Source organism: Lytechinus pictus, unplaced genomic scaffold (assembly GCF_037042905.1).
Source record: "Lytechinus pictus isolate F3 Inbred unplaced genomic scaffold, Lp3.0 scaffold_19, whole genome shotgun sequence".
Classification (NCBI taxonomy): Eukaryota; Metazoa; Echinodermata; class Echinoidea; order Temnopleuroida; family Toxopneustidae; genus Lytechinus; species Lytechinus pictus.
Genome location: NW_026974140.1, coordinates 5172930 through 5294825, shown reverse-complemented (window position 1 = coordinate 5294825; position 121896 = coordinate 5172930). Strand labels below are relative to the sequence as shown.

Here is a 121896-nt window from a genome sequence, read left to right as displayed (position 1 = left end):
AATGTCGAACATCAATTCGCCCCCCCCCGTTCGAACATCAATTCGGCCCCCAATTCGAACATCATTTTGACATTCCTTCAAACATCATTTCGGCGCCCTTTTGGTTCAAACATCATTTTCTTTCCTGCTCTTCCTCTTTTTTTCTCCTCTTCTTCCTTCCCCCTCTTCCTCTCTCTTTTCCCCTTTCTCTCTCTTCTCTTCTTTCCTCCTTCCTCTCTCTTTTTTCTCCTTTTCCTTTCCCCCTCTCCCCTTTCCTCTTTTCTTTCCCTCCTTTTCCTCTCTCTTTTTTCTTCCCTTCTTCCCCTTCTTCCTTTCTTCTTTTCCTTCCCCTCTTCCCCTCTTTTTTCTCTTTCTTTCCCTCTTCTTTTTTTTTGCCAAGGGGGGGGGGGGGGGAGGGGGGCCAAGGCCCCCTCGGCCCCCCCCCCCCCGTGGATCCGCGCCTGCCATAGCCCCAGACCCGTGAAGAATCGGCTGGCGAAAAGCCACTTCGACTCGCCCTGTTGTCCCTATTTTTTTTTTTTTTTAACGTTAACGATACCGTATAGTAGTATAATTTTTTCAATATTCACTTCCGTGTTTGTTTACATCTTGGAATAGGAATATATTTTGTGTATTCCTTCTATTTAGAGAGAAATTAAAATTGTAACCATTATGACGACACCTGCTAGACCTGCACCTCCAAGACCCCAGCCTAAGCCAGGTAATATTACAATGCTAAAGAAGTAATTGTGGAGGTAGTTTTACATAAGTTACGCTGAGCTGAATGATGCGATATGAAGGCGTTGCAGCCCCGGAAACTCGCCGGGGGTACGGTACAGTACGTACCCGTAGCCAGGCCTACGGCGCGGTGCTGGCTTCTCTTGATGCACGTGATCGAGGAGGCAAGGCTGGTGCACTAACGTTAAACCTCGCACTATGAACATGACAACTGTGTTTACGCAATAGATTTTTGTCGATGTTGATTTCAATGTCTTTCGCTTGGCGACAGCACGCTAATCGCGCGATGAAAATGTGCGAATTGCGTGCTGTCGAAAAGCGAAACCGAAAGACAAATCAAGATGGCGACGTAATTAACACGGTGTTAATTTTTTCTCTTTTTTTAAATTGAATTCTTGTTTAAAAATGAAGTTGATATCGTAGAAATGTCGGAAATGAAGTTGTATCCCATGTACCAGTAGTCCCCAGTACATGATTTATTTTAGGGCTAGACCTTTTACTTTTTAGAAGGAAAGTAGAAATTTTGGGGGCAAAAGTTTGAGGTGTTTTGGCGGTGCGTGTACTGTAGACAGTAGAGGCGCACGGCCAATATGGGAGACTAACTCCAATAGGGGAGACAATCTCCCAAATTGGAGACTTGCTTTGCAAAAGGACAAAAGAAACAACACCAACAAAAGCATGATTTTTTCCACCCAAAATTTTGTCTCACTGAGGTCAGAAGCCCATTTGTTTTGTGTGTGATTTACAACAAAAATCCTTATCAAAACAAAAGTAGACGGTGAATTTTTAAAGTAGACAGTGAAAAGGGGTAATTTTTCATGAGGAATCCGCTTATCACATTTTTATTTGCCGCCAAGGTAATCCTTTTGCAGCAAATGTAAACAAAGGAAATTGGTCTCCAAAACTGGAGACTGTCTCTGAAATTGGATACCCAAATTCTTTACAAAAGTCTCTGATATTGGAGATAATCTCCCACATTGGAGACAGTCTCCAATATTGGCCGTGCGCCTCTACTGGTAGATTAATGCAATCGAATCCCTGGCCTTGCTTCGTTGAGAGTAAGCATACGTTAGTACATGATTTTTACTCTCTAGAGGCCTCCTGGTTAGGTTTGTCGAAGGACTTCAATTTCAATTTATTATTTATTTCACTCAATAAAAATAACATTTCTGCCAAAATGTCAGAAAAATCCACATTCCATACCAATGAAATGCCTTCCCAAAGTATTTACTTTCTCAAGAGTGGTTTAAGAAATCATTTATAAACAATAAAGAAAGAAATTATCTGCTTATTTTTGGCTGGAAAAGACAGAGCTTCAAAAGAAACCACGTATCAACACAGGTGGGTCTGTGATGTACTCACCTATGTGTATTTGTGTGTATTGATTCATTTGATACTTAATCTTTTTTTATAGTCAAAAGAGAGGTGACAATTCCTCCTTTTATGCTTGCAAATGATCAGGGTACACCAGATTTTTAATAGCAATATGGACTATATTGGTGTAAAATATGACTTTTACTTAGATTTTCAAAGTTCTGTGAAAGATTTTTTAGCAGCAAGATTTCGTATCGCAGCTCCCTGAGTGCATAGGCTGCTAGCTAGCTGCGATTGGCTTTAAGCACTGCCGCAGCTGAATATATCTATGCTAGAGCGGTACTGTCATAACAAGACTGTATGCAAAATTTTTGTTTGTGAATCAAAGAAAAAGGCATGTGACGATCTGGCTTGCAATTTGAACTGTAGAAAGTTGATAAATTATGTGCAAAATCGGGAGAAAAGTTGTGCTATTTTAAAATTGATTGGTTGCCCGATTCAAGCACCAAAATTTAGCATTTTTCAAATTTGGTTGCCTGAGGTAAGGCCAACCGGGAAACGGCTAATGTCAAGCCTTGAAATCGACCTACTGTAGATCTTTATAAAATTTTAATTCTAAGTACAAGTGTAGAAATTTCTGCATGATATTCTCATTGTAATGTCAATTGAGATTGGGCATGGCATGTCAGATACATTTGGGAGAAAAACTCAAAATACAAGGTGAGACCTATTTCATTTTCATGGCATTTTGTTTATTTGACCATTTAAAATCAACAAAGTACATGAACATGATGCGTGTAAGAATGAATAGATACCATACATAAATAACAATTTATAAATGGTTAGGACCGAAAAGAAGAAAAACTGCTTATAAACTATGCCCTACATAAAAATACTCATGTATAGACTCTACACACCTCCCTATCACATGCGTTTATCGATCCATTGAACACATACACAGCTTGTGATCATAGAGGAAATAGAATATGATAGAGAGCGATAAAAGAAGATGAAAGAAATGAATAACCTACTCAGCCATATAAAAAATTACTTTAAATACATATTTCTTGTTGTACTTAAAACTACTAATTTAGTACTAGATCTTATATTGCAATGTTGACTGTTCTATTCATGTATCCCAACAAAAGATAAAAATCATAGAGCAATGTTGAATGACAAAGAGGAATGTGCAAGTTTTTGCTTTGACGAGTTGGGTAATTATGAACTGTAGAATATGTTTTGAACATGTAAAAACGTGCAGTAAAAGGTTTTTGTGAAATTTGAACATGAATAACAGTGTTTTAATCTTTTTCAAGTAAGTTGCAGTTCTATGATTTTCAGTTTTAAAAAACAGTGACATACCAAGTTGAGGATAAATAATGCTGTTTGTAATTAACAGGGCTACGTGTTTCTGTATTTGTAGGTATTTCCTCAAATGACATTGCAATAATTTAAATGGGAGAGGATTTATGAATTAAATATTTTAATCAATTTGTTTGTTGGGAGAATATTTTTTAACTTAAACACAAGACAGCAGTACTACAGGATATTTTAGAACAGGCATAATCAATATGACATTTCCAATCAAGACACTCCTTGATGTAAATTTTACTTACATTCAATTAAAACATCTTTTATTATATAACAGATTTGTTCTATTTTTCTTCTAATGAAAAATTACATATCACATATAAAATGCTTGCAATCTCTCCCCAGTCAATTCCATAGAGCTGGCTGATAGTACTTGAAAACATTCAATATGACCATTCCAGGTTGACAAAATGATTTTCAAAATCTAATTTTTTAATTCCTTATTGGAATAGAAAGCAGCATTATGAATTGTGCAGTGTCATATTGGTGAGGGGTTTGGATGTCATGTAAGACAGTTGAAACACCGCTGAAATCATACGGCTGAAATTCTTTTGACATATTCTTTGTTTACAATTTCTCTTTGCATTTCAGGTCAAGTGAAAGTTTTCAGATCACTCTATGCCTACACAGCCCAGCAAGTAAGTGCAGTGTACATACTTCATGTCATACAATATCCCATTAACCTAACCATGTAACATTGAAACTTAGTGAATCACAGAATGGGGGGGGGGGGGGGGGGGAGTGAGGCATTTATGTATATTGTGGTATGACTTGCAACATACATTTACATATTGTTTGCATAAATTACAAATTCAGTGATATAGCCTACATACAATGTATTTGAATTTATTCAAATTTGTTTGAATCTAGGTAAAGAACATTATGATTATACAGCCTCTCAATATAAAAAAGGTACAATGGGAGAATGGTCAATTGTTTGATACTCAAAGAAATTAGGCATAAGTCAATCCTGGCACTCTCTTTATTCAGCATGTCCAGTGTGTCCTAGCATGAAGAAATACTACAGAAAATGGTACCGAATGATTTGGGATAACTTTTTCACTTGATACACTTTTTCACTACATTTGATTATTTTATTCAATATTAAAAAATACATGTAAATGAATTAAACATGAAATACAATACATAACTTAATCATCGATATCGATAAGTTTGATGGAGCTTGCACACACACGTGCAATTCCGTGACCCAAGCTCGTACGCATTACCTTTGAGGCCGAGGAAAAGTACTCAAAGGCCCGTATTCTAAAGTCGTGTTTCACGTACAGTGTAGACCATGGTCTAACTCTGTGCTAAAATTATGGGGAGCCAAAAACAAAAAAAATTCTGCTTATAATGTATATTTCTTAAACCTTCTACTTTGTTTCCCTTTCCTTTCAAAATGAGGAAAATATTTCAGTTATCATTCTGTGACATTTATTAATGATTTGAGTGTCAGAAGAGTTAATAAATTGAACATGTACTAATAGAGGTTTGTGCACCAATTGGTTCTCCGTAGTTAAACTAAAACTTCAAACCATGGTTTAATTTCAACCCGAGTTCAGAATACGGGCCCATAAAATGGGGCCATGCCAATGCATTAAGTACTCCACATACCCACACATGTAGTAGAAACATTTGTGCGCTTGACCTTTTTGGAGAAGTTTTATTTTTTTTGGTGGTCTGAAAAGAATATGTGGAAGCTTTATCCACAATGACTACAATTTGCTGTTAGTGAATTATTTTAAGAATAATCATCTATCATTATTGAGGTTTATACTTTCTTAAAAACTCAATCAAGAATAAAACAGTTTGAGTGTTGACATTTCAGGCAACAGCCATACAACCTACGAACCCATACATTATGTTTTATCAAGTTCCTGGAGAGAGACATTTCTTGAGATATATGCTCTCTACTTCTTGTGCAAAATCTTTGTTTATTGTCTGATCATTTGCTTTTGACACTGTACTGCCATTTATTGATTTGAAGTTGGTGATAATCAAAATTCTAAATTTGTGAAGCCTATATTGTTGAATCATGTTGACTCTAGAGTAGAGGCCACTAGATTAGCCAAATTCAGTGAGTTGATATAACAGTTCTAAACCACTTTTAAGATAGGAAGTGATATTGGAGTGATATTATAAGTCCTATTATAGTACGCCTATTAATAGATTGATCTTCAAATTTTTATCAGAAGTCCCTTCTAGCCCTCCAAATTAAAGGCTTCAACACTGTTCAACTTTTAATTACTTAGACATATGTACATTGTACTTGTAAAAAATGTGCACATTGACTTAATTTGAAGAATGTGCATATTGTCTTTATACAAGTCTAATTCCAAATAATATTTATCAAAATATTATTAAAACAAATTAACAGTTCCTTTCTCTCTAGATAACGTTGTTTTCTAATATGTAGACTTGACTTATTTGTGATATCATTCAACATTATAAGGTACCTATTATTTTGTTTCAATTTGTTTAAAAAACATATCGATAGAATATCGAGTGTAGGCCTATGTTTTTGTTGTGTAATTTCCATATTTTCATTCCATCAATTTTCTCTTATATTTCCAGAGGGATGAATTAACATTTGATGAAGGTGACCTACTCTATGTGACTGAAATGGTGAGTAATGGTAATCAAAGTATTTATTTACATTTAACCTTGTCTACTGCAAACACAAATATGAATTACACAAGTCAGTATTTTATTTATTTACTTATGTATATATTTATTTATTTGAAATGGTTGTTAAGTGACAAGATATTATTCTTATGAGGCAACATTCCAGAATCCTTTAAAGGGATGGTCCAGGCTGAAAGTACATGTATGTATTGCTTAATAAATAGAGTAGAATTTACTCAGAAAAATGCTGAAAATTCAGGGGTGTGAGAGTTCAGATTTTTATCTGATTTCAGATTTTTTTGTTTTGATTTTCAGCTTAATTTCAGCTTATTTTTGGCCTTCCTCTGTACAAAAAGTATGGGAGCTTTTTCTATTTCAGACTTTTTCAACACTCTTCAGCTTTTTTCAGATCTTTTTATTTGTGACCACTCACACCCCTGAAAATTTCATCAAAATCGGATAACAAATAACAAAGTTATCAATTGAATTTTAAAGTTTAGCAAGCAATATTTTGTGAAAACAGTCGTCATGAATATTCATTAGGTGGGCTGATGATGTCACATCCCCACTTGTTCTTTTGTATTTTATTATATGAAATTAGGTTTATTCAATTTTTCTCCTCCAAGAACTAGAAATATTGAATTGACAACTGATTTAGGGTGCGTTTATCCGCCACTTTTTTACCCTAGAATCATGATCTGAATCATGATTCAAATCATGATTCTGCAGAATCACGATTGCGTTTAGTCAAAATTGAATATAATCATGATTAGAATCACAAACATGAAACACGAAAAAAGGGGCGTTTGGAAAGACGTTTCTGCAGAATCACGTACGGAAATGTTCGAATAAACGATATCGTGATTACAATCATGATTCTATGACGTCATTGTGTCGGGCTACCTTAGGTTTGACTCTTGCCAAGCTCAAGACGCGCTATGCTCAGTGTATATATAAATAATATGATATGCATGCATTCTGTGTTGGGCATCGCATCGTCCACTTCTTTACATCTTTTTTTTTGTCATGTCTTCAACTTCAAGTGAACTAGTAAATGAACTAACTGAACAGACAATAATATCAATTGTTGTTTAGTTAACAAGTGTCAATATGAAATTGGATCTACGCTAAAATTTACATCCGAACACAATTTTCGATAAACCGACAAGAAGAATAATAAGTAAACAAATTGTGGTATAATAGACTGAATTCGGAAGGTACAGGATTGATTTTTCGAGAGCCAAAACACGTGCGAAAAAAGTTGACCTAACTTCCTCTGTCAAACTGCGCACTGTGATGCGCACTGGATCGGTCCGAATCCGAGGAAAAACAGCTTTAAAATGAAGGTCGTCTGAACGCTGATTCTGTGGTATTGTGATTCGTGTTTGTGTTTTGAATCATGATTCAAATCATGATTCTGGCTTGAGGTCGCATAAACGCAGCCTTAGTGCATTAGAAATTGCTGCAACTTATTTCATTATAACTTATAAGGGAGACATATTATTCACACAAGTATGAAATAATGAAAATATTATGATTTTATGTAACAACGTAACAAACCGGAAAGTGGGGATGTGACATCATCAGCCCACCTAATGAATATTCATGACGACTGTTTTCACAAAATATTGCTAAACCTTAAACTTCAATAACTTTATTATTTGTTCTCCGATTTTGATGAAATTTTCGGCATTATGCTCAGTGAATTCTACTCTATGTATTAAGATATAAATATTTTCAGTCCTGACCATCCCTTTAAGTTAACATAAAAATATCATGAATAAATAAAAAAAAAGATATAAGATTCCATACTTTCAATACACATTTTCATAGCTTGTAAGGTTAATCATGAAGGTAGTAGATTTGATAAAAGGCTCTCTAAAGAGATAAAGGCTCTCACAAGCCAACTTTTTTGGTATATTTTTATGATATTTTTATAAATTAAGAAACATTTCAGGTATATTTGTCTTCTGCAAGATTGAAAGCAATCATAAAAACAGCAGTGGAAAGTGATGAAAAGTGCCTGCAAGTCACCTTTTAAGATGAATATGTGAATTCATGTTCAAAGAGTGCATGTCACAGTGAACTTTGCATTAATTCTCACAAATAATTGGCACATCGATTTAGTATTAAGCGGCTATATAGAGAGCAATGTTGGCTCAGTTGGTAACGCGTCTGCCCATTGAACCAAAGATCATGGGTTCGAGTCCACCCCGGTCGGATGACTGAAGCCAGTGAGTTGTGTGTAAATGTCTCTCCCATCTATGCAGGCTATGTTACAATGGAAAACACTCCGTCCCTCAGATAGGACGTTAAATGGAGGCCCGTGTAGAGGAGAGTCACCACCTTTGCATGTTAAGAACCCACTCCACTATTTGTATAAGAGTAGGGGGAAACCCTGGTGTAGTGGTCCACCTGCACTCCCTCCCAATCAGTTATATCGGGAGGAGAGACCTGCGGGTCATAGTGATTCAGTTTGCTTTTCGCCTCCCAGGCACAGGTGACACCAACCAAATAATAATAATAATAGTAAATGATAACATTCCCAAATTTGTAACATACATGTATGTGGTCACAATCTTGAAAAATTAATACCTTTTTATTGATTTCTTCCTCATGACTTGATTATTGATTGGTGGTGATTTTTTTACCTGATTGCTAAGAAAGCATGAATGCTTGTAAGCAAGCAACCAGAGGACCGACGGCTTAAGGTCCCCTCCGAAGGACCTGGTACTGAGGATTAATGCCTTACTAAAGGGCACTAGCGCACCAAGTGGGAATCGAACCCGGGTCACCGGAATACGAGTCCCCCGCTCTACCGACTGAGCTATCGCACCTCCATATTGTTTTTTTGTTCGATGGATATTGAAAATGAATATTGTTATAATAATAATGACAGTATGAGATTTTTATAGTGCTTTTTCCATCTTGATTAGATGCTCAATGCGCTTCAGAGCAGATCAACAACAAAAGCTATTCACATGGAATACATGTCTGAACAATAAGGCAATGTCTATCAAAAAGTACTATTAAACAGACCTGTATGTTTTCAGGTTGCCCTTGAAGGTGGTCACTGAAGTCTGGGATTTCAAACTTAGAGGAAGGGAATTCCATACATACATGTAAATCCATGGATATGGATATTAATACCTTTCCAACTAGTCTGGCCCCCTTGGTGTTAGACTAAGAGGAAGTACTTCGTATTTTAAACTGTATGGACTTCTTGTGAACTGTATTCTAGCTCTCAATCGAAATACAGCTATTTACAGTAATCATTTCCAGTACCATAGTTTGAAATATATTCTTTGTTCAAACTTGCTCTACATGTACATATTAATTGCAGCCATGATTTGCAGCTCAAGTCCTTAAATGCAAGGATTGGTTTCTATTCCAATTCAAATTTCGATTAAAATGGTATTTGTTGTCTAGTATACAATTAGCCTTAGATCAATCAGTGTCGGTTTGTTTTTTTTACAGTACAATATGAAAGCTTATTTAAATATTGTGTGTGACATCCTTAAGCATGCATGATACACATGATTATTTTGAAAATTGAGGGTTGTCCAGATCACACCACTCGCCAGTTTTAGAACCGGTATTTAAAAAAAAAAATTATATTGAAAATACTCATATTGTTTTCTACTTTATTATGGAAGCTAAGCTTGAGCTTGACAAAATTCAAAGTTGTAATGTCTCATTGAATATCCACCTCACTGGATGTTTCCTTAATCAGGTAATAAACTAAAAATCTGGCACCCAGTTTTATAAAGCTTATTATAATAATAACAAATTTGCAATAATTATATAATATTGACTGTTCTCGAGGGGAACATCAAATATGTTGCCTGCAACAGAATCATGTGGGCCTGAGTGTTTAGACGAGGGCAATATATTTTATGTTTCCTGAAAGAAGAGCCAGTCAATATTACTATTATTACCTACAGCTTCATAGTGCAATTTAAGCTATTATTCAGAACAATTTGTATGACTGCTTTTTACTACTTCTGGGGCCCATTTCATAAAGAGTTACAACTGTTGTAACTTTGCCATTATGGCAACTACCAAGGCAACCTTGATTTTGATTGGCTGCTGAGCCCTGTTGCCATGGTAGTTGCCATAATGGCAATGTTACAACAGAAACTTTGTATCTCTTTATAAAATGGGCCCCAGATCAGATGTCAGTTATTCACGAACTTAGTGAAGTAATCCTTGTTAGGCGATTGTGACGTGAATTGTTACCACGCAGTCATGCATGGCCTATATTTTAGTGTGATTTTTTTACCAAAATACATGTATAACAAATGAAATTAGAAAAAAATTAAAACGTAACAATTTATTACATTGAAAATATTGAGTAAAACCCTCATCGTTATACTGGTTCTAAAGCCATAAAACACAATTGAAAAGGTACAAACAACTCAAGGAAATCATGGTTAAAACATGTTATAGGCATTTTCTATCTAGATTCTAGAATATTCTAACTCAAGACGCACAAGAAAAAAAAAAGAATGAGAAAGTTTGGATGAGTGTCAAAGTACCAAGAACTAATACTGTTAGAAAAGATAAGACTTCAGTTTAGATTTGAAAGTCTCTAGCAATGATATAAAAAAATTCTTAAATTCAATGGCAAATTATTCCAAAGAGAAGGTGCTGAGGCAGAGAAAGCTCGCTCACCATATAGGCTACTTGTGTTTTGCGAGTCTTCTAAAAGAAGACGCTGGTGTGATGATCTCAGGCTGCGAGCTGGTGTGTAAGGCATGACAAGGTCTTGTAAATATTTTTGTGCCATACCGATTACCATGTACTTCATGTTGACTTGCAATGAATTAAATACTTTTCTCAGTTCGAAATTTAAGTTTTAGAGTTAAAAGGAGTTACTTGTGTAAATTCCAGACTCAAAAAACAAGTTACCACTTATTCAGTTGCTCACTCGATTTGGCGAGAGATTTATAAGCAAGAGTAAATTATAAAACTGAAACAACAATAATTTGGAATAATCAATGGTTTGATTGCCTATCATTCTTGTCAAACTGATTTAATTAATGAGGCTGATCTATTGTCCATGTAGATAAATAGTTACACTCTAGGCCTACATGTATATGTTTTGTTATGAATTGATACATATTGTTGAATATATTGTTTCCACATTCTGTCTGTTTGACTGACTCTCTGATTCTTTCTCTCTTTCCTCTTCTCTCATTCTCTCTCCTCTCTCTGTGTCTGTCTTGGTGTAACTGTATGACAAAGTCTGTTTTGCAAGACATATCATTTCCTCTCCATGTGTCACCTACCTCTTCCTTCTATCTTGTCAATAGCTTACATTGTGTCATCCATCCATATGTAGTCCAGGATATACATGTAATGTCCACTGTTCATTGTGTTGTTTATAAAGGGGAAGTAAACCCAGAAAATAAATCTATGTGGATGAAAGCAAAATAATATACATGGACTATAAATTTATGTGGGCCAGTGATTTCAGAGAGCTCTATATTTGTAAATAAAATTAATGTTAATCACAAATTCAACTATGTGACAAACTATACATGTACACATATTACCAGGGAATTATAACTAACAGTTTCTCCTACACATACACAGGGCTTGACATTAGCTGTGGTCTGGGGCAACCAAAAATGAGAGTAGGGCCACCAAAATTCTGCAAAAGCCCACGCTTGGTGGTCCAGTTGGACTACCAAAGTTTTGATAAATTGTAATATTTTCTATTGTTTTAGGGCCACCAAATTTGCCTTGTGGGCCACTAAGAATGTGAAATTTTGGTGGACCATTCGGGCCACCAAGAAAAAAAAGTTAGTGTGGAGCCTTGACATATATCTACGTTCTATGAAAAAAAGTTGAAAATCCATTTATTTCTTGATAATCTGAATGATGATCATTATTAAACATTGTAAAAGAAAAAATATTTGCAAGTGGAATTTTATTTTCTTGATACTGTTGTCAATTTGAATTTTAGGAGTTGGCACGATCTCAGTCCTTTGCCTCACCTCCTGGCGGAAAGGATTTTCACTGGTTGAATGAGGTTACAATTACATAGAGTTACAATTGATTCAATCAATCACAACTGTATGGAAATCCATCCACAGCATCATTTTTTTTTCTTCAAGACATCTCTTACTTATAAAAAAAGAGAATCACACTGAATTTTAAAGGTCAAGTCCACCTCTGAAAAATGTTGATTTGAATCAATAGAGAAAAATCAGACAAGCACAATGCTGAAAATTTCATCAAAATCGGATGTAAAATAAGAAAGTTATGACATTTCAAAGCTTCGCTTATTTTTAACAAAATAGTTATATGAACGAGCCAGTTACATCCAAATGAGAGAGTCGATGTTGTCATTCACTCACTATTTCTTTTGTTTTTTATTGTTTGAATTATACAATATTTCAATATTTACGAATTTGATGATTAGGACCTCCTTGCCTGAAGCACAGGAATGAAACTTCTTTTCACATGACAATGACGATAAAATCAAAATATTTCATATTTCATATAATAAAATACAAAAGAAATAGTGAGTGAGTGATGTCATCGGTTACCTCATTTGCATACCGACCGAGATGTGCATATAACTGTTTTGTGAAATGAAGCGAAACTTAAAAGGGTAATAACTTTCTTATTTTACCTCTGATTTTGATGAAATTTTCAGTGTTATGCTTGTTGAATTTTTCTCTTTTTATTCAAATCAAGTTTTTGTTGGGGTGGACTTGTCCTTTAAAGAGAATGATGAATGCATGACTATACATCATATCTAGAAAATGTTTTGAACAAACTTGCATTTTAGATGTTGATGTTGCTGGCCATCTTTACTTTGTGGTTGATCAGATCAATCGCAACTCTTTGTAAGATGGGGCCAAGAGTGCTATAAAACAGCCTTTCTCATTGGATATTGCTTTGTAAATAGGTGTGTCTAATCAGTGGCGTACCGTGGGTCACGGCATTGGGGGGGGGGGGCACCAGCAAAAATTTTGAGTCACTAAGTTAGCGCGTGAAGCGCGCCCAGTTGCCAGGTATACCTAATAGAGACATTTTAAGGACAGTGCCATTAAACGGATATGTCTCTCACTGGTCAATGCAAGCGCGAAGCGCGAGCTTAAAATTTTTGATATTTAGACCTAAAAAGGGACATTATAATCAATCTTTTGTAATCATGATATGTACCTGCTCGCTAAATAATGCGAGCGTGAAGCGCGAGCTGAAATTTTTGTAAATATTGACCCCCAAACAGGAAGATTTTAAGGACTATATTTTAGGAATCCATTAAGAGTATACACATCTCACCATAGTCATCTAATGCGAGTGTCAATAAGCGCTCGCTGATTTTGTTAGAATTACATCTGAACATGCTCATAAAGCACTTGTAATCATGATTAACATACCCATCTCACTAATCAAATCTTGCGAGCGCGAAGCGCGAGCTGAAAATTTAGGAAATTCAGACCTGAAGAGGGGCATTTTAAGGCTTGTTTGTAGAAATTCACGAAGACCATACGTAGTTCACTAACCAAATGATGCAAGCGCGAAGCGCGAGCTGAAAATTTTTGATATTCAGATTAGAAAGAGGGACATTTAAGGACTGATTCAAGGAATCCATGGAGAGCAGACATATTTCACCAATCCACTACTGCGAACGTAAGCACGGACAGGAAATGTTTTATATCAAGACCTTAAAATGGGGCAATCACTTTAAGTAGTCATGAAAAAGAAGCATACTATTGTACATAAAACAATAACTCGAAGTGCGAGGAAATATATTTGGCAGTTTGGTGTATATTGACCTGAAAACGGGAGGTTTTGGTATAACAGGATTATATATCTCGGTAAACAGACAATGCGAGCACCAGGAACAATGAAGACATAGGCCCTGAGCAAATTATGTTTCATAAAGTTATGAAAAAAAATGTTTCTTATGTAATATAACATAACATAATTATGATATAATATAACATTATAATGAACAATAATGTCTTCTTTCCCACTTCGTTTCTCTTCCTTTCTCCCTCTTTTTCTCCTTTTCCCCGTTTTTTTTTTTTTTTGGGGGGGTCAGCCGATTGGGGGGGGGGGGCACGTGCCCCCCCCCATGCCCCCCCGTAGTTACGCCACCGTGTCTAATACAGAAGTAAAATGTAGATGAAATGGTTCTCAGAATACCAATTCAGAGAGATTTTAAGGGTAATTTATCTCACTGCTTTTAACGAAGATAATTTTTGTTATTTTATCTGGTATAAAATGGATCTCGGAATACCACCCTGACTATGTGATCAAAATGTTGCATTGTCAGTCAGATGAAGCCTCCGCTGAAGTATCCACTATTCCCTTGAAATACAGTTCAACACTAATACTGACCTTATATTTTTTTTCAATATTTTTCTTGCTGTTTGCAGACAAATGATGGTTGGTGGAAAGGAAGATGTGGAAACAAACAAGGTCTTATTCCTGGAAACTATGGTATGGTTCAATAGGAAACCTGTATTGATCTTTTTTTTTCTGTTTTAAGGCCACCGCACACCTTACAACTGGGCTACGATCCGATTTTGGAACAAATCCTTTTTTGCTTATTTTCTTTTGATGTGAATGAATAGAAATATTTTAATTTGAGATTCATATTAACTGTGAGGATACTAATATCATTTTTGTCTCACCTGCATAGCAGAGTGAGACTATAGGCGCCGCTTTTCCGACGGCGGCGGCGACGGCGGCGGCGGCGTCAACACCAAATCTTAACCTGAGGTTAAGTTTTTGAAATGACAGCATAACTTAGAAAGTATATGGACCTAGTTCATGAAAATTGGCCATAAGGTTAATCAAGTATTACTGAACATCCTGCCTGAGTTTCATGTCACATGACCAAGGTCAAAGGTCATTTAGGGTCAATGAACTTAGACCATGTTGGGGGAATCAACATCAAAATCTTAACCTAAGGTTAAGTTTTTGAAATGTCATCATAACTTAGAAAATATATGGACCTAGTTCATGAAACTTATACATAAGGTTAATCAAGTATCACTGAATATCCTGCATGAGTTTCACGTCACATGACCAAGGTCAAAGGTCATTTAGGGTCAATGAACTTTGGCCGAATTGGGGGTATCTGTTGAATTACCATCATAACTTTGAAAGTTTATGGATCTGATTCATGAAACTTGGACATAATAGTAATCAAGTATTACTGAACATCCTGTGCAAGTTTCAGGTCACATGATCAAGGTCAAAGGTCATTTAGGGTCAATGAACTTTGGCCAAATTGGGGTATTTGTTGAATTACAGCCATAAATTTGAAAGTGTGTTGGTCTAGTTCATAAAACTTGGACATAATAGTAATCAAGTATCACTGAACATCCTGTGCGAGTTTCAGGTCACATGATCAAGGTCAAAGGTCATGTAAGGTCAAAGAACTTTGGCCACGTTGGGGGTATTTGTTGAATTGCCATCATATCTCTATAAGTGTATTGGTCTAGTTCATAAAACGTGGAAATAAGAGTAACCAAGTATCACTGAACATCTATTGCGAGTTATAGTAGTTTTCAAAATCAGCACTGCTGCTATATTGAATCGCGTGATGCAGGTGAGACGGCCAGAGGCATTCCACTTGTTTTAATAATTGCAAGCCTTTATTTTGGAGTATGCCTGAATTGGTTTCAAGCCCTAGCCAATTATACGATTCTTATGATGTCTTTAGGAGTCGCTATTTAATTCGCTTGAATTATTCTCATAAGGAGGGTAGCATGCATATTCATGAATTTGAACATAAATATTCATATGCTGATTTAGAACTTTGCACAGTTAAATGTTTCATGGCTCTATATTCTCACAAAAAAATTGGCTCAGACCAGTTGTAAGGCGTACAATGGCCTTTAGACTAGAGTCTAAATCCAGACAATATCAACATTACTTGACAATAGATTAAGTTCACAGATCAAATAATATTTTCCATACTATTTAATTTTTTAATCTAGGAGGGAGTGATTGTCTCTATGTCTCTATGGGTTTCTATTAAAGTGTTAAAAAAACAAGAAGAGAAAGAAAAGAAGGGGAAATGAAGAAAGAAAGGGGATGGAAAAGAGACTGATCTTTTGCATTAACTATCTACACTATTTCAATGATTTGCATAAAAATACTCTAAAAGGCCACCGCATACCTTACGATTGGTCTGCGACCCGATTTTGGAATGAAACGTAATAAAATTTGATGCTATTATTGAGACATGGAATATCTTACTGTGTAATGTTTTAAATCATCATACGAATACCTATGTATGTTCAAATCTGTGACTGTCCTATCATCCTTATTAGAATAAAAGCGAATTTAATATCTAGTGTAATGATGTCATAGCAATCGTACGATTGACTATTATTTGAAACTTATTTGCTCTTTACCAAAAAAAAAATGGCTTGCAATCATCCCAAATTGTTATTAGTATTCTTTAAGTTAATTTAACCTCAAATAAAATGATACTTTTCATTCATATTTTCAGAAAATAAGCAAAATGCGATTTGTTCAATAAATGGGATCATAGACCAGTCGTAAGGTGTGTGGTGGTCATCTGTAGGTTAGCTTATCCCATACCCTAGTCCAGCACCTTGCTATTAAAATGCCCTAGTGCTGCTCCTCATCCAAGATATTGTTAATGTGTATGGAGTAATTTTATTGATACAGCATGTGTTTCGGAATGAACCCCCCTTTGAATAATCTTTTCAGAGTAATTTAGCAAGCATGAGGAAAAACAGTCCCTTATTGGTCCAGCATGTAGATATGGTGAACCTTTCCTGACCTAGCACTGGCTGAATTTCTCTTACAGTAGTTCCATGCCTGTAGAGGAAATTAGGTGGAATGTAAAGGTGCAAATGATGCCTTTAGATTGCAAACTGCTGATACATTAGCATAGCAGCTTCAAAGTTGTTGTATGGTGGAAGGAATGGGGGAGGGGGTCATTGCGATCTTTGACAAATACAAACATTTTCAGGAGGAAGGGGAGGTTCATGCTTGCTGAGAAGAAAGAAAAATGGGGGTTTGCTTAAATCCTTTTATTATCTACTATCTTTGAGCTTATATTCTTGGTGTACATTCCTATTATAACTCCATTTATTGCTGTATTGGTTACAAACAAAATTTTATAATCCCAGCCTGAAAGTAAAGCACATTTCTGTTCACTTTGGTTTATTTTCCTGTTTATTTCCCCTGCTTTAAATAAACCTTTAGTTGAAGAAAGCATGGAGTCTGTAGATTACCCCCTCCACGAAGCAGCCAAACGAGGCAATCTAGCCTTCCTTCAAGAATGCATCGCAAATAAGGTAAGGCGGCATTAGAGTATCCAAGTGTTATGCCTTACTCTTTTGTTGTCATAAATACAATTTCTAGATAATGGAAATGAGAACTGTAGAATAATACATTTGGTTCTCTTTATTATTTTTTAAAAATCCCTCATAAATTTGTAATGGGTTGAATTAGAAAAAGAATGGAACCAAAGATGAACCACTAGCCCTTGTAAATAAAATACTTAACTTGGTTTCATATTGTAAAATGCTATTTGGTGGGTGTTTCATAAAGCTGTTCGTAGGTTGCGAGCGACCATAAGAACGTCTTTTGATCCTTTCTAGCAAGATAACTCATCACCAATGAACATTTGTTGAATAACATTTATTACAAGAAAGGATCACCAGTCCTTTGTAAAGTTGCTCGAACTTACAAACAGATTTATGAAGCATCCACCAGGTTTATGCAGAATACTAAAGTCGCCGTGTGTATGTAAATCAAAATCAAGAGTTCCAAAAGATTCTGTGCATTAGGTGTGACCGGGCCCCATTGGAAAGTAGTTTGGTATCTTGACCATCCATTGGTCATTTTCATGAACTCCTTGATTTTGATTAAGCTGTTGAGCATTGTTACAATGATAACAATTTTCATATTTTTTTCCCTATATATGTGATATTTCATCAATCAATTTTACCTAACTTTATTCTTAGAAACATTGAAGTAAACCTTTTCTTTTATCGTCTATCATAGTGTTCAGTTATATTTCCTTCTTTAAATCAGTGGAATTTAATTCTTCCCCACATCAGCATTAACTACATGTTTGTATTTGAATTTATGATGTTCTTGGTATTGGTTTATTCTGCATTTTTGTGCAATATGACAGGAATAGATTTCATAGCTTTCTTTTAGGGTTTTTCTTAATCATCTTACAAAACTAACCATGCACTGCACTAAACAAACCATAATAACAACCAAAATGATACATCAGTTTTAAGTGACAGAATGACTAAATGACAAATTTAAACTAAGATTGAAACTCTTGTTCTGGGTCCCGCTTCATTAAGACTTGATATTATAGTAAATGCACAATATCAATAACAAATTTGGTATCAGCCAATAAAACTGAATGATTTCCGTAGCTTTAAACTGTTATTGGAAATATTTTGTTGCTATAACAAGTTTAATGAAATGGGGCCCCTCGTCTTTATGTACATGAAGGTATAGCCTACTACAAGATCTACTTCCCAGTTACTTGTAATGCTCTGAAAATCACCCGTAAGCAATAATGGCCACTTGATATTCAAGAGGTATAATGTTTGTATTTTAATGGTTAGATAGAGAACACAATACCTTGTCGTAAACTAAATTAATAAAGTAAATGTGTATCCCATTTCAGCTAGTTTTGTTTTATGAAATAGCCTCCATGAAAAAAATCTGTTTGTAATATTTATCCTACATGTACATTATCATACAAAATATGGATTGAACAGGCCTTGTCAATAAAAAGTGGTTGCCCCCCCCCCCCTCCTGAAAAAAAAATGCTTGTGGACTTGCAAGTTGTTTGATTTAGTTTATATTTAAAAGCAATTTGTTTTAAAAATTGTTGACTGTTAACTTTTAACATGTACCTCAGGGAACAATTATTATGGCCTTGCATCACCATTTTGAATATATTTTGTAGAACTGATATGCAAAAATTTATCTGTAAAAAAGGTTGTTAGGACTATAAACTTGTTGTTCAGAGCATTATTAAAAACAATTGAAAAAAATGATATCTGATTTTTATTGTTTGAGATAGAAATAAGAAAATTGATATCCGAAACTTCATTTTTCCCAATTGATCGTGGGCCCGGCAGCCGCTGTGCAGCGCCAGATCGACGAGGCTCTATCCCTTGAATCGTTGAATGCCAAACAGGGAAGCAGCAACTCCCTTCTTTGAACATCTTTAGGTCTGACGTGTTTCAATCAGATATGATTATTTACCTCAGGGACCAACCATCTGAAAGACATGACCAGGGTTTTGAATCTCTAACCTCTGCACCAATTCATGACTTTCCCAAGTAACTTGGACTACAGTTGTACACCCAGTATTTGTTTTTGTATTCCCCCAACCATTTTCATCTTTATTGTTTTCTTGATCAGGTATCGGTGAATAGTCTTGATAAGGCTGGAGCTACACCTCTCTACTGGGCAGCGCATGGTGGTCACATAGATTGCATGAGGGCATTACTAGCAATACCAAACTGTCAAATCAACGCACAGGTTGGTTTTCATTTGCCTGTATTCTTTAACTCGTGTGTGATTTAGACTCCGGTCTAAAGTTGTGGTTTAAGTACGGAAAACCAAATGTGATTCTAATCTCTAACAGTATTAGTTCAATTTATTTAGCTCATTTGACTCATTTGATATTGTTCTCTTCATCATTAGAGCATGAGGAAAGAGAAAAAAAAATTGTGAATAAACCTTTGACATATTCAGCTTTCCATAATATTAGCACAGACTTAGAAACATGGTCTGAGTTATTAAAAGCAAAGCTTCAAAAATTTACAGGCCTTATGTATTTACAATGTTCAGTATGAGATCACTATAAAGAGGTCACTACAGTGCAAAGAGTGTAATTTAAAGGGGAATCCAACCCAAATAGAAACTTGTTTTTGTAAGGAAAGGAAAAATCAAACAAGTTGATAGGTGAAAGTTTGAACAATATTGGACAAACAACAAGAAAATTATGAATTTTTAAAATTTGTAAATATTGGTAATCACTATACCCATGGAGACTTCAAATTGGCCGCATATGGGATCATATTGATGTAAGGCAAGGACTACTCTTCCATGTACTCCAATACATATTATGGCTAAAATGTCATTTTCCCCAAAAGTTTTATTTCAAATTATACTTTTCTTTCATGAGGACATAAAACAATATACTACCTGGGTTATATTTAGATTATTGCCCCAGGGGAATGAGTACTTAGGAGAAAACCACAAATCCCTGATAATAAAGTACATGGCCTATGGGAAAGTTGTCCTTGCACCTTGTCATAATTTACTTACCCAGTTGCCAATTTGAAATCTACATAGTATTAGTGATCTCAATTATAAAGAAGCTATAACTTTCTTATTGCTTGTCCAATTTTTTTCAAACTTTCACCATTCTGTTTAATTTATTTTTCTCCTTCCCAACACAACATTTTATGGCCAAGGCTGGATTCCCCTTTAATATTTAGAGCTCATTGAATATTACATTTTATATTTACCATAATGTGACAGAAATTCCTCACATTTTATTAATATCCTACTTGTACCTCATCCACCACTCATGGTTTCACTATTGATGTTAAATGCATCTAGTATGTATTCATATTTTTTGGTCAAAGTTTGGTCAATATGGCTAAGATGACATTTTCACTTTATACACCTCAGCTGAGTGATTTATTTGTCAATAAAATCATTTTCCTTTCTATCCTCACCCATTGTCGAAACTTTGAAAAAGTGGAACCTGGACCAATGTTTTCATATTGATTTGGATATTCAGTCATGCATTATATCAGTGGTATATATAAAGTAAGATAAATCAATAAAAAGAGGAAGAGTTGTTTTTCAAGTTATAGTTAATGTTTATTTCAATGACTTTATCATATTAGCTACCTAAACTCAGATTATCTTTATTATGTTACGCACTGTACAAAAGGAACAAATGCCACCATGTGTAAAGAATATTAGATTGGTTTGTACATGGTGATTATGCAGCACTCACAAATAAAGAGTGAAATGCACAAAATGGATGCTATTAGGCATGGGGCTTGTAAAATAGAAGTTACAATCAATTGTTCAGTCACACCGCAAGTCAATGGCAAAACATCCCGGGGGGCCACTTACATTGACGAGTGGATACCATGCGCGACCAAAAAAACACGTAAAAAGGATGTCTTTTTCAAGATAGGGCACGTTACGTACATAACGTGATAAGGGTGTCAAAAACACAAAAATAATGAAAAAGGGTATCTATTTCACTATGAAAGTTACGTGTTTAGGGTCAAATTTTCGGGGATGATAAAACAAAATTAAAATGTTTTATAAAGGATGTCCTTTTTGCCCCAACACTACATGTTTAGGGTCCGATTTGCGCGAGGTGTGGAAGGTGGAGCCGTAGGCCTACTTAAACCAAATGGTGCATGTGTATAAAGGTAATTAAAACCGACGACCGACGGACCCGTGACATAACAATAAAATATCGCTGTACTTGTTTAGGGGTTCATTTCAGGGAATACTTGCCAAGAGTATCGTTTTGTTTCAAATACTTGATAAGGGTAGGGTTTCAGACGCCAATACTTGTTAAGGGGTGCATTTTCAGAATATGAAAAATACGTGTTTAGGGTGCTTTTCGAGACCCCATGGTCGCGCATGGTATCCACTCGTCAATGGAAGTGGCCCCCCCCCCCGGGCAAAACACATGTGACAACAGTATCTAAATTTACATTGTTAAACTAAATACATTTTTTCAATTATTAGTGAGTAAAATGCATTTATTTTGCTGCATCTTATGTCTGAAAAATGATGATTAAAATGCAGTGAATCAAAGTGAGTTTTATTTGGTATTTGAACATTTAAGATTTATTATTTAAAGATTATTTTTGCATACATAATCATAAATTATAAAAAGGCAGTCTTTATAATTTTAGGAATAAATTTGTGATATTTTCATAATGTAATCATACTGATGTCAGGCTGGTCAAATTGATGGAAAGGTCTAGGTGGATTTATGTATTAGCGCCATCTTTTGGTAAAGAAGTTACATCTTACAATAGTTTGTAATATCTAGCAGGAATCCAATGAAGTGCAACAGGCCAAATTGCTTCCTCTGTGGAAGTGTTTGAATTCTTACTTAAAAACTCAGCCTTTTTTATACGCCTGACCTAGATGGGACGTATTATGGTATCACACTCAGTGTCCGTTCGTCTGTCTGTCCATTAACTTTTTCTTGTAAACGCGATAACTTCAGTTTGACTTAACCTATGCTTCTATAACTTGGTGTGTATGATACTAGCATGGATCCAAGGAAGCCTATTGATTTCGAGGTCCAAAGGTCAAGGTCACAGTGACATGTTTTCATCTTTCCCTTCTGAAGTCTTTGAAAACGTGATAACTTTAGTTTAACTTAATCTAGGCTTATATAATTTGGTTTGTATGATACTAGCATGGATCCCAGGAAGCCTATTGATTTTTAGGTCAAGAGGTCAGAGGTCAAGTCGTCACCTTGCACTTTTCTTGCTTGACCAATGGCTCCATTTTCCACGTTACAGGCAGGCATTTATGTGCTCGCACTAGCGACACTCTTGTTCATCCATATGAAATGCCCTACAAATGTTATTATTTTTATCATTTGATAAAGAAAACCACTTGATATATACCAAGCTATAATGCAAAAAAACAAAACAACAATATAACCACCCTTCTCAGAATAAAACAATCCTTTGTATTTTTGTGATGTTTTGTAAAACAACCAATTTATTGTTCATCTCAAAATGTGACTAGATACTGTATTCTTTTATCAAATCTGTAAGGCAATTCCATAAAATAATCAACCACTTTGTTATGTGACCCCCGTTTCTATCAATTTATAATTCACTTCATGAACATCTCAAGCCATATTAATGTAAGATCATTACAGCCTTTCATATGAACTATAATACTACTTCTACTGCTACTAATGATCATGATGATTATGATAATAATAATGCAACATTTATATAGCACTTAATACAATGTTTCTGAATGTTACTTTGATTACCCCAACTTTTATCCAATATATATTATAATATCCGATAATGATATTCATCAACATCATCATGAATGTTTTTCTCACTATGTCTTCATAGAATAAGATTGGTGATACAGCGTTACATGCAGCAGCATGGAAAGGTCATAAGGGAGCAGTACAAATACTCTTGGAAAATGGTAAAAATACATAGAAACATGTAATATCTTAAACTTAAAGCAATCTTTGCAAGCAGTTAATCATTATTTCAAATGGACACTTGGATAAAATTTCAGATAAAAATTGAATAGTAGGATATACACATGGACATCTTGTAAAGTTTTTACAATTTTAATTTGAGAAAGTGAGGTAATCGGGTTTCATGAGTTTTCTTGTTCTAACACCTTTCACAAAATTTGATGTTTTTATACGTTCCCTGGACCTCCATTCTATCTTGTATTTAACTAAAAATAATTCACGAATGATCTTTTTAAAGTAATAATGTAATATTTAAGATCTTTTATTGGGGGGGGGGGGGGCTGAATTAGCCAACTCCGGTCTTTTTAACTTTGATTTTGTATTATGTCTTTTGTTTTTATATATTCCATTTTCCTTTTTATTTAAGATGTATTTAAAGATTCTCTCATCTTTATAGTTTCTAGTCTAAAAAGTATTTTTGTTATTTTTTTACTAAAAGATGCCCAAACAGACTTGCCAAATAAAGATGGTAAAATTCCTCAACAATTATCCTCAAAAGATCCAGCTACAGCAGCACTTCTAATACCCCAGAGGAGTAAGTATACAATCACATTTTTTCCAGCAATAAAGGATCACCTCTTTTTGTTAGAATCTAAATGTAATTTGAAAAAAAGGGATTTCAACTTGAAAGGGAATTTTATCCTAAAAGTTCAATAGCCTGTATTGTGAACTTGATTTTAACTTTGGTTTAAAGTTGTGGCTGATAGTAATAAAAGAAATTCATTGTTCAAAAGGATAAATATGAGACAGGTCCTTCACAAAGGCAATGCTTTGAACAAAAGTAAAACAAAATAAAACAATATGTAACAAAACATTAAGAAATTAATGCTACAGGGAGGCTTTCAGCAAATGCTCATCACAAAGCATGGAAGATTTCCCAAGGTTTTGCTTCATCTGAATATGGGCTGGTCAATCTTTCAAATTGTGATACAATTAGAGAATAAGAAAACAACATGAATCATTAAATTGGTAGTATATTTTGCTTTATTATTGTTTTTATTTACAAGGTGACATGAAACATTATTCAGTTTTAGTTGACATTATACAAAAAACACATCGGCCGTTGTATCTGTGTACACTTACACTTATTCATTCGCCATCTTATCAAAGCAATATTTTTTGCTTGCACTGTTTTTTTTTAAATTTGATGCTGGATGATATGCGATGATCAATTGGTGTTGGCTATTACAGATCACATGACTTGAAAGAATGAGAAGACCCAATTGTCATAAGCATGTTAGTAATCATGTATACCACATATTGGGAGGGAACAAATTAAATACAGGAAATACTAGCAGTAATTGGTACAGTAGTTGATGAGATATCCTTGGTTAGAAATTGATATGATAAATGGATCAATCTACAGGACTCCTGTCAAGTTTCATTCAAAGAAAAATGGTACTAATCAACATGTATTGTGAGATTTGTGGTGATGGTGACCCTGAAAGCATTCATATTCTAATCACAGTGCCCACAAAAAAAAAGGATGGAGGAATAGAGGGAGAGGGATAGAGAGCTAGAAGGGGGAGGGGTGGATAGTGATGGAGTAGGTAAAGGGGGGGGGGACAGAGTGATGATTGTAATGTGACAGAAGAGGTAGAAGATGGATGGAGAAAAAGAGAGGGAGAGAAAGAAAGGGTGAGTGAGTGAAGGGGAAGAAGAAAAGAGGTAGATTGAAGGAGAGAAGGGGAAAGGGAAGGGAGGGAGTGAAAGGGAAGGGAGGGAGGGAAAAATGAAAGAGAGAGGGGAAAGAAGGAAATAAACTGGAAGATATATATAAAAAAAGAAATGAAAATTAGTGAATGGAAAAGAAAGAAAGAAGAAAAAGGGTTAGAGATGGTCAGACAGGCAGAAAAGGAGAGAAGATAAAGAAAGAAGGAAGCAGAGAGAGAGAGATAGAGAAATGATAAACGAAGAGACAGACAAGATGAATGAGAAATGAGAGATTGGAATGGAGAAAGAGAGACAGGGAAAGAGAGAAAGCAAGAAAGAGAAAGAGGGAGAGAAAAATAAAATTTTCAATGAATAGAAAGGGGCATGAATAGAACGTGAATTAATTTTCTGGTCCAGATAAATTCAAAGCGCCAGAGGGCATGGGCATATTATACAAGTATCAATCCCTCATCTGTTCACTACACATAGATGACGAATTCATGACCAATTTGCATTATTATTTGTAGAAAGCCACAAGTCTATGATTATTTGGATTGAGGGCCCTCGTCTTCTCTATGCTCTAGTTGGTGTTGCCACCACATGTTGTGCCATGACAAGGGATTTGAGCCTCCCTCAATATCTTTTTTTTTTCCCTTTAATTAATCATGCCTTATTTTGAGATTAGTCTAGAATATCTATATCTTTCTCATGAAACCTCTTTTGTTTCCATCAAAAGTGCATTCCAATATGTACTGACAATTTGTTTGAAAATGGCACATTTTAATGTGATGAAATATTGCAATTCTGCTGTTTGACCCCCATGGGTCCCATTTCGCAATGTCACTTCAAATGTATACCTTGAATGATTCATCCACAAATGTATTAATAACAAGCAATCATCGAGCAACCCAGTTCTATACAGAATAACCTAAATTTAAACAAGGGATGCTCGCACATTGTGCAAGTGTGAAGGATGTAAGATACAATTAATTCAATTTAATTTTTCATCCTGGATTCAAACTTGTATATTTGGAATGAAAAATGTATCTTCTGTTGATTCATTCATTAGAGAATTAAACTTCTGACTACATGGCAACAATGATGGTCTTATTTTGTCGATGAATGAGAGTAGTAGTAATGGATTCAGTCTCTGGATTATATCTGTAGATAGTTATTTTTCAATTTTCGTATCACTGAATCATTTAGTAGTCGTAAATGCTTGTCTTCATAATAATTGGATAGGAAATGAATGCAGAATTACAAGGTTAAAACAGGGAATGTACTGTAGGAGTGCCTTGTCATATTTATTTTTATGGTATTTTCTGCTGGCCTTACTGTCAGTTATAGTCTTAGGGTAATAGTTGTATGCATCTTTGTTTGAAAGGGTAAAAAATTGTAACTGTTATTTGTGCAAAAAATAGAAAGAAAACTGTGATAAATAAGGGATAAACAAAGAGCGAATTATGAATGTATGAACAGCATCAAAATCATTAAATTATCTGTAATTCTTTTCTTCTACAGTAAGTTTCATATGTTTGAAGTTGATTGAAAAGTATGTAGTTATGGATGATTTCAAATTCGGTGTTGAATATATGGGAAAGGTATTAATTTGAATCTATCCCTAACCTAAGTACATGTACAGGTCATCTAGAGACCAACCCCACCCCTAATCAATAGTGCACCAAAACACATAAGGCTATCGATGCGTAGGTCATAATGTGGGTACTGCGCCCCTTCCCCTGCCTTCTTCCTCTCCCCCTCCTCCTACCCCTTTTCTCCTGCCCCTTCCCCCTGTCTCCTGCTCCTACTTCTACCACCTTCCTCCTGCCCATTCCTCCTGTCCCTTACCCCTACTCCTACCCCCTGCCCCCTTCCCTTGCCCCTGTTCCCTTCCTCCTGCCCCTTCCCCCTGTCCCCTTCTCCTGCCTCTGCTCCCTTCCTCCTGCCCCTGCTCCTACCCCCTTCCTCCTGCCTCTTCCCCCTGTCCCCTACCACTGCCCCTTCCTCCTGCCCCTTCCCCCTGTCCCCTTCTCCTGCCTCTGCCTTCTTCCTCCTGTCCCCTGCTCCTACCCCCTTCCTCCTGCCCCTTGCCCCTCTTCCCTTCCCTTCCCTCGCCCCTGCTCCCTTCCTCCTGCCCCTTCCCCTGTCCCCTACCACTGCCCCTTCCTCCTGCCCCTTCCCCCTGTCCCCTTCTCCTGCCTCTGCCTTCTTCCTCCTGTCCCCTGCTCCTACCCCCTTCCTCCTGCCCCTCTTCCCTTCCCTCGCCCCTGCTCCCTTCCTCCTGCCCCTTCCCGTGTCCCCTACCACTGCCCCTTCCTCCTGCCCCTTCCTCCTGCACCTGCTCCTGCCCCTGCTCCTTCCCCCTTCCTCCTGCCCCTTCCCCCTGTCCCCTTCTCCTGCCTCTGCTCCCTTCCTCCTGTCCCCTGCTCCTACCCCCTTCCTCCTGCCCCTTGCCCCTGTCCCCTTCCCTTCCCTTGCCCCTGCTCCCTTCCTCCTGCCCCTTCCCCTGTCCCCTACCACTGCCCCTTCCTCCTGCCCCTTCCCCCTGTCCCCTGCACCTGCTCCTGCCCCTGCTCCTTCCCCCTTCCTCCTGTCACTTCCTCCTGTCCCCTACCACTGCCCCTTCCTCCTGCCCCTTCCCCCTGTCCCCTTCTCCTGCCTCTGCTCCCTTCCCCTGCCCCTTCCTCCTGTCCCCTGCTCCTACCCCCTTCCTCCTGCCCCTTCCCCCTGTCCCCTTCCCTTGCCCCTGCTCCCTTCCTCCTGCCCCTTCCCCTGTCCCCTACCACTGCCCCTTCCTCCTGTCCCCTACCACTGCCCCTTCCTCCTGTCCCTTCCCCCTGTCCCCTGCTCCTGCCCCTGCTCCTTCCCCTGCTCCTTCCCCCTTCCTCCTGTCCCTTCCCCTGTCCCCTTCATCTGCCTCTGCTCCCTTCCTCCTGCCCCTTCCTCCTGTCCCCTGCTCCTACCCCTTCCTGCTGCCCCTTCCCCCTGTCCCCTTCCCTTGCCACTGCTCCCTTCCTCCTGCCCCTTCCCCTTCCCTTGCCACTGCCCCTTCCTCCTGCCCCTTTTCCCTGTCCCCTACTTCTGCCCCTGCTCCTTCCCCGTTCCTCCTGCCCCTGCTCCTTCCCCGTTCCTCCTGCCCTTTCCCCTGTCCCCATCTCCTGCCTCTGCTCCCTTCCTCCTTCCCCTTCCTCCTGTCCCCTTCCCTTCCCTTCCCTTGCCCCTGCTCCCTTCCTCCTGCCCCTTCCCCTGTCCCCTACCACTGCCCCTTCCTCCTGCCCCTTCCCCCTGTCCCCTTCTCCTGCCTCTGCTCCCTTCCTCCTGCCCCTTCCTCCTGTCCCCTACTCCTACCCCCTTCCTCCTGTCCCCTTCCCTTCCCTTGCCCCTGCTCCCTTCCTCCTGCCCCTTCCCCTGTCCCCTACCACTGCCCCTTTTCCCTGTCCCCTGCTCCTGCCCCTGCTCCTTCCTCCTGTCCCTTCCCCCTGTTGCCTGTCCCCTTCCTCGCTCCCAAATCACTTATACTATTTTTTGCCACTGTGTGTTATTTAATTCAAATTTCATTGTAATTCAAAGAGCCATTTGACTATACATTCTTTATGAAAAGCTCATTAAGTTGAACTACTCTTCATATTTAGCTTGCATCTTTTGCTCTTGAATTCGTTCATATTTTAAAACCAATTATACCATTTTGTGCTGGATCAGTGGTCTGTATAAAAGAAGAAAATGATGCTGTATTTGATCAGGTCTTTCCATGCTTTGCAAATGAATAGATTAATAATTGATGAATAACTCGTCAATGATACCACTTTTACTTCATAAACTGTACTTCCAAGCGCATGCCGGCACTATTCAACAAATGCAACATTAGCATTTAATGAGGCAAATGGCTGTTCCAGTTTTAGCTTAACTAATGCAATCATCAAAATTGAAGTGGGAAAAATTAATCTTCTTTTTTTTAAATTTTTTTATCTCATTAATTAAAGCTTCTTTTATTGGTAAGTTACATTTTTATTGGTGAATTTTCAGTCTGTTGCCTGCCTGTTAGTATTACTTTTCATCTTTGTTAGTTCATCATCAAAAATATATGTTTTTATCCTATTGGTGATAGTGTCTTTTTGTTATTTCTGTTTACATTCATGTAATTTTTTATTGGAATATGTTAAGTTTCTACAATTGTTTTTAACCCTAAGAAGACTGGGGGGGGGGGGCTGATTCAGCCCCCCTCAACATTTTTCGCGATAAATCCGCCGCTCGAAATTTTTTGACCGCTTCGCTCGCGCAACTTTTGAGACCAAAATTACTACATCCTGTATCCATTAAAAGCCTTCACTATACATTTTTATTTCTTCACATCTCTTGGTTTCTATTCTCCCTTTTTACCCCATTTTCTCTCTTTTCATTCCCAATTCTTTGTTCTCTTTCTCTTAAATGTTTCCCTTTTTTCTCCCTCTTTCTTACCCCTTTCTCCTTTTCTTTCCTAAAATGTCTACCCTCATTTCTCTCTCACTTTACTTTTTCCACACTTTATTCTCTCCTTTCTCCCTTTCTCTTTCTCTCTTTGTCTCGCCCACCAGAGGTGAAGGCAACACTTAGGGATCCAAATGTCATCCCTTGTCCGTCCGTCACAAACATTATGACACATAACTCCACAACCATACGTCACCAAACTTGGATGGTAGATGTACTTAGTGGACCTGCATATTATGCTGTAGTCAGAGGTCACATTTTAAGGTCAAAGGTCATTTTCAGGTCAATGTTAAGGTTTACAGGCAAGGGTCTCTCATGACACACAACTCTGCAACCGAAAGTCTCTTTTCACCCAAACTTGGGTTGCTGATGTACTTAGGAGACCTGCATGTTATGCTGCAGTTGGAGGTCACATGTTAAGGTCAAAGGTCATTTTTAGGTCACTGAAAGTTTACATGCAAGACTCTCTTATGACACATAACTCTGCAACCGTAAATCACTTTCCACCCAAACTTAGGTTGTAAATGTACTTATATGCTTTTCACATTGCATTTCCTTAACCCCATACTATCCTTAACCCCGGACTATCCTTAACCCTATACTATCTTTTTTTGGATTCACACTGTCTTTCTTAACCCCATACTATCTGCTTAGCCAGGGTTAACGCCTTAACCCCGGACTATCTCACAGCTCATGAATATTGATGATTTTACCATACAGAGCGTGATTAACATGCAATTTCGACTTCTGTGATTGGCTATTGCTTAGCCCCAGTTTTCCTTAGCCCAGTTTCGTTTCACACTGCATCTCTTAGCACCGCGTTTGTGGTGCTAGCACCACAATAAGCCGGCTAACCCTGCTTTTTTGCAGGGCCAGTACAGTACTATTTACCGTGCTAGCCCACTTTGCTAAAACGTAGTGTGAAAACGAAGTGGGCTAAGCTTAACCCCGGGAAATTGGTGGGGCTAAGGCCCCCCCCTTAGCCCCACCAATTTCCCGGGGTTAAGGAAAAAAGTAGTGTGAAAAGCATATTAGGAGACCTGCATATTAATTGTGTTCATAGGTCACATGGTAAGGTCAAAGTTCATTTTGAGGTCAACATTACAGTTTACATGCAAGATTCTTATGACAAATTTTATTCAATCCCAGTTATTTCTCAATTGGGTTCTGTTGCGTGCCTTAGCAAATCACAATATTTTTGGTCATTTTCATAAGTGGGCGAGACACAAAATCACTTATGCCTTGTCTCTTCTAAATGTTTTTTTTTTTTATCCCTCCCTAAACATTTCCCTTTGTTTCTCCCATCCTCTTTCTTACTCTTTCCTTTTCTTTCCTGAAATATTTCCCCTCATTTCTCTCTCACTTAAATCTCCCACCCATAGTTATTCTCCCCTTCTTTCTCACCCCTCTCTTCTTAAATGTTTTTCCTTTTATCTAACATTTCAATTCGTTTTTTGCTCCCTTTTCTATTTCCCCAATTTTTTACCTTTGCTTGTCTCTCGCTTTAATTTCCCTTTATGTCTCTCTCCCACATTCTCATCCCACTCTCTCTCTCTCTTTTCCTGTATGTTTGTATCTTCCCTATTTTTTTTCTGCTCTATCTCATCATATTGCACCCCATTACCTTCTGTTGTTTTTCATTATGTTATTTTTTTATTACAAGTTTTAGTTGGTTGAGAGGTATTCATATGTTAATGAAACCATATTTGGCCTCAGTTATTTCTATCCAATCATCAAATTTATGGTGAAGGATCACTTTGTTTTGTTTTTAAAGATAAATAATTAAAGTGGGTAAGTTTAACACTGCTATTGTTACCTGTCAATTTTTATAAACCCTTCAGCATACCTTTACAACTGAATCCAAGCATATCAAAGGTTAAAAGTACAGTTATTGATTTATTATTAGCAATTAGCAAGTATTTTAGTAAGTAAAATTGTGCAATTATCTTGATGGTAGAGGTGTCACGGTTTAGTGGATTTGTTTTTTATATCAATCTGATTGTTTATAGTTCAGTATATCCTCCTACCTACAGTATTTTGTACTTGACAATCTTTATCTGATCGTTAAATAGAAAGTGGATACTATTACTGTTACTTCAACTACTACTACTACTACTACTACTACTACTTCTACTCCTACTACTTCTACTACTACTACTACTACTACTACTACTACTACTACTACTACTACTACTACTACTACTACTACTACTACTACTACTACTACTACTACTACTACTACTACTACTACTACTACTACTACTACTACTACTACTACTACTACTACTACTACTACTACTACTACTACTACTACTACTACTACTACTACTACTACTACTACTACTACTACTACTACTACTACTACTACTACTACTACTACTACTACTACTACTACTACTACTACTACTACTACTACTACTACTACTACTACTACTACTACTACTACTACTACTACTACTACTACTACTACTACTACTACTACTACTACTACTACTACTACTACTACTACTACTACTACTACTACTACTACTACTACTACTACTACTACTACTACTACTACTACTACTACTACTACTACTACTACTACTACTACTACTACTACTACTACTACTACTACTACTACTACTACTACTACTACTACTACTACTACTACTTTATTATATCTCTACTTCTACTATTGCTGCTGTTGTTGCTGCTTCTTCTGCTGCTTTTTTCTTCTTCTTCTTCTGTTTTTTTCTTTTTCTTCTTCTGCTCCTCCTCCTCCATACCCTTCTCTTCTTCTTCCCCCTCCTCCTTCTTCTTCTCCTTCTTCTTAAGGAGGAGAAGAGAGAGAAGGGGGAAAAAGGAAGGGAGGAAAAAGAAGAAGACAGGAGATTAAAGAACCAAAATGAAGATTTAAAACTGATGAGGGGGAGAAGGAGTTTGGTAATAAAGGGATACAAATTGTTTCTGTGAACACGCAAACTATACAGATTAAACAATCTATTATGTCAACCTTCTAATTTGATATTTTTACCTCCATCTAATTGCTTAAACAACCAATCAATTTGGTTTTTATGATTTTCATTCGATGACTCAGTCTCATGTTTAAAGGAAAGAAATAAACATATTCAGTTCATCCCCCTAATAGAATTGACAGGCCTCTAACTTTCTCAGAAATGTCACTGTTGAGTTGGTTCCTAATCATAAAATTAATTTCTGGATTAGAAGATTAAACGATTGCTTATTGCATCTTCATTGGAGTAGAAATACACGTACAATTAGTTAAACGAGATGACTGTTTAGCCGTCACCATGGTTTTTCATTGATCTCTGATATTTGACACGTGTGTCTCTGTTCTGCTTGATTTCAAAACATCTTTTAAACAAATTGAGAGTCAGTTTAACTTGATTTTTGTATGGTGTTTATAGTCATAGTCATTGTTTGGATTTTTTGCTGTATTTCACTCCACCTACATTGTAGGTTTATTCCTAAGTTAAAGTAAAGCCATACATTTATGACTTTAAAAAGAATAACTGTGTTTTGCTTTCACTGGCTCAAAAATTGTTACCTTATCACCTTTAATTAAATGTGGTTTTGTCTCACCTGCATAGCAGAGTGAGACTATAGGCGCCGCTTTTCCGACGGCGGCGTCAACACCAAATCTTAACCTGAGGTTAAGTTTTTGAAATGACAGCATAACTTAGAAAGTATATGGACCTAGTTCATGAAACTTGGCCATAAGGTTAATCAAGTATTACTGAACATCCTGCGTGAGTTTCATGTCACATGACCAAGGTCAAAGGTCATTTAGGGTCAATGAACTTAGACCATGTTGGGGGAATCAACATCAAAATCTTAACCTAAGGTTAAGTTTTTGAAATGTCATCATAACTTAGAAAATATATGGACCTAGTTCATGAAACTTATACATAAGGTTAATCAAGTATCACTGAACATCCTGCATGAGTTTCACATCACATGACCAAGGTCAAAGGTCATTTAGGGTCAATGAACTTTGGCCGAATTGGGGGTATCTGTTGAATTACCATCATAACTTTGAAAGTTTATGGATCTGATTCATGAAACTTGGACATAATAGTAATCAAGTATTACTAAACATCCTGTGCAAGTTTCAGGTCACATGATCAAGGTCAAAGGTCATTTAGGGTCAATGAACTTTGGCCAAATTGGGGTATTTGTTGAATTACAGCCATAAATTTGAAAGTGTGTTGGTCTAGTTCATAAAACTTGGACATAATAGTAATCAAGTATCACTGAACATCCTGTGCGAGTTTCAGGTCACATGATCAAGGTCAAAGGTCATGTAAGGTCAAAGAACTTTGGCCACGTTGGGGGTATTTGTTGAATTGCCATCATATCTCTATAAGTGTATTGGTCTAGTTCATAAAACGTGGAAATAAGAGTAACCAAGTATCACTGAACATCTTGTGCGAGTTATAGTAGTTTTCAAAATCAGCACTGCTGCTATATTGAATCGCGTGATGCAGGTGAGACGGCTAGAGGCATTCCACTTGTTTGTTTAAAGCTTACAATTACAAGGCTTGTTAATGTAGTTTCTCATGGCTAATTTTATGCAATGGTTTTTGTACACTCTCATTTTTGAGGATTAAAAATAAATCCAGCTGAGCGTTTCATGAAAGGACTTGTCGGATGTTCTATCCGACAAGTCCTGTTTTATCTGAGAGTTGCCATAGTAACAGTGCTTCTCAGCCAATCAAAATCAAGGAAAGGTGTCAGATCTGACAACTTGTCGGAATTTTGATGAAGCCCCCCCCCATCAGCTGTGATAGATTAGATTTAGGTTTAAACCTTGTTGATTTTAAATATAATGCTAAAAGAATTGAACTTAAGTCTTTTTATATTTAAAAGTATATCCTTAAAATTAAAAATAAATCCAATATTCTGCTGGTCACTATTCAGAGCTGATCTGGATTCATTTTAAATCCTTGAAATTTAGAGTGACCTGAAATAAATGAAGATTGACTGTGAAAAGTGACTTGCCATACACTGGATTTAGATTTCTACCTTGAAGATTTTAACTAGAATTTTAAAGAAATTAGTTTAAAACGTTTGAGGTCAAAGAGTAAATCTTTAAGATTAGAACTAGATCCAGAGTTTGAGTTTCTTAAAGTACTACTCTTAACTTACGTACATCTTTATTAAATGGCCCCCAGGCATGAAAATTTATTTTAGACTGTATTTACATTTCTTTCAAATTTTTCTTGTCTATTTTACAGGATACGATGACGATGATGAATATCTTGATGATGATTCAGACTGATAACACAGGAGTCTTGAAAACAGTATCTTGTGTGATGTAAATATTTATTTTTTTGTACAAAAAACAACAGCAAACAATGAAAACAGGTTCATATAGGGTATATACATATATAATATATAGGATTTTAAATGAATTATTGTTTTACAATTGTGATTCAGGTGGTGAAATATATAAGGAATGAAGTGGGCAACTAAAATGAACTGGACTGTTTTCACCAAGGTTAAACCATCTTAATCTAGATCTGCAATTATTATTTAATTATATTACATTTATCATCATTATTAGACAAAATATGAGATTTAACACTGATCATGTGACTTGTATAAAGTATTTGAAGACTATTTGCTGTTTTTAAAAGAGCACAACTTATAAATCACCCTCCTAGACTTGACAGGATATTCTATTGTGCCTGTTAAAAAAAAATGACCTTGAAAAATACCTAATTGTACCGAACAATTAATATTCTTTCCAATTATCCATTACAAATTCATAATGTATACACAATTTTCATGGACCACTAACAAAATCCTTTTTTCCATAAAAATTAGAGTATCATATGTCAATATTCACTTCCCTTGGATTACAAAGGGGACAGGTCAAGAAAAAAAACTCTTATGCAATGCTATTTTCAGTCTGAAAATGTTTTATGATAGCTTTTCCATTCTCATAGGTTACAATATCAACTCATTCCTAGGAAAACTTCTAAACTGCTTTTTTTGTAGCCCTGTCACATCTTTAGGGTGATTGAAAATAGGACAATATTTATAGATTCCATTTTTTTACTTGAAAGTCAGATATATTAATGTGGGTTTTTCCACTGTTTGCACCATTTTGTCATACTCCGAAAAAGTTCTTGAATGATACTAGCACTAAAACCTTTTTAGTATAAACTTGATCAATGATTCTCTATTTTGCATTTATTGATTATTTGAGGTTTAGTATTATATATCCTAAGATTTCTCATGCTGTCTGAGGAAAATAAGACACTTTTCACACGTGCATGGGAAAGGATATATTTCACCTGGTAGGAAATTGAGCAGAGATGGAGAGAGAGAGAGAGAGAGAGAAAGAAAGGCGAGAGAGGGGAATAACAAGTGATAAAAAGAAATGCATAGTTATAGGGCTTGAAATCAATTTACATTTCCATGTGCATTGAAACAAGGTCATGTGACAGCCAAGATAACATGGATAACATTAAGCAATGATTCAACGAAGCAGGATTAAAAGCTTTTAAATAATTCAAGAAATATTTGCGCTTGCATGTACATGACTGACCTGATCCACATTTGGTGCATGAACTCAATTTTGTGCAAGGACGTTTTTTTTTTAAATGTCCTCGGTCAACCTTTGCAGGAAAGTTATTTTGATAATTTCAAGGTCACAGTTTAATTCATATATCTTTTTGCTAATCACATAGTTACCAAATTAACCTGATTGCCCTGAAGAATCTATGAAAACACCAAAGATTGCAATTATATACAATGTTTATTTCTTATAGTGATATTCAATTGCAATTGTATTAAATTAAGAAAGACCAGTAATAACTTCTCTGGAAAAAGACAAAATTTCCAACCATTACACCTCTTCCAATCTGAAGTCATGGACCACCAGTGCAAAAAGTTTTTTTTTTCATATGATATCAAAATATATGACAAGTGGTATAGACTTGTAGATAACTAGTTATTTTATATGACAAGAATATAGTAAACATGTATTGATAGAAATATGTACGTGGAATGTTTTATTTTTGACAAGGTGCAACAAAAACAGAACAAATATTTAGAAAAAAAGTGGGCAGAGAAAATATATGACGTAGTTTGTTGTCGGAAGTATTTTTACTTCTGGCTCAAACTGCTATCTGAAACCAAGTCCTGGTCAAATATGACTCTAAAATTAGTCATATGTTGACTATATAAAATGAAAACCTGCACTGTTCTAGTCCAAGGCGAGTATATTCCAGTGAATATCATATTGATTTTGTGTAACATTTTGTTCATTTAAGAAATACTTGGTTTTATGATCATTAGGACCATGCTCCCAACTATTCAGGTCAACACTCTATTTGATGCGCAGCATAATAATATGTTTATTATAGATTTACAGATATTGACTATATTTCAAAGATGCCCTAAGGTTTTATGAAAAAGCTTGCGGCATATTTCATTTATAACAGTAGAAATAATAATTATGAAAATTGATTTTTGGAATCCTTGAAAGGCCTGGGGCCCCATTGCATAAATGTTACAATTAAGGGAACTTCGCCATAGTAACGCAGATCATCAGCCAATCAAAATCAAGGATTCCATGCAAGTTACCATTGGATGGCAAAGTTACCATAATGGTAAATTTTATGCAACAGGGCACAGGATAGGTTAAGAGGGGTTTAAAGATTAACAGGGTAATCATGAAAATGAATTTAGTTGGCCAGAGGAGGGCTCAAATCAACTTGTTAGATTTATTATCGTAAATGCTTATGGATAATACAGTCTTGTTATATTTCAGCTATTGTTGTTTCATTTTTCTTTCTTCTTTTCTATGGTTCAATTTAATGTTACATGACAAAGTTTACTGAAATATATCAAATTAAAAGCATTGCATTGCGATACTTTGATAGCCATTCCACCAATATGCACTTCCTTTACTGAAAACTGCAATGAAGTGAGAGTATTATTGATCCATGAGAGACAATTCTGGGAACAAGTTGGTTTGGATTGTCATGCTGCATTTCTTTGTCTTTTCTTTTGTTAGACCATTTAAATATTATTTTAATACACAAACAATGTTAATCATACAATATTCCACTGATTTTACTTGTGGAAAGGGTAGTTGTACTGATAAAAAAGAAACCAAGTAATTGCACTTGTAAAACAACTGTTTTTAATGATTACATGACATGATTAAGGTAAGCTGGGCACAGCTAATATGTGTAACATTATATATTTTGATACAATGTATAGTCAAGTCAGAAATACATGTACCCTAGCCAAGTACAAAAAAAAAGAAAAATAGATGTACAGGTATAATGATAATGGAACTAGTCGCATCTAGCTAATTCATCAGTCCTCTAATTTTCAAGTTGCTTGTATTGAGGGTGTCACATAGATGTGAATTTAACAGTGACCTTTGCAGGCTTATTGATTAATTATGTAAACATTCTTAGTACATTTACACTAGAGGTTATTAATTATTACTTGGAATGTATGGATCAATGCTCATTGTAGCAAACTGGAAACATTTTGTCTTTCATTACACAGTAAATCATCTAAGCATTGGATATCATAAATGACATATAAAATATAAATAAATATAGGTACATTCTATATACAACTCATTTGATCTTTCCTTCCATTTTGAACAAGATTTTATAATATTATTATTAAATTGAATATGCACATAGTATATATATCAATATATGATAATCAAGAAAGCAACAAAACTATGTTTTTTTCACTTGTGGTGATGTTTACTATGTAAAAGTAATTGTACCGGTACTTCAAAGGTTATGTCTTTACCCTATGATAAAACCACATGAGATACATTTATTTAGAGAGATATGGACTTGATGAGAATATTGGCTTAATAAATGAACATTCAACGAACAAAATATGCAGCAATTGTCTTCTTTTCAATTTCATTTATTTATGTATTTACACTTGTTTATTTGAAGTCTGTTTCCTCAAGTGTTAATATACTGCTATCCCCTGAGGGCACTTAAACATACATTATGTGCTATATATCACACTATTGCACTTTTACAGTAGTCTAATTTGTGCACATGACAAAAAAATTCGTGACAAGGTATCCATTGCAATTTTCTAGCACACACAAGTGCAACATGATAATGATATATCTTCAATCTGTACATTAACAATAATGAATATCTGTTTAATTTATGTGAAAAATGCAAACATAAAAATACATGTATTTAAACATATCTGTGTAATGTCATTTACATTGATCATTAGTCACTTTAATTAGAAGTTATGAACAACCCCTAGTATATCATGTATATTTACATCTCTTTACATCTGACACCCTCACTCTTTCTTTTGTTTGTATTGTCTCAAAATATCATTTATTTCAAAATCATACATTTGATATCAAATAATTTTTCTAAGAATTCATAATAGTGTGCTGATGTTCCATGAGACATCAAAATTTGTGTAACATCATTGGAGATAAAATGGAAACACTACATTTAATGCAATACAAGAGAAATAGGCATTATGTTAGGTGAGAGTGGGGTAATTGAGACCCCGGGGTAAATAAAACCCCCAGCTCACTACTCAAGTTTACCAGTGTCAATGAGATTGATGTTTGTGTGGTATTTGAGACGGTTCTTTAGCACATAACTTAATTAAAGGGATGGTCCGGGCTGAAAATATTTATATCTTAATACATAGAGTAGAATTCACTGAGCAAAATGCTGAAAATTTCATCAAAATTGGATAACAAATAATAAAGTTATTGAAGTTTACAGTTTACTTTAGCAATATTTTGTGAAAACAGTCGTCATGAATATTCATTAGGTGGGCTGATGTCACATCTCCACTTTCTGTTTTCTTATGTTATTACATAAAATCATATTTTTTTTCATTATTTCATACTTGTGTGAATAATATGTCTCTCTTATAATGAAATAAGTTGCAGCAATAAATATCTAATGCACTAAATCAATTGTCAATCCAATTTTTTTAGTTCTTGGAGAAAAAGAATTGAATAAACCTAATTTCATATAATAAAATACAAAAGAACAAGTGGAGATGTGACATCATTCTACTGCTAGGCATTAAACATATATCATTGGAATTAAGAAAAAGGGGCCTTATTTACCCCACACTTGCCTACATTATTCTGGTCCCTCAGTCGTCGATGTAGTGTACACTTAGCTCCGTTTTGTGACATTGTGCGGAAAATAAAAATGCTTTCTTATTTTTCATCCAAGTTTGATGTTCTTCTTTTTCAGTGTCATGCTTGTTTTATCTCTAAAGAAATGGTTGACTGGGTTAGAATCAACGCTTAAAAGACGGCCTTTTGAAATTAGGGTGTATAAAACAATTTGTATTTGAAGCTGATATTTCACTTTCCCATTCGAAATAACTAGTCAAAATTTGTTAATGAATCATTATCCAATTAAAATGACGATGCATACTCGTCACTGAAGTGTAGAATTGAACGGCCATTTTCACTTTTAACGGTCGAAGAAAAGCATATGTAGAGCTCGTTAATTAGCAAAATAAGATTGCTCAATGATGAAATAAATTCTTGTTGTCCTCGTTAATGAATCAATTATTTGTGCGTTTTGCTAAACAGTATCAGTTATTTCTGATTCTAAGAATCTATAATTGACGTGTCACTTTACCATGCAGGCTACCTTTGCATTGATTTGTTTGTCTTCAAAAATCTTAATGATTGGCACAATTTTAACTTCTTATTATACGTGATTTGCTTTTCTTGTTCGTTGAGCCCTTTCGACGTTAATGACTTGGGCAATTCACTTATAAATTGATGATTATGTTATCATTCTCGGGGTAAAACAGTCTTTTGATAAAAAAAATATATATTATCGTTCAGACATGCTTTTTAAAAAGTGAATATTTTATATCAACGGAATCTCTTTCAATTCATTTCAGTTTAATAAAGCTCATTAAAAGACAGAATTACGTACACTGACAAAGTTGTATGGTATTCTAATTGGGTCTCTTTATATACCATGTACAATATTTTGGTTCAAATGAGACTTCGTGAAATCTCATAAAGTAATTTATAACAAGGATGTGAAAGAAGTTCTCTTTATTTTCAAGGCAGAGTAATTGAATTGAATTAAATCTCCGTTAAAACAAGTAATGTTCCTTACCTAATTATAGAATAATACATGTGAAATTAACAAACGAAAAACGGGAGGATAGCCCTACTCAGCAGCGGCAGGTCTTTCGAGGGGTCCTTATAATGACATTGATCATAAATATTCTTAATACAGATGTTAAAATTGTCATTATTGTAGTCACTTTATAATGACGTATGATTTACATGATTCAACAAAGTATATTTATATTGTTTTTGCACCACCCGTTGTAAAACTGCCCAACAAATGAATTAACCCTTCACCATGAACAAATAAATGAATTCACTTAAATCAAATATCGTAGGATCTTGTAAGTTTATTAAAATTATTTTCACTCAAGTTATCAATCTTTCATAAATTTTATGAGTAATATTTTGGTTCATTATATGAAACAAAATAAGATAAACGATAATTACACCAATGCCGTTTGTAACCGGGAAGAGGGGGGGGGGGGGCTGGCAAGTAATGTTAGCTGATAGCATAACGTCCAACGAAAGGGTATGGAATTACCACGCGAACTTCTAAAGGTTTTGGTGTAAAATGGTGCTGATTTAAACTTGAGGGATTCTTTTTCAAATTTACCTGACGTAGTGCTTAAGGGGCTTAAGGCAGTAATCTATCAGATTAATTACTACTTTTCAGTTTCCCCCTGCTAAATAAATAAACCCTGAACATCAATATTATAAGTGTTAATGCTTCATCGCTATAATGAAATTGCATTGTCTGTATGCTCACTGTTTAAATGGTCAATTCCTACGCTATATGATTATCATGAGTGGTTATTCTCTCACATTATTTCGCTGCATGTACTTCCAGCGAAAGCTCTCTCTCTCGTTCTCGGCTTTAGGTTGTGATGGGAAGAAATTACCCGTAACGCTGGGGTGCAAGTAGCTGCGATATCTGATCATGGTATGGTCGTGATCATGACTTTGAAATGGAGATATGCTTTATAGTAAACGGGAACAAAACCTATCTCTATTCCTTTTTCTGTATTGTTCCAATATTATAGAAATACGCCTTTTTTTCTCCCAGAAACGACAAGATTTTATCAGAGCTAAGTGCCCTAGGGTTAATGAATTTACTACTCGCACGTGATCAAGGCATGTGACAGATTTTCAGGACGTAGACACGTTTATCTGAGTAGTCACACTTATCGGCAGAATTTTTGGGAAGAGGGCTTTATAGACAACCCCCTAAACTTCAATTAATTCAATTTCTACTTCCCCCTTCCAACTATTGCCGTTCCGGCTTTAATTTCGGAATTTATTATGGAGTGTTTCGTTTTGGGTTTGAAGTAACCAGCGTTTTCAAGATAACTACAGAGAAAAAAGAAAATAAAAAACCTATAGCAAATATCTCGCTTTATTAAAAAATACATATATTATCTATAATCCAGCAAAATTTAAATCATAATGGACATTGATGATCGGTAATGTTTTGGAAGAATTCCAATTACCAGCTATTACCAGGTGTCAAAATCCTTTTCTTTTATGAGAGAACCTCATTCCACATTAAAAAAAATCCAGGTAAGAAGCTAAATATTGATTTCTAGATGCGGCTTCGCTCCACTTCTTCTTATTTTTTTTGCTAGTGTGTAATCCTAAGTCAGACATTATCGTAATCTTTATTAATTGATTTAAGGTTGGAACTTTAAACTCTCGGGGTCACGATCCTATACATTAATTATTATTTCAGTCGAGTGATGGGTGACGTGCATAAGGTGGAGTGAAATATAACCTTCCCCTTGATGAACCTGTCTTGTATGAAATAAATATTTCGAACTACACACTTAAGCAGATTAAAACGTGTTCAGATATCTTTATCAGCTCACGTTTTTATCTTTCCTTATTTGCAAAATACCAATGAAATGTGTCTGTATATAGCGAGATGTTCGAGCGAATTTGCTCCTTATTGAAAGACCTTCTTTGGCGTCATCTATCAAAGATGTTACTTTTTAATGATTTCGTGACGGATGCTTTTTCGGTTAAAGTATACATGTAGTTGATGAATTTACAAAGTGTGGTTTGTGTGGTGTTCAGAGAAAGAGATGAATGTGCTTGATATTTTGCCTTGTTAATAAAATTTTATTTCGTAATGTTGAAACTCCAAACTTCTGTAGCAGTTATCAAACATGTCAAAGCAGTGCAATGATAGAAACATTTTCAGTCCCATTCGCATGTATTTTTTTTATATAGTTTTATGAGAAGTTCTGAGGATTCGAAATGCCAGAAATTGGACGTACTCGATGTATGCTTATACGATTTTTATGACATTAGTAATAATTCAATACTCTTGTATATCAACATGGAAGGAAATATACAATTTAAGCTTTTAAACCAGGAAACCTGTTCGATATAATCACATTCTAATGAATTATACTTGAATATAATTATTCGTGTTTAATATAATGTGAACTTCATCTGCGGTAGGATACTAAATGTGGCAAACCAAATTACCTTAATTGAATTAAAGAAAAGTGTATTTGAAAAAGGATAGTATACAATACATCGCCTCGGGCATTTTTAGGAATTACACACTCATGGTACAACACAATCATGACAATGTACTGTTTCAAATGTAACTAATTTTACATGTTTAATGCCCTAGCAAAATTATGTGTACCACAATGACAATGATTATGTTTCATAAAACAGAGATGTGGATACTTGATAAACCCATCCTCATCTCAATGCCATGACCGGTCAATAGTACCAGTCATTAGCAAAATTAATGATCCTGTGAGTTTAAATAAACTAGTGGTCATGTGATTGATTTCGGCCAATCATTTGATTAGGATCAATGTCAGCATTTCATAAAGGGATTTGATGACTTGAATATGAAAACTTCAGTAATGAATAGAAAAAGTAGATGGAGGCTGGTCGAATTAAAGCGGAAGTTCACCCTATATCGCGATAATGGAAAAACTGCTCGTCTGTGGCGTGACAAAAAAAATAAAAATTCGGTTATTCTATGACGGATTTTTTCATCCAACCTTCACCAATATTTTTATCTATTCTTTCCGATGTTATTAGATCAAATTTATCATTAGGGTGAACTTCACCTTTAACGTAATGCAGACATATGCCATTGCCAAGGCTTACCCACCGTTACCTTGATCTTTTATCTAAATAACACGAAGCCGTCTCATAAGATGCAGGAATTTTCATTTCCAAAATGTCGACGTATGCTCATCCTTTTGACATGTTTGAACAATGCTCATTTGGTCATTAAAATAGGTTACCCTCGCTACGCCAGTATTTTAGCAGAATTAAAAAACGAACAAATTAGCCAGCGTGATTATGCTATAACGGCCTTCGTCAATTGATGAATTTTTGAATTATGCATTTGTAATGATCATGCGATTAAACGAGCAGTGAATGTGAATGGTATTACTGTGCTGAACTATCATTTGATATTTTCCACTAATCACCGATGGAAGTAAGAACGCAATTAAAATAGAAATGATATTGAATGACCTATGAGGCGTAGAAAAGTCGTAAATGAATTCAATATAGGAAATATCTCTCATCAAAATAATGCGTGTTATCTGTTTTTTATATCATTGATGAGGTATTTTGTTTTGTTTTTATTTTACTTCTTCATCTCACTTGCACTATACCTGTCGTGCATGGAGGTAAGGTTTTATGATATCAGCAAAGTTGCAGACCTAAATGCTATTGTTGATATTAATCCCACGGGCTTCATTTAATAATATCCTTATATATAGTTTTAATGGTCACTGTTATTTCATTAATTGAGATGATCATTATTTTGAATAATGATGTTTTAATGATAACTCCCAATTTCGATAATATAATGGAGAACGTGTGAAGAAGAGAGAAAAATAAAGAAGACGAGAAAGAAGAAGATTGAGAAAAAGAAGAAGGAGAAGAAGAAGAAGAAAATGCACTAGGTGGACTTGCTCTTTAAACGACTAATATTTTAGTTTCATTATTAGATTGATTTGTAGACTCTTGTTCAAAATGTAAATGATTGTAATTATCATTTAACGATGTTAAAAATAATATAAAATCTTAAAAAACTAAACATAACAGCGACATTGAAAATGCAAAAAAATATCAAGCAAAATCATGCACGATACATACGATTTACACTGAATGATTGTAACTCCTCAGTAAGAATTTGACAAGGGAAAATTACACATTATAGAGCAAACGTCCTTTAACGATAGATCAGCGTTCCTTCATATTTCAAGTTTATCATCTCATACCAATCTTTCTAAACTATAGACAATTCTCTCATAAATTAATGAAGGCATCATTTCAAACGAGATCTATTTCACTCTTTAATACATATGTAATACATACGCAATTTTCAACACATTTTCATGACAAATTACAAGGATTAAGAGTTAAAGGTGACAGTTTCAATTTCTGAAGTAAATTATAATAAGGAGGTGTTGAATGAATGAAGGATTGCACTCAAAGGGTGTTTAGGGGTAAGGACGTACACATTAAGAACATGCATTATGCGAGGGTCTTCGACCAACCGTAGGTATTGTCATGATTGTAGCCGCGACTTGGCCGTTGATTTTCAGCTGAAAATAGGGTAGGTATACATGGTATACATGGTATACGACGGAGTGAGCAACTCTTTGACTCGAGTAATTCTATCATTTCTTGGATATCCAACTTTCATGGGTTCTTGTTTTCCATACTACCAGGACTGTTGGAGCCGAAAATTCGTCTTAGATTTAAATCTAGATTGAAAGAGAGAAATGAAAGAGATAAAGATGATGGAGTTAGTAGGGAAAAGGGTAGGGGTAATTCTAACGCAGGGACCTATATCAACAAGAAATTATATGCAGTATATATAAATATAGCCTTAATTAAACAAAGATGGAAAATCCACTCTCAAAAGATGAAAATCGCACTAAAAAATAAAAGAAAAACTAAAATGTAACCCTTTTTTCAAACTCTCTTTTTCTTACTTAATTTTTTATATATTTCAATTCGCCTCTTCAACAATACCATTCATAATCAAGGGGCCGCCCCCCCCCTCTGCCCCTGATAGTATTTACCTTCGGCAGGAATGCTTGTCGTTGGACATTCTCCTTTCTGGATGATATCAACGTCGACCTCAGGTGATGGCGATCGATTTACTGCAAAAATATGAAAATCATTTCTCGTCTTTTTAACTTGCATGAATATTCACAAAAAGAAAGATGCAACCACAAATTATCAGTCATGTTGTTTAGGCCCATCATTGTCATCTCCGAAAAGGGTTTTGTCTCTCTGTAAATAATTATGTTCGACATAGAAGGGACATAATTATAGACCCTAAACTTGAAAAGGGGAAGGTTTGTTTAACAAAACAGCATCATGTACATTGTGGGTCAAGCATATCAACTAGGCAATATTCTATTATGAGCAGTTTATTAAAAAAGTTTTGAGTATTTTAGCTGAGATATTTTTTTAGTATGTTTCGAACAAATGCCCCCGGTCTTTTACAAAACTGACTTCGATGGAGCTTTTCAAGGGTGTATGTTATGCAACTTGCATCAAAGATCTTTACTTTCTTTAGTTCATTACATTAAAACAACTCTGATTCTCTTTGTCTTTTTAATACTTCAATCCAAATGTTCCAAGGGATATGATATATTTCATTATTTTATACCCGTATTGCTCCTGGTGAATACCAAACAAAACATTTTTTTACTCATTATCATCGTGAATGTTACTATATGATTATATTGTTTCAGGGTATACATTTTATTAATAATTTTCTATGTTTCTGTTATAAATCACGCTTATGATTTTGATAATCAAAAAGGTTGCTCGAAGCGGTTCTGTTTTCATATACCTATATACTCTTGTATAACCGACTTTACTTATTAATTGAATTGAATTTACCACTGAAAGTCTCGCCTTTTTCTTTCATCTCCTTTATAATACTGTATTGATAATGCGCATGTAGCCATTAATCATTGTTATTAATAAAATGTACAAGCCAAGGCCATATCAGAATTCAGGCTGGAAAAGAAGACCCCTAAATCACAAACTGCTCCACATTCAGAAAATAAGTACTTTTAAATGTTTAGGCCGAAACAATAACTTATTCCTAAAGAATTATATCCATACAATTTTGTAATTTATGAATTGCTATGGACCGGGGCTGGGGTGGGGCGGTCCTCGTGTCCAGACTTTATGTAGCGCGAAGGGCGAGGAAAGAGAGGGAGGAGGTATGGGCATAAGAAAAAAGAGTGAATTAACAACTTTCAGATTTTGAAAGTCGGGTGATCGGCCACACTATGAGTGACCCTTGAGTCACGTTAATGATTGGTTAAAAGGTGACACGACATTTTGCTCCTACGAACATTGATCCGCGGATTAAATTTCGTCTAAATGTAGGGTTAAGGTTTGGGTTGCAATAGGGTTTATGTTAGGTTTAGGGTAGGGTATAGTGTTAAACCCAGGGTTGACGTTGATCATTTTATAGTATGTGGAATTTAGAGCGGAGCAATAATATCCGGAGCAATAATCGCCGGAGCAAATGTCATGGAACCAAGGCACCCCTAATTCACTAAACCTGCAATTCGGTTAAAAAAAAATCTGAAAGTGCATGAGTGGACGAAACTTTACTTTGAACATACACGTTGATAAAAGTTTCAACATCGGTGACGGATTCAAGTAGCAGCACATCCTGCCCTTGCCCGCACCCCTCCTCTTTGAGAGTTAATCTGTTAATTAGTGGACAAGACTGTTGTGCATACGCAATAATTGAACATTTTCCCCCATTTTTTTTTTTTTTTTGGGGGGGGGCTTGTCAAAATTCTGCTGTCACAATCAGGAGTGAAGAATCGGGAGTGAAGACCTTGTTTTTATGCATGTTTTGCTATTTTTTTTCTGAACAAAAATGCATCCCCCTTGGAAAAACCTGGATCCGCCCCTGATTATTATTGTATTAATCCAACAGACCTTATGAGTTTTCAAAAGTCAATGTCCTTGCACAGACTTTGTTGGTAAAGGGGTGTGTGGAAGGGGTGGTGATAAACAGAGTCTATTTTTTATAGCATAATACTTACGTTTTGTTGCTTGACCTTCTAGGGATGAGCCATTTTTAGAGGACATTTCGTCAACGTTTCCTTTTCCGGTCTCTGACATTCCAACGCAGATATCTGTATTCTAAAAATAAATGAATGAGGTAAAATTAATAATTCTACTATAATAATAGTCAGATAATAATGATAATAGTAGTAGTAGTATAGTAGTATAGTAGTAGTAGTAGTAGTAGTAGTAGTAGTAGTAATAATAATTATGAACAACAAATAAAATCACAATATTCAATAGTTTATATACACAAATTTATATCTTTTTGTTGGGGTGGTTGCTGTTAATGTTGCAGAATAGTAGAAAACAAGAAGGGCAAGGTGCACAACCACTAAAAAGAGTAGATGCAACATTTAGAAAGGGTTGTCACTCCTCCTATATAATGTAAATGTAGATTTACCCGTAACTTTCCATTTTGTAGAATGATTCAGAGAATGAATGGGGGTAGCAGCCCCAATAGAACCCCCCCCCCACCCCTTCACTTAAAATAATGATCTTTTATATCACAGCAAGGCCGGCTTGCGTTCATTTCTCAGAAAAGTCATATTCTGAAAATATGTATACAGGTAATGTGCTTGTACTTTAACTATGTCCACATTCTTCAAGCATACAAAAGCGCAACAGGCCGTTTGTGCACGATTCTGTCATTTTAATCAACCCAAAGTGCACCCCTTCTTTACCGAACATGACGCTTAATTGGTCAATATTTAGTCGGATGGTGTTTTCGAGAGAGTATAATAGCTATAACGTTACTGAGCACGGTCGGTCAGGCCTGCCGTGATCGCCGCAGCTCGACTGCATGTCCACCCGGCGAGGTTCTGGTCGAATAAATCCTTCACACTCTGCTAAATTTACATTAATCTATCACCCTTATCCTCGTCCAAGAAAATATTCACATAATACCGATAGCAAGTCGCCCTTTGATTAATTTTCCGCTTCGCTTCAGTTTCATCTCAAAAAAGCTTTTTAATAAACGTGCGAGAAAATGAAGAGGTATTAAAGGAACCCATTCTCGTGTTCCCATTCCATAGTATATACTCTACTTTCTGTTCTTTATGGAATATGACTATTACCAATGTTGGCCGTGACGTTTGGCCTGAATGGTATGATTTTATACATGAATAACTTTCAATCTACTTTCATAAGCCGTGAAAGGAGCTCTCAGCATTGATGCCATAAGTACTAATTACACACGGTTAATTATGATTGTTTAATTTGACTATGAGTATGAAAGCATTATTATATTAAGGGGGGGGGGTTGGCCAAAAAGTCAAACATTGAAAGCTTCATTATCAGTTTTTACAGGTACACTACTGCATAATCTGACAGCGACAAGTAATAGTTTTTACAACACTGATAATGTTTGGAAATCATAAACAATGAAATAAATAAGTTAAATCGGATTGATCTACAGTGCGTATCAAAAAAAAGTTTACACTTCGAAAAAACCCTGGGGATTTAAAAATATACAACATGTTGGTATTTTTTTCACATATAATCTTGGGTTTTGGTCTCATCTATCCAATGAAAGTAAAAGTTTTGACAGAATGTTACGCTTGAGTGAGCACTGTCCATTTTTTAAAAGCTCGCACAAGTCTGTTTGCGCAGAAATGCTCGTTTTCACCCTGTGTCAAGGGGAAAGGGCGAAATTGAAATAAAACGGATACATTCAAGCATTTTGTAACAATTTTGCCACCCATATTGAAATTTCAACACTTAGTAAGCACAACATTTAACCTTTTAGTGCCAGCTGGATCTGAGGACATAACTAAATCTGAACAAAAGTTTATATCAGACATCTCTAGCATTTTTTCACTAAGTTTTTATCATTTAAAGTGGGTTTACATTTCATTTTTCATTTAATACTTGTTTATCCACACTTTTTCCAAGCTTGACAATGATTAACAAAATGAAAATCAAGCCTATAGGCCATTTCATGTAGATCACAGCTCAGTGTAAAGCAATATCGTCACGATAGCATCGGTGTGTGGGGAGTGGTGTGGGGTGCAATGCACTCTTTGAAGTGTTTTTGGCAAGGAAACAAGTTAAAAAAGGTAAAAGATATCTTCAAATTATTTTTACTAGCTAAAATCCACGTGTTCTTCATGATTAAGGTCTACTTTTATTCACATAACTATTTCAAAGTTCTGCGCAAATCATTTTTCACTAACTTTTCAAAAGTAAGTGGTGCTCACTCAAGCGGAAATATTTTTCGACAGTTATATCGTCATTTGCTTAAATGGATCTGTACCAATGTTAGAATGTGGAAAAATCTTCAGGATATTACAAATGTATAATTTTTAAAGGATTTTTGTAAGTGTAAACTTTTTTTTGATACGCACTGTATAGTCTTGATTAGAGTTTTAGCGTATATAACTGACGTTCTCTATTTTGATAATTCATGACATAATTCTGTATTTTTTTCAGTCGAAACATATCACGTACAATAATAACAATAATATTGTGATGAGAATTATTACTTCGACTTGAACTCCAATACTAATTTGCATTTAATAAATTCATCTTATCTTTATAGCCCCTTCACTGACAAAAAAGTATAGATTAGGGACATGTCAAATTCGTTAATATTGCACAGGGATTTGAACCTTGTATCCAATTGTTAAAAGTAGACTTGCCCTCTGGTCCACACCAATTTAGTTTTTATTTTCAACATATTTTGCTATTTTCCAATATAATTTCGCCTCTCGTCAGCTATTTAAGCCTCCGAAGATGCTCTAAGGGTATGGATTGCAATTTTTTTCAAGTTGGGGGAGGAACACCTAAAATAGTGCACATAAACTTTTCTGCACACTATTAATGAAATATGAATCATAATTTGGCAATTTTCACGACCAAGACAATAATGAGATAGAAAAAGAAGGGACTTGAAAAACAAAAAGGTTTTAATATGATACGAATTTTATAATATTAGTCCGAATCTACAAAACAGTAAGATTTTTGTATAAAACGAGCAAAAATGTTCTCACTCGATTCGCTCACTCGCAGTTTTTTTAATTATTATTATTATTTTTTTTCCCCCATACGCAATGTTTGGCCTCTTCAAATATTTTATATAATATAACACAATTACTTTAAGACACAACACTCCCATGATCCGCCACTCCAATTATTGTGATAGCAATATAAAGTATATGATATAATTTCCTTAATGCCTTTAGAATAAAAAAGATGATAATCTCTGGAGAAAATTATCCAGTATCTTCGTCAATTCGTTTATAATCTATCAAAAAGAGGAGGCGCGATAGCTCAGTCGGTAGAGCGGGGGACTCGTATTCCGGTGACCCGGGTTCGATTCTCACTTGGTGCGCTAGTGCCCTTTGGTAAGGCATTAATCCTCAGTACCAGGTCCTTCGGAGAGGACCTTAAGCCGTCGGTCCTCTGGTTGCTTGCTTACAAGCATTCATGCTTTCTTAGCAATCAGGTAAAAAATCACCACCACCAATACCAATTTCCATCTATCTAAAATCACAAGTTAATTGTATATGAGTGAACGCTGGTCTCATCTTCGGTGAGCAAACATGGAGATCGAGATTGTCACATACGGATCGCGTAATCACTCTTCTGTGACGGAACTTTAATAAACTTGATTAATCCATTTCTTTCTCTAAAAAAAAGAAAAGAAAAGAAAGAAAACCCCTGGTATTGACACGTCGAGATGGGTAATCAGTTTGATTAACGCTACACCCAGAGGCACGCACAATGCCGCTGCAATCCCCCACGTCTCTACGCATGCCATGGCCGCGATCATCGGCTCCTGATTAACGCTTGCCGATGGTTTCATAATAGCTATTCGTGCCATGAGTACGCTAATACAAAAATATATTTCATTATTTTCACAAAAGAGGCAGTATCCATAACGGAAAATAAAACACTTTCCCTAGAAAACGGGAAAAATATCTAATGTTTTTGATTCAGTCACGCTCATAGTGCATATCAGCGTTGTCATAATAGGATGATTATCTTGAGCCCTAATTTCACAAAACCAGACTGCATGTGTTTTACATAGTAGGCCTTGTGCATCAAGTAATACCAAGTCAAAATGACATTAATTATAACAAAAAAATGAGAACTTGTAAATAAATCATGCATGTCGGTATGTATGTTGACTGTATAAAACAGCCCTTTATTAATTGTATTGCCATACACCTTTTTACGTTCTATGAAAAAAATAACATCAACGGCAATTTTTTTTATCAAGAGACCAAACATAAAAAAAGATATTCGGGGGGGGGGGGCATGGGGAATGATAGAGTATCTATGCATTCTTAATGATATTCTGATCAAGGGCAGGTTAACTAATCATGAAGCATATCTACTACTTCGGTGAATCTAAAAGCCAATTGTTAAAATTTAGATAAGTAACTCATCAGAAACCGAATGGAACTCTATTTAGAAATTCCAAGGTTCTAGTCAAATGAACATTCGTTTAAAAGGGTATTAAATCTTTGAAATGTCCCTCTGATAATATTTTTATAATGGAAATATTCTTATATTCTATGACAGTGGAAATGCGAAAAGATAGACCGTATACCGTTACTGGATCACTTTGGTCTTACAGGTCTTAAACAAAATCTTTTTCTGCGGAAATCATTTTGATCACAAAGTCATGATCAGGATATTATTTTTTTTATTTTTTTAATATTTATTTTCCACTCGTGGGCTGGATGGCCCTCTTCAGCCACGTTTAAAAAAAATACAAACATACAATATACAAACAAATACATATATTATAAAAGAAAACATATATCAATCCTATACATAATTTACCAGCAAGAAATAATCGTGTCCTTATCATAGACATAGCAGTGGCGGTCACCAAAAAATGATGACCTTAACCTTTCCAGGTAACGATGTGATATTTTTTCCTTGCTGTTAATTCTTTCTCGAAGGAAAACAAGATCGAAATACAAATAGGAATGAATCACAATCTCTGACAACATGATGAATATAATGTATTTACAAATTTCCATAATTTTAATCGCGGCAAATACTCTCATTCCGACTTGTTCGATAATTCCCAACAGGGAGTATGCCTCCTTCGTTATCCGTCGCCAAACTGTCGTAAACGCCCCTCCAATTATAGTTGAATAACAGTTATCTTTTAAATTGTTAGCTTTAATTCGAAACCTTACGAGTTCTTCAGTCCACCGGGGGTACGATTCGCTTGAAGCTATTCGCTGATATAGTTCAATTATTATCAAACAGGTTTCAAAGGGGAATTAGCAAGCTCGAATTGATGGCAATGAAATTGGATTTAACAACATGCCACGTCGAGGCGATGTAGTTATTTGCTTTGACATGTTAAATAAAACATATCAGTGTTAGAATTTGTATTATGTTCATTGTTCTCTTGATAGTAGGGGCTGGGTCGTTTTCGATTTTTGTTAGTGAGACAATGAAGTATGTATTTACTTTGACATTTTGAATAAGCAAATTAAACAATGTCATAAACATGTGCTTTATTAACTGGCCGTTTTACAGGCTTAGATGTATTGCACTCTTTGTTATTGAAATATATTTATATACATGTATCTATTTCAGATAGGGGATTTTTTTTTTTATTTTTTTTTTTTTTTGGGGGGGGAACCTTAAAGTAACGTCATTTACGTTATTTTGTTTTCTTATATTGAATAATAGGGGTATCCCTCTTCCTTATATTTTTCTTCAATTCATTTCAATTTCAATTTCGATTCTTGCTTCCGTTTCGCTTATAATAATGATGATAACAACGAGCATCATCATCATCATCATCACCCCCAACGTCATCATCATCATCGTCATCATCGTCATCATCATCATCATCATCATCATCATCTTTATCGTCGTCATCATCATCATCATCATCGTCATCATCATCATCATCATCACCATCATCATCATCACCACCAACGTCATCACATCATCATTATCATCATCATCATCATCATCATCATCATCATCATCATCACCATCATCATCATCACCACCAACGTCATCATCATCATTATCATCATCATCATCATCATCATCATCATCATCATCACCATCATCATCATCATCACCAACAACCTTAAATTGCAGCTGATGATGATGATAAAGATAAATTCAATAGTGATGACAAAAAGGACCCCAAACTTTGATTAATTACACTGATATCTCCTAGACGGGTATTTCATGGCAGAACTGTGATTAAATCCATTTCTAAGAATCATTATGTCATGCCTATCATTCATGTTAATACATAACAAAAGATTCATGTTACTATGATAATTCAAGCAATATGAAGCATAACCTATTGTGTGACATTAATTCATCTCTGGTTGAATAATGGCAGGAGTTCTGATGTTTTCGGTGAGAGCGAGATCGAACGCCCAGAAGCGTAAAAAACCTTCGTCAGTGATCACGTTTTGTGCGCCGCCCGAGCATTAATTCTTGATTAAGAATCTATTCGCGTCGATATTGTGTTCATCAATTCGTTGTTTTCTCTCCCATTCAATCTGTAGAGAGGTAATCACTGATATATCTTGAGGGTTAGCCTTTGTATACGCATTGCAGCTGACAATGCCACTAGTCATGCTTGCGGGAATGTTACCCGTGATTAGACTTGTTTTTATGACAGGAGGCAGGATAGTCGACTCCCTTACACTGCGCAAATGATGCACGGCTCTTTGTATACACAAGTAGTACAAGTTTCTAAAGTATTATTGCAGATAACTAACTGTACGCCTATTGGAATTATCTAACGAAATTTGAATGGTTTGATTCCTACAATTTTATTCAAAACAAGAAATTACTCCCAAAGACCATGAGCTGTTTATCTATAGCAGGTTTGAGTAACTAAATATTAGGGTAATTTGATTTCATTGTTATTTAAGATTTAGTTGAAAAAAAATCGCCCCCTCCCCAAAACCCCCAAGAACAAATAAATAAAAATTCGTGATCTTCATAAAAGAAACTTAAGTGCGAAGAGTGAAACATGAAACTGCTTTCTGCGTAAATATTACGTTAAAATCTGTCAAAATTTTTCTTTTTCATGGTCATTATTTCTTGCCTACTCGCTTCACCCTCTCGCTACTATTTTGAAATTCCTCCGTAGGCCTATGCCATGATCTGTCCCCTCAACCTTTTTTTTTATTCATTACGAGAGAGGGGAAGAGATAGTGCTCCTTATATATACGTCAACTCAACCCTTATTATCAAATTAAAAAATGCCTTATCCTAACAATTAATATCTTTGTTTTTTCTGTAGGTTTCACCGATGCAATTATAAAGATAAGCGTAATCATGCTTTGAGTTATTAATCATAAAAAATGAATAAACTTCATAAAAGTGAAATAAAATGTATATTTATTCAAACCCTATTTTTGCTTTACATCGACTCAAATAGGTGTCTAAGGGGCATTAATCTGGACCGTCCTCATTGGATTTAATTAAGTAACTCGTATAGTTCCCTTATACGTTCGAAACAATATTAAGCACTGAAAATCATATTATGGCTCGGCTTTGTCTAAAGGCATAATTATTATTTCATAAGCGACGACCAAAACTAATTAAAATCGGCCATGCTCTTTTGAAAATACCAAACAAGGGATATATATTTTTATTATTGGTTGGACCCCTTAGAAGAATTGCTTTCAGCTGAAAAGGGTGTTCCACCGATGAGTGGAAATAAATAAATAGCATTTAAAAATATAAATTGAACGGGATTATTATGATGATGATAATAACAAAAATAATGATACGGAAGTTAAATGAATACAGGAATTGCAGTAAATATTGCAGCGATAACATTAATAAGGATTTAAGAGTAAGAAACGAAAGAACTTCAAAAACAAATGACAAGAAATAGGTTCTTGATAATAGTTTGAAAATTACTTTTGAGAAAACAATAATGTTCCATGTCAGCTTTGAAGGCTTCGAAAGTTTCGAACAGCATATTTTGTTCGTCGTCTGCATGGAGTCACTTCAGACATTTACCGAACAGTCTTTTTGTCAGGATTACCTTACCTAGTATATTTTTGCAAACTTCTTCATCCATGATTGTTTCAGATCTTAATTACGACACGACACGATGGAAAACATAATTTTATATGGTCAGTAAATGTTCTACTTTGTGCCAAGGTTGTGAATAGTTAAAGGGGAATCCTACCCAAATAAAAACCTGTTTTTGTGAGGAAAAGAAATATCAGACAAGGTGATAGGTGAAAGTTTGAACAATATTTTACAAACAACAAGAAAGTTATGGATTTTTAAAAGTTGTAAATATTGGTGATCACTATATCCATGGAGACTTCAAATTGGCCGCATGTGTGATGTCATAGTGATGTAAGGCAAGGACTACTCTTCCATGTACTCCAATACATATTCTGGCTAAAATGTCATTTTTCCAAAAAGTTTTATTTCAAATTATATTTTTCTTTCATGAGGACATAAAACAATATACGACCTGGGTTATATTTAGATTACTTCCCCTGGGGAATGGGTACTTAGGAGAAAACCACAAATCCCTGATAATAAAGTACATGGCCTGTGGGAAAGTTGTCCTTGCCCCTTGTCATAATTTACTTACCCAGTTGCCAATTTGAAATCTACATAGTATTAATGATCTCAATTTTAAAGCAGCTATAACTTTCTTATTGCTTGTCCGATTTCTTTCAAACTTTCACCATTCCGTTTAATTTATTTTTCTTCTTCCCAACACAACATTTTATGGCAAGGCTAGATTCCCCTTTAAGAATACGCGTCCACATCGGCCGTTTCTTCAATCAAATTATGATTATCGAGAGAAGTTCACACATGGTTTTCTACAAGAGATTATCATGAAAAAATAGAAAGATGTATTTTATATGCGTCTTCTATACACGACCTTAAATATTGTTACAATAAATGTTAAAGTTGGCAAGCAGTATATGCACACATACCTCAAGTTTTGAATCCGGTGATTCGCAAGATGTAGAGGCCTCTGCATCTTGAATGACAGAAGACGGGTTCGTTTTTCCTTCTCCAAAGTCTCCATTCTTCGTTTTGCGCTCACACTCCTTCCTCGCTACTCGGAAAAGAAGATCGTCCAATCTCTTCTCTCGTTGCTGTCTCCAGAGAAAAGCCGTCCCTTCTCTTGCTTCACGACCCCACGGTTTGTCATCGAGGAAATACCTGGCAATGTCCGTCTGCCTTGTAGGTAAACTTCCCGATGCTGGATGATCACGGGTAGGAAACGATTCCTTGATCCGGAAGATATCAGCTGGACTGGGATCATGGGAGGATTTCTTTACGATGTGGTGGATGAATGATGAAGGGTCACCTCCTCGAAGGGGTGACTCTCCTGATTGTGATCGAAGAGACATGGCAGAATCTGTCATCTCAACCCCGTTTGCCATGACAGGACGGAAAGCCGATCCATAGTGGAATTCCGCTTTATCCGGGATCTTGATATCTCTTAGATTGAAATGGCGCTCAGCAAGAGAGAAACGGGCCTTTTCCCAGTTCTCAAGATCGCGCAGTGCTTCGTCATCTCTAGAATTGCCTTCGATATCCGCAAGAGCCAAAGAGTCTTTGCTTAAAGAATGAACACGCTGATCAGCTAAACCTTTTAATTCGAACGGAGGCAAATCCCTCGGGAAGTGAGCCGCCAATGGAGATATCAAACTTGGTGTCTTCGGCCAGAATGATGCAGCCAATGGATATGGGAGCTTTCCGCCATTTGAAAGATATTCAGCGTATATGTTTCTGTTGGCAAGGGCATGTGCTGAGAACTGTTGTCGAAGCTTAGTGGTACCGTTAGCGTAAAGTTGGGCCGCTGCCATTGAGTTGTCTTCAACCGATGGAGTAGGTGGTCTGTTGGCCTGAGGCGTATGGATGTTGCTGCCGCCAATAGCCGCTGAAGAAAGAAAGTAATCGAGTCGAGGATCAATAGAACATGATGAACTGGGTCTGAGCTGAATAACAGGATCCGATTCCTGATAATTCAATGACTGTCTCTTGCGTTTCGTTATGGGTGGACTCGACGAGATAGCTTCGCTAGATTGGAGGGACGGAGAATGGGATGTTGATGAAGAAGGGTTTGATCGTTTGCGACTTCCGCCATTGAACATTGCTTTGACGTCCTCCCAAGCTTGGAGGAGATCATCATCTGGTTTCCGATCTATTAGATGGATGTGTCGTCTCCAGGAATTAAAATTCGCTGCATCTGGAGGACGATACTTCGAGTCGGCGATGCGATGGGTGTGAAATATAAATTTATTCGGGGAGAAGTACAAGCCGCAATAGACACATTTGATGCATTTTGCTCTTGAGCTGTTGTACCGTGATGGAACAAAGTCTCCCCGGCACCCCCATGCGCATTCATGGTAGACATCGAAAGCAAAGTTGTCTGGGAGCTTTGGGGGTCGACTTTCGCACAGGAATGACTTGCACAGTCGTTCAGCTTCGCGTTTGGTAATCATCCCACATCGGCGGGAGCTGACTGGCATGGCACCTGCACGACGCAGCATCTCCAGTTGGACAGGTGTGCACTGGACGCAGGTGACACCAAGTGCCACTCGTCTGTTGTGAATCTCATTGTAGCTGAATTTCCTGAGGAGTGTGTTGGATATTTGAGCGAGGCATAGTCGCTCCTTACCGTCGATATAGATGGCAGCGATTGGGGTGCTGAAGAGAACGACAGTGTGGCACTGGTTCGGTGACATCAAAGGACGAGGTGTGGATCCTGGGGTCTGGGGCGAGGATGGGGAACCCGGACTGTCTGGATGTCTCAGACTATCCAACATGGTGGGACTGCTCCCTGATAAATGAGAGGATGTGAATGACTCGTCCATATGAATCTGTAGGGATTAAACAAATGAATCACATTCATTACAAATCACACGACTGCAGTTGAATGAAACAAGTATGGCTACATCAGATTGTATTCCGATAATTACATGAAGACAAACATCCTCGCTCTATTGTTTTTCAATACTCTTCAGAATAGGTACTAATTGGAAGTGGAGTAAAGTGTGTATGATTGGAGGGGGGGGGGGTGGGTTGAAGAAGTCCCAAGAACCAAGTGAGGCGTAACAGACAACAGATTGTAACTTAATATTGGTTGTCGTGTTTTTTTGTCAGAACCATATTGAGATTTTAGTCCAAATTTTACATGCAAGTCATTAAATATATTATATCATTGATATTAACATTTTCCGACATAGTTAGCTATTAATTTGGTTGCAATCCACTTACGATAATGACAAGACATGAATGTGGTCTCATTGATTATCAGGTTAATAACTAATCTATGTTTGTCTCCCACTGAGTAAACTAGTGTTTAACAAAAGTAGAACAAATGAATATGCTTTGCTTGTTATAAGTGGTTTTTTTTGCTCTATAGTGCATGCGCACGCGTCCATCTATCAACAAGTGTATATCTGATGCGGATAGTTGATGCGAATTACTGAGCGTATTGCGGGCGAGTGTTGTGAGGTGTGGGCGCTAGGTTGTAAACTATCTCTTGGAAGCTCTCGAAAGTAACACTAACATTATCATTTCATCATTTTCTTTGTCATGAGCTTTTCATTGGAGAGCCTCGCTATTGAAAAATATATTCATCATTGAAATACAAACACAGTCATATCTCTTTGTTTTAAAAATAGTTGTATCCGGATGATAAGACAAAAACTTTTTTAAAGACATAATAAAATAGTAGCACACCATAGTTATCACTTCAGACTTCAGAAAATTAATTGATATTGCATCATATTAAAGGAAAAAAATGAATTTCGGGGATTTTGTAGCTGATTTTAAGATCACATTAATTACAAAATATGTTATTGTTACAAATTTATATCAAAACCCTACATTCTGGTCTCGGTTCGTCAAACTGTAAATCAAACTTTGTCACAATCATTTCTATTCGAAATCTAAAACAATAATGACTTAACTCAATGATACATCTTAACAGTTTTACATTGTATAATGGAAATAAAATCGTTTATACTTAGAATCTGGGAAGTTGATATCATTGGTTTTAGATGTATGCTTGATTGGAAATTATCATGAATTCTTGTTACAGATATGCGAACAGAAAAATGAGAAGGTTACAGAAAACGAGAGAAAGGGGTGAGAAGGAATAGGAAGAGGGGCAGGGGGAGGAGGAGAAGGAGGAGGGGGAAAAGAAGAAGAAGAAGAAGAAGGAGAGGGAGTAGGAGTGGAACTATAATTATAACTATGAATGTAGGAGTCAGGTGGATTACCCTTCACTGACTTGCTTTTAGGCACCCCCCAGAAAAAAAAAAATATATATATACATATATATATATATATATATATTTAAATCTTCTTCATACATTTACAAATGTAGAAGAAGAATATCTGGTCATTTCTTTTCAATTCTCATAATAAAAAAGAGAGGAAGCAGCTGCCAGCCCAAACAACTGTTCAAAGCGAATCAAAACGTCCATTTTAAGACCAGTACAATTCTCATTTTGATAAATGCCTAATTGCTCTAAATCACAAAGCTCATAAAACAATGGATCCATGTCCAATGTCTATTGTTATATTGTTTTTGTATGGGGGGGGGGGGGGGTTATAAAGATATAATTCTGCCGGAGAATGGGGGATGAAAGTATATATTTTTTTTATTCTTTTAAACAATATTTTATTCATTCCTCTTAAAATCAATCAGTTTACATTTAAATCCAGACCTTGTACATGTTTATAAAACAAAGATACATCATTATTAACGAGACTAATGCCTCATCGGTCGTTGATATCACACACCTTCTCAAGTACCCCATCATCATCTGACTCCCTTGCAATGGACAGATCTCTATACACTCTTAAAATAGTTGTTCAAAAAATGCCCAACTTTTAACCAACCCTTGGCAACATACTGTCCACACAACTATTGGTTAAGATCGGTCCAAATTGGGTAATAAAAACTTATAACTGTATAATAGATTTGCTCAATTGGATAATAGTTGCCCATAAAATATATATATTTTACCAACATACATTATCCAACACAGTGGACAGTATGTTGCCCGACATTTTAAGTGTGTACCCCTTCCCTGCTTCTGCACCTCTGTTAGTATTTTGATCTATTCCCATTTATTCATTTCATTATATGCCCTCATTTTACTACATTATCATCTCCACCCACCCCAGATACATGCATGTCCATGACCTTTCTCCTATTAATTTTCTTCAATGATAACAATATTCCGGCTCTGTATTTATTACCACTTTCATCTTGTACGTCTTCTTCTTCTTCTTCTTCTTTTTCTTCTTCTTCTTCTTCTTTTTCTTCTTCTACCTATACTTTTTTTATATACAAGTTATTCTCATACTTTTTTTCAATTCTTTCACTTCTTGATTTCTTATACTTTATACTTTAATACATGTGTAAATTTTTATACGTCTTATGCTTCTTATTATTCTCATACTTTTTTTCTCATCCCCAGTTACTGTTTCTCTCACCCTACTCGTGTTGTTTCTCAGCCCTGTCTCTATTGTTTGCACTCAACCCCTGGCTGGCCTTTTCCTTTGCGTCCCCAGATATCTTTTGAAAAAAAAAATTGTACATTGTTTTATCATGAAATTCATACAGCACACTCTTGAATTAGTTATGCGGTAAATAATAGTGACTTGATTAATTTGGAGTCATAATTTCGGAGATTTTAAATAATGGATACTCGATAGAACCATATTCCCTTTCTCCAACCCATACATCCCTTCGTATCTAAGAGTCAGCGGGCAGCCCTGCATGATTACATCTGAATAATATAGACCACTGATTGCACGATCTATTCATGGCTTAGGATCAATGTACTATATAGATAACTGATTGGATTGATTGTTACGATTCCATTGATGACATGATCATTCATAAGAATTGTCCTGCTCCGTTTCAAGCAGATATGACGTAAACACACTCCAATATAGATGTAGAGCGAAAGTGCCAAAGATGGTGGCGAACTGAAGGCGTTGGTAGATGGAATAGTACTGGTAATGATTAACATTAGGCAACTGTTCCAAAGGCAAGTTGAAATAAATGGAACACAGAAGAAAAATATTTTGAAGAGAGTTGAATTTGACACGTTGAGGTTGAAATTAATGTTAGCAAGTTCCGTTAAAATAATCTTAAAAGAAAAAAAAAGTATATCGCCTGCATTAGCATTGCTGCAACAACCACACCTCTGCCGTTGTCGCTGCAATCAACAGCAATCACCGCCATCATCATTATCATCATCATCATCATCATCAACAACATCATCATCATCATCATCATCACCATCATCAAGAATATATTATAGAAATAACTTTTAAGAAGATAACCACATTGCATCATCGGGGAGCATCCGAATTTGTAAATCTCTCTGATGCAAAAATAGCAAACGTATAGATAAAAACAAGCATAATCTCTTTTACCATTTGATTGAGTTTTTGGCCATCGTAGTCATTAAGACAAGATCATATTACTTATTAGTCAATCTTCATCCTACTTCGCCACTTCGTCATCCCCGACCCGTTTTCAACTACAAGCGTTACGCTATTCCAACACTCATCTATCCAGAACCCCGTAACACGATAGACAGCAAATATGAAAGAACGCCACTGATTGGTTCTTGTTCAGTTTTATGATCAAAATGCGCACGCAACAATGATCTTTATTTGCCACTGCTATTTGGCAATTGAATGCAAACATTTGTGTTACGGAGCTTTGGGAGCGTTTCATGAAAGGACTTGTCATACGTTTTATCCGACAAGTACTGTTTTATCCGACAGTTACTATGGTAACGGTGTCTCTCAGCCAATCATAATCAAAGAAAGTTGTCTGACCTGATAACTTGTTGGACGAAAATGTTGATGAATCGCTCCCCAGGTCTGAGTATAACTTTTTATATAAAAAAATCAGGAGTTTATTCCTTGCATTTACATTTTCTTCTTTTTTTTCACAGTGAATTTCCTTATTTTTCTTCCTCTTTGTCATTGTGAGAGGGCAATTCGTGTATGAGAGATAATCACAAAAGCAAGAACGGGAAGAAAACAGGGGTTATAGAGCTTATCTAAGTAAAAGTATCCCATTAATCTCGTCAACTCTTACTGACTTTCTCTTAATCTAAAAATGTTCTGCTTATATCCTTAGAAATACTATGGTGTTGAAAGTAAAGAACGAAGTTAAGCTAGACGTATGAATAAAGAAGCATTATCGAGACAGGGGTGATCTCATAAATCCCACCAAAATGTAAGTTCTCGGAGCTTTGCATTCAAAAGAAAAACATTATTATCTTATCGCTTGGTTGTAAGTCCCCGGAAGACATGGACTTTAAATGAGAAGAGCCCAAATGAAGAATAGAGTATATTATGATTTAACATTCAAAGCCAATTAATGATATGCATGGATTCTTAATTCCTCGCTTCGTGAACAGTAAAGGTGAGATAATGCTTGTTCGGTATGAGTGTGAGTAATGCCAGTGAATTGGTGTAAGATAACGATGCGGTTACATTATGCCTGCTTTGAATAAGCGATCAATTTCGTATAAAATTGTGTTGTCGTATTACCCTTCTTTGCTCACATACTGACTCACACAAGAAATGTGAAAAAGGTGGAAAACTTAATTTTAGCGCAAAAGGTATCCTCCCTGTTTCTTTATAAAAAGCCTTTAACCCTAAAAGGACTGGGGGCCATGATGCCCCCCTCGAAACCTCGCGCGATATTTCCGAAACGCAAAAAGATAGCGCCGCAAAATTTTATGACTTTTTTCTTTTGAACTCTCGCGCAACTTTTGAGACCAAATTCGCGACATACGGGTATAGCACCGCGACTTCACGTGACTTTTTACGAGACAATGCCATGCCGAAAATGGCTCAATTTTATACTTTGTGTACAAAGTTTATGGGAGATGAAATTCATAAAAGGATGATATTTTTTTATTCTAATTGGTCTGCTGAATTAATTTAGGGTTTAATTTAGTTGCTAAATGGTCTGTAATAATTACCATTGAAAAACACAAAAAACAATGAAAAACAAAAGATGAAAAAGCAATGAAATACATAAGGAAAAAATTAGCTTTCGCATTTTTTCTTTGTGGAAACCTTTAAATTAGATTACAAAGATGACATCTGCAAAAAAGAGGAAAATTTGAAGAGAAATTGTTAAATATGCAAATAATGTTTTTGATGAATAAATTTGCATATTTTGTTCATAATAAATAAGAAATGATTATTTTGAAAATTTGTATATATACTAGTTTTCAGATGTGGTAAAGAATGTGCGTGCCAAATTTCAGCGCGAACGGCGGCCGAGATCAAAAGAGCTTATTACGATCGTCAGCGTTCGCAGAGCGGGGATGGCCGCACCCTTTCGAGAAAATCGGGTGAGCTTTTCTCGAAAGGGTGGGTTGAGGGAGGGGAGTCAAATAAACGCACCTTTTCGGGACAACCGGGGGAGCTTTTTACGAAAGTCTGTGCTTTTCTGAACCAGTAGTTTCTATGACAATTATTCATCAAATGATAACACCAATATAATATCATGGACCTATTATTGGTAGAAGGTAGAAGTGCACAGATGGGGGGGGGGGCTTGGCCCCGCCCCCCCCAAAAAAAAAGACGACAAAAAAAAAAGGAAAGAAAAGAAAAGAAGAGAGAGAAAGGTGAAATGTGATATAATTTCCTAAATATTTTTATGTCAAAATCTGATATAAAATTTGATTTTTTTTAAATGAAAATGTCGAAATTTTTTCTTGCTCGCTCACAGCTTTTATTGAATTTGGCCCGATATCTGACCCCTTCAAAATTTGTGCTCATTACGCCACTAAACATTAGGAGAAAAAGAAGAGATCTTGCAGTTTTGTGTGATTTTTGTGGGAGGGGGGTGGGCATGCGCCCGACGCCCCCCCTCATCTGTACATCACTGAAGCAATTACTTTGAAACTGACTTTCCTTAGCAAGCTGCTAGCTAGTACTAATATAATAGTTACGGCAGAACCCGGTCGACGCGTGCACCACCGAGACTATTGAAAATAAATAAGCCTAAATATAAATGCACACAATTTGTGTTTTTTCCTTCTTTCCTTTCTTTAATGCAACTGTCCGTCGAAGTGTTCCAAAGATGACACTCATGCACCCACACACAACCTCACCTCCATACCCTCTTACAAATTTACACAAATACACAAATAAACAAATGGTACTAGATACTACTCAGCAATGCCTTTCGTGAAAAGCTCCCCCGGTTGTCTCGAAAAGGTGCGTTATTTTGACTCCCCTCCCTCAACCCACCCTTTCGAGAAAAGCTCCCCTGGTTTTCTCGAAAGGGTGCGGCCACCCCCGCTCCATCCCCGCTCCACAAACCCAGACGATCGTCAGAAGGGGGGGGGGGGGGCATTATGCCCCCCCCCCAGTACATCTCAAATAGCCCAGTCCTTTTAGGGTTAAAGGGTACGGTAGCTTCCAATAAGTTTTATCAACTATTGAATTTCGCAGATTATTAATGATTATAACTTTCACGAGAATAACAAATGAGAGAAAAAAAGAAGAATATAAATGGTTTGAATTTAATTACCAAGATAGTCCAGGAAACGCTTCTCCATTTACGTGAATTTACGTGAACTTCTCGTATAGTTCCCGCATCCTTACTAAAATTTGCCACTCATTTTCGCTGTGTCCATCATGCTTTGACTTTGTCTGTTGCGTTCTTTTGGGACTGTTGTTCTCTCTTAATCTCTACTTATATGAGGTAAAAATTACAATAATTCCTAGTAAAATTGTACACAGATTTTTAAGAGGAGGTCTAATTTCAGTAATTTTGTCTATTGGGGGACGAAATTTAAAAATACGTAACTTTTTACGGCTTGTGTTGTAGTAAACAAAGATTAGAATGAGTAACAGGCATTCTAATATAGATTGCGGAATTCAAATCTTTTGTGCTGGGGGGTCCTTATTGGCACCCTGCACTGTGTAGGCAGAAATTATCGAACGCGCGACCCGAAATGAGTCTAACATTCGACTTCAGCGGTGCGGGGCGAGAATAACAACAAATTTCATCATTGGGAAGTCTCAGAAGACCGAATTCCCAGTCAATTTGTTGGAGTAATGGTAAAAATTACAAATGACCTGTTTTTGAAATAATTTTGTAGATGTTTAAAAAAATGGTTCATATTCAAAATTTCACTTCTATACGAAGCTGATGATGGTGACACGACGAGGCTAGCTACAACTTTGAGTACCCGTGATTCGTAGACCTCTACTATCTGTCCGATTTCTTTGAGGCAGGGCATGAAATAAAATGTTATTTTGAACGGCTACTTTCGACCTTAAGTGATGTCAGTATGTTATACATTGAACCCTAGGCTATGAGGATAGTTGACTGACGGCTATTTTGTTATTATAGGGGGAAAGATCTATTTAGTTGATTTGGGGAGCTAAAAATCGCCCCTAGCCCCACCCCAGTGTATTTCTTTAAGGAATTCTCATTTAAGAGTTGGTATAGACTCTATATTATTTTGACATTTACCGGAAGGAAAGATCAGCACATTTTTGTGCGCACATCAACATTTCGCGTGTTACTATGTGGATTTTGCTTGCCAACCGAATATTACCCCGCCCCCCCAAAAAAAAAAGACAGCCGTTATTTGCCCACAAGGTCAAAAAACGTCTATGGATATCATGGTAATTATCATTACATAAATAATAAAAAAAAACATGCATGAAAACCTTTAGGACTTACTGATTTCATAAATTCAATTGTAATCTATTTCTACAACGGGCTTTTTGGCAATTTTTCCCCATAAAATATATATTGGATTCGAAGTTTTCCTTGCACACTATGCAAAATACATGCAGTTTGCAGTGAGCTAGCCGGGTCATTCCATGGACAGAGTCTGATGAACTTGCAGAAAGCTAACTTCATTAATTTTGCACTTTGCATGTGAACCAGCGTATAAAAGAGGGAACTGTCAATTGGTCTAGGTAAAATACTGTTAAACGAGAAGTCCCCAAAGAAAGCGGTCAGTCAGCGTCTGGTGCAAAGTTCTATCATGAGCAAAATACAAATTACTATCCCTACGCGGGGGGGGGGGGTGGATAAATATTGTTAAGTAGATCTAAAACACACACAAAAAACACTCAAAACCCCTTATCAAGCTGTATCAATGGTACATGTTATTTTAAACGTAGAGCAATGTTGTCAAGTAGATCTACACTAAAGAAGAAAAAATGCTTAGCACGCCATATCAACGGTAGGTAATGTTATTTTCAAATTAGGCCCCCAAAATCTACTAAATTAGATCCACTTCAAGTATGTTTCTAAAACTACATACAAACTTTACATATTTCACATGGGCGGAAATCCCAGGGGGACAGGGGGGACATGTCCCCCGTACTCAAAATAGTAGGGGGGGGGACACAATATCAAATGTCCCTCCTACTATTTGTGGTCTTTCATGATGGTAAGAAATACATCATTCAAAATCGAAATAAAACATGTATTTTAGGACGAGATGACTTTACTTTTGGGATGATAACTTTTATTTTTTTGCTTGTTAAATTTTCCAGCCCCTTGTCCCCCTACCTTTTGGGAGAGATTTCCGCCCCTGATATTTCATATACAACTAAATTCAACATATGTTTCATAAGCTAAAGATCCATTGCCTTTGAAGATTATGGTTGACGTTCAACATAAACACAATAACACCAAATGAATTAAAACTCATTCATTTATTCATATCAAAATGAATATTTACATTTAACGCATGTTTCCAATTCAAAACACATTGTTATTATACAGTACATTATAGAAAACATCTCAATGTCAGTTATACCATCGAGCTTGCCACATACACGAGTGTATGTGCTAGCATATAAAATGCCCAGAAATAATAACAATAATAATAATAATTATATTAATGATAATAATAATAATAAAAAAATAAATAATAATAATAATAATAACAATAATAATAATAACAACAGCAATAATAATAATAATAATAGTAATGATGATAATAATAATAATAATAATGATAATACTGATAATGTTTAATACTAATAATAATAATAATAATGTGCTTTTATATAGCTGAATAACGTTTCTAAGCGCTTTACATATATATTATTACGCCTATTATCGGACCCTGACACTTTCTCCACTCCATGGGGGAGCATTCCAACAAGAGTTCCAAGACTCAATTACTAGGCACATCCTACACAATACCCATTTAACACCTGGGTGGAGAGTGGCAAAGTGTGGAATGACGCCTCGCCAAAGGATACTAAGCCACGGTCATGGTCGGATTCGAACACACGACCCTCTGATTACAAGTCGAGATTCAGAACCGCTGCACCACGAGTACATCATCATGCTATATACTCTTGACAACATTCATATCAAAATACATTTGCCAAGAAAATTAGGATAACACCATACTTTCAATCCCCTGCTTTTTATGATTATAAAAGTAATGGCCACCATTTTCACTTTCTTCTAATATTCACAATTATATTTCCAATTGTTTCATGAAACTGTATCAAGAACGTCTCAAAGCATATACGCACCTATGGTACGCCATTCACTTCGTGCTTGTGCCACTTGATGACAGTCTCCCTTTAACCGTTTACCCGATCCCATATTAAAGGAGAATGAAACCCTTGAAACCAGCTGAATCCATATCAAAGAGAAAAATCAAAGAAACATATTGTTGAAAGTTTGAGGAAGATTGAATGAATAATAAGAAAGTTATGAGCATTTGAATATTGAGATCACTAATACCATGTAGATCCTCCATAGGCAATGCGACCAAGATCTGTGATGTCACACACGTACAACTCCCTCATTACTTTAGTACTTATTTCACTTATACTTTCACTTTTATAGAGTCTATCACAAGGTGAGGTGTTCTCTTTATGAGAGGACAAGTACAGAGGTTTCACAACATTATATCATTGATGAATCGTTTGTCATATGATTAGAATGAGCAAAAAGATATGTTTTGGGGTATATTTTCAGTGTCCAAAAGGGGAGAGTTGTTCATCTGTGACATCATAGATCTTGGTCGCATTGCCAATAGGAGGATCTCCATATAGCATTAGTGATCTCGACATTCAAATGCTCATAACTCTTCTATTGCTAGTCCTATTTTACTCAAACTTTTGTTGATCTTATTCTTTGATTTTTCTGCTTTCACAAAAGCTAACTTGCTCCAAGAGTTTCATTCTCCTTTAAGAAATAACATTATATCATTCTTTCTTCAATTCTTCACACGTTCAGATGGATTATGATACATCAAGATTTCATTCGCACAATGTCTCACTTTTAATTAGCAAACATTTCGAATCATGATTATAACTAGTTACGCGAAAATTGCCCCAAGGCGTTAAATATTGTATGATTAGATCCCGAATGTGAGGGGATAAAGCGATATAAAGTGCTTATGGAAATGTAGCTGTAGAATACATTCACCCCTAATTTGTTCTTGGTAATTCATGCTTTGGAAATGAAAAACGTCGAATATGGGGGGGGGGTGTCAACTTATTATACGGTCAGTGCACCATGCACGTCTCACTATGTAAATCAGATTCTTAAATTCACATCCTTATTTTCACCATGAATCTATTATGGTGACATGACAGCCGTTTTTCATTTACTATGATTATTTTGATGCAAGGTTTTGCATCAACCATATACTCCCGACCAATTTCGTCAATTCGTCAATGATGTCTCGACAAAATTCGACCATTTTCGACGCTGTTCGGGCATGTTTCGAGAAATTGTGGCAAAAGCACGTCTGAGTGTTCCCGGGAGTCGCCGAATTCAGTGGACATTGTTTGAAAAAAGTTTGATTCCGAGTACCCCCCCCCCCCCCGAAACTTCTGCAACATCACCGAAATTATCGGCGATTTCCCCTCTATCTTTTCGTAGGATCATTTACTGCCAATTTCGCCAAAGCTTAGGGGACATCGGCAGGCATCGGGAGAAAATTTAACATTGAACATCGCCGACAGAATGCTATCAAGTGGGACCTATCCTAAAACATGAACATCACATGGAAGCATTAAATAAAATGGGCTGAGCACAAATTGGGCCGTATGCATTAAGACAAGCAATTGCTTATAAGCAAATGCTTTAAGCAAAAGCAAGAGCTGGTCAAGCAAAAGGGCAAGTTCAAGCAATTGCTTAAATTCGTATGCACAAGCTTTTGCTTGTGCTGAAACCTTTTGCTTGCACTGCCTAAGCAATTGCCTATGTGTTGGACAAAGGATCGTTACGGTTGTGCGAACATCGCACAGTAGGACAACGACGCTTCGTTCCCGACCTGGCAGAAGTATTTTTTATTACGCAAATAGGGGGAAAACAGCGCAGAGCATCAGGGGGGTTTCTGTGTAGATCGATGGACAAAAATTGCCGTAAAAAGTCTAAAATAACAGGAATTTGATTAGATATGAAATCACAACATAACCTCTGGAATATGGAGCTTGAAACGGTATGAAAATTTAATCCTTAAACGAGAATGCCATGAGTAAGCAAGAGCTCAAGCTGGTCTGGAGGTGCTTGAAAAAACGCAAGCAATTGCTTATCAAGACAAGTAAAAGGTTCGTTTTATGCATACGTTTTTAAGCAATTGCTTGATCTTTAAGCAATTGCTTGCGGACATCAAGCAATTGCTTGTGCTTGCTAGCAAAAGCATTTGCTTGCAAGCAATTGCTTATGTTTATGCATACGGATTCAAGTAAAAGGCTAGCACAAGCAATCGCTACTTTTTATGCATACGGCCCATTATATGGTTTTATTGATATATTGCACCGTGCAAGACAGCAGGCATAAACTAAAAAATTCTGAGTGGGGAGTGCGCAGTATTTGGTATTTGACACAGTTGGGAGAGCATAATATTTGTACTAACAAACTGTGATTTTTATAAATCAATTCAAAGTCAACATCTTGAAGTGACTCTGTTTACGCCTATTATGCTCTGGTGCCCGTTTTATGGTACGAAATCCTTTATTTGTGGTTAAAGACTTTTTTTTTTGCTTGTCAAATTTTTTGGCGGACGAATTTGCCTCCCCTGTGGAAAATCCTAGTTACGCCACTGGTTGTAACATTTCCATTATGGAAACTACCATGGTAACCTTGATTTTAATTGGCTGCTGAGCACTGCTGCCATGGTAGTTGCCATAATAGCAAAGTTACAACAGTTGTAACTCTTTATGAAACGGGCCCCTGATCGGTAGTACCAAATCAACAACAAGGATTCTCACTTGTAAACTTGACCATAAAAATTACTTATCGGTGGAAAATAATGATTGCCGCTATAAAGGTAATTGACAACCACAGTTTATACTGAAAATAGATGCAAGGGATGATGGATAAGCTAGTGTATTTTCATGAATATATTTGAGCACATTTAATAATTGGCAATATGAATGTTAATTTCATGGGTTTGAATTGATCAATATCGAAATGTCAGAATGCAGTAAATACACCGACTAAAAACTTATCATTATTTTAATTCTGAAGTGAAAATTGCGGGGATTTTTCTTTCATTTTTATCAGCTTATTTTGTATTCGTTCTGTGTACTGAACTTTAATAAATCGTTGAATAAGATCGATGGGTAAGTTTACTTGAATCTTTTGGGATTACTTCTAGCTCATTTTAAATCAAAGTCTAACTAAATTAATTCATCGAAATAAGATCCACAGATTTTGGATCATAATGAAGAAGTGGATGCTCGCGCAATATCATAACCAATTATGCAGCGTAGAAAGAGTGATAAATAAAAGATTAAAGGCATAATGAATAAAAGAAACTTGCAGTGAATTATTTGAAACGGATGATAGGAATGAAAAAATAAGAGATGATGATAAAGAAAATGATGGAACGGGTGGAAAGTGAAGAAAAAAGAAGAATATGAAGAAAAAAGGGAAGGAGGAGAGGGAGAAGATGAAGAAGGTTGAGAAGAAGAAGGAAGATGTGGAGGAGGAGAATAATAATAATAATAAGAATATGAAGAAGAAAGGGAAGAAGGAGGAGGAGGAGGAGGAGAAGAAGAAGAAGAAGAAGAAGAAGAAGAAGAAGAAGGAACTTAGAGGATATGGAGGAGGAGGAAGGGGAGGAGAAGAAGCCAGAAGAAGAAAGAGGAGGAGAAGCCAGTAGAAGAAGAAGACGAAAAAGAAGGGAAAAAAGGAGGAAAATAAGGAGACAGGAAAGAAGAAAAAAAATGTCTGTAAGAAATTGTTGATATTGATTTTGGTCTAAAAATGTTGTTTTAATAAAACTCTTAATCCCTTTCTCCTTATTTGATCTTTATTATGCCATATGTAAGTCATCCGTAGATTAAATAACATTATACAAGCAATTTTATGAAACAATTTAATCAAGAGAACCTGGTTAACCGACCCTATTATTGTTTCACTTTACTGATGCTAATGGTTTGGTCATCGAATTAATGGACAGTGTAAGATATCAATATCTATGTTAGAGCAAAAACATGGGCAGTGACTTAGCTATCTGATCTTCAAAACCCGATAATTGGTGAAAGGTCATGATCAATTAACCCAATATAAATTTGAACTGAATAAAAAGGAAAAAAAAATCAAACAAGCCTAACAAAGCTAAAACAGTCATTAAAGTCGGACGTACAGTGAGAAAGTGATGACATTTTAAATGTTCGCTTATTTTTCACAAAACATTGTTATATAGACAACTAAGTGATATGCAAATGAGAGGATCCATGACGCCACTCACTATTTCTTTTGTATTTTATTGTTTGAATTATATAATATTTTAAGTTATGCAGATTTGACAATAAGGAAACTCTTCATCGAATCAAAATATGCAATGACAAGGGCAAATCCATATTTTCAGTGAGTAATCAAACATCGTTTCACATCATGAGGTAAAATAATTAAAATAATGATTTTTGTCTCGCATGCATAGCAAAGTGACACTTCAGGTGCCGCTTTTCCGACGGCGACGGCGGCGTCGTCAACATTGAAATCTTAACCAAGGTTAAGTTTTTGAAATGTCATCATAACTTAGAAAGTATATAGACCTAGTTCGTGAAACTTGGACACAAGGGTAATCAAGTGTTACTTAATATCCTGCCTGAGTTTCACGTCACATGATTAAGGTCAAAGGACACTTAGGATCAACGAACCTTGGTCATGTTGGGGGTATTTGAGGAATTGTCATCATAAATGTAAACTTTATGGATCTAGTTCATGAAACTTGGACATAAGAGCAGCAATGCATCCCTGAATACCCTGTGCACGTTTCAGGAACATGGCCAAGATCAAATGTCATTTAAAGGTCAATAAACTCTGGCCGTGTTGGGAGTATGTGTTGAATTGGCATCATAACTTAGAAAGTTTATGGATCTAGCTCGTGAAACATCGACATAAGGGTAATCAAGTATGAATTGTTGTTTTGCACATGTCTAAGGTCACATGATCATGGTCAAAGGTCATTTTGGATCAAATGGACATAATATTTTATTGTCATATTAGTGTTGTCTTCTGTGAATAATTATTAGCTGTTTTCAAAGGCAGCACTGAGCATCGAATTGCGTAATGCAGGCGAGACCGCCAGAGGCGTTCCACTTGTCCATATTTCATAATAAAATACAAAACAAAATAGTAAATGGATGGCGAATATGGTGTAATGATTACTTGCATATGAACCAAGATATAACTGGTTAGTGAAACTTTGCGAAACTTTGAAATATTATATATAACTTTGTACGGGTCGTGTGGTCGAGTGGTTAGAGCATTGGACTCATAATCGCAAGGTTGTGAGTTCGAATCCCTATTCTTCCATTGTCTCCACTTTGATAGAAAGGCCCGAAAGTAATATCTGTCGTCTATGACTGATTAACCTAGACCTAAAATGTTTCCGAGGTAATTGGTTATATACCAGCTTGGCGTTTATCAGCAAAACGCTGTCCTGCCGAGTTCCTATACGGGAGTTACCATAAACAGAAACAGAAACAGAATTTTACATCAGATTTGTATTTCGTTTGACTCTTTTACCCACTTTTTATTCTAACGACTTCCCTTTTAAAATATATACAAATTTTGGTTGTTTTGACAATGGTCGCGATCCAACACAACCAACGTATCATTTTGACATAAGAATGGTAATATCTCTACAGCAAAAACAACATTCAAAGTTTCTAGGGGTAACTATCGATGAAAATTTATCCTGGAATAATAATTTAAGCCAAGTCACAACTTCCGTGTCCAAAGGTGTTGGAATAATTTCCAAATTAAAATACATAACTCTCTTTTTACTTTATAATGTTTTGGTGCTTCCTCACATATCATATTGCAATATAGTTTGGGGTAATTGTGGTAAAACGAAACTTAATCCGATTTTCTTATTACAAAAAAGAGCAGTCCGTATTTGCACAGGATCACAATATCTTGCTAGATCTAATCCTTTATTTTTAAAATTAAAAACATTAAAAATTTCAGATATAAATACATTTCATGCTGCTATATTCATGTTCAAATACAAAAAGGGATTACTTCCCCCTTCCTTTCAAAATATGTTCACCCTGAACAACACCATCCATTCTTATCCAACACGAAACTCCACAAACTTTCATTTAACAAATCCAAAACTAATAATAACACACAAATCAATTAGACATTACGGTGCGGATTTGTGCGGATTTGACATTAAGCTATGCACATCACTTTATTCATTCAAAGCTGTTCTGAAAAAAAAATACACTGTCAAGCTATAATTTCTAAAATCTTTCTGTGTACCCAAACAACTGATAATCCCATCCCCCTTGTACATGCACACTCGCACACCTGCACTTGCACTTTCACTTTTATCAACGTTATTAATCTTCTCTCAATCAAATTTCCCTTCCCTATCCACTTTTGATATATTCCTATTATTTTGTGCAATAAAAGATAAGTCTCTTTTATTGCACTATACAGTCTGGTTTTCTATCCCCTTTCCTTTCGAGGCCTCCATCACTTTCAAGCTCCATGCTTAAGATGGAGGTCTCCCACATTTCTATATATATATGTTCAGTAATTAAAGAAAATGTATATATAGATATAATTTTCACAGTACAGTTGATATTTTATGATGATTTATGTACATTATTCATTATGTTAAAAAAATATTTGCCTATTATGTAATATTGAAAAAAAAATTATTATACTTGTACATACTTTGTTTTTGTTTTGAAATGTGGAAATAAAATAAATCAAATCAAATCAAATCAAATATTTTGAGGTGTTGGGAGGAGGTCCCATATTATCCATAATTTTGAGAAACACTTTGGGCTCAGATGTTTGGCGTTAAAGCCAAGCAACAGTTCTCAGTTATATTTTATTAAATCATTATTAATTATTTCAGTGTTAAGTGTTGTATGTGTCTATAGCTTGTAACATAAAAAAGTTTCAAAAATAATTATATCACACACCAAACCAATTTTCAACCCTAATTACATGCTCGGGTGAAAATGTGAATAAAAATACGAAAGAAAAAGTGAGGATATGATATCATCATCTTGCTTACTGCATATTCATGCACAGATCTGTTTCAACGAAATAATGCAAAACTTTTAAATGTTAAAAAACTATTATTCCTTGTCCGATTTTGATGAGATATTGATACTTTTTGTCTGACTTCATCGTATCTGTTCAAATGATTTATCCTCACACTTGGCAGCCCCTTAACCCTAAAAGGAATGGGGGCATGATGCCCCCCCCCCCCTCGACGCTTTGCACGATATTTCCGAAACGCCGAAGATAGCGCCGGAAATTTTTATAATTTTTTTTTAAGTCTCGCGCAACTTTTGAGACCAAATTTGCGACATACGGGTATAGCATCCTGACGTCACGTGACTTTTTACGAGACAATGTCATGCCGAAAACGGCTCATTTTTATACCTTGTGTACAAAGTGTATGGGAGAGAGTCAAAAGGGGCCTAAGCTTTCGATCGTATATAGCAGAATCTTCGTCGGAAGACGAAGATTCTTAGATTCTGCTAGGATCGAAAGCTTAGGCCCCTTTTGACTCTCTAATTTACTCCATTGGCTCTATTTTATTAGATAAGCAGTTTTCAGCAGCTTTTTTTCTGCCAAAGTGTATGGGAGATGAAATTCATAAAAGGGTGATTATTTTTCGTTCTAATTGGTCTGCTTGATTAATTTAGGGTCTAATTTAGTTGTTGAATGGTAATAATTTCCATTGAAAAAAAGCAATGAAAATCAAAAGATGAAAAAACAAGGAAATACGTAAGGAATTCTAAAAAACAAGGAATACATAAGGAAAAATTAGCTTTAGCAATTTTTCTTTGTGGAAACCTTTGACATCTGCAAGAAAGAAGAAAGTCAGCAAAAAAGAAGAAAGTGGGTGTTAAATATGCAAATAATGATTTTCATGAATAAATTTTGCACACTTTCTTCATAATAAATAAAAAAAATAATTATTTTCAGAATTTCTATTTTAATATTAGCTTGTAGTTTATGTGGTAAAGAATGTGACTGCCACATTCTGGCGCGATCGCTTGAACGGCGACCGAGATCAGAAGGGGGGGGGGGGGCATCATGCCCCCCCAGTCCTTAATACATCTCAAATAGCCCAGTCATTTTTAGGGTTAATTGGCTTTTCATTGTCTACTGTTGTTATCGAATTCACCATTCTTAAAACCTAAAATTTCTGTAACCTGGTTTCCTAAATGAATATTCTTTTTTTTCTACCTTTGGTAGTTTCAAAGAGAGTTTAATCAGATGCCCCAAAAGCTTTAAAAATGTTCAACCTTTAAGCAATGAATAATAGAAATTGAATATGGCTGTTTTTTTTTTATTGTTAACATTTTGTTTAATATCCAGAGAAAACCTATTAGTTTATATGGTAAATCGGGTTTCATAAAGCACATTTACCGTGTATGTTTTCAAGTATTAATAAATTATTATCTTCCCATCGACAACTATTCATTATGACATATCAGTATTTATATTTCATACCCAGTTTTTCCGCAGTTAAACTTTTTTACGATACCAATATTGTACATAATATTAAGATTGCATTTAACGAGGAAAACGAGAAGTCTCAGCGGGCACATAACTATTTTGACTCGGGGAGCTCGGGCAGAACACAACCCGAGCTGTCCGCTGGATTCGTGTGTGCCATGAGTACTTGGAGTTGCTTTCATGTACGATGGCTAATGATTATGTCAAAGGCGCCAAATAATTATTCATTTCGTAAATTATTTAGCTATAGTGGCAAATCAAATAAAAACTTATACACTTAGACGACCACATCATGCTTGCATATTTTTTTTTATTGTTCATTTATTTTTAGCATATATAGGAATATAGATATGGCAAATTCCTCAGCTTTGGAAGAAAACCTTGTCATGCCTGAAAATTCCTTTCTCTATTTCTGAAAAGTATTGTTTTCATTTCTGAAAAATACTTTCTTCATCAACCGTTTTGGTACCACATGTAAGATTTGGTCGAATAATAAACGTTCAAATTAATCAAAGCTAATCTACCTTCCCCTGAAATAAAAGAAAAGAGATGAGGAAAAAAACTTTCATGATGCAGCGAACCAAAGGTAAGATCATGTTATTGTTAAAATGTAAATGAAAAAGGAAAATTACGGAAAAGGATATTATTGAAAAATGAAGAACTGAAAGAATAGGAAAAGGAAGATAATATCAAACAAAGTAAAGTATTATCTATTTAAAAGCACATGTTAGCTAATACTGATTAGATTTTCCTCGAATTGAGTCACATGCGGATATTGGATTTTCAAGAATCTAAATTATAACTGACATTACTCTAAGCATAAAGCATTTGCAGAATAGAAAATCCCCATTTTGCCATTCTGAGCTACAGGGACAATAAATCAATCTGACATCAATTTTATCAAGATAAAAATGAATCAATGACAAACAATCTACGAATAAAATGTCACCATTAAGAAAAAACAACCCAAGAGGGTATTTTAAAATAAAAAAAACTGCGTAAAACCCCAAAAATGTTCAACTATACTGGACAATTATATTGTAGAATTTAACTTGAAATCCCATTTTCGGTTGAACGTCTTCTCTAATCTTTTAAGGAAAATAATTATTGAAACAATGCTCAGAATTGGATAAACTATTTTTTTTTATTGGAAGATACTAGGTTTTGAGATCGCAGTCAAGACTTTATATCAACTCATGTGTTGGTAAAATACGGGAGAAGAGGTAAAGTTCAGGTTCTCCTTCTTCAATCCGTAGCCATGTTTTAGATTTAGATTTAGATTTATTCATTTTCCGTTCACAAAGCACAACAAAATCAAACAATACATAGTCAAATTTGAAGTACAACATCAATCGGAGTAAGGTATAAACAATGAGAACTACTGCGAACTAAAGTAACTTTGACTATAATGACTATATAAAACAGAACGGAGGGGCTTGCCAAGAAAAGCAAAGCTTGTATGAGAGGCAAGCCCCCGTGTTCTTTGGATGATGACGTTAAGTTTGTGAAGGATCTAAAAAAGGCATGTGAAAACAAAATGGCATTTCTAAAACAGTTTTTTAGAGAAAAAAAAAACACACGATAAACTTCGATCAAGATAGTGAACGTGCGATTAACAGTGTATAGATGTCACAATTCGATATTAAGTTTAATCATTTCTTCCTGAAGTAGGAAAGTGATGTGAATATATAATTATATATACTGTATAATTTCTTATTAGATTTAAATTGATATACACAGCGATGCGCAATATTTACTCTGACGGACATCAATTTGAGGCAGTGCGGGGATGGATGAAGAGAGAATTTGGAAGCAGAGTACAACTCATCATGGTCAATATTCTTATTACTTGTAAATAATTGTGTTTATGGTCATCCAACTAATAATATCGGTATAAAAATCTGGTTGAATTAAGACTGTAAATTTCATTTTTATACATGACGATAGATACCATACGAGTGTATTTAGACCAAACGCATATTCCCATGTTAAAATGGCCTGAGAAGAGTAATGTGATGAAATTATTATGTTAGTTATCAAAATGATAATATGGTTGGAAAAACTCAGTTGATCATTTAGAGGGCTGAAAGTGTCGAAAAGGGCCGAGAATTAACAACTTTGTCCAACCTGTTAAAAAAAAAAAAAACTACACCTTGTTCATTATAAGGGATTATTTACCAATATCAACCGTTTAATCTATTGAAGTTTTAACATTGAGAACTATTTGTTCGTTCATCAATTCTCAGATTTTCTTAAAAATTTTAGTGAATTGATATGCAATCACTAATCAATAAAGAAAAAATACACTCTTCACATGAATGGAACACAATATCGTGTTGAAAGAAATAAAAACTCGTCTTACCAGTTTGACGGCCTCCTTCCGGGTTCTTCCAATCTTGCCAACTCCTCCTAACTCAAGAGCAATTCCGACAAGCAGGCTTGAAGAATGCGGCTCAACTGCATAAAACCACAAGTACAAACTGTATTAATCACTCTAATGATTGCCTAGCATACATACACCCTTCAAGCATTCATACCTCGTTGATTGAAATCGCTTTGGCGCTCGAGTCACCACGCAGTTCACGAAAGCAACAAGGCTTGAAAAAACGAAGGATGCGGAATTTTGCCAACGCCACAGGTTCCTGCCCCCAAAAAGCGCTTCCTGAGCCGACAGTCTATCTGATTTCATCTACCCTTTCTCGTTACGATTGAAACAAGTGCAGGGACCAGGATTTTTTTTTCTCCAATGATCGCGAATTGGGAGCCGAACTCGCCAGAGAAGAAGTGTGTGGTGGGTGATGATGAGTCGGGGAATAGGCGATTTTGTTTTAATTATTTGCAAAGCACCCCTGTAAGTGGCTCGTTTATAAGCGAAGATGAGAGCTGAGCCTGATTGGTCCAGCGTAGAGATATTAGATGAGCGTGGTGTTAGCCGAGACCAATCACCGTGTTTGATAAAAGGCGTATTTAACGCTGCGTGGTTTTTACTGATTTTGCATTCTTTACTTATATTAAGAATAACATGGTTATGCGTGAATTTGATAATTTCTAAGTACTTATGGTTTATAATTATGTTCGATTCGGAGAGTAGAAGGGAAATGTTGATTAAGATGGCGGGGTGGACAAAGAATGTTTTATTCATTTTATTTGATTTTATTCATTTATTATTTATTTATTTATCTATTTATTTATTTTTTACTTATTCATTTATTTATTAGTTTGTATTATCGAGTTATTTGTTGATAATGTAATTAATCAATTTATGTGTTTATAGATTTACTTAGTAATTAATTAATTAATTAATGTATTATTTATTTGTTTATTTATTTATTTATTCATTTATGAGGATAAATCAATGTGGAGAGCTGTCCGGCTCAGTCATATGACAACACTTATACTCATAAAAAAGAACCCGATTTATTGGATAATCATAATGATAATGAATTCCATATGAGAGAGGGGGAGGGGGAGCTATGTAGGTCTTAACAAAACAAAAAATAAAGAGTACGGCCTATCAGTCATTGCCTATAATGCAAAGAAGTGCATTGTTATCATTTATTGTTCGAAGAATGGTTTCTTTAAAGCGAAACAAGACTGCATGATACTGCTTGAGGGGAAAATAAAAAAGGATACTTTATTTGACATTTTCTAGCTGGATGGATAGGTGATAGATGCCAATTTAATTATTATTTTTTTTAATTCTATCATAATATTGAAGGTTCTTAGCGAGGAGCTGGCCAGAAGGAATACCATTAATGTACATACTAATTACTCTAATTAGTCATTAACGGTATAACAAAGAATGATTGTATATAGAAAAATAATAATCACGCTTAGGAAAATGTTGAGGTTGTTAGGAAGTATAAATCTCTGATAGCAAGTTTTCAAATATTTCTCAATTTTTATTTTCGAAATGACGACACTTGACGTGCTTAAAGAAACTCGTTATCGACTTATGGCTTTTAAAGTCCGGGTTTAAAGTAAGCATGCAACGGTATATAATAACTTTTACGAAATGAAATTACTACAGATTTGAAGAAACAATGATTCAAAGAATTTTTATTTTCTCTAAGGAAATTCATAAAAGATTATGATAAATTAACATTATTTTGTATCTTTTTAAACTTTCATGTAAGACTGGAAAGTAATTCCTTGATGTTGATTTAGATTTATTTATTTCCGTTCAAAAAATAAACAAACAATATAATCAAAGTATAGTACATATTCAAATAATGCAAACAGTTCAATGACATTTCATAGCAAATATTGAAGATAAATCAACTGAATTAACTGACTTGCCAAAAAGGTAAAGCTTGTATAAACGGCAAGGTCCTAAACTTAGTTTCAATACTAAATAACAAAACTGTATACAATAATGGAGACGGACGGAGACGAGCTTAAATCAAGTAAACTACAAAATATCAAAATAAAGCGAATAAGTGACCACAAAAATAAGAGAAAGTAAATTGAAATAATAATTACAATGGGGAATAAAAAAACAGTAAAAAAAACAGTAATCAAACTATAAAAAGGAGGTAAAGGAAAGAGGGAGGGAGAGGAGGGTGGTGCAAATAAAACTGCAAGTGAAAAGAGGAACATGGCAGGTGCACAGATCGTTAGGCATGTCATGTTAGGCATTGTAGTGTGACTAGTGTCCTGTACGGTGACCCGACAATTGCTCCGCCGACATCTGCTCCGCCGACAATTGCTACGCAAAATAAGACAGTTGCTCCGCCGACAATTGCTCCGGACAATTGCTCCGCCGACAGTTGCTCCGTCGACACTTGCTCCGCCGATATGTGCTCCGTCGACACTTGCTCCGCCGATATTTGCTCCGCCGATATTTGCTCCGCCGACATGTGCTCCGCCGACATCTGCTCCGCCGAAAATTGCTCCGCCGACAATTGCTCCGCCGATAATTGCTCCGCCGACATCTGCTCCGATTATACGACAATTGCTCCGCGACAATTGCTCCGCCGATATTTGCTCCGCCGAAAATTGCTCCGATTATACGACAATTGCTCCGCGACAATTGCTCCGCCGATATTTGCTCCGCCGACATCTGCTCCGATTATACGACAATTGCATGAACATCTTATTTCTCCAAGTTGGTCTATGTTAAATGATAAGAAATTCATCCTGATACAAATTGTTTTGTCGTTGTTTTGTTCTTGTTAATGTTATTCGTTAATGTTTTATTTATTTTATTCTCCCCCTATCATCACAGCTTTCTGCTTAAAAAACAAAACAAATTGTTCTCCCTGCTGCTGCCACTTGACAAATTGTAACGGAGAAGGGGAATGACACACTCCCCATTGAAATTGTGAATCTGGATTTTTGTTCATATATTATTATCATTGGTTTCACTCCGGTCTTGAGCGGGGAGAGAATTTGGGGGGGGGGGGGGGGTGCTGGACACAATATCTCTTCTGCTTTCCAGCAACTTATACACCATACATTCGCGCGGGCTCTCTCTCTCTCTCTCTTTCTCGTTTTGTTGTTTTGTTCTTTCACGTTGTTTATTTTTATTGGTGACCGCTTGATTTATTGTATATTTATCAGTAATTATAATTATTAATATTTGTATCAATAATTTTTATTTACGTCTTCGGCCTTATCTACCCTTGCACTTTTTTTCCTTCAATTTGTTTCAAACGAAAGTATGATCATCACTGGCGTACAGATGGGGGAGGGGCGTGCTAGGGGTCACGGATCCCCCCATTCTCCCTACCAATGAAAAAAAAAACGAATAAAGGAAAGGAAAATAAATGTCATCCTTGTCTCGCCCCCTCCATTTTTTGTTGTTGGCTCATTACGCTACTGGTGAGTTACTATAAAACTAGACTTCGGTTGTATTTTTGTTCTATTCTGTGCAAAGCGACAATATAAATATATTATAATAAATGAATATATGTATGTATCTCTCTCATTACGTCTAAACAAATAATGTTATTTTTAAAAGACAATAATATATATACCAGCAATAATATAGTTACAAATTCATGAAACCCAATACGCATCTCACTGAATTTATAATGTGAGCACAAAGCACGAGCTGTTATTGACATGGAAAGGGGACATTTATACGCCTTTTTTAAATTGTAAACATGAAGCATATCTCGGGGGGGGGGGGGGGGATATCTCGTTAAAGAAATGCGAGCACGATGCGTTAATTTAATATTTTGGATATATTTACCAGAGTTACAATTCTATATATTTCTTTTTCTTTGTGTTATTTCTTTCGACAAACTGTAATTGAAGTATTGAAGAGTATATAGGCTGTTATGCCTGCTGATCGTGATAGAATGTGGATTATTTTGCTGATTCATTAGATCTTAACATGTGTTCTTTAAATTGGGTAATTTGGGTACATGTTAGAAACACAGGCATTGTGCATTCAGATGCACATTGTGGAAATGAGATTCAGTATTCCTTGCAGCTAAGAAAGGTTTTGAAAATGGCACTACTCTCAATTACATGTATACTGTGTCCATAGTTGCGAGTGTGTGAAAATGAAGGTGTTTGCAGTCATTAAAGTGTAGTTTTGGTTGGAAAACGTTAATAAAACTGTCGAGAACGTACAGTCTTCATGATTTCATTTATCTCATGTTCTGATCAGTAAATCAAATAAAAAATTATAATGACAAGAACTTGTTAAGTTTATCCTTCTATTTCAATCCCATGAATAAACAGAAATCGCGATATTCAGAAATAATAAGTCATACACCTCCTTTTTTTCCTCAAGCTCTCACTCACTCCCCCTCTTTCTCTCTCTCTCTCTCTCTCTTTCCCTCCATAACCCTTTTCACAATCATTTTTGTTTGATTTCCGCATAAACAAAACGACGACGACAATGATAATGATGGTGATGATGAAGATGCTGATAATGATGCTGATGATGATAATGGTGGTACAATGATAATGATAATAAGTACATGAACACACGTTTTCTTCTCATATAGTTCATACTTGGAAAATACATAGGCGGCCATATACACATGAAGGTATATCATTTATAGAAGAAAATCTTGTTTGATTGATTTTTTTTATTTTTTGAAACTACGTGTAAAATTATATCCCCCATCAACAACAAATTGTTACTTACATTATAACATCATAATGAATATAATTCGACTATTGGCGGACCATATTTAGATTTAGATTAAGATTTATTCATTTTCCGTTCACAAAGCACAACAAAATCAAAGTAACAATACATAGTCAAATTTAAAGTACAATATCAATCGGTATAATGCATAAGAATTAGAAAGTATAAACAATGAGAACTAATGCGAACTAAAGTAACCTTGACTAATAACTATATAAAACAGAACATATGGATTTTATTTTTGGATTTAAAAAAAATAATAATTATCCTTTTTCTATCAGTGAAGAAAACAATCATGATCAACATAAAACAAAAAAGCAACTCACTATTATATACAGTATTATCATAATCTAAAAACCTACAGTGTGTATGACATGATGTGGATGTGGAGACCAGATTGAGAGCACTGTGTGTACGAGAGGATATGGAAACCAGAGTGGAGGGGTGTGCCGAGAAGGTGACACGACATGTAGCCTTTCACAAGTTGGTATTTTCTTGAATATTAATTTTTACTTACTGAATGTCTTGGTCGTGTTTGTATGGCACAAAATTTGCCGACAGTAAACATTTTGCGTGACTACAGTACAGGTTTTCGACAAAATAAGGTGGGGTATACCGTTGAATTTCACCTGGAGCAAATGTCTCCACTTCGGAGCATATTTCGCCAGTCTGAGCGATTTTGACGCTAAGAATGGGGTATGTCTAATTTGTTTCTACTGTTATAACATGGAGCTATATGGTTATAATAATTACATGAAAACGCATTTTTTTTCTTCTTCATTTTAATCGCCAGGCACGTAATAAAACTTACACAAATGCTCCCCCCCCACCATGAATAAGCATTAAGAATATCTATCCCTCCTTTGTGCTTACCCCTTTTTTTCTATTTCTTTCTATATGCATGTATCAGGGGCCGCGGAGCCGGGGGGGGCTTAAGCCCCCCAATTTTCCAAAGCCGTGTACAAAAAACGTAAGAATGACCATATGATTGTGATTTTTAGCATGGACAGCCCCCACTTTTGACTCAGCCCTCACTTTGAAAACCGTTCCGCGGCCCCTGTGTATGACATTTAATATATCATGCAAGCATAGTTTAAGTTTACTTTGTAAATTCATGGAGCTATGCTCCATGGTAAATTGACGCCTTCAGCCTGTGCTAAAATTGTTATGCGTATGAAAGTACGAATAAAAAAATAAATAAATAATTGTCGCATTTTTTTTATCGGAGCAATTTACGGCGGAGCAGATGTCGGCGGAGCAAATATCGGCGGAGCAATTGTCGTATAATCGGAGCAGATGTCGGCGGAGCAATTATCGGCGGAGCAATTGTCGGCGGAGCAATTTTCGGCGGAGCAGATGTCGGCGGAGCAGATGTCGGCGGAGCAAATATCGGCGGAGCAAATATCGGCGGAGCAAGTGTCGACGGAGCACATATCGGCGGAGCAAGTGTCGACGGAGCAACTGTCGGCGGAGCAACTGTCCGGAGCAATTGTCGGCGGAGCAGTTGTCGTATTTTGCGTAGCAATTGTCGGCGGAGCAAATGTCGGCGGAGCAATTGTCATGGAACCGTCCTGTACTGATGTATAACTTTATGCTTTCAAGTTCATAGAAAAAAAACCCACAATAATAATGATGATTACCAAGGCCATGTCTCGTGAAGGCATTAACAGCTGGCGGGGAAGGGATGGAAATATGTGTGAGTAGGGGGTGTGTGTGTGTGGATTAAACAAAAATTACATACATAAAAGGGCTAGCATGCAGTTAACATCCCTCCCGGATCCCTCCCCACAGGTAAATTAAACAAAGTAAGATTTAAGTCGCTCTTAACGCTTTGTGAAATATCCCCCTATCATCCCAATCATTACATGCACTAAAAACTTTTTAAGGCTTGTCTCTTCAGTCGATTAAATCTTCAAGGTTGTCTTTTGCGTTTGGCCCTTCAATTTTTACGCTTTCAAATTCATTTTATTCTTACAAACCCCAAGCACATGCAGGGGCCGCGGAACGGTTTTCAAAGTGTGTGTGTGTGGGGGGGGGGGGGGGCTGACCGTGCAAAAAATCACAATCATTTGGTCATTTTTACGTTTTTGTACAGGGTTTTGGAAAAAAGTGGCCCCTGACATGTAAGTGCTGACACTGCTTCCCAATCTTCTCCATTTTCCAATCAACATGATACTAGTTTTTGACTGGGGTTACCCTTCAACATGTGGGGTAGCGTAAGCGGGGGGGGGGGGGGGGGGGGGCGAGGCTTGGGCGGTACTGTGTGTAGATATTCATGGAAATAAAAAAAAGACGTTATATGCATTTGTAAAATGAAAATTGAAAGTACTGAAATCTCTATTTTAAACTAAATTGTGGATTTACTGATTTTTATTTTCATTCATAATATTCATTCGTTTACTATTTTATCCATTCCTGTTACTAAAATCTACTCTTTTTATCAACTCATCAGCTAATGAATGAATGAATTAATTAATCAATCTATTTATTCCTTTATTCACTCTCTATTTTTATTGACAGTCTCCTTATTTATTTACTTACTTATTCACATTTCTATTAAACATTAATTTATCTATATTTATACACCTAAAAACTTTATATGTGTATTGATTTAGCTCGTTATCATTGTCAGGGGAGGGTATCCCCACAGAGTCCTACCGTTTCAGAAACATGGTGAGCCTGCTCATCTGAAAAATGAAGATCGATTTTGGATCGATCCTGATGTTAGGTGTTTTATCCATTTCTCTAAACTGCATTTTAAAGAATAGGTGCCCCGTGCCAGAAGGCCACTTTGTGCAGTTGTGTTTTTTTTCAACGCCGCATAAGCGCTCTGTAATGCTGTAGCTATAGTTATTGCTTCTACCAAAGGATTCAACTATTGTACGCTTGGACGGACAGACTTTCCATGGACAGACAGACGAAATCTTCTTCCACTCTACTTCTGATGACTCTTGAACAACACACATCCACGGTTCACAAAATCCACTCGGGTTTTCCACTTCAAAACCGTCTTCGGTATCATTTGCGTAATCGTAATAACTTCGTGTGAGAAAAGACGATAATCAAGAAAGTGACTAGTCTAAAGTAACCAGACTGTCTTTAATATGAGTTTACGGGTTCAATATGTGGTTTATTACGAATTCGCTAGCGTACAGATGTTGACTTGGGGGCTCTTGCCCCCTCCCAATTTTTTTCACGACTAAGAAAAAAAGAGAAAATGAAAGAGAGATATTGTTTTCTGAATTATGTAAAAATCTATCACAAAATTTGGTTTTTGGAATAAAAATTTTGAAATTTTTCTCACTTCGCTCGCTCACAACTTTTTTTAGATATAAATTGTACGTGATACGCCGGTAAATTGCCAATTTTTTTTTTCGTCCATTTCCAACTCGTCCACACACCACATGGTCTCCTTCATTTACTCTAATGCCATTTCGTCCATCAACATTTCGTCTAACAGCCATTTGGTCCAATAACCATTTGGTCTAATAACCATTTTGTCCAATCATCACTTCGTCTAATCACCAGTTCGTCTATTACGATTACGTCTAATAACTAGTTGGTCTCATACCCATTTTCTTTTTATTCATTTTGCACAATTAACACTTTAGTTAAATTAGACCACATGGTATATGGACTAAATGGCTATTGGACCAACTGGTTATTAGAAGGAATGTCATTAGACTAAATGAAAGTAGACCATGTGGTGAGTGGACGAACAGATGGTAGACTAAATGATAGTAGACGAGTTGGCAATTGGACGAATTGGCATTAGACGAATTGGAAATAAAGCGATACGCCATATCTAGCTCCCTCCAAATATTCAACTCATTACGCCACTGCACGAATTACACTAGTCAGGGCCTTACAACTTTGACACTTTTGCAAGAAATCAATATATTATTGACGATAACGACATCTGGGAACCGTTTCATCAACATTTTTGTCTGACAAGTTGTCAGATCTGACATCTTTCCTTGATTCTGATTGGCTGAGAGGCACTGTTACTATAGTAACTGTCGGATCAAATGGGACTTGTCGGATAAAACGTCCTACAAGTCCTTTCATGAAACGCCCCCAGAATACCCCAATAATTCAGAAATCCACCATTTTGACAGAAAGGTAAAGAAAATGAAATTGTGTGTGACTGTTAACCTAACAGTGTCATATTAGTAACCGCTACCTATCCGTACATTATTAACAATCTCGCCGTTATGTTGAGTATGATAGAGTAAAACAACGATATCTGGTAATACTGCCAAAACTATCTTTCTCAATACAATGTGAACATCAATCCAATCAGTTCAAAGAAACATTTATTTTCTTCCATTTTTCACGCAATATATTTTTTAAATATAAATTATACAAAATCATCTGCAATAAAGATATAAATACATATCATAATAGTACATACAAAAGCGATTCTGCCATAGAGATATCTTCGTGTTTTTCAGGAACTTTCCTTTCCAATATTTATGAAACAGGAAAAGACTCTGCTTCAGATTTGGAGTTTGAATTAAAGATGCTTGTACGAAGAGATTTATCTGCTTTTTGGACTGGAATGTATCAAGGAAAATCCTAAAGATCGTCACGGCAAGTTTGGTGAGCTCTTAGGTAGTTCCATTATACGCAACGACAAAGGATTATCAAAACTTTGAGAAGAAACTTGTTTGGTCTCGGAACGTGTTTTAAAAGTGGGGGGGGGGCGAAAATGCTAAATGTCTTACTGAGATGGCAACTATCACGTTTTTGGACTTGTTCACTCAATATTCAATTCTATTTTTCATAATTTATCCACACTAAGAAATAGTGGTTCAAATGTGAACCCTATAGGGGTCGGTACAATAGCAGCACCTCATGGGTACTAATAAGAGCAATTAAGCTCATTTTTGCACCATAAAGGGTGCAGTATAGCTACATTCTATATTAAGCACCCTTTCTGGTGTAGAGTTGAACCATGCAATGAAGGTTTAAATTGGAACGTTTGTAATGTAAACTATTATGCACCTTAATGGATAAAAATATGCACCTTTTTGGTGCAAACGAGCATTGGTGCAAATAATAACCAAAAAAAGGAGCATTGATGCACCCTCTCCCCCCACTTAGGGTGCAAGATTACACCCCAAAAAGGTTGGTAGGCTTACAAGTGTTTTATTTAGGGTTAACCATTTCTTAGTGTGTATGGTAAAATTACCACAAGTATAAGAAAATTTTCACTTTTACCTTGTTATTCTCTGTTCATAGTGGCATTCTGAGTACGTTGGATATAATAAGTTAAATGTGGGCCTCATTAAAGGAATAAAAAGATTGCGACAAAAATTGACGAAGGGTTCAGGTTATCAAAAAACGTCAATGAATAAATTGACAAGAGGTTAACAATTAACACAAAACATAAATTTGAAAGATATTCAATATTTCGAACTGCGATGTGGGAAAAATGATAAAAATTATGCACAAGATGTAAAGGAATAATTATCATAGCTTCACAAAGACAACGTTAATGATAATGGCATTATAAACAGAAATTGGCTGTTAAAGAAAGGGTGCAATGCAGCATACACAAGTGACGAGTGTTTTTTTTTCTTTATAGTGGTGATGGTAAAGAGCATGTTTCGCGAGACGCCTTGCTGTGCAAGAGAATCGGTATTAGCGAAGCAGACGATATGCGTGTAGGTAAGGGTGATAATTGGTGCGAAACTGTCAATTATATTCTTCTGCGTGGTTTCTTTGACAAGAAGGAAACGATGGACGCCGCCTGAACACACGGCTGCAACAGATACGAATTAACGTTGCGATATATGAAATAATGATTACTGAATTATAGCTGGAAATATATAACCATAAAAGGAGTGAAGTATAAAGGAAATTAGATAGATTGGAGGGCGGTGTGACGAAATGAACAAACAAGAACACACATCCAAACAAAGCAAAACAAAATGCAACGACAACCTGAAAGCTTGCACTGATTTTTTAAGTCTCATATTATAAGAATTTAGCGAAGAAAATAATCTTGTAGTATAAACAAAATTTCAAAAAGGCCTACTTGCCCTTCCGCTATAGCGAAATAGATTGTATTTCTCTCTGAATGACTTTCTTTCTTCATTTCTTCTTCTAACTGATTATTCTACTTCTCTTCTCTTTCTGTTCTCTCTCCCGATCAGTCATCGTGATTTATCATTATTATGTTCGTTATCATATTCCATACTGCATGCACCGTTTTTAGATATTGAACATAAGATCATTTTAAATTCATCTAGGTGGTTAGAACGATTATTATTTCAATAAATGACGTTATTATATAATTATTATTATCATTACTATGATTATTATTGTTGTTGTTATTGTTTTTCATTATTACTATTATTATTTAACTTACATCAAAGTTTAAATCGACATTTCAAGTTGAGTATCATAAAATAGAACATTCAATTTATGTAAATATATCAAAAAAAAATTAATACGGTAAAGGGTTTTATTGTTATGTTATTTAAAGAGAAATTTAAACTATGTTTTGTTACAAGATCATTTGGCATTTGATCATTTGGTACAGAGTAATATTTTTACCGTGTAAGGTTACTGTTTTTTCAACTTGGAAAGCCCATTCCTTGATTAAGATTCAAAGCTAAAACAACGGCAAAAATATAGTCTAGACCAAGTAAAGGGAGTGGGGAGAGGGGTAACCTTGGTTCTTTGTTTGGCCATAAAATGGAATAAATGGAAAGAAATCGTACAAGTCAAGTGATTAACGCCTTCCTCCCGTTTGGCTCTCCATTCTTCTTTCCCATCGAACAATAGAAGACGTAGTCATTATAGAGTTTATCTACTCACTGGGGAACGTACAGCGTGTAATATCAGTATCCTCGTAAACCAAGGAGAAAATGCCTCAGTTTACATCCGATTTGACCGTCTTGTCGTTGGATAGCATCAATTATCCTACACTTTTACACAATACCCGACGGACGAAACGATCTGGTTTTTAAGCATAACCGCTTGCTGTGAGTAAAGTGAAACTCAAAATAATTAGACATAGAATTAAAAAATGAGTGCAAATAGTACTTAGAAATGATTGACTCCCTGTAGATATGGTAAAGAAAATAATTATTAAACCAACACGCTTTAAATGCTTTCATGTTGTAACCGGTTTTTGTAATAATATTGTTTACACTCCCTCTGCATACAGGTCGACGTAAACAATGTGGTGGTGGAAGATATTCATAATTAAATCCTTGTATAATGCAGACTAAAACCTTTTCAATCAAGACTCTTGTGATGGTCAAATATTTATATGACATCTATCATATCTCAAATTTAAATCGTACTTTCTATTAACATGATTAATCTTGAGGCATTTGATTGTATTTACCTCTTGTGTCATTTGCATATTATACATATATTTGTTATTAAATTAAAATGATGATTGGTATCTTTGTGCATAAATGAAGGACACAATTTAAAAAACACGAGAGACGGAAGATATCTATCAGAATGATTTGTTGGGGAGAGTTGAAAACCTTCGCACATGCCAAAATAAAATGGATAGGATTTAATCCAATATGGAGAATCTTTAAAAAGACGTTTTATTTACCTTTCCATTAAAAACGCATCTAAAGCTTTGATTATAGTTTAAATAATGTATATATATTTCATTATGGATTGTTTTTTATTCTAACATTTCAATCTTACACAAGTTTCGTGAGTATTCTCACTTCGATTGATTGAATGCGACGGTTGATCAGATTTACTGCGTAATGAGTCCCAAAATTTGAAAGGGCCAGATAAGGCGGATATATAAATAATAAAAAGAAATGATAATGAAGACAATGATGGTGATAGCAATGTTGATAGTGGTAATTGTGGTGGTTTCGATGGTGACGCTGATGGTAATGATGAACAATGATAAAGACAGTTATGCCAGTGATAATGGTGACGACGATGATGACGAAGATGATGAAGATAAGACGCATGCAGGAGGAGGAGTGGAATGATATCACGATAACAAGTACTTTTAAAGAAATCCCCCCGTGTATAACAAGCTAATTCACTTTATAAGCATATAAAGAGAATAGTGTACATGCGCTGTTAGAAGACAGTCACAGATGGGTGCATTACTTGTCGATGATCATGATGATTGATCGGTTCGCTCACGGCTATCAGACGGCTAGCTCCGGCGCCCAAACCTCCCATCGTCCGGAGGTTGCAACAATCAAAGCCCTTTGAATAAATTCCCAATTAATGTAATAACATCAACCTATACAGTTGTAGCAATCGCTTATGAATACCTAATGAGTTCACTCTCCTAATCTATCTTCGTCTCTCCCTAATCCATCTCCCCTCTAATGAATTTAATCAAGATGGGCCTACAAAATCGGGATTAGTCTTGCCTTTCATATTCGTAAAACGTTCGGATAGATACGAATCCGAATATCATACGTAGAATGATGATGATCTTTGCGTAGCATTTGGTCGATATACCCTTAGTATTATAGCCGCAATTAGGAGGGATTTTCTCACATTTCAACGTTAACGCTATTTTACTAATTTACATAAAATCAGTCGGGAAAGGGGCAGATTTTAGAGCCGAAATGGAATTTTCGGGACTTTTCTTCAAAGGCAATACATAATTGTTCACTAAATTAATGAACATCAACGAGCCACAATCCTGGGGAAATATAAACAACAAGCTGCTTCGGTAAGAGCAAACGATGTAATTGCTTCCAGCATTCTTAACTCTAAAATCCCATATCATCTGATCCTTAAAAAATTATCGATGAAAGGGATTCATATACTAATCAAAATTAGTCAACCATCAAAGGATATTTCAAAGTTTATTGGCTTTCATTTTTAAACAAAAATGTGAAAATGCATGACTCTTTGCATATTCTATTTTTATTTTTGCGTTGTATTTTCTGCGTTCTGAGTTTTATTTCTGCGTAGTATTTTCGGTTGATAATGTTGTTTTTGAATTAGGAAGTCAAACGGAGTGAAAACCAAATTAGCCTTTTCATTTGAAAGTTTATTAATCAAATTATAATAATGTGTTTGTGATATTGCTAAGAGTCCATTAGATTCCCTGATGAGCATTCTACAGATAATCAATGGTATCAACACATGTAATCTTCGTTAAAAGTCACTAAAGTTTTCTTGGGGAAAAGGGATAATAAAAAAAGAACTAAAAGTACGATGAAACATTATTCTTCAAGGCAATGCGAGGAAGATTACAAAACGCTATTAATATCAATTATCTTAGGATGGGAAAACGGTATTGAAAGCAATGTCATACATGCCTCGGGGACATATCTATGCTTATAACATCTATACTCCCATTACCGTATTAATCTTCTTCAGACTTTTCACTATATTGCCATAAGGTACAGAGAAGTAATTGTTTGTTCGATGAACATCTTAAGAGAGAGGATTTTAAGGAGAGTGTTGGATACGTTCACATCAAATCATTCCTGAGTATGTTTAACGTGAGATTGCCATGACAGTTGAAGATGAGTAAGCGCAATCGGTATTTAGCAGTGGGGGTTCCCATTATTATGGGTAAATTGCCAGTTCGTCTACTGCCAACTCGTCCACTCACCACATGGTCTACTTTCATTTAGTCTAATGCCATTCCGTCCATCAACTTTTGGTCTAATAATCATTTGGTCTGATAACCATCTGGTCAAATCATCACTTCGTCTAATCACCATTTCGTCTCATAACCAGTTGGTCTAATGTCCATTTCTTTTTCATTCATTTTGCACAATTAACAATAAGTCCAATTAGACCAAATGGTATATGGACTAAATGGCGATTGGGCCAACTGGTTGTTAGACAAAATGGTGAGTGGACGAATTGGCAATTAGACCATGTGGATAGTGGACGAACTGATGGTAGACCAAATGATAGTAGACGAGTGTGCAATTTGACGAATTGGCATTGGACGAATTGGAAGTAAACCTTATTATGCAGGGGCTCGGGGCGTTCATCTGCACGTGCAGGTTACCATATGTGAAGGGAACTTTAAACGGTACACCTTACACCAAGCGCAATTATACAAAACTCTACTCAAAATGGAAAGAGACAGAAATTAAGTCTGGAAAGAAGATGGAGTTCTATGATATTAAAACGGTGACAAACAAAATGTTGATTCGGAATGAAAAATGGAAGACGAATTAGAAAATAGAGATGAGAAGATCGATCAATAGTGCCTTGATAGATAACTACTGTATAGCAAAAGACAAAGAGAGATTTAATATAGGCCTATTAAATTCGTTATCTCGATTGATGGATTCTAAATCGAAATGATATGGGCTTACGGTAAAGGAATGAAGATATTTAAAGGGAGAAGGGGAGGAGAAGAGAGAGTGTGGAATGATGACAAAAAAAAGAAAGTAAGATAGAAAGAAAAAAAAGAAAGAAAGAAAGAAAGAAAGAAAGAAAGAAAGAAAGAAAGAAAGAAAGAAAGAAAGAAAGAAAGAAAGAAAGAAAGAAAGAAAGAAAGAAAGAAAGAAAGAAAGAAAGAAAGAAAGAAAGAAAGAAAGAAAGAAAGAAAGAAAGAAAGAAAGAAAGAAAGAAAGAAAGAAAGAAAGAAAGAAAGAAAGAAAGAAAGAAAGAAAGAAAGAAAGAAAGAAAGAAAGAAAGAAAGAAAGAAAGAAAGAAAGAAAGAAAGAAAGAAAGAAAGAAAGAAAGAAAGAAAAAAGAAAGAAAGAAAGAAAGAAAAAACAGAAAGGAAGGAAGGACGGAAGAAAGAAAGAAAGAAAGAAAGGGAGGGATGAGCGAAGACGAGAAATTAAGTGAAAAACAGAAAGAAAAAAATCTAGACAATTACATACGGTTGATTGGTTGAAATGACCCGGTATATCGCTATCAATTATGGTATATTATTTCTTCGGGTGGTAAAATACTCCCAATCAGATCGATTCCAGATTTCTCTCCTAATATTTCTCGCCTTATATACTTGTCATATTTTTTGCTATTGCCCGAATGGATTCGGACTTTTTTCCCATTAAGGTTCAAGTGCCGGGTTTCGATTTAAAGAGGTTGGCTTTGGAGTAGAGAGTGTCAAATATCAGCTAGTATAATACAACACGTGTTCACTAAACGACTGACGTACACAGTAGTTAGGATTTTTACTGTGTTAAAGGACGTTAGATCGTTTTCCCCGTGTTTCTGGTGAACCGACTCGAATTAAGTTGCATTTCAATTGTTCGCTTAAGTCTGTTGTTTTAGTTGATATTCCCAAATGGTCTAAATACCTTTTTTCTCATTTTCAATCACGATATATGTTTACAAAATTTGTTGAGAAGGGGAATGTTTTCACTTTGACAATAACCATGTTAATACAGTTATTCATATTACAAATAATTGATAACTACATTTTTACTTCCTTTGCAAGATTGGTGTATTAACCTCAAAACCTCAAGATAATTACTTGCACGTTGTGTTGCAGAATATGGATAAAGATTAAACTCGTATCAGAAGCTAATTTCTTTTGGAAAATATGTCTCTCAAATATGTCTCTCAGATAGTATATATATTTTGTTAGTTCAATCATGATCAGTTATCTCCTGGATTTATTTTGTTCATATAACTTATCCTCATCACTTTGAGATTATAAAATGATGTATACAGCGTCTGATATCGATTTAATCTCGTTTTACTTCTTCTTACATTTATCCCTTCTTTTGCATTTTTTTGGTTAGAAAACTATTTGTCGTTTTAATTCAATGTTTTCATACAAATAAGTAGAATATAATAAAAGTGTACTGGTATATAAATAAAAAAAATAGAAATACGATATTAAAGTTGATACTGTTGCTTGCTTACATTTTCTTGCCGATAAAAAACACTTTAATTCAAAATTTTCAAATTCATATGAATTAAAAAATTCCTTTAAGTCGATAGGCCGGAACAAGAAAATGTTTCTTGAAGTATTGTTTAGATAAGGACTTCCTCTTTTGGGGAAGGAATAACTTCTGTGACGTTTGACGACTGCCCGAGGTGAACAATTATATTCTGGCAAGGTTTGAGAGGGTGACGAAACATAATCATCCCCCTCCTCATCATCCTAATAATTCTCGCTTCAAAATTGATGATCTTAAGTGAATTCGTTCCCCCTTTTTCGTCCTTTGATTCCTTAGGGAGAAGAGCGGTATATATGGGAGCAGCGAGAGAAGCAACCCATCTCACCCGACGTCACCAGACTGCTTTATTGGCCGAGTCCCGTCGCGAAACTTTCATGAAAATATCATTCATTCATAGAATTAAAGAATACTGCAAATTACACGAGGAAATATGTATTGATATTTGCTTGAAATAGATTATTGATAAAGATTTGTGTTTAACATTATATTTTTTATCTGTAGAAATGCATTGAAAATTGCAGATAATCATACGAGAGTCGTCATCATCCTGCTGAACCATTTAATTTCACACTGACAGACTAAAAAATCACTATTTAAAACAAGGAAAGGATAATATAATTTTATCTATCAACATATTTGTATAACCCCAAATAGCTTAAAAAAATATAAATCGGTATATTCACATCTTCCCCCGATAGCAGATAACGGTGCCCGTTGGAAGAGCGACATTCGTCTTGTTCCCGCCAAAGATTCGGTTGCTATGTAAATTAGAAACTGGTGATTTCGGAATAACATTCGGTTGATCTTTTTTTCTACATTGTTTTATCTATCTATCTATCTATCTATCTATCTATCTATCTATCTATCTATCTATCTATCTATCTATCTATCTAAGAAAAGTTGACACTTGCCAAACATTATAAAATTTACTGTATTTTATTAAATATCTGTGCTATCATGACGAATTTAATATCAAACAAATGAGTATGTCATGCACCTTCACCACATTGCTTTGTCATCAGGAGCTGAAAAAAATTAGGTGTCATGTTTCCCCCAAAAATCTTCATTTTTTAGACAAATTGAAAATAAAATCTTGACTAAAACATTTCATATTTGTGCTAGTTACTTCTTAACACAAACATTGCAGATTACACTTTTTTGTTCAGTGGTGACATATCATGATAGAAAATGTAATATAAATCATAGATTTGACATTTATACATTTCTATGAAATGATGTTTGAAAATATAATAACAAACAATGGAATACATTTGGCACGAATATTACCTTTTTTCAATGAAAATCTGAAATATACTTTAATCCCAACGGCATTCCAATCATGTGAAAGAGGTTAAGACGCCCTTTCATTTGATACCAAATTTGTCATAGTAGTATTTATATCTTTATATATATTTATTTTAATAATAATAATAATAATAATACGCATTTATATAGTGCCATCTATCTAGAAATATTCTATTCCGAGGCGCACAAGAAAAAAAAAAAAAGAAAGTTTGGATGAGTGTCAAAGTGCCAATATTAATACTGTAAGAAAAGATAAGACTTCAGTTTAGATTTGAAGATTTTACGATGTTTGACAAGTGTACAAGTTTCACTGAATTCCATGGGTGTATGTAAACTTTTGGCCTCAACTGTATATATATATATATATATATAACTTCACACACACACACACACACACACACACATATATATATATATATATATATATATATATATATATATATTACTTTATGATACGAGACGAAAAAGTGACTGCATGGCATGAATAGATTGGAGAGAGATGCAAAGAAAATAAGTGGGGGTTATGGTTTATTTAGTATTTGACTGAGGCGGAAAGGGAGAATTCCATGAGAAAGAGGGAGAGATAAAATGTGTGGAGAAAGAGAGCGACAGAGAGGGAAATAAAGGGAAACAGAGAGCGAGAGGGGGAGGAGAAAGAAGAAAGAAAGAAAGGAGAAAGAGAAGAAAGAAAGAAATAAAAAAGAAAGAAAGAGTGAGTGAGAGGGTGACAGAGCGACGATAAAGGGAGGGAGAGACCGAAAGAGAGAAAAAGAGATTGAGATTTGGAAAAGTGGGGGGGGGGGGGGGGGGTGGAGAGCGATCAAGATAAAGTGGTATCCCGATGGATTTCGGCTGACAGGCTGTGGGTTTAATCGCATCTTCCAACTCGCTTTAATTATCGCTTCTATCCTCACTCCCATCACCGCTGAGAATTAGGGTGGGAGAGACAGAGAGCAAGAGAAGAAAATCCGAGGAAGAAGAAGAAGAAAACGAAACCACTCTTCCTTCTACATACGCCAGGCCAGAGAGAAGAAGTATGATCCACCCGAGATACCGACCGACCGACCGGGGCGAGACGGGCGCAGTGTCCGTGTAAAAGCTCGCTAATTGCACTGCCTGATTGCCATTAATACAGGTAACAGCATTACCATTGGGAATTCACAAAACCTCCTGCTTAATCCGACTCTTGACGTTAAACGTATACCGATAAAATAATGACTCTTGATTTTTACGTCCTTGCTACCCCGTCTTGTATTTCATTTGGAGTAGTAGTGTAATGAGCAACATATTTTGAAGGGGCCAGACATGGCGAATGGGGCGAAATATATAAATATATATGTATATATATATTAGAGACAAATATTGTCTTGACTGCCATAATGATTAGATTCCTTGAAAAGATAGGCCTATAGAATATAAAATAGGAACAAACTAAGGAGAGCTCTTGATAGAAAATGATGACAAATATTGTCTTGACTGCCATAATGATTAGATTCCTTGAAAAGATAGGCCTATAGAATATAACATAGGAACAAACTAAGGAGAGCTCTTGATAGAAAATGATGACAAAATTTGTTTTATAAATGCAAGATTTACTTTTACGTCTTTCCGGTGGCGTATTGAGTCAAAGATTTCGAGGGGGCAGATATGGTGTATCGGGCAAAATTTATAAAAAAGCTTCGAGCGAGTGAAGCGAGCGAACAAAAATTTTCGACATTTTTATTACACAAATCCAATTTTGTGATAGATTTTTACATAACATTCAGAAAAAATGATATCATATTGCTTCCTTCTCTATTTCCTTTCTTTTCTTTTCTCTCTTTTCTTGGAGGGCATTTACTGATCTTGATTCTCCTTGACAAAAGCGATAGACTATGGACTGATGGAGGTAAAATAAGGCGAACTTTTCCTCCCCAAAGAAGTCTATCAAACCCCAAACCGTCGAAATTGTATCCCATATAATACAATGAGACAAGCCAGGAATTAAAAATAACAAGATGACAGACAAAAAATGTATTGAATATAAAATAAAAAGATAACACACCCAAACTGGCACACTTTCTTTGATTCTGTATCTATCTTATGTTTTTTATACAATTTGTTTATTTCCTTCCATTCACCTCCCCCTGTCTTATAGTTTCTTTATGTATGGGATGTGTGTGTGTGAGGGTGTCTTCACCTATTTTCTATAATTCCTATTTTTCTAATCTGCACAATTCTACAATCTTACTTCTATTCTCACTCTGTAACATTTTGCACTTTAGATCCCGACTGATCAAGAGAAAGTCAACTCTCCCTGTATTTTCCTGTTTGGCTATCGCTCCCTTCCTCTTCAAATCTAGGTCCTTTCCTCTCTCGATCTTAACTTTCCTCCAACCACCCATCTTCTGTGATACTACGTGATACTACCAGTACATCATCATCTCACCATCAGCATCATCATCATCTCTCACATCCTCCTAGGGTGTAATAACAACATCCTTCATCTCCCTCCGGTAGGATGGACGGCATCTTCCTTACTTCATACGCCACCAGTAGATTAAGAGACAAAAATCACAAATAGTCAAGAGAAAGGTAGGGGGTGTGGGAGAGAACTAAGAGGCGATATTAGAGGGATTGGTATTAAAAAGAGGAAGAGAAAGAGAGGGGGGAGAGAGGGGAAGAGAAAGATAGAGAGAGAAGGGGAGAGAGAATGGCCGATCAGGAAATTCAAAATGGGAAGAATCACTCTATTTGAGCCAATTACCCAAACATTTTAGTCAACTTTCGACGATTCGTTTTTGTCACCTGTGGGAATAGTCATTAGCGTGTCGGGTTACCCCTATCTTGCGTGGATGATACTAGGGGTAGTTGGGTGTGTAGACGGATGAATCGAGAGAGGGGGATAGAAAGCTATTGAGGCCGCCCGCTAGAGATCCCGAGACAGACAAATCAGTAAAACTATATCCCAAGTAATAAACAATCGATCTAGCCCGTTAGGTGATTAATAATAGACAGAAATGAGAGTCGTTAAGTCAGTGCAGTCTTCTGCCGATTCGCTCACCATGTCAAAACGGTCAAAGTGGGTAGAGAATCCACCCGCTTAAAACTCGATAATTCGCTGTAATGGATGGAATGGAAGACCATTTACATCCCCGATGACAGACGGCTAAACGGTCTCTCTGTAAACTCATTTTACGTATGACGTCTTCCTATGAATCTTTTATACAAGTTAAACGTGTGATGATTAATTTCACGTGCTGCACTTTCGTCACACTGATTAGTAAAACATCAGAAATATTTTTCCATTCAGAAATAGTCTTGTCCTTTTTACTTTGAAAATGATGCAATAGGGCGCTTACGCTGTCTTATGCTTAAAGGACAAGTCCACCCCAACGAAAAGTTGATTTGAATAAAAAGAGAAAAATCCAACAAACATAACACTGAAAATTTCATCAAAATCGGATGTAAAATAAGAAAGTTATGACATTTTAAAGTTTTGCTTGATTTCACAAAATAGTTATATGCACATCCTGGTTGGTATGCAAATGAGGAGACTGATGACATCATCCACTCACTATTTCTTTTGTATTTTATTATATGAAATAGGGAATATTCTATTTTTCTCCTCCTTGCCAAGTGAAACAACGATTAATTCCTCCCTGAACATGTGGAATGAGCATTGTTTAATACTATATGATTCAGTCAAGTTGGTCCTTTTTGTCAAATCTGTAAAAAATGAAATATTGTATAATTCAAACAATAAAAAACAAAAGAAATAGTGAGTGAGGGACATCATCAACTTTCTCATTTGAGTTGTGCATATCACTGTTTTGTGAAAAATAAGCAAAACTTTAAAGTGTCATAATTTTCTTATTTTACATCCGATTTTGATGAAATTTTAAGCGTTTTGCTAGTTTGATTTTTCTCTATTTATTCAAATCAACTTTTTCCTGGGGTGGACTTGACCTTTAAGTTTTGTTGAAGGGATTAATTCTGACTAATGAAAAGAGGAATTATGATTATGATGAAATGGATGTTGACGAAGACAACTAAGACTGCGACGAGGAGTACAATGTTAATAACGGTGAGTGTTGATGATGACGAGGATAAGGAAGATTGTTATGGTGGTAGTGTTGTTGTCGATGTTTTTGATGTTGACATTGACGTCGATAATGATGGTGATGATGATGATGATGACGACGACGGCGATGACGATAATGATAAACGACGACGACGATAATGATGATGATTTTGATGATGAAATTGATGATGATGATATTGATGATGATAAGCATGATTAAGATGGTGATGATGACCAGGAGGAGGAGGTATAAAAGTAGAAGGAGAATAAGTGGGAGAAGGGAGAAACTTTAATTTTACTAAAATAATGTTGTGATGTTAAAGGAAAAACATCGCTGTTCAAACAAAATGGCGCATAGATTTGTTATCAGAAATCAGCATGATCTTCTAAAGTTTGGAAGGGTGAAGTGGGGGGGGGGGGGCACGCCCGTATGTTTTTTAATACACATTACGCCTCTTTCCAAAATAATACAAGGATCCAAACGTTCCAAAACTTAATATCATCTCCAGCTAATGGAACGTGATGACACGAGGAGACTCTGTTTCATCATCACTTGTGTTTAAAGACGATCCACTGTGCGGCCGATCATCAGTGCCGTTTTGTTTACACTGATATTCATCTACTCAAGATAGCAGAAATGGCTATTATTGATAAAGGGAAAGTGATTTGAGTGAATGGGATGGTATAATACAATAGTTGAAAGAGAAATACAGGTGCGGTGAGAGGTTTCAAGTACTTTGGGTTGAAAATCCACCAAGGAATTATGACGTATGCACTCATCAATTATCAAAAAATGTTCGTGGCTATTGCGATTCTATCAAACATTGTGTAATACTTTTTTTAATAGGTTTTTGATACTCATCTTGGTTGATATTCTGACTTTTACTTGTGAGGGCTAATGAGCAGGGGCGTCGATCCATTTTTCAGATTGGGGGGCAAAATCTTGAATCAACGTTCCAAAGGCGCTCGATCGCACAAAACAACAAACTCACCCACACACACCCTCACATAGGCCTATATATTTTTTTTTCTAGTCTTATATTATATATATATATATATATATATAGAGAGAGAGAGAGAGAGAGAGAGAGAGAGAGAGGGGGGGGGGAGAGAGAAAATATGTATGTATATATGACTCATAAGAAAGTGACACATATCTCACCATCAAATTAATGCGAGCGCGAAGCGCGAGCTAAAAATTGTTATATTTCAATCTGAAAAGCGGACATTTTGAGCACGATTTTGAATAAAGAAGGAGTTGTTTATCTCAATCTCGCTTGCCGATTTCTGTGTAACATTACAAGACCCGGGTGTGGAAAAAAGACTTTGGACTTATATTATGATTTTTGAAACAACCGGGTCTGGAAAAAAGACTTTGGACTTATATTATAATTTTTGAAACAACCGGGTCTGGAAAAAAGACTTTGGACTTATATTATAATTTTTGAATTAACCGGGTCTGGAAAAAGACTTTGCACTTTTGTGCTATATGAACGCACTACTATAGGATTTTAGTTTAGAACGGATTCGCCAAAAATCCCTTCAAATTTATTACATTTGTGGGTAAAGTCATTATTACATTTGTGGGCGATCAAAAATTATTATATTTGTGGGTAAAGTGCATTATTACATTTGTGGGTGAAATTATCACATTTGTGGGTAAAGTGTTATTACATTTGTGGGCGTTATTACATTTGTGGGTAAAGTGTTATTACATTTGTGGGCGTTATTACATTTGTGGGCGATTATTACATTTGTGGGTGTAACAACCCCCCTCAGGATCGACGACTCTGCTAATTGGCGAGCGTTTTCACTTACAATGTTGAGGTGTTATACCTATTCCAGCAAACTTGTAAGAAAATAATATGACAGTAATATTTTTTAACGGATTATTCACTTTTGATATTCCTCTTTTCAATCTTTCTAATTGAATCTGTTGTAATTAATATTTGTTGGTGATATCAAATTGGATTGATTTTTAAGTGATTTTACCGCACTGTATAGTGTATTACCCAAATTTCTTTTAAGTTTTCAGGTATCCAACAATTGGATAGGAAAAGAAGGAGAAATGAATTTGAAAGAGGTGGTGAATGACAGTTTTTTCTTTTGATTTATTTAATTTTTTGTTTTGATTTATTTAATTTTTCCTTTTGATTTTTCCCATTCCCCCTTTTCTTTTGTTTTCCCATCCCTTTATTCCATTTCACTTTATTATCTTGCTACTCTCCCCTTTCTTTATCTCTTTCCCCTAATCTAGCCCATTATTGTTCCGGCCCTCATTATGCTGCTAATGATGCTTTTCTTTATAATTTTAGTTATCACCCACCTTTTCACTATTAAATTAAACAAGTAGTGATAACATGGATAATAGACATGAACGTTGCACAAGGATGTGAAATGCCGTCCGTCTTTCAAACTTCTGAACACTGCTTCTGAAAATGTCCAAAACCAATCCTGGTAAGATTTTGTACAGTGTGAAGTTTATGATTAACCCAAATGAACACCAAATTAATTTAGGAATGCATTTTGTAAAAGTTGAATGTAGGTTATATATTCTTCGTCATGTATCATTTACCAAATATTTCTAAGAGCGTTTGTTTTTTAATCAGGCTAAGATCGAATCGAAAAAAAATCTGTAAAAATACAACAAGATGTCGGAAATGACAAAATAAGTTCGCAGACACAAATGTATTTTCTTAAGAAAGAATGATTGGGTTCATGGCGTCATTTGCTTACACAATAACAAAAATTCACCCAATATGGATTTATTCAAATCATACATCAGATTATATTTCAAAATATACAAAAAAGGTCATACCATTTGACCAATGAATACACATTTATAGCTTGTGTCATCGTGATAACACACAATGATTGTTGAAAGGGAAAAAAAAAAAAAAAAAAGTGATTGTTGGATTGATGAAAGCTATATATCCTAAAAGTAATGCGCTGGTGACTTTTGATATTTGAGCGGATAATGATTATATTGAGTTACTTAATTTCAGACGATAAATACAAAGTAAGGAGAATGTCCATTGACTATCGTCTAAATTTCGGTCTCTCAAAGTTCGTAGCACGATCATAGGCCTATAGAAAGCTGAGATGGGCATTGCTACTTTGTAATAGTCGAGGAAGTCAAAGGACTAGATGATAGCCGACCAGCAGACAGGGATGGATAAATACTAATTTTCTTGGTATTTAGCAGATTAGAGTTCATTCCCTATACTTTCTGTTAAGTTGATACGTTCACTTCTTCTCATTCATCAATTCCTCCTCTTGGAATGAAGTTTTGCACATTTTGTGAAAATGAATATTTGATTGTTGCTAGCAGGTTTACAAGACAATTGCGATGACGATATAATTTCAGGCTATCTATAACATGTATAATAATATGTTCGTACAAAAATAAAGAGTCAGTATTGTCCGATGTGTGTAACACACACACTGCAAGTCTATATCACTTATAAACTCTGCATGTTATTCTGCCTTTGTTTTCGGATGATGACGATGGCGATGGTGGCTGCCCCTACGACCAAGCCGATGGTGGCTATTGCGATTCCAACACCACGTCCCTTGGATGAGCGTCGAGCGTTGAGCATACCGGGGTCGTTCTCGAACATGTCGTTGTGATCATACCCGTAGGCTGGGTTGCCGATGAAACCGCCCATGCCGCCCATGCCGTTGTAGTTTGCGCCACCGCCGAGCCCGACACCGTTGCCGCCGCCGCCCATACCGGCACCCATGCCGCCGTAGTTGCCGAAGCCCATACCGCCACCGCCCATGGCGTTATATGCCTCACCGCTGTCATAATCGCCCGAGTCGCCACCGGCTGCTTGTTGACCGGCCGCCTGGCCAGCAGCGGCGGCAGCCATGGCAAAGATATCGAAGTCAGCTGCATCCGGGGTATCGACCATGTCGGGTGTGTCAGGGGTGTCTCCGAACTCGTTGATATCGCCTCCATATGCGTTGCCCATCGCATCGGGTGTGTCCATTTGGTCGTTCATGTCTCCGTAGGCACCAAAGTTACCAAAGTTATCAAAAGGGGATGCCTGGAAACAGGCAAGGCATGCTGTGGGATGAATGATTGAAAAAAATCATGTGTTAGAAAGACAAAACTTGTAACAAGAATGTTCGGATCATTAATATCATTATGATGCAGAATACGAATTTCCTACATTATATATAAGTATAAACTGACAGAATGAGAACTGATGTCACATTAAAGGACACACGTCGAGGAATAACATAATGAAAATCATCAAAAAAGTACATAAAATAGTAGAAATCATGTACATTCTGGAACACACTATTCAGGGCCCTGCGAACGATTTTTTTTAGTGGGGGTGCTGATGTAAATTTGACAAGAAAAAAAAAGTTTCCCAGTGCCATAATACTACTGTATAAAGGCTGTCGAAGTCTAGAAAATCGACATTAAGAACAAGAACGAGAAATAATGTTCGAAAAAAAAAAATCTTACTTTATGCATAACGAAACAAAAAAATACTACTAAGTTTGGTAATATACAAGACTTCTTGTTTGTTTTGCCTCAAGACATACATAATGTCAACGAATTTAATAAAAATGAGTGAGCGGAGCGACTGACATTAATTTTAGGACTTTTTGTCTTTTTAGATTAATTTGAAATGATTTGGGTGTAATTTTAATTGCATATGGCAATTAGAATAAAAACATATTGATTTTTTGATGTTGTGGGGGGGGGGGGGATAGCCCTTATCACTATCCACCCCTTGCATTTAGACATGATAGTATACATTGAAATAAAACAGGACAGCGCTAATCAATATCTTCAAACTGCGATTTGCCTCCTCTTTCAGTTTAGATGCAAGAACCTGTCGCTAGCTGGCGTAAGTCTACATTTGCAAAGTTCGAAATTGATTATATCGTTCCATGAAGTTAGCCTTTGAAATACATCACTGGGAAGCCCTTTGGATTTTGGGGTACAACTGTGCACTCTAAGAAAATTTGTGCAGCTTTATGGTGTAGTCAGCTATAATTTGCACCCTTAAGGATACACAGATTTACCCTTTTGGGAAGGTGCAAATTTGCTATTTTTTTACGAAAAAAATTACGCACCCTAGAAGATGCAAAGTTGCACCTTTAATACACCACAAAAGGTAATGAGGAAAAATGACATTTGTTGACTTGCAATCGAAGAGATGAATATTCTGATTTATGAAACAGTCATATCTTACAGAAGTGATGAATTGGTGTTACAAATGTAATAAATCCGTTGGAATCGAAATCATATAAAATCCCTCTCTTTCAACGCGTGCGTCATTATGACGTTACCGGTTTTTTTTTCTGTCAGGATTTACCCTTGAAATGGAACGCATCCGCACATTGGCATGGCGATGACAGGTATATGAATACTCTCTTTGGTTTTATTCAGGTATGGATTATCTGTGCTTTCATTTAGAATCTATCAGGTCACGTTCACTTAATAGAAAAAAAATAACTACTTTCATAACTGTCCTTAAATATGTAATGTATAATCGCCCATGTTTGTCATGGCAACTCTTACACTGTAAAAACTGTGGTGTTAAAACTGACACCAGTGGGTGTTAATAGAGGACCACACCCTCTGGTGTTAAAATTACACCCTAGAGATTGAATATAACACCAAAGAGTGTACATGTAACAACCAAAGGTGCTGCAATAGCACATATAGGTGCTAAACTAACACTGTCAATTAAACACCAGTGTAAAATAACTGGTGTGGTCCTCTATGTACACCGGTTAACACCGCAGTTTTTGCTGTGATATATAGATGACATTCAGAAAAAAAAATGATGTCAATATAACCCACGCAACCTACAAGTCTTATCAATATCTAAACTTCTGGGAAACATTAGGTAAATTAGACATGATGACGGCAAGTGAATATATTTACATTTTATGTTATACAGCCTGCTTTTATAACAGTTTTATAGTTAATGATTATGGGGTTACCATGTATACGATTTTATAAATCAATAAGATGAAGAAAAAAAAATGTCTTTATTTTCAGACCTTTTTTTTCTTATTCTCAGAAAAAAGGTTAAAAATAGTGAGGGAAAAAATAACCTATGACTTCTTTCGCAATTTCAATTTCTTCCTTCCTCGCGTGACAATATCTTTATCACATTTTTTAAAATTTATACACAATGAACAAAATTATCACTATCGCGGAATTATAATCAGGGGCAAACTCTCTTTCACGAAAATGTTATATCATTAACAAAAAAGGATTTTAATTTCCAAAATAAACAATAACGATGGTATATAACAACGCGATAACTTGCAATCCTTCCAATTATATCCTCTCTTTTCTTGACTATTATCATAAATGGAAAAGACTAAGAAAATAAAGGATTTCTAGATCTGTAAAATATTTTTTGATAATCACAAAGTACCAGAATTAATGATAACATGTGTTCTGAAAAATGTTTTGTTGATTGATTGTACACTTTGTCCGCCTTTAAAGTCATATCATCTATTGGATTTTCCGGGCAGACTTCCCATGGCTAATCAACTGCGAGACATCGGAATAAATTCACTTTTCTTCTTTAATCAAGCCTGCATTTATTTTAGTCTGCTCTGACAAATCGGTCACCCATGCCTGGCTTCCTAGGGATATCTTTATGAACAGCCTTCCTAAGATTCAATAATTCTGTTATCACCCACCATCATAAATTAACAGCTCGGTTAATTAACATGTTATGATACGTCCGTAACATTAATGTCGGTGAATTAGTTTCGGCTGGGCTCGGGGAATTCGAAGCGAGACTGTCTTTGAAGAGTTATCATCGGGTTGCCTCAATAATCCAAGACTTCAAGATTAACTTATCACCACGCCCGAAGTTTCGATATGGCGAGCGAATTCATCCGAATAATTTCTTTGCTTCCATTCCATTCTTCTCTCGTTAAATTTCCTTGTTTCAGATGATAATAGCATGAAATTACTAATTTCTTCATGAAAGAGTACGTTCATTTAAGCTCGATTTATTATTAAAATGTTTAAAATCATGTAATGAAAATGGGAAAAATACAATAAGCATGATAAGGAAAGTAGGGGATTTGATCACAGAGACCGTTCCTTTTTATTTAGCAATTTGTTCATTAATTAACACCATTCCATGTCTGGTTAAGGAATCGAGTCCAATATGAGAAATTACTTTTTTATTGAAACGCCATGAAAAATATATAGCTACGTTAATAACGCAATTTAGTACATTAAAGTCTGGAAAAAAGATTGCAAGTAGTATCAATACATAAATAATAGTTGTGTAAAATTTACTCGGGAGTTGCTTAATATGCAACTTCAGTCGTTCAATTTGAATATCAAGCAACTATTAAACAACCTGTCGATTTCTTATCAGGTGTTACAAAATATTTGTAACTAGACTTTAAATAAAAGGGGGTAACAAAAATCAAAATATATTTCATTATTATAATTTTTCCGACACTACTCATAATTATGTCAATATAACTCAAAGTTTTATTTGCAAAATTACGACTTTACTATAGGCAGACCTAGCTAACTGAGTCAAGTTGCCCTGCTTTACAAGGAAAAAAAAAACTTCCACAACAAACACGTAAAAAATAAAAGACATTTCACAATCGAAAAGTGGAAAAAAGGAAACATCTCAAACACAACGAATTTTCTAAAACTGAGCCCAAAATCCAGCAATTATGTCTATAGAAAAACCAACGAGCACCGTCTTTCCAATGTACACGTATAGTCGAAACTTTTTAAGATGATTAGAAGTTGACAGACACCCGATTCCGAGATTTCCTTGGTCGTGAACACTTAGGACAGTTCATATTTTAGTTAAAATCACATGATGTTAGAATGAAAACAAGAAGAAATGATGATATTAAAAATAATCTAAAACAGTATTGAACAGGTTTAAAACAATTAAACTTACCCATAAAGACACACGAGAACAAGAATGTCTGCATTTTGATCTGATTTGTAGTTTCCAAATTGGAAGAAAAGATCAAGAAATGGTTTACACTTAAGTCCAGAAGGGATAGGACACAAAGTAAAAAAAAGTTCTCTAACTCTTGAAGAACAAGATATAAGAGGACGAGTTCGGGAATCAAACAAGGCACAAACTGATTCGTTTGACTGGGGATTATGGTTTATATACCGCCTCAAAACTGTTCACCTCAACTCTATGACCAAGCCCCCATCTCCGAAATATTTGCCCCCCTCCTTTCTCCCCCTCTCTCACTTTCTCCATCTATCCCTCTCCTACTTCTCTCTCTGTCTCTTTTAGTTTGTGATAAGTCATCGTGTGTTGAAGGGAATCAGTGTCATATCCGTTGCAATAGGAGGCCTTCTGTGAGAGGGGAAAAACGGTTAGATATAACATGGAGCTATTTTTACCCTTCCCATTACTTTTTTTTTCAACAGAAGCGGGATCAAAGTGCGCCATCTGTTGGTGATTAGATGCAACTTTGGAATTTTGGGGGAACGGAAAGGAAAAATAGAGCTGCAAAACCGCTTATGATAATGCAATTTATCTATTTTTTAAAAGGGAACTACGGAGTGCATTCATGAGACTGTCAATTTTGATTTTATGAAGCGATTGTAATTTACCTCCACGATTCTTTGAATAGAAAGAAGAGTGAACTTTATAGCTTGCAGTTATACACATACTACGATTCAAGAACGATCTCCCAAACTTGTGTATTGTACTTTACAATTTTCCTTAAAACACAATGAAAGTAGAAGGCCTATTTCGAACAAAGCTAAACTTCTCTTAAATTTCAATTTTTATCCATAAACTTTTAAAACAATTTATATTCAATGTCTTTATCTTCAACACCTTTCGCCTTTTCTCTCTTACCTTGCTAATTATCTGTTGGGTGACATCATGCAGTACAAATAAAAAAACATTTCATACCATTTATTGACCATGGTTAAGTGGAAAAAAATCAAACCATAAAAAGGAAGAAATTAGACATTTGAAAATGATTCCACATTCTATTTTAACGAATTTTCATGATTAACATTTTTTTAAATCATTGCCATGTTTACTGATACCCCTTTCACAAACCCAATTATGCGGATAATATCCGAATAATTTGGTTGTAAAATCGGAGCGGGACCAGAGTTATCCGCATTATTTCGATGCTGCAATTATCCGCATAATAGCAGCATCGGGAACAGATTTTGGCTTTGTGAACGCATTTCCAAAGTAATGCGGATAATTGCCATGGTGCGATCACAAAAGGTCACCCTTTTCCAACACAACCCCATCGGATGGGGTGTGTGCAGTTGCCATGACAGTTATCCGCCTTTTTCAGGTCGGGCGCTCGTAAAAAAATAGTGCAGATTATTTTCGGAGTTTGTGAATGCAATTTTTATTGAATTATCCGCATTACTCTTAAGCGGATAATTAGAGGATGGGTTTGTGAAAGGGGTATCAAAATCGTTCAGAAGAAAACCCATCCTTCGAATAAATTCATTTATACATTGCCTTAATAACAGATTATTTTCATTTCAATATTGACGTTTCAAATGAAGGTATAAAACATAGGAGGAATCTTTACTCATAGGCATCTGGTGTATACTGATATGGCTAATCAATAATGCCAGTAGTTCTTTATTCTAATTCCTGAGATTATATATTTCGTTGTCCCCTGACCCGAACATCACAAATAGATAGATGAGGAATCCAAAACCGTCATCGGTGGATCAGCGAAATCATTCCAGGCCTTTATTTCCAGTGAATTTAAATCCAGACGAAATTCTGTCATCGTTCTGATCTCGGATCGTTGCCTTAGCGACATAGGAAGTTGTAGATAATACAGGTAGATTAGGGGATTTACTGAACACGATCCCTCTAATGCTTTTCAATATTATTTGACCAGGATTAACAAAAAGCTATGTATCATATAGAAACCCTTTATGGAGGCCGATATTCGGGTACTTGGTATTAAGACTTCAACAGAGATCAAATTAACCTTCCGTGTATATAGAGTCTACTTTTATTTGGTGACAAAAAGATATAAACATATTTATAATTCTGAGAGATTTTATCTGTTTAGCCCTTTTAAGTGTCTGCACCTTTGACATCTTTAAAATACCTAGATATGATAGGTGAAATTTATACAACTTTATTTTTTTTGGTAGTCATCAACAACAAATGTAATTTTCTGAAACAAAGTAATATAGTCTAGTTTTGTCTTAAAACGAAACCAGAAATCATTAATTCATCATAATCATCACTTGGAGGCATTTTTATGCCTTGTTTTTTGAGTTCATTACTTTATTAAAAGGATGAACGTATGGCAGATATAATGATTAAAATACATTGCCCATTTCCTAATACTTTTTTTCAAAAATGTATAATATCATCCATATTTCATGCACATTAAAATTAATAAAGATGATATTATGCGTGTTTTTATGTAATTTTCTTGCAAATTACTTTAATAATCATGCATGATTGTAAGTTTTTAATTATATTGATTCGCAATAGTTTCACTCAAAATATGAAAAGTAAATATCTTGGACTTTGACATACAACAAAGTGCTTGATATCGGTTTGAATGATGCAATGATTTAGTTTCATTGTTTTGTATTATTTGTAAATAGTATAACAGCATGTGTATAATTTAGCATGTTGTGAAACCGACCGTGTATATAATCGATAATTTTATTTTCTTTTTACTACAGGGGGGGGGGGTGGATTGAATAATGAACTTTATAGAAGAGTGAAGTGCTCTAAATTACTGACAAATTTTCAGATCATCATTGCCTTTAATTTACAAGGCAGGAATGCATATTCCCATTTTTTATTCATATTTCCTAAATAATTGATTTCTACCTTTTAGAAATGAATTTCCCATCTGCACTTCTCAATAAATGTTTACGTTTATGTTTATAAATGTTTATTGTTTATTCCTGTTTTGATGCTAGATAAGTTGTTAAGTTTTGTATCATTAATGGTGCGCTAAAAGGCAGTTAACTTCCCATATGGATAAAAAAAAAAGAGAGATATATGGTCGCATTAGTTGGTACACTTTTTACATCATGACATCTGCGGTCCAGAGTACGATCCATGATTAAATCAAGCCGAACTTTTATCGAAATAGAAATATAATTGAATTTCCTTTCGGAATAGGTCGATTCAATTCCATCCATAGAAGGGCGAACTAAAATAACCCAGTTATTCATGGGATGATTAATTCAGATGATATCAAAATATCACCACAGCATGTAGCTACATAAGGTTTGTTGGTGATAAACAGATAAGACCTTGAATTCGCGAAATGGCTAATAACAGCATTCTTTTCTAATTTTAGGGGCCTGTCGCAGTGACAAGTTTTTGTATAGTGTACTGGCGAAGGCCTTGTAAGACGAAGATGTATGGCCCCGGTACCTGCCCTTGGTTTGTTGGATGAAACGGGTTTTTTCTGTAGAGAGAGGGTGCACCCAATATTGACTAAAAAGACAATATAATGTCTTGTCTTTCCGTTAATAACAATCATTATCTTGACTGTGATGTGGCAACTGAACGTCAGATTGACTTGACCTGAAGATTTTTGCCGGGACCGGCAGGTGCAATACACCGGGTGAACACCCTATTCTTTGACGAATAGCATGAATAGTGTATTGGTTTTAACATGCATAGGTTGTGACTCTATACGCGGGACCAACATTTGCCTCCTTTCCGACGGACGGAGTGTTTTCCAACTGCATTCACACCTGCACTGAATACAGTGGTGAGGCACGCTTACACAAACGCTATTTAATAGCATCCGATTTTTGCTAGACGTGTTTCGGCGCGAGCGGGACTCGAACCCCTCACATTGAGATCTACGATCTTATCTGGAACAGGCGTTCTAACCATGGACCTACTACAAATGTTCTAACCGACTGAGCTACGCTGTCTGTCGCATAACGTGATACACTTTCTTATAAAATATGCATTCATACTCGTAAAGGGATCGATCAAAATAATAAACCATAAATCTGTTATTGATATTGTGTCCCACCAAAATAATGGTCAAATTGATAAATGTGAGTAGTTTCTAACGAATGAATAGGTTCACTGTGACATTTTTTATTGGACACATGTTAACCAACAGATAAGTTATTTGTCCAATCCTTTTTGGGAGTGATACCCAAATTTTCTCTACAAGCATATACACGGTCTATTTTTGGCATGCAAATATTTAACCAAAAAAAAATCTAAAAATGTTTGGACACAGGGACATTGAGACGATTTTCTACAATGATGTGATGGTTTGTTAAGAAACAAAGGACAAGCAACCCCTTCCAAGTTTTTCAAAGAAGAAAATAAATGCTTGACAAACATTTATTGACTAAAATCAATTTCACTCCAATACGAAGGTGACGTTGGTCAAGAAATATTTGATAATCAAATAAAAACAAAAACATAAACAAACATAAAATATGAAAGCCTCTTGGGAAAAACATCTACATATTATAATTGTATACCAACCACATTTAGGGGCCATGTTCTGAGAGTGAAGAGGCACGCGGGGGGGGGGGCTAATCGGACTTGTGTAAAGATGGAGAGTGGGAGATAGATTGGATGAAAGCGAGTGTGAAAGAATAACATTTTTAAACATTTTTCTCTCTTTATGAAAAAGAGAGAAAGTCAAAGGAAAATATTTGAGCCAAATCAGGCCCAGGAAAGCATCACCGTCCGGGTCTCTTTCTGCATGCACTAACCACGGTGTATAGATTGATTTAGCATGTTTAGGAACGGTTCCTATAGATCTATATCGGTTTCTATCAAATTTCCTCAGGGTAATTTCGTAGGGTGAGTCACATTTCTTCTATTGGCCCATACACCTGTTTGATGATGGCACAGGTCCAGTAAAGCTGCAGGGAGGACCACTGTGCTGCGAGGGCGGTAGAGATCGGCCCGTTTCCATCTTCTGACAAGGGTCTACTTATTTAAAAGCAATTTTTTTGTAACAAAATCATGTGGCAATTTAATTCTTTGTGATTTGTTTTCTCAATTTTGATATAGATCAGTTGTAACAAACAGACTGTTGTCTAAGAATATATTGTGTTGTATCAAAAAGTACAAACTACAAAAAAGTACACAAAAATGTATAGGCCTAAGTAACTATTTTTCAACTGTTGTCATGGTTGTGAGCAAATTCATTTTTGCCCATATTACTGAAAAGGGTGAATATGCGTCTTTGATAAGTTAGACAATTTCGTTTTTTTCTTTTATTTCAGAATCTAAAACACATGCATGGATGTCTTAAACAGATATTGTGAGTTTGTGTAGTTTCCACACAGGCGCTTAGTCCATTTTTTATGAAAGTTGGTCTATTCAAACTTTTACCTCTGATTTTCTTGTAGCTCTGAAGATATTCTTTTAACACGCTGTCTATCTTTGAACAAATGTACCGGCCTGCATTTTGAGAGAAAGAGTGATAACATGTACCCTTTGATATCATCTTTTGAATTGAAGACCGATAAAAAGGTTGATACATGCACAAACGCATCTGAAATTATTAATTTGGAATTACAAAAGGCATAAAAAAAATAAGCTCCCCCTTTTATAGAATAATGATAACTGCATTTATTTTCAGGACTCCATATTGAGCTCTAGCCGACACGCACCTGTCATTCAACTTCAGATTTGAAATCTTTTTCAATTAAGTTTGGGATATTATTGACATTTTTATTTTTTATTTTTTGGGGTAAAAGTACAATAATCGTCGGGGTAAAAATAGATTTTACATGAACAGCAAAAGTGACTGTTGTTTGGTGTTCTTTGTAAATTTCCTACAATCATCGATTATCTCGTGTTTGATTAATCTTTTTAGTCCATTTCATGTGGTATCGATAAATTAGTTTAATATTTATTGATACAATGTCTCTGATAGCAACTAATACTGAATTTATCTTTTATTCTAGTGTTGGTATAGAACTGAAATTGACAGCAAAAAGTGACTGTTGTTTGGCATTCTAAATAAATTGTTTTCCATGATCGTTGATCCACTCGGGTTTGATAAATCTTTTTTGTCTATATATATCGTTTGGTATTACACTCTAAAAAAGATTTACTAAAAAGTACCCAATATTGTGTAAAAGATGAAACTCTGCATGTTTGTTGGGTAAGATTTTTTTTCTCCAATATTATGCAAAATGCATGTTTCGTGGGTAAATTTCAACGAAACATTGGGTAAAATTTACACAATAATAGGTTTGATTTTGCCAAACGAACGTGCATGTTCCTTGTTTATAAATTAATGCTGCTTTAAAGTAATGATTACCTTACCACAAATATATTTCTTATTTCTTATTCCTCCTCCTCCCTCTAGTGATTCTATTTCTTACTTTTAATATTATTTATAAAGCTCATCCATTATCGTGCTATGTAGATCAGAGTGCATATCAACCTATAATATCAGTAATCTCCGTCAGAGAAAGTAGATCTTTATTATGATAGCAGGTATTAATAGCTTATCATATAAATGCCTAGATGAATGATATACCAAGGATCCGCCTTAACCAACATGCTTAAAGTGTATAGGGTCATGAACGAATTAATTGGAGTACCGAAATCTGCTGCAAACTTCTTATTACTTGCTGTCCGTCTTCTTTTCCAATTTTAAAATCTTTTTATTTGGCATAACAATTTCATACATACCACACAGTGTAGGATATCATTTCATAACATAATCAAGTCCAGCGCGATGTACAGTATGGACTACTATTTCTGATAAAATAACATTGGACAACAAAAGGAGAAACATAAAAAAACACAACGGCCACAGTTACAGAGCAGTACAGGTTATTGTGTCTTATTACTATGATTGCCATAAATCTAATACATTCCATTTTGGGGCAAACCTATATGCATAATGGTGTCCCCATATAAGAAATACATATTCCCTTTCAATTTATCATGTTTATATTCATCATTATCATGACCATGATGACCATACGTAATTCCCTATCTTAGATGGCAAAACATACGTAAAGCTTTTGAAAACATTTATGAGCGAGAGAGAGAGAAGCGATCGAATATGCTACAAATGTGTTTATCATATTTTAAAGTTTAGCAAAGAGAGGTCTGAAGCAACGGTTTCTCTTTTAAATGAAAATTCGCAATAAAAAGTTGGTTTTGACAGTTACTATGCAGGGGGGGGGGGAGGAACTACCCCTTAATCCTGCTTCTCATAATGTCTTTATTTCTTTTCTATAAAATAGGAAGAGGAAACATAAAATTAACTATGTATACACGCATTACCATGCAGACAAATGCGGAAAATTGAAGTTTCTTCTAGGTGGGAAGCGAAACGAGAGAGACACTTTTAGGATGTCAACAGGCACGCCACAATGCGAAAGCAGGGTATTTTCTGAGATTATCTAACCGTGTTCAAGGCAATTTCCCCGCCATTCTTGTCTGAGTTCTTGTGCGAGCTGGAATTACAGGATTAAAAGCAATTTTCATATGTGACCTATTAAAATATTCTTTAAAAGAAATCAGTGTTTGGGCCTGTGTTACAGCAATGTATTTAAATAATTTAACATGTTTAACCTTATACTTTCAGATTACCCAACCGTCCCTACTTGATGATGATGAATCAGTGATTTCATATTTTTTGCATGCTATGGGCATGATGGGCGCTGCTGACACGACGAGATTCCATCTCTTGACTGTACATTGCATTAGAGGAGGCGGAATTGCGTCATTGAAAGGCACATAGCAAAGCAGCAAATCAACCTGTTCCGCCGGTTATATCCAGTTTTATTTAACCAAGTGTACATTTTTCTTGGTTTAATATCATATCTGATTTGGAAGGGGCGTATTTAAGGAGATAAGAATGGAAGTCACATAGGCCTGTATTGGGGATTTAAAGGTTCAGAATATAGTAAAAATTCATGCCTATAATGTCAGAATTGAGTGTATAGAACGCAAGATTTATAAGATATATATTTTTTAATAATATTAAAGCAAATACGAGCCAATGGCGCCATCTCGAGTCATCAACTACTCATACCTGGAAGGTTTCCTGACCCATAATGCTAGTGTAGTCTAGTAATATAGACCCACTTGAATGATAACATGCTAATTAAAGGACAAGTCCACCCTAACAAAAAGTTAATTTCAATAAAAAGATCCAACAAGCATAACACTGAAAATTTCATCAAAATCGGATGTAAAATAAGAAAGTTATGGCAATTTGAAGTTTCGCTTAATACAGTTATATGTACATACTGGTCGGTATGCAAATTAAGGAATTGATGATGTAATTCACACACTATTTCTTTTGTATTTCTTTATATGAAATATTGTAAATTTCTCCTCATTGACCTATCAAACAAAGTTTTACATCTTCCTTTGATGGAATTACCATTGTTTTAACATTTTATGGTTCAGTCAAGTTAGTTCTTATTGTCAAATCTGTAAAAATGAAATATTGTACAATTCAAACGATAAAAACAAAAGAAATAGTGAGTGGGGGACATCATCGACTCTCTCATTTGCATGTTGCTGAGTTGTGCATATAACTGTTTTGTGAAAAGATAAGCAAAACTTTAAAATGTCATCAATTTCTTATTCTAAATCCCATTTTGATGAAACTTTCAGCATTATGCTCATTTAATTTTTCTCTATTGATTCAAATCATCATTTTTCTGGGGTAGACTTGACCTTTAACTACTCAATACATTCATACCGTAATGGTTATGTTACCAAGTAGCAAAATAATTACTTTTCCTCTCAAAACATTTCATTTTCTCTATAAAAATACAATTACAGGTCAATTTATTCTCTGTAGTATTAGTAGATAATCTGAATACGTATATTTTAAGATTATGTATTTATAACACACAGTCAATGAGAGACCATACACAGTTCACTCTCCCTTTAAAGTGTTATTAGCACGCTGATTGGTGTCGCTGATGATACTGATGATGATAATGACATCGTTGAATTTGATGACGGAACTGATTGCGGTGACTTTGGGTGGTTACCGGTGATAAATCCCGAAGACATCGTTATGTCCATTGTTGCATCTGCTTCTGCTGCTGATATTGTTGTTGACTCGATGATGATGATGGTGATATTCTTGCGTCAGTCATTGCAGAACCGATATTAGTATTGATGATCGGTTCTGTTGACGAAAATGATGACGTTAACAATGACGGTAATGACAGTGTCGAAGATTACAATGGTGATATTGATGCTGACTTTGTGGATAGTAGGGGGTTTTCACTCCGCAACATACCGAGGGTTCTAAAACAGATAAAAATATATTGTCATATGACCTTCATGACAAAGATTAACCACGGAGTCTTTGTCGAAAACTGGAGAATTAAACAGTAGTTTCGTGCTTGACTCTGGACAAATGTAGTTTCGTGCTTGACTCTGGACAAACGACATTTTCTGACGAAACTGCTATTCCGGCTCATCAATTTCCGACAAAGACTCCTTGGTTGTTCGTACTGTCGTATCTACTATGTTCTTGAATCCTCCGTTCGTTGCGGACTAAAAACTCCCTTAAAAAAGTGTCGAAGATTACAATGGTGATATCGATGCTGACGTAGATGATGACGTTGCGATAGTAACCGCTATACACGACGCAGAGGATGTAAATGATACCGATGGCGTTGCTTGTTGACAAAAGTTGTTGACAAAAGGTGTTATCCTGATGATAATGTGATGACCACGGTAACCAAGATGATCATGTTGTTATTTATTTTCTGATGGAAACAAGTACGTAGCAAACTTAATACAAAGGAGAATGGGCGACATGCAGGAGGTAGTTTAGGAGTGATTTTGGTTAGGTTTTATTCACCGAACAAACAATATCCGAACCTGATAACTACAATTGGAAATGATAACAGGTTTAAATGTCTAGTTCATCAAACATAAGTTGGTTTAAAGGAGAAAGGTAGTACCAAAATCACTGAAAAGTTCGTCAACAGTCAAAATAGTGTGTAAAATAGGAAATTTATTATATTTTCAAATCTCCCTTAATTTCATAAAACAGTAATACGTTTATAATACATATTAATCTGATGACAAAAAGAGAGCTTAGTGGTGATAGTAAGTTACAATACGATATATGTATAGTCAAAATAATGTTTACATTACAGGGAAACTTTAAAACATTTTATGAAATAACATGGGATGTCATTTCTTTTATTTGAGTTCAACGATCGTGGTTTATTTTTAAATAAGCGAATTTAACATGCTATCATTTTACCATGTTTTGTGATGACATTCTCAGCGGGATACCACTTTGAGTTTTTCATGTTTATTCAAATCAAGTTGTCGGGGTGAACTTTATCTTTGAAAATAAACACTCTACAAAGTGATGCAATGAAAGGATGGCAAGTGTTTGTTTGATTTTCTTCCTTTTTTTTTTAAATTGATACTTTGATAATTCGTAGTCATCCATTCTGCTCATAATATTCTGTATACCGTGAACACAAAAAGGAAGCTATATATTCTGATGTTCAGGTACTTGCCTATCAATCCACTAGTCAATGTGCAAATCGAAAAGTCCCCCTACTAGTGTTATTGATCCTGAGAATGAATTCCCATTGTGTCCTCTGCAACTTGTAGTCATCATATAGTTCTACGACTTTGAGTTCTACCACTTGGGTGAAATAAACCTGCACTCGGGATAAATTTATATTTTTCGTACCTATAATCCAGTATATTGTATAATAGAAATTGTATTTATTACATTTATGTTATGTTATATTGTTATGGGTAAAAAAAAAACAATATATCAAATCAAAACTTCTGTCAATTCCATGCTGCAGACAAAAGAAAAAAAAATAGGGAAAGTGGACAACTTGTCACATTAAACCATCATCAGATCATACACACTTGGCTTTTCATCAGTCTGTGATTTAGTTGAGAAGCTAAGTGAATTAGAAATAATGTCACGTCTTATAAGCTCATCTTTCATCTTCACATTAGTTAAAGGAAACTATCCCTGATCATCTTGTCTGATAACCATGGATATTTGGGAACGACCATAGCTGCTTTCGTGTGCCAGTAAATGTTTTCTCCCCATATTGATTAAAAGCTGTCATTGAATAAGGTAAAGATCAGTAGGTTCAAGGCGTCGGGGGTGTTGGACTTGTCTGTTTGAATTTTATTTTTGTCTCATGTAACGCATGATACCCATTGTTTCATATAACAATGAAGCTCAAGTTGGCATGAATGTTGCTGTATTTGGCCGTCTTGGCTTGATGACGTTCTTGAAAAAGGGACAAAGTCCTTGATGTATACAATCCTTTAAATATACGATAATAATTCCCTAAACATAATTGCTTAACCCTTCCCCACGTCAGGATTGCATATGAATACCTTTTCGTGCTATTTAAACAAAAAGTTTTATACTTTGTTTGCTTGGAAGGGTGTCGGTACCCAGGTATTGCAAATGTACTCCAGGGGACATCATTCAGATTCCACATTTTGTGACTTCATCCAGAAAATTGGAACATGTGCAGGAAAGTGTAGTCATGTCTGATACTTTAAATATTTCAGTATGGGCCTGTAAATCCTGTATGTGCTAGACACTGTCCCTTAGAACTGTACTTGACATCTTTTTATAAACATGATAAAGATTCTCGAGCTCCACGGCTTTCATTTGGAAACCCCGATCGTACTATGGCTAGCCCTGAAAGGCTGTGAAAGGGCCTCATCATAATAACATGGAAAGCGAAGAAAAGTCTTTATTACTCATCGAATTGGCCTCTTTTGATTCCCAGGGCATTTGAAAATGATTAGACGACATGATTCCATGCGTCATACCTGTCAACATCATGATTGATCAAATGACGTCTCAATATTATGCAGTTCATTGTTCGAGACATACCCAGGGTGGTTACTTGGCATAGAAAAAAATTTCGGTGTGAGCTTAATTACAGGTACTTCCAAGACCAAGGAGGCATCCTGTAAGTTGTAGAGGATTGGATCCCTTTGAGGCTACAGCCGAGATGATCTAATGATGAGTGAAGATAATTTTTAGAACCACCCTAGCTGCCTTTTCAGAAGGTATTTGTGGCTCAAAGATTTGCTTTTTCATAATTTTAAGAATTAAATCTCCCAAATACATACGACCATGACTCTTTTTTACATTCAGCTAATGCAGACTTGTATGCATTATGCAGCCTAACCCTATGTTCATGTTCAAAGTGGTTTTGCAATGCCATTGCGAGGGGAAATTGGAACAAGGAGAGGTATGCTGTCGATAATTGCCTTTTCCATGCCTCAGCTGTTTCATTCAGCACATTCCTCACTGGAAAGAACACAGTGTCCCGCAGTGGCACATGTGCCACAGTGTGTTGCCACAGTGTGTTCACAGAGTGGAATACTATGTAAAATCATCTTCACGCTGTTAAATTTGAGCATTTCAACAGTGTGAATGCCATCTTCACATAGTTGATCATGTGAACACATTGTGGACACACTGTGAACAGTCACACTGTCGAGGTGCCCACAGTCAAAATATTTTCACACTGTTCAATTTGAACATTTAGAGCCCAGCGCACACTATGCGATCCGATGCGAAGCGAATTTTTAATAAATCGCATTTTTTATTTAATGTGCAAGTTCCAAAAAGTAAAATTATTTCATGTAAGAAGAATGAAATCATAATTTTGCTTTGAGGCAAGCCCTTCGGTCGAAGTAAATTCAAAATCGACTTCAGGTCTTATGATGACGTCATTACGATTTAGATTTGCTTTTATTCCTACAGGGAGGATCGAACTGGACTGAATTTCGATTTAAGCAGTTCTACCACTAGCCTGAACCCTGATCGCTAAGACTTTATTGATTGGAATGTTCATATCAAATGTTATTACAATTTCTTTGAAATTCGGATCGCAACGAATTGCATAGTGTGCGCCGGGCTTTAACAGTGTGAACAATACCTTCACATAGTCCACTATATGAACACACTGTGATCACACTGTGTGACACTATGTTGTT

The 121896-nt window shown here is 35.7% G+C and overlaps 4 protein-coding genes across 4 annotated transcripts; 1 reads left to right on the top strand and 3 right to left on the bottom strand.

Moving 5' to 3' along the window:
• Nucleotides 1-533: 533 nt before the first annotated feature.
• On the top strand, nt 534-26382 carry LOC129260729 (osteoclast-stimulating factor 1-like). Its single transcript, XM_054898681.2, has 8 exons — nt 534-700; nt 3994-4040; nt 5980-6030; nt 14433-14496; nt 17248-17339; nt 19444-19563; nt 23181-23259; nt 23757-26382. The coding sequence occupies exons 1-8, from the start codon at nt 652-654 to the stop codon at nt 23972-23974; spliced, it is 720 nt and encodes a 239-aa protein (XP_054754656.2). The 5' UTR covers nt 534-651; the 3' UTR covers nt 23975-26382.
• Nucleotides 26383-26734: 352 nt separating this feature from the next.
• LOC135157754 (spidroin-1-like) lies at nt 26735-28125 on the bottom strand. Its single transcript, XM_064114567.1, has 2 exons — nt 27888-28125; nt 26735-27540 (listed from the first exon to the last, which is right to left on the bottom strand). The coding sequence occupies exons 1-2, from the start codon at nt 28123-28125 to the stop codon at nt 26735-26737; spliced, it is 1044 nt and encodes a 347-aa protein (XP_063970637.1).
• A 14627-nt stretch (nt 28126-42752) lies between these two features.
• Nucleotides 42753-58448, bottom strand: LOC129260017 (SKI family transcriptional corepressor 1 homolog-B-like). Its single transcript, XM_054898114.2, has 4 exons — nt 56555-58448; nt 47609-47708; nt 45605-45685; nt 42753-45283 (listed from the first exon to the last, which is right to left on the bottom strand). Exons 1-4 carry the CDS (start codon nt 58445-58447, stop codon nt 45219-45221), a joined length of 2139 nt encoding a protein of 712 aa, XP_054754089.2. The 5' UTR covers nt 58448; the 3' UTR covers nt 42753-45218.
• Nucleotides 58449-103618: 45170 nt separating this feature from the next.
• Nucleotides 103619-109171, bottom strand: LOC129260018 (uncharacterized). The gene is made up of 2 exons (XM_054898115.2): nt 108856-109171; nt 103619-104996 (listed from the first exon to the last, which is right to left on the bottom strand). Exons 1-2 carry the CDS (start codon nt 108887-108889, stop codon nt 104389-104391), a joined length of 642 nt encoding a protein of 213 aa, XP_054754090.1. The 5' UTR covers nt 108890-109171; the 3' UTR covers nt 103619-104388.
• Between the last annotated feature and the right edge of the window lie 12725 nt (nt 109172-121896).

Bases quoted from the DNA above. Each gene is read 5' to 3' on its own strand.
- LOC129260018 (XM_054898115.2), bottom strand. From the start codon at position 108,889: ATGCAGACATTCTTGTTCTCGTGTGTCTTTATGG. The intron at 104,997-108,855 runs GTAAGTTTAATT...TTCATCCCACAG, and splicing joins GTTCTCGTGTGTCTTTATGG to CATGCCTTGCCTGTTTCCAG.
- LOC129260729 (XM_054898681.2), top strand. From the start codon at position 652: ATGACGACACCTGCTAGACCTGCACCTCCAAGACCCCAGCCTAAGCCA. The intron at 17,340-19,443 runs GTAAGGCGGCAT...TTTCTTGATCAG, and splicing joins AAGAATGCATCGCAAATAAG to GTATCGGTGAATAGTCTTGA. The intron at 23,260-23,756 runs GTAAAAATACAT...TTTTACTAAAAG, and splicing joins ACAAATACTCTTGGAAAATG to ATGCCCAAACAGACTTGCCA.
- LOC129260017 (XM_054898114.2), bottom strand. From the start codon at position 58,447: ATGGACGAGTCATTCACATCCTCTCATTTATCAGGGAGCAGTCCCACC. The intron at 45,686-47,608 runs GTAAGTATTATG...ATATTTTTGCAG, and splicing joins AGAAGGTCAAGCAACAAAAC to TAAATCGATCGCCATCACCT. The intron at 45,284-45,604 runs GTAAATACTATC...CTTTCAATCTAG, and splicing joins GACAAGCATTCCTGCCGAAG to ATTTAAATCTAAGACGAATT.
- LOC135157754 (XM_064114567.1), bottom strand. From the start codon at position 28,125: ATGGGGACAGGGGAAAGGGCAGGAGGAACGGGGAAGGAGCAGGGGCAG. The intron at 27,541-27,887 runs GCAGATGAAGGG...GGGAAGGAGCAG, and splicing joins GCAGGAGGAAGGGAGCAGAG to GGGCAGGAGCAGGTGCAGGG.